Below are 142,391 nucleotides of genomic sequence, written 5' to 3' on the forward strand. Positions count from 1 at the left end.
CACACACACATATAAAAACACACACACACACATATATAAAAAGACACATGCACACATACATATATAAAAACACACACACACACATATATAAACACACCCACACACACACACACACATATATAAACACACCCACACACACACATATATATAAAAACACACACACACACACACACACACATATATATATAAAAACACACACACACACATATATAAAAACACACGCACACATATATATAAAAACACACACACACACACATATATAAAAACACACACACACATACATAAAAAAACACACACACACATATATAAAAACACACACACACGCACATATATAAAAACACACACACACACATATATAAAAACACACACACACATATATAAACACACACACACACACATATAAAAACACACACACACACACACATATATATATAAAAACACACACACACACACATATATAAAAAAACACACACACACATATATATAAAAACACACACACACATATAAAAACACACACACACATATATATAAAAACACACACACACATATATATATAAAAACACACACACACACACACATATAAAAACACACACACACACATATAAACACACACACATATATAAACACACAAACACATATATAAAACACACACACGCACACATATATAAAAACACACACACACACATATATAAACACACACACACACACATATAAAAACACACACACTCACACACGCACATATAAAAACACACACACGCACACACACACACATATATAAAAACACACACACGCACACACACACACATATATAAAAACACACACACACATATATAAAAACACACACACATGCACAAAACACACGCACGCACAAAACACGCACGCACGCACAAAACACGCACGCACGTGCAAAACACGCACGCACCCGCAAAACACGCACAACACGCACGCACGCGCAAAACACGCATGCACGCGCAAAACACGCACGCATGCGCAAAACACGCAAGCATGGGCAAAACACGCATGCACGCGCAAAACACGCACGCGCAAGACACGCATGCATGCGCATGCAACACGCACGCACAAAACACACACGCACACGCAAGCACCATGAACGCACGCACGCACTCACAAAAAGCACGCACGCACAAAACGCACGCATGCACAAAACGCATGCACGCACAAAGACGCGCACGCACACACACAAAGACGCGCGCGCGCAGAAGCACGCGCGCCCCATTACAAGTGCAATTTAAAATAATTTCCAATAACATTATTTACATTAATATCTTCCTGACAAAGTCTATGAAAAAAAACAAAAGTAAACTTTGATCCCTTAGAAGGTGAGACTGGAGAATTAATAATGAGAAACAAGGAAATGGCAGAGACAGTGAACAAGTATTTTGCAGCTGTCTTCAAAGTAGAAGACAGAAAAAGCATCCCAAGAATAATTGAAAATTGAAAGGCTAAAGGGAAGTTGAACTTAAAACAATTATTATCACTAGAGAAAAACTACTAGGGCCCAAGTCATCCTTGGTGGAGCAAACCATCGGGATGCTGAAGATGAGCTTCCAGTGCCTGGACCAGTCTGCTGGAGCCCTGCAATACAGTGTGCAGAGGGTGTCACACATCGTCGTCATCTGCTGCCCCCTTTACAACCTGGCTCTGCAACAGGGAGGAGATCTGGCTGAGGAGGAGATGGAGGAGCTGGAGGTCTCCTCCAATGAGGAGGATATCGATGGGGCTGAAGGTGAGGATGCCCTCAAAGGCAACAAAGATGGCGATGAGGCCATCGCACTGGCCAGACAAGATGGTTGTGCTTGGAAGGCCCTCATAACTGCTAGATTTGTGGAGGATGATGACGACGACATGTATTGAGGAGACACCCTAGAATCTCGCATTGCATCTATGAATGTTTGGCTCCAGCCTGACTTATAGCAGTGCACATAACCGTCTGTGAGAATGCTCCTGTTATGGAGACGCAGCAGAGGCCCTAATAGTCGATTCCAGGAGTATAATGACAACATACAGTGAGAACGCTCCATAAATCCTCACATAGCCTCTGTAAATGTCTGACTCCTGTCTGGCCGAGGGCAGCTTGCTTGTGGTTTGTGATCAGGGTCATGTTATAGACATAAAAACAAAAAACTGCAGATGCTGGAAATCCAAAACAAAAACAGAATTACCTGGAAAAACTCAGCAGTCTGTCAGCATCGGCGGAGAAGAAAAGAGGAATCCAAGGAGAGGAATTGGATTCACCTAGTTCTGTTGAAGGGTCATGAGGACTCGAAACGTCAACTCTTCTCCGCCGATGCTGCCAGACCTGCTAAGTTTTTCCAGGTAATTCATGTTATAGACAAGCAGCTGTGAAACTTTAATTGCACCTGATCCTTTGTCAGCCTTCAGCACCTCAGCCCTTCAGGAACACAGTGTCACTGGTAACAGGTGCTGGTGTGATGGGGGGCCAGCCCCATCTTAAAGATGCTGAGAGCACACAGTGAGAATGACGAATTCTGTGATGGCTGCCCACTACATTCTGGCAGCAATGACCAGCGCAGCTGAAGTGCAGGCATCAGTAATGTTTCCAGGGAAAGTGAGGCTGGACCATCACTTTGGTCTGAAGGCTGCACAAAGCACAGGGAAGAGGCCCTGGACTGAGACACCTGCCTTTATTTTGTGCAGAAAGGTTTCACATCTGAGTGACACAAACACTGCTCATCGTAACAAGGAACCATAGGCAGGGAGACATTCTTGGGAGTTTATTTACAATAGTGAACACTTTGTACAAGTTATTAACACCTGTGCCCAGGCTGTGCAACGACATCTTCTTAACCTTCCTAACTCTGCCGCTACATCTTGGTGCTTCCTGGACATCCACAGTGGAGGTGGAGGCAGCTGCTGACTGCTATCTGTGATCATTTGAGATAACGTGATCTGTGATGTTCTCTTTTTTGCTGGGCTTTGGTGCTGACCATCGCTGCCACCACCTCCCATGCTGGATTGCTGATGTTGCTGCCCATTCTGTGGCCAGAGCAGGGGTAGAGGACATCACAGCAGGCCCCCACAGTGTCCAAAACGTGCTCTAGGATTTTTCATTTGACCTGGGGGCTGCAGTCTTTTTGCCTTTCGGCACCATGTCTTCTGGCAGCAGCCCTGCGCTGGAAGCACTGAGAGGTGTGTGCATGGTGGCACTTTAAATATGGCGTCTGGTGTGACAAAGTGGCGAGGTGATGGCGTGGCAGGCGAATGAGAGCCCGCCTGCCATCAAAATGGCGTGTTTCTCGGGAATGTATAATTGATGCGTGGAATTGGAATGATACAGCGTGAGAAGCCACCATTGCGACCGGGGGGTAAAACATCGCTTTTCCCACCTGCTCCCACACTTAGTGCAAATCTGGGACGATTCCGCCCATTACTACACGAGACGAGCTCATGGTGTTGGGGGTGATAGCTCGCCTCCATACCCGGGGGTGGAGGTTGGGGGGTGGGCGGCAGCAGCAGGCAGGCCTGACTTCTAACCAACCCACAACCCTGGAATGAAACCCCAACTTCTGGGTCTTTTATCTTGGGTTTGGTTTGTGGAGCAGGGAAATGTCCTAACTCTGCACACCCAACACAGGAGCGAAAATTCTGGAAAGGGACATAGATAAGTTAGTTGAGTGGTAAAAATTTAGCAGGTGCAATATAACGTGGAAAATTGTGAGGTTGTCCACTTTGGTGGGAAGAACAGAAAAGCAGAATATTATTTGAACTGAAAGAAACTGCCTCCATTGCACTCTGGGGGAAAGAATTAAAAAGATTAAGGACCATCTGAGAGAAGAAATTCCTCCTCATTCCCATCTTAAATCGGAGAGAGAGATATTTTGAAACTGTGTACTTGTTCAAGGTTCCCCCATGAGAGGGCACATCCTCTCAACATCTATCCTGTCAAGCCCCCTCAAAATCCTATATGTTTCAATAAGATCACCTGCCATTCTTCTAAACGGAGTATAGGCCCAACCTGCTCAATCTTTCCTCAGAAGATAAACCCCTTCAACTCAGGAATCAATTGTGAACCTTCTCTGTATTATCTTCAATGCAAGTATATCCTTCCTTAAATAATGAGACCGAAATGATACAGCGGTAGCAAGACTTCCCTACTTTTATACTCTATCCCCTTTTCAATAAAGGCCAACATTCTAAATGCCTTCCTACATACTTGTACCTGCAAGCTGACTTTTAGTGATTTGTGTACGAGAACACCCAGATCCCTCTGTACAGCAGCAACTCTCCACCTAGCACAAAGCGAGATGGTTGTGGTTGTTGAAGTCAATTATCTCAACCCCAAGACATTAATGCAGGAGTTCTTCAGAGCAGTGTCCTCGTCCCAACCATCTTTAGCTGCTTCATCAATGACCTTCCTCCATCATAAATTCAGAAGGGGATGTTTGCTGATGATTGCACAATGTTCTGTACCATTCACAACTCCTCAGATACTGATGCAGTCTGTGTCCTAAGCAGCAATCCCTGGAGAATATTCAGGCTTGGGCTGATAAGTTGCAAGTAACATTCGCACAATAAAAGTGGCAGGCAATGACCATGTGACCATCTTAACTTGATGTTCAGTGGGATTGATAACACTGAATCCCCCACCATCAACATCCTAAGTGTTACCATTGACCAGAAATTGAAATGAACTATCCATTTAAATACTGTGGCTACAAGAGCAGGTCAGAGGTTGGGAACTCTGTATGCTTCAAAGCCTGTCCACCATCTACAAGGCACAAGTCAGGAGTGTGATGGAATACTCTCCATTGCTTGGATGAGTGCAACTCCAACAGCACTCAAAAAGCTTGACACCATCCAGGACAAAGCAAATTGACACCCCATCTTCCATCTTATCATGCCCTCTGCCACTGTGTACCATCTAGAAGATAGTCTGCAACAACTCAGCAAGGCATCTTCCAAACCCATGGCCACTATCACCTAGAAGGGCAAGGGAGAAGACACATGGGAGCACCACCACCTGGAAGTTCCCTTCCAAGTGACACACCATCCTGACTTGGAAATATATCACCGTTGCTTCACTGTCGCTGGGTCAAAATCCTGGAACTCCCTCCCTAACAGCAATGTGGGTGTACCCACATCACATGGACTACAGTGGTTCAAGAAGGCAGCTCAACACCATCAACTCAAGAGCAACTAGGGATGAGCAATAAATGCTGCTTAGCCAGTGTGCCCACATCCTGTTCACGAATTTAAAGTCTGCACATCAACTGAAATATGCCAGTTGATGCAAAGCTGTAAACTCAGGGCAAAGGAAACAGGCTATAGGCCAATACCCATTACACAGAGGCTTGCTTTCATTTCAAAAGCACCAGTAACTCTTTTGAGTACAAACCTGTTTCCATCTGTTCCTATTCAGATGAAGTTACATTGTTTCATAGTTTGCCATTGTGAGATTTGAACTCTTGATAATCTTTTTTTGTTTTTTTTTTACTACTTGGCTATTTAGGCCAAGCTACAAACACGTTTCCAACTGTTTCAGATGAAGTTACATTGTTTCATAGTTTGCTATTGGGAGATTTGAACTCTTGATACTCTTTTGAGTAAACCTGTTTCCATCTGTTTCAGATGAAGTTATATTGTTTGCCCTTGTGAGATTTGAACTCTTGATCTTAGGGTTACAAACCCAGTACCATAACCACTTGGCTATTTAGGCCAAGCTTCAAAAGCGCCGGTAGATGGACCCTCGTCTAATGCTTACGGGGCCCCGCCTAGTGCTGAGGGATCCGGGCCCAATGTCGAGAGAGCCCCGCCCACTGCTGCGCAGTTCCGTTCTGACTTGATCCCGTTCATTCTTAGTAGGCTGCACCATTTATTGTCAGTCAGTCGAACGCGCCTTTTCATTGGTCCTTATAGGTATTTACCTAATGTTTGTCCCGTGATTGGCTGAATCGATGCGGTTGACGTGAGAGTTTGTTCTGTGGAGATTAGAGTCCGGCCTGTTAGCCGGAGAGACGACCCCTGAGTCCTGTTACCCGGAGCGGAGCAGCTTCGCCATGGCCTTCATCGCTGGGCAGCCAGTCACTGCCGTTGTGGTGAGTACAACTGGAGCGGGTTCCGGGGGTCTGGGTTTTGTTTCTGGGTGTTGCCCTGGGCGGCTCCGGGCCGCAGTCGAAGCTTCTCCTGCATAAGGTATTGCCGCTTTATCCCAGAGGCGGAGGAGGGGGTGTGCGAGAGAGGAGTTGGGGGTGGGGGGGGGGGGCCGGTGGAAAAGAGAGAGAGAGGAGTTGGGGGGGTGCGGCAGCAGCGGGTTGGCGGGGGATGGCAGGGGGGTGGTGGGGGCGGGAGGTGGGCAGGGGGGCTGGTGGCAGAGGGGTGGCGTGGGGGGCGGGGGCTGGTGGGTCGGGGGTTGGCAGAGGGGGGTGGCGGGGGAAGTGGGGGCGGGGGGTGGCAGCTGGGGGGTGGCAGAGGGGGGGGTAGCAGAGGGGGATGGAGTGGGGGTGGCCGGGGGGGCTGGTGGCAGCTGGGGGGTGGCAGAGGGGGCAGGGGGTGGCAGAGGTGGGGGTAGCAGAGGGGGATGGAGTGGGGGTGGCCGGGGGGGCTGGTGGCAGAGGGGAGGGAGGAGGGGGGGCTGGGGGGGGGGTTGATGGGGGCCGGGGGGGGTGTGGTGCTGGGGGCGGGAGGTGGGGGCGGGAGGTGGGTGGGGGGGCTGGTGGCAGAGGGGTGGGGGGGGTGGTGGAGAGGAGGCGGGGGGGTGGTGGAGAGGGGGGAGGTGGGGGGATGGTGGCAGAGGGGGAGGTGGGGGGCTGGTGGGGGCGGGGGGTGGCAGAGGGGGAGGTGGGTGGCTGGTGGGGGCGGTGATGGGGGCGGGGGGGTGGTGGGAGGTGGCAGAGAGGGGGTGGGGGGTGGCAGAGGGGGGAGTGGCGGGAGGTGGGCAGGGTGGCTGGTGGCAGAGGAGGTGGCGGGGTGGCAGGGGTGGTGGTGGTGGCGGTGGGGGGGTGGCAGAGGGGGGCGGTGGGGGGGTGGCAGAGGGGGGCAGTGGGGGGGTGGCAGAGGGGGGCGGGGGGTGGTGGCGGGGGCTGGTGGGGGGTGGCGGAGAGGGGGGAGGCTGGGGGGGCTGGTGGCGGCCGGGGGGTGGCGGCGGGGTGTGGCGGGGGGGCGGGAGGGGGGAGGCTGGGGGGTGGCAGAGGGGGAGGCTGGTGGGGGGGTGGTGGCTGGGGGTGGCAGAGGGGGGTGACGGGGGCGGGGGGTGGCAGGGGGGGTGGGCGGGGAGGTGTGGGGTGTGGTGGCGGAGGGAGGTTGTTGGGGGGTGGGGGGCGGTGGCGGTAGAGGGGGGCAGTGGCGGTAGAGGGGGGTGGGGGATGGGTGGTGGCAGAGGGGTGGGGGGGAGAGGGGGGTTGGTTGCGGTGGGGGGGAGAGGGGGGTTGGTTGCGGTGGGGGGGAGAGGGGGGTTGGTTGCGGTGGGGGGGAGAGGGGGGTTGGTTGCGGTGGGGGGGAGAGGGGGGTTGGTTGCGGTGGGGGGTAGAGGAGGGTGGTGGGAGAGGGGGGTGGGTGGAGTTGGAGGGAGAGGGGAGGTGGGGGTTGGGAGAGGGGGGTTGGTTGGGGGTGGGGGGAGAGGGGGGTTTGGTTTGGGGAGGAGGGGGGGGGTTGGGGGGCAGAGGGGTGGGGGGAGAGGGAGAGGGGTGGGGGGCAGAGGAGGGGTGTGGTGGGGAGTGGGGGGGCGGGGGTGGGGGGATTGGAAGAGGGGGGTCGGTGGAGGGGGGGTAGTGGTGGGGGTTGGGTAGGGAGGGGTGGGGGGGTGGTTAGAGAGGGGGGGCGGGGAGAGAGGGGCGTGGGGGGAGGGTGGAGGGTGGTGGCGGGGGCTGGGGGGGGGAGAGGGGGCTGGGGGGGGAGAGGGGGCTCGAGGGGGAGGTGGGGAGAGAGGGAGGTGGGGGTAAGTGGTGGTAGAGGGGGGTGGGGGGGGGTAGAGGGATGGGAGGGGGGTGGTGGGAGAGGGGGGTGGGTGGAGTGGGGGGGAGAGGGGAGGTGGGTGTTGGGAGAGGGGGGCTTGGTTTGGGGGGGGGAGAGGGGGGCTTGGTTTGGGGGGGTGGGGGAGAGGTTGGGGCTTGGTTGGGGGGTGGGGAGAGAGAGGTTGGGGCTTGGTTGGGGGGTGGGGGGAGAGAGGTTGGGGCTTGGTTGGGGGGTGGGGGGAGAGAGGTTGGGGCTTGGTTGGGGGGTGGGGGGGAGAGGGTGGGGGTTGGTTGGGGGGAGGGGGGGCGAGGGTGGGGGTTGGTTGGGGGGAGGGGGGGCGAGGGTGGGGGTTGGTTGGGGGGAGGGGGGAGAGGGTGGGGGTTGGTTGGGGGGAGAGGGTTGGGGGGAGAGGGGGGGTGGAGGGAGAGGAGGGGGGTTAATAAGGGGAGGGGGGGGTTGATAGGGGGAGAGAGGGGAGGGGCCCAGGGTGGGATTGATAGGGTTGAGAGGAGTTCGGAGAAAGAGGTGGGTAAGAAGGGCTGTAGGTGAGAGAGGGTTCAGAGAGTTAGAGTTAGGGTTAGGGGCTGGTGGGGGCAGATGGGCTGGGGTGACTGTATGCCCTGAGGGTCTCGGAGCCTTGCCCACTCTGTTACCTTGAGGATCTGTCCTTCACCCCCTCTTGTATCCACCTTTCCAACAACAATTTGTTTGGTCACCCAGCTTTACCTCAACACCAGCTCCACTGTCTCTGATTTATCTCGCTGCTGATCTGACATCCAGCTCTGGCTGCTCAGAGATTTCCCCCAATTAAATATTGGGAGAATGTTGTTGTATTTGACCTTAACTGAGCTTCTAAACTGGACTGTTATCACCAAGACTACCCAACCTCCGTCTCTGCATCCGTCTCTGCATCCGTCTCTGCATCCGTCTCTGCATCCGTCTCTGCATCCGTCTCTGCATCCGTCTCTGCATCCGTCTCTGCATCCGTCTCTGCATCCGTCTCTGCATCCGTCTCTGCATCCGTCTCTGCATCCGTCTCTGCATCCGTCTCTGCATCCGTCTCTGCATCCGTCTCTGCATCCGTCTCTGCATCCGTCTCAGCTGCTGTGCCTCAGGAAGTTCATGATTTTGTCACTGCCCCATACTCACCAATATACACTAATGCAATTCTGATGAAAGGTCATTGACCTTAACTCTGTTTCTCTATCCACAGATACTGCCAGACCTGCTGACTACTTATAGCATATTCTGTTTTCATTTTTTATCTTGTTTAGCATCCCACCTGCTATACTCTATATAGTTCTATTCATCACAAAACACCTACCCTACACTAAATCCCATTCAATTATCATTAATGATCCATATTAGTCTTGGTCCTCCATAACCTCAGATTTCGAATTCTCATCTTTGTGTTTAAATCACTGCATGATTTCACCCCTCCTCAACTCTAACCTTATCCTGCTATACAACATTCCCCCCAACCCACCCAAACTCTGTTCCCTTGACTCTGGACTTGTCCATTTCACCACCCACACCTGCTTTTGCCCTTTGCCCCCATTACTGCCTGTGACTTCAGCAGCCTAAGTCCTGAGCTCTGAAATTTTCTCTCTAAACCTTGCCTCCTCATTACACTCCTCCTTAAAATATAACCCTTTGACCAAGCTTTTGATCTCCTTTCCCTTGAAGCTCAGTGTCCATTTTTTTTAACTTTATACATTTGTGAAACAGTGAGGCATTTTTTTTTACCACTGATACAGTCACAACAGCTTTCATTCATTTTGTATCACGCATCAGGGCTGTGTCAGAGCCACAGCTAGATGGCGTTTTCTATGCTGAATGATTTATTAGTTCCAGCCCCACTCCCTGAATGGGTATGCGCGTGTCACTGCAAAGTTTGCATTCCACAGTGTTGAGACAGACTATGAGGTCAATGGGTGAGGCCTTATTTTGTGTCTTATAGCAGTGCTGTGCTATTCTGGATGGGAACATCTAATGGTGAAGCAGTTAGACTTCCTTGGGGAAATCAGAAGACATTTTAATTATACTTTATTCAGGGATGACTGCATGTTTCTGTAGTGATTGTAAATTACTGTCCACTGCACTAAACTCATTGCTTCAGCACTTAATAGAATACTGTGCCTCTTGTTTGCTGTGGGTGCAGCTCTGTGGCTAGTGTAGATATTGTCAGTTTATGAAGGGAACTCCTTTGTGACCAGTATCGTTGGATTAAGGGTGAAGTTCCCATTAAGTCATAGGTAGATTGATTGTGGGGTGGGGCAGGGCATTTTTACTGAAGCTTAAGGAATTACATATGGATTGTTCCCTTTTTACCTCCATTTAGTCATGTTCCAGCCTGACTGAAGGATTGTGTTAACTGCTGCAGGTTTTGAATTCCATATTGTCAATGTAATAACTGGTAGTATGAGAGTATTGGATGAAGCCTTACACTCTGATAACACTGTATCAGGTGGGGAAAATGATTGCACTTGAAGGAAGGAATCAGAAGAGATTCAGATTAAATTGTTCACCAAAGTAAAGCCGCATGTTATTGGCCTGGATTTTGCGATTAATACAAGTGAGGTGACCACAAAATCCAGGCCATTGTTTGAATTTACTGCCTACTGGTCCAGTTGACAGTAACTGTCTGCTCAGTACGAATGCAAGAATGGCACAGCTTGCAGATTAGAGTAAATGTCCAGGAGTCATTGTGAGTATTACTTGGTAAGAGTTGATGATCCTTGACATTTATGAAAAAAGCATTAAGGAGTTGGGACTCTCAAAGTGGCCTGTTTGGGGTTTTCAAGGTCAGGAAGGGGGTTGACATTTTTTCTCTAGTTGCTCACTATGGGAACAGTTCAAACACAGGATATTAGTTAAGGAAGGCCATTGAAGTGGATTGTGTAAGTGGGATTAAGAAGCAATGTAGAGGGGAAAACATTGAGATGTATGGTAAGAGGTTTCAGCCTCCCCTACACAACTTATCAGAGAAAGGCAGGTTGTTGCATTTAATCTTTTCCCATTCTTGGAGGTGCAGTGACAGTTAACTATGCTGTCGGTTTACGGAGTATGGACGTTCCAAGGCTCTCTTCTGATTCTGAGCTCTTTGTTTCAGCAACGTATTGAAATCCGTAAACTGCGCCATGGTGATAATCTAATCCTGGGATTCAGTATCGGAGGTGGAATCGACCAGGACCCAACACAAAACCCCTATTCGGAGGACAAAACAGACAAGGTGGGAATTGGGGATCCAAATTCTGCAAGGTTGAAAAGCAGGAAATATCTGTGGATGCATGTTGGTGATCTCTTCTGGCTCCTTTCAAAGTACAAGCAGGTTCAACTGCTTTCACTCCCCGTTCTCAGCAGTGCCTTACATTAAGCTGCCAAGTGTAATACTGGGTGATATACGATGAAGTGAATTCCCAGCAATGATCAGGAGGTTGGATATTTGCATATTATAGCCAATCCTCAGAAAACCATACCTAGATTTATTCTATAACATGACGGTTAACTCTTTGGAGGGAGGGAAAGATAAAGGGTTTCAGGGAGATGCAGCAAGATCACCTTGAGAAGGGGGGTAACTATTGCAGTATTCTTCAACTTCAAAAAAATATTTTGGGAGATAATTGAAGCTTTACCAGAACAAACAGTATCCTTACCCTTCACTCCAGGCATTTGATGGCTGTTGGAAGCTGAAATTGTAACTGAGGCCAGGAAGTGATGGACTGTACATGAAGTATACTGAACACACTTGTATCACATGCACTACCATACATGTTCTTATCATCTACCTCTAGCGAAGGATTTAAGAATGTAACATTTATACTTCTTAAGGCTGTGTCCATTCTGCCTATAGAGAGGAAGAGAGAGTAGGATCATCGCTTTCCATAGTGTGTTAAGATTGGTTCCCGGAAGAGGTCCCCCAATTTGTTAACTTCCTGAACAGGGCCCCAATTTTATTAAGCTCCCGGGTGAGGAGGAACGAGCTGGCTGCCCTTCTTTATTCAACCCCCTCGGTTAGTCGCGACAAGGTGTATTTAAAAGGGATTCTGCCCTACCTCGCCCCATGAATACCTTTTCCCAATTCAAATGTATTTATGTTTTAGAAGGAACTAATTTAACCAGGCTTTCTTGAGTCAAAGAGTAAGTTTTTAGTTACTAAAAGCCAAAGGGAAAAAGATAGATCAGCCTTTGGCTTGTCCGTGAGGAGTAGATGGCGAAATGTTGCAGCATTCAAATTGGGCGATTCTGTTAGAGCTAACTTTGGTAGTTTAACAGTTGGTTTGGAGACACTTGGTTCTGCAGGCTGGCTGAAGAAGCTGTCCTTTTTTACTGTGGCTTTGCCTCCACCGACAGAGAGAGAGATGGCATCCCTGCAGCTTAGAGGCAAAAGGCTCAGTTGATTATCTTCTGCTGTGACACATAGAAGCATAGAAAATAGGAGCAAATGTGGGTCATTCAGCCCTTTGAGCCTGCTCCGCTATTCAATATGATCATGGCTGATTCTCTATCCATACTCCTGAGCTCTCCCCTTATCCCTTGATGCCTTTAGAGTACAGAAGTCTATCTATTCCCTTGTTAAATATATTCTTCTTAACTTCACATTTATCTATGTTACACTGCATCTGCCATGTATTTACCCACTCTCAACCTGCCTAATTGCCTTGAAACCTCTTAACACACTCCTCATTGCTCACATTCCCACCAAGCTTCGTGTCGTCAGCAAACTTGGTTCCCTCATCCAGATCATTGATGTATATTGTGAATCGCTGGGGCAGATCTGGTAAGAGCGATCATAACATAGAGTTCCACATTCAGTTTCAGGGTGAGAAACTTGAGTTTGAAACTGGTGCCTTAAACTTAAATAAAGGCCCTTATGATATAAAGAAAAGGTCGGCTAAAGTGGATTGGGAAAATAGATGGTAGGTAAGCAGTGGCAGACATTTAAAGAGATAATTCAAATTTTCAACAAAGATCTATTCAGTTGAGAAAGAAAGATTCTTGAAGGGTATGGAAATCAGGCAGAAGAACTGTGATATAATTAAAGAAATTAGCTTAGAAACTCCTCCCTTTCTAAGTGGTCTGGCAAGCTTAAAAGTAGATAAATCGCCAAGCCCGGATGAAATGTATCCCAGGCTGTTGAATGAGGCAACGGAGGAGATAGGGGTGTTGGCAATAATTTTCAATACCTCTCTGGCCACAGGAGAGGTGCCAGAGGACTGGAGGACATCCAATGTGGTACCGTTATTCAAGAAGGGAGGAAGGGATAAACTAGGGAACTACAGGCCAGTCAGTCTAACCTCAGTGGTCTGGAAACTATTGGAAGCAATTCTGAGGGACAGAATTAATCTACACTTGGAGAGGCAGGGATTAATCGAGGACAATCAGCATGGTTTTGTTAAGGGGAGCTCACACATCTGACCAATTTGATTTAATTTTTCAAAGAGGTGACCAGATGCGTAGATAAGGGCAATGCATTTGACGTAGTCTACTTGGACTTCAGCAAGGCTTTTGAAAAGTTCCCGCATGGGAGACTGATAACGAAGGTAAGAGCCCATGGGATCCAAGGCAATTTGGCAAATTGGATCCAGAATTGGCTGAGTGGCAGGAAGCAGAGGCTGATGGTCGAGGAGTGTTTTTGTGACTGGATGCCTGTGTCCATTGGGGTTCCACAGGGATCGGTGATGGGTCCTTTGCTGTTTGTGGTATATATAAACGATTTAGACTTTAATATAGGAGGGTTGATCAGTAAGTTCACTGCTGACAGAAAATTGGTGGGGTGGTAAATAGTGAGGAGGATATAGACGGGCTGGTCAGATGGGCTGATCAGTGGCAAATGAATTTAATCTGGATAAGTGTGAGGTGATGCACTTGGGCAAGACAAACAAGGCACGGGAATACACGATGAATGGTAGGACCCTGGAAAGTATCGAGGATCGGGGGGTCTTGGTGTGCATGTCCACCGGTCCCTTAAGGCAGTGGGACAGGTAAATAAGGTGGTTAAGAAGGCATATGAGATACTTGCCTTTGTTAACCAAGGCATAGAATATAAGAGCAGGGAGGTTATGCTGGAACTGTATAAAAAGCTGGTTAGGCCACAGCTAGAGTATTGCGTGCAGTTCTGGAATCCACATTGTAGGAATGATGTGATTGCACTAGAGAGAGTGCAGAGGAGATTTACCAGGATGTTGCCTGGACTGGCGAGTTTTAGTTATGAGGAGAGATTGGATAGACTGGGGTTATTTTCCCTGGAGCAGAGAAGATTGAGGGGGGGGGACATGACAGGTGTATAAAATTGAGGGGCATTGATGTGGTAGACAGGAAGGAACTTTTCTCCTTGGTGGAGGGATCAATAACCAGGGGGCATAGATTTAAAGTAAGGGGCAGGAGGTTTAGAGGAAATGTGAGGAAGAATTTTTTCACTCAGAGGATGGTGGGAATCTGGAACTCACTGCCTGAAAGGGTGGTAGAGACAGATACATTCATAACATGGATTTGCACCTGCAATGCCATGGCATTAAAGGCTATGGGCCTGGTGCTGGAAAATGGAATTAGAATAGTTAGGTACGTGTTTGACCAGCGCAGACTTGATGGGCCAAAGGGCCTTTTTCTGTGCTGTAGACCCCTGACTCAATGCAGAGGATAAGAGCTCATGCAGTTGGGAGTAATGCTGTGGATAGAGGATTGGCTAACTAACAGGAGATAGGAAATCGGGATAAGTGAATCATATTCAGGTTGGCAAACTAAGTAGTGGGATGCCACGGAAATCAATGCTGGAGCCTCAACTTGTTGATGACTTGGGTGAAGGGACCAAGTGTATTATAGCCAAATTTTTTGATGATACAAAGACAGGTGGGGAAGCAAGTTGTGTGAGGAAGGCAGAGTTTCCAAAGGGATGTAGATAGGTTAAGTGAGTGGACAAAAAATTGGCAGATGAGGTATAATGTGGGAAAAATTGAGCCTGTGCACTTTGGTGGGAAGAATATAGAAACTGAATATTTAATTGGAGAGACTGCAGAATGCTGCAGTACACAGGCACCTGTCTGTCTCCATAGACTTGTAGACTCAGATATTTTCAGCACAGAAGGGGAGGCCATTTTTCCCATTGCATCCACGCTTGCCAACAAAGATCTGACTACACTAATCCCATTTTCCAGCACTTGACCCATAGTCCTCATAATATGCCGGTACAGCAAGAAATTAGGAATGAAAATGGAATGTTTGCTTTTATTGCAAGGGGTTTGGAGTATGCAAGTAGTGAAGTCTTGCTACAATTGTATAAGATGGTGGTGATATCATATCTAGAATACTGTGTATGGTTTTGGCCACCTTATTTAAGGAGGGCCATACTTACCTTGAAGACAATACAGAGAAGGTTCACAAGACTAATTCCAGGAATCGAGGGGTTGTCTTTTGAGGAAAGATTGAGCAGGTTGGGTCTATACTCATTGGAGTTCAGAAGAATGAGAGATGATCTGATTGAAACAGGGGATTCTGAGGGAGTTTTGACAGGTAGATGCTGAGAGGATGTTTGCCCTCATGGGCAAATGTAGAACTAGAGGCACAGTTTCATAATAAGGGGTCTCCCATTCAAGATGGAGATGAGGAGGCATTTTGTCACATGAAGGTTCAGGAATCTTCTGAATTCTCTACTCCAGAAAGCAGTGGAGGGTGGGTCATTGAATATATTCAAGGCTGAGATAGACAGATTCTTGAATTATGTCAAGGGTTTTGGGAACAGGCAGGAAAAGTGGAGTTGAGGCCAAGATCAAATCAACTATGATCTATTGAATGGTCAGATAGCATCAAGATGCTGCCTTCTCTTATTGTTGTGTTATTGTGCAATCTCATGACCATCAGGTCAAAAGTGGGCGAGGAAATTTCTTGCTGATTATCACCTACCAACCTTCCTCACATGATGAATCAGTACTCATGCATATTGAATACACTTGGAAGAAGCGCTGAGGGTAGCAAGAGCACAGAATGCACTCTGGATGGGGAACGTCAGTGTCCACCACCAAAGATGATTCCATTGCACCTTTTCTGACCAAGCTGCTCAAGTCCTGAAGGGCATATGTATCTGACTTAGCCACAGCAAACGGTGAGAGAACCAACAGGAGGGAAAAAGCTACTCAACCACCTCCTCGCCAGTAGACCTGTTGGAGATGTATCTGCCCATGACAGTACTGATAGGAGTGGCCACTACACAGACCTTGGGAAGATGAAGTTCTCGTCTTCACACTGAGGACACCCTCCATTGTGTGGCATGGCACAGCCATTATACTATTGTAACCTCATGGCCTGGCATATCCATTACCATAGCATTGCCTTCAAGCCAAGAAACCAACCCTGGCTCAGGCTCAATGAGGAGTGGAGGAGAGCATGCCAGGAGCAGCACCACCTTAGAGTGAGGTAGCAACCTGGTGAAGCTGCAACACAGGAGTACTGCATGCTAAACAGCGAAAGGAACATTCTATGTGGTCCTGTAACTAATGAGTCACGTGAAAACTTTGCGATCCTGTCTTATCCAGTCACAAATGGTGGTGGACAATTAAACAAATGGGAGGAGAAGGCTCCATAAACATCCCCATCCTCAATGATGGAGCCCAGTATGTCATTTCAAAAGATGTGGCTAGTGTATTTGTGAGTATCTTCACCCTGAAGTGCCAAGTAGGTGATTCATCTGTCTGCTGCTGAACTCTCCAGCCATGACAACATCCCAGCTGTGTTGTGCTCCTGAATTAGCCATGCCCCTAACCAGTATAGCTGCAACACTGGACTCTACCTGACAATGTGGAAAATATGTCCTGTCCATACAAAGCAGCAAAAATACAATCTGGCCAAATACTGTGCCATCACTCTATACTTGATCTTCAGAAAATTGATGGAAGTTGTTGCCAACAGTACTGTTGACAGCACTTATTCAACAATAACCTGTTCTCTAATGCTCAAGTTTGGGTCCTGCCAGTGCCAGCTCTAGATCTCATTACAACCTTGTACTCAGGACCCCTGCATTACCTGGATGGTGCTCCTTGACTGCCTGGCAGACACCCATTCCCTCTCATTGCTTGCACGCTCGTAAGCTATAGGGTGACCACCTCCAGAAACCTTGCTATTCGTGTAGCTTTCAGCCTTGTGGATATGCTCAAGCTTTGAAACCAGGAAACAAGCATCCTGGAGTTCCCTAATGTAACAGGATATGCATTTGACGGGACTCGCCCTCATGGCGGCTCTTCCCTACTGGATGTGATGTCACTGTTTTCTTCCTTCAGTGCCCTGTGCTGCCTGGTAGGTTTAATTAGGTAAGGGTACTGAGGGATATAGAGTGAAGGCAGGTAAATGGAATTGACATGCAGCCATGATCTAATTGAATGCCGGAATAGGCACAAGGGGCTGAATAGTCTCCCCCCTATTTTTTTTTGTCAGATTCCCCCAGGTGGCCTGATCCTAGGATTCCCATTTTCGGGTTTTGCGCTATAGCAGACTGAGTGCTTGTGGATTTAAGGAAGGCAGCTTGCTCTTCCTTATTCTGTGAAGGACATTCATTCAGCATAAATGTCAGCTTTTCTATTGAATAGGTGTTCAGCATTGTTGTCTCTGCTACCACAACCAAGGCACTGCAGCTTGTACTGAGGAAGGTGGGTAAGAATGGGGGACAGAATTTGCTGCACTTGAATGCACAATGTCTGTTATCTTTCCTTTCTTCCTCCATGAGGTGATGGTGGTTTCCTTTTCCTAGTGTTGAAGTTAACTCGGAATGGGGAAACAATACTTAGGCTGAATTGATAGTTGTCTTGCCTTTGAGTCAGAAGATTGTGAATTCAAGTCCCAAGATTTGAGTACAAAAATCATGCTGAAGGAGTGCTGCGCTCTCTTTTGCTTGAGGTGTTAAACCAAGGCTCCACCTGACCTTTCAGTTGGGCATAAAAGATCCCATGAAACTATTTCCAAGAAGAGCAGGGAAGTTATCCCTGGTGTCCTGGTTAATATCTGTTCCTCAAGCAACATCACAGACACCGATTACCTCTGGCCATTATATCATTGCTTTTTGTAATATAAATTTGCTACATTACAACAGTAACCATATTTCAAAAGTACTTCATTGGTTGTAAAGCACTTTGGGACATCCTGAGGTTGTGAAAGGTGTTACAGAAATGCAAGACTTTTTTTTTCTTTAATGCTTCAAGTGATGCTTTGCTGCTATATATATCTCGTTGTGGTTTGTATTGTTATCATGTCAGTTTTTTCTTTTGTTCTTCACTGCCTGCACACACGAGGCTTGAAGCATTGTGTCTTTTCTGTTGCAATATTGAAACCCTGCTAGCAGCGAATGACCTATTAATGGATGGTATTGAAGCCAAACCCACAGATTATGAACCGTAATCCATTGTTGAGACTGGCCTCCCACACAATGACTTTGATTCTTCCTCTCAACAGCCAGGTCACGTACTCAAGAAACCATTAAACCACTTGCCCAGACAGGAGACTGCTTTCAAACCATCTACATAGCAGTCACTCTGGTCAGTTTCTCCACCTATCCCCAAAGCAGAGAAAGAAAGAGTGCAAGCAGCACTCTGAGAACCTATTAAGCCTGGAATGGTTTGTTTAACTATGACACTGCTGCTACCAATTCCCGTTAGAAATATAAATTGATGAGATTTTTATTGAATGACAGAGTGTCAAAGAGCTGCCTGGGCTATTCTGTTTAAAATAGCTCTTCCTCATATTCCCAGTCTTGTACTGGGTTATATCATTTTACATTTGCTTGCAGATTATTTTGAGGCATATATATTGGATAAATGGAATTTATATTGATGGGGCTCGAGTGGAGGGGAATGTGGGCCCTCTGCAGTTTGAGTCCGGGGATGGGGTGGTGGTCCGAGATCTTAATTCCCAGGCCTTATCTACATATAGGACAGGTTGGGAGAGCAGTTAATAAAGCATACACCATCCTAGGCTTTTATTAATACGGATATCATAGAATACAAAAGCAAGGAAGTTATGTTAAACTTGTATAAAACACATGGTTAAGACTCAACTGGAGCATTGTGTCCAGTTCTGATGCCACACTTTAGGAAGAATGCGAAGGCATTAGAGAGAGTGCAGAAAAGATTCACTCGAACGACCCCAGGGCAGGGGAACTTCAGTTACGTAGGTTAGGAGAGATTGGGACTCCTTCTTGGAGAAGAGATGGTTGAGAGGAGACTTGATAGAAGTATTCAAAATTTGGAAGGGTCTCGATAGAGTAGATACAGAAATCTCCTCATTGGTGGAAGGATCAAGAACCAGAGGGCACAGATTTAAGGTGATTGGCAAAAGAAGAAGTGACGACATGTGGAAAAACTTTTTCATGATGTGAGTGGTTAGGATATGGAACGCTGTGCCTGAGCGTGGTGTAGGCAGGGTCAATCAAAGCGAATCAATCAAGTGGGAATTGGATCATTGTTTGAAAAGTAGGAATGTTCAGAGTTATGGGTAGACAGCGGAATGGCACTTGGCGAATTGCTCATTCGGAGAACCAGTCGGTCATGATGAGCTGAATGTCTCCTGTGCTGTAACAAGTCTGTGTTTCCTGCTTGAACTTGATGCTTGCTAGCTAGGTAAGATTTCAGGTGGCAAGAAGCTGGGACCCGGCAATTGGGTCACAACACAACATAAGAGCACAAGATTGGAGCAGGAGTAGACCATATGGCCTGTCAAGCCTGTTCTGCCATTTGGTACAACCATGACTGATCTTGGGCTGCCACTCCAATTTCCTGCCCACTCCCCATATCCTTTAATTCCTTGACATCAAAAATCTGTCTATCCCAGCCTTAAATATATTAAATGATGGAGCATCCACAACCCTCTGTGGTAGAGAATTCCAAAGATTCACAACCCTTTGAGTGAAGAAATTTCTCCTCATCAGTCCCAAGCAATCGGCCCCTTATTCTAGATTCCCCAGCCAGTGGAAACAATATCTACCTCAGAACATATATCTCAGTATCTACCCTACCTAGTTCCTTCAGAATCTAATCTCCAAAGAATATAAGCCCAATTTATTCAACCTTTTATAAGACAACCCTCTCATCCAGGGACCAATCTAGTGTACCACTTTCAATGCAAGTGTTTTTATTATTATTCGCTCATGGGATGTGGCCGTCGCTGGATAGGCCAGCATTTATTGCCATTGTTCAGAGGGCATTAAGAGTCAACCATATTGTTGTGGATCTGGAGTTACATGTAGGCCTGACCAGGTAAGAACAGATTTCAGCAGCACCGCCGTACCCTTTTTCAAAGCTGCGCGTGCCCCAGTTTCATTTTATCCTTCGGCTCATCCGACGCCTCAACAAGAAACTTTTTCTCTTTCTCTCAAGTGCTAAGGAACGCAAGCTCCAACAACTCATCGACACCAACACCCATCTAGGACCCTCCACCCCTGCCTGTCCCTCCATCCCCACCCTTTCTTCCAATCCCAACCCCAGCCATGTATTCACTATACCCCCTGACCTTCCCCTCTCCGATGCTGAACGTTCAGTGCTCAGCAAAGGACTTAGTTTCATACCCTTACGCCCTCACCTCAATGAATTTCGGGCTCGGCATGATACTGAACTCTTCTTCCGCCGTCTTCGTCTCCGGGCTTACTCCTTTTACCCATCTCCAATATTCTCCCTCCACCTGGACCCCTCCCTCTGGATTCTTACCTTCTCTCGATCTTTTCATTGAGAACTGTCAGCGCGACATTAGTCGTCTCAATTTCTCTGCTCCTCTCACCCATTCTAACCTGTCTCTCTCTGAACTTACTGCACTCCATTCTCTCAGGTCCAACCCTGACATTGTCATCAAACCCGCTGACAAGGGTGGTGCTGTTGTCTGGCGCACTGACCTCTACCTCGCGGAGGCTGAGCGTCAACTCGCAGACACTTCCTCCTACCTCTCCCTGGACCATGACCCCACCACTGAACATCAAGCCATTGTTTCCAGGACTGTCACTGACCTCATCTCCTCTGGGGATCTCCCTCCCACAGCTTCCAACCTGATAGTCGCCCAACCTCGGACGACCCGCTTCTATCTCCTACCCAAAATCCACAAACAGAACTGCCCCGGTAGACCGATCGTCTCAGCTTGCTCCTGCCCCACAGAACTCATTTCTCGTTATCTTGACTCCCTTCTCTCTCCCCTTGTCCAATCCCTTCCCACCTACATCCGTGATTCCTCTGACACCTTACGTCACATCAACAATTTCCAGTTCCCTGGACCCAACCGCTTCCTCTTCACCATGGACGTCCAATCCCTCTACACCTCCATCCCCCACCAGGATGGTCTGAGGGCCCTTAGCTTCTTCCTCGAACAGAGGCCCGAACAATCCCCATCCACCACTACACTCCTCCGTCTGGCTGAACTTGTTCTCACGCTGAACAATTTCTCCTTCAACTCCTCTCACTTCCTCCAAATAAAAGGTGTGGCTATGGGTACCCGCATGGGCCCCAGCTATGCCTGTCTCTTTATGGGGTATGTGGAACATTCCTTGTTGCAGTCCTACTCCGGCCCCCTTCCACAACTCTTTCTCTGGTACATCGATGATTATTTCGGTGCTGCTTCATGCTCTCGTCGGGACTTGGAAAAATTTATTAATTTTGCTTCCAATCTCCACCCCTCCATCATTTTCACGTGGTCCATCTCTGACACTTCCCTTCCCTTCCTTGACCTCTCTGTCTCAATCTCTGGTGATAGACTGTCCACCAATATCCATTACAAACCCAGAGATAAAAACAAAAAAACTGCGGATGCTGGAAATCCAAAACAAAAACAGAATTACCTGGAAAAACTCAGCAGGTCTGGCAGCATCGGCGGAGAAGAAAAGAGTTGACGTTTCGAGTCCTCATGACCCTTCTGTCGAAGGGTCATGAGGACTCGAAACGTCAACTCTTTTCTTCTCCGCCGATGCTGCCAGACCTGCTGAGTTTTTCCAGGTAATTCTGTTTTTGTTTTCCATTACAAACCCACCGACTCCCACAGCTATCTTGACTACAGCTCCTCACACCCCGCTTCCTGTAAGGACTCCATCCCATTCTCTCAGTTCCTTCACCTCCGTCGCATCTGTTCCGATGATGCTACATTCTAAAACAGTTCCTCTGACATGTCCTCCTCCTTCCTTAACCGAGGTTTTCCACCCACGGTCGTTGACAGGGCCCTCAACCGTGTCCGGCCCATCTCCCGTGCATCCGCCCTCACGCCTTCTCCTCCCTCCCAGAAACATGATAGGGTCCCCCTTGTCCTCACTTATCACCCCACCAGCCTCCGCATTCAAAGGATCATCCTCCGCCATTTCCGCCAACTCCAGCATGATGCCACCACCAAACACATCTTCCCTTCACCCCGCCTTATCGGCATTCCGTAGGGATCGCTCCCTCCGGGACACCCTGGTCCACTCCTCCATCACCCCCTACTCCTCAACCCCCTCCTATGGCACCACCCCTTGCCCACGCAAAAGATGCAACACCTGCCCCTTCACTTCCTCTCTCCTCACCGTCCAAGGACCCAAACACTCCTTTCAAGTGAAGCAGCATTTCACTTGCATTTCCCCCAACTTAGTCTACTGCATTCATTGCTCCCAATGTGGTCTCCTCTACATTGGAGAGACCAAACGTAAACTGGGCGACCGCTTTGCAGAACACCTGCGGTCTGTCCGCAAGAAAGACCCAAACCTCCCTGTCGCTTGCCATTTTAACACTCCACCCTGCTCTCTTGCCCACATGTCTGTCCTTGGCTTGCTGCATTGTTCCAGTGAAGCCCAACGCAAACTGGAGGAACAACACCTCATCTTCCAACTAGGGACTTTACAGCTTTCCGGACTGAATATTGAATTCAACAACTTTAGGTCGTGAGCTCCCTCCCCCATCCCCACCCCCTTTCTGTTTCCCCCTTTTTTTTCCCAATAAATTATAAAGATTTTCCTTTTCCCACCTATTTCCATTATTAAAAAAAAACCCCCACTAGAGCTATACCTTGAGTGCCCTACCATCCATTCTTAATTAGCACATTCGTTTAGATAATATCACCAACTTTAACTTTAACACCTATGTGTTCTATTGTACTATTGTCGTTGACATCTTTTGATGATCTGCTTCTATCACTGCTTGTTTGTCCCTACAACCACACCACCCCCCCCTCCACCTCTCTGTCTCTCTATCTCTCCGCCCCGCACACACACACCTTAAACCAGCTTATGTTTCAACTCTTTCTTGGACTCGAACTCAAGTTCTGTCGAAGGGTCATGAGGACTCGAAACGTCAACTCTTTTCTTCTCCGCCGATGCTGCCAGACCTGCTGAGTTTTTCCAGGTAATTCTGTTTTTGTTTAAGAACAGATTTCCTTCCCTAAAGGACACTAGTGAGCCAGATGGGTTTTTCTGACGATCAACAAAGGCTTCATGCTCGTTCTTAGACTTTTAATTCCAGATTTTTATTTGAATTTAAATTCCACCATCTGCTGTGGTGGGATTTGAACCCAGGTCCCCAGAACATTACCCTGGGCCTCTGGTTTATCAGTATATTCTTCCTTTTTATATAGAGATCAAAACTGCACACAGTACTCCAGGTGTGGTCTCACCAAAACACTGCACAATTGTAGCAAGACGTCCTTATTCTTGAACTTCAATCCCTTTTCAGTAAACATGCCATTTGCTTTCCTAATTGTTTCCTGTACCTGCAAGCTAAACTTGAGTTTCTTGTACAAGTACACCCATGTCTGTCTGAACATCAACACTTACAAGTTTTGCACCTTTTTAAGGAAAAATTGATTTCTTACAACCAAAGTGAATAACCTCTATCTTTCCCACATTGCACTCCATCTGCCACCTTGTTGCCCATTCACTGTCTCTAACTCTTTGCAACCTCTTTGTCTCCTCCTCACAGCTTGCATACCCAGCACCGCTGCCAATGTACTTTTGGGTAATCCTAGTTTAAGCACAGTATGGTCAAATGCTGAATAAGGAGACTTCGCCATCTGTCCCAACAGCACGGTTTAACTCCAGCCTGGTCCAAAGATTGGTCTTCAGTCTTATATACCTAAACAGGTCATTGATTCAGAACGAGGCTGAAATCATTCCGAATCATTTCACAAAAGACCACTGGAAACATTGGAAGGTGGGATCTTTCCTATCCCCTTGCTAGGTTTGACTTCTGATCTCTGCAGTGAACAGAATTCTGTACATGTTGCACATAAAAGCTAACTGCAAAAGATAAGAGCTCATGGTGTTGGTGGTGATATATGAGCATGGATGACCCAGCCTCCAACGCTTTCTAAGGAAGAAACAAAAGACCAACCATCTTCAGGGGAAAAAGTCTCATCTCGGTCTTAAATGGGAGATTCCTTATATTTAAACTGAGCCCTCTATTGAACCTTCTCTGAACTGCCTTCAATGCAAGTATATCCTTTCCTAAGTAAGGAAACCAAAGCTGTACAAAACACTCTAGGTGTGGTCTCACCAATACCCTATACAGTTCTAGCAAGACTTCACTACTTTTATACTCCTCTCCCCTTGCAATAAAGGCCAACATTCTAATTGCCTTTGTAATTATTTGCTGTACCTGCATGCTAACTTTGTGATTGACGTACAAGGACACCCAGATCCCTCTTTACTGCAACATTCTGCAGTCTCTCTCCATTTAATAATTTTGCCTTTCTATTCTTCAAACCAAAGCGCACAATTTCCCCATATCATACCCCATTTGCCAAATTTCTGCCCATTTAATTAAGCTATCTATATCCCTTCACATAAGCAGGTACAATAGTGGTGTTTAAGAGGCAGCTTGACAAATACATGAATAGGATGGGAATATAGGGATACGGACCCCGGAAGTACATAATGTTTTAGTTGACGGGCAGTATGATCGGCGCAGGCTTGGAGGGCCGAAGGGCCTGTTCTTGTGCTGTACTTTTCTGTTCTTTGTTCTATATTTAAGTCTGAGGCAGAATACTGACCGTACTCAACCAACCTGTGCTTGCAAAACAAAGAGCATAACGTCTAACATTAGATGTGATTCCGCAATTTGGCAGCATTTGCTGAATCACTCCGAGTGTGCTAAGAATTACACTAACAATTTAAGATTATCAGTCGGACTCACAATGTGGCTCATTTACACTTGCTAGGAGCTACATATATTCATATGCAGGGACCTGTCCTTTGCAGGCAAAAGGAACATGTCTGGGCATTGTGCTTATTTGAATTAAACAAAAGCATTGGGGGACAGTAGTTCGCTGGTACATTCTCCATGGCAATGCCTTGACCAGTCAGTCGACCTGCCAACTAATCACTCTTTGGTATTCTTGCATCTGTCCTGATGAGTTCATGATGGAAAGCTTTGACAGCATGTTTCTTTTTCATCAAAACTAACAAAATTGAATTCTGAGGGAATCAGGGAAACTCTCCACTGGTTACAGCCATGCCTAGCACAAAGGAAGATGGTTGTGGTTGTTGGAGGTCAATCATGTCCATCCCAAATATCACTGCAGAAATTCCTCATGGTCATGCCCTAGGCCAACTACCTTCAGCTGCTTCATCAATGACCTTTGTTCCATCATAAGATCAGAAGTGAGGATGTTTGCTGATGATTGTACAACGTTCAGCACCATTTACAACTCCTGAGGTACTGATGCAATCCTGTCCATATGCAGCAAGACCTGGACAACATTTGGGCATAGGCTGATGTGTGGCGTGAATATTACTTGCCTATTGAGTGCCAGCCAATGACCATCTCCAACAAGAAAATCTAACTATCTCCCCTTGACTTTCAATGGCATTACCATCGCTGAATCCCCTACTATCAACATCCTGGGGGTTACCATTGACCTGAAACTGAAGTGGACTAGCCATATAAATGCTGTGGCTACAGGGTCAGGTCAGAGGCTAGGAATCCTGCAGTGAGTAACTCACCTTCTGACTCCCCAAAGCCTGTCCACCATCTACAAGGTACAAGTCAGGAGTGTGATGAAATACTCTGTTTGCCTGGATGAGTGCAACAACACTTTAGAAGCTCGACACCATCTAGCCTGCTTGATCAACACACCATCCTTTACCCTAAACAACGACTTTCCATGACTGGCACAGAGTGGCAGCGGTGTGTTCCATATACAAGATACATTTCAGTAATTTTTTGAGAGCACCATCTAAACCTGTGACCTCTACCACCTAGAAGAACAAGGGCAGCAGATACATGGGAACACCACCTGCAAGTTCCCCTCCAAGCTGCACACCATCCTGGCTATATCGACCATTCCTTCACTGTCGCTAGGTCAAAATCCTGGTACTCGCACCCTAACAGCGCTGAGGGTGTACCTACACCACATGGACAGGCAGCTTACCACCACCTTCTCAAGGGTAATAAGGGGAGGGCAATAAATGCTGGCCCAGCCAGCGAAGCCCCCACCCTCTGAGTGAACAAAAAAAATTATATCTTCCTGACAGTCGTGGGTTTGGAAAGTGCTGTCTAAGGAGCTTTGGTGAGTTGCTGTAGTACATCTTGTAGATGGTGCACGCTGCTGCTACTGTGTGTTGGTGGTGGAGAGAGTGAATGTTTAAGGTGGTTGGTGGGGTAAATTTTTTTATTCATTCACAGATATGGGTGTCACTGGCTAAGCCAAAATTGGGAAGGCATTAAACAGTTAACCTGTAGGTTGTAGAGTCACAAATAGGTAATGACGGCAGATTTCCTTCCCTAAAGGGCGTTAGTGAATCAGATGGGTTTTTACAATTATGGGCAATGGTTCTGTGGTCATCCAGATTTTTATTGGATTCTAATTTCGCCATCTGCTGTGGTGGGATTTGAACTTAGGCTCCCAGAGCCTTACCCTTAGTCTCTGGAGCATTAGTCCAGTGACAATACCACTATATCACCAGCTCCCTGCAACTGTTAAGTTTGGATGTTAAGTTTCCTTGCTTTTGTACTCTATGCCCCTATTTATAAAGCCTAGGATGCTGCATGATCTGTCCTACCACTACAATTCAGGTTATTGCTGTTGCCTCCATATTTGGCCATTTAAGCTGTTTGAATGATTACACCTCCCCAACCAATTGTGCTTCTTTTTGTATTTACAGGGTATATATGTAACCAGAGTCTCAGAAGGAGGACCAGCTGAAGTTGCAGGACTCCAGATTGGAGACAAGATAATGCAGGTTAGGTTTACAATGTTATACAATGGTTGTAGTCAGGCCGCTATTGTCCATGTAACAGTTCTGTCCGCTCACAAAAAATTAATGAGCCAATGATGCCTCTTATGATTTTATACTCCAGGTTCATGTTGCAGAGGAAGGGGGCAAAACCCCATCGCCTTGGCACAGGCAGCTGAGTGAGAGTTTTGAATCTCCCTGTACCTTTGTACTAGCGATGAAAGGAAGACTCGAGTCAGACCTGCAATTCCTTGTAAACTGATGGGCAGCTGTGTAGCCAGCTGCTAACACCTGTAGGATTCTATGTGGCAACCTACAGAGCTAACTAGTCAGCCTAGTTAAACTTATAATGGGTTGGAGTGTGCTGTTTCAGTATGGTCTAACGTGGTAAGGGTCAGTACAGAAAATGTCTGTCTTGTTTTTGACACTACAAGGAGATTAGTACAATTTATTTTTGTAAATAAGCTGTTTGCACTCTAGCAACTCAAGACCGGGGGAGGCCATTGAACTCCTCAAACCTGCTCTACCATTCAGTGAGATCATGACTGATCTGTTTCTTAACTCCACTCTTGTCTTGGCTGCACATTTTTTCATACCTTTGCCCTTGACCATCAAAAATTTATTTATCTCAGATTTAAAATTATCAATTGAGTTATCATCTACTGCTTTTTAATGGGAGAGTTCCACATTGTGTGTAAACGTGCTTTCTGAAAGGCCTGTCTCTGATGTTAAGGTTTATGCTCCTTTGCACTCTGTAATGTTCGTTTACCTGATAAATGTCTTGGCTTGAATCCTGTCTATGGAAGAGGAGATCACATGGTCTGTGCTACAGTCTGGTTAGGTGAAGTGCACTGTGGAGGGTTCTCTGTTCAATTCCTAGGCCTTTGATACCGGGTAGGAAATGGTGCACTCTGGTTTGTAGGGAACACCAGGTCCACTTGTGGGACTGGTCAGTGATACTGAACCAAGGAAATATCTAATGTAAAAGCGAATCCATTGCAGAGAGATTGTCTTGCTCAATAATGAATAAATGTGACTGTAATGGACAGTCTGTTTTCTTTTGCAGGTGAATGGTTGGGACATGACGATGGTAACACACGACCAGGCCAGGAAACGTCTGACTAAGAAGAACGAAGATGTCGTTCGGCTTCTGGTAACCCGTAAATCTCTGCAGCAGGCGATCCGCCAGTCACTGCAGTAATTGAGCCCTCACTGAAGCTGGTGGCCTACTTCAATTTCACAGTTTAAAGAGAGATTATCCTGATACAAACCATGGCCAACCAGTATTCATCACTAATAGACCAGCAAAGGCTCTTGCTATTTAGGTGTATAGGTAACAAAAGTACCTGCACACAGATCTCACCGAGAATCACGTGAAACTCCCTTCGGTGGAATGTGCGAACTCTTTAGAGAAGCTGCACCAATACTGATTTGACAACATTATCTTCAGGACCAGACACCAAAGTGAGAGGACTCTGGCACATTTAATACTGGAGACTCGAGCCTGTTGGCGGACAAACATTTACCTTGTTCCTTTGACGTTCCTCTGGCTGCTGTTTGAATGCAAACTTTGGCCCATTTTAAATGGTTTTAAATCACCTCCAAAATGCATAAGTTCTGTAAAAAGCATTGTTGCTATTCCCAAGCATCTTTGATATGGTTTGACTGATTAGATCTTCATGGCAAGTATGCATCAGAACTGGATGTTTGTCTCCCTGTTGTACTGGCACTGAGCAACTCCATGGCTTGTTGGTGTTTAAAGTGAGAATTCAATGTAGTTGACACTGTGCCAAAATGAGAAAAGATGCAGTATGATTTTATCTGTCGCATGTACAATGAATGATGCTGTGCAATATGACGACTGCCCTGGGGATCACTGACCATGAGTAAGAGGATGTTTTGGTGGAAGGAGTGACTAATCTAAAAACCAATTGCATCAAAGCAATCTACATCCATATGCCTCTAAATTCTGAACCTCTGCTGGTGTCTGGAAGTTTGAGATCTGGCTGAAGTCACTTTCCATAATGTACTTTTTATAGTCTTTTGCTGAATCTTTTATTTTAAACACAGCCCTGTGCCTTCACACACAATCCTCACTGTACTAACTTTGGGATGCAAAGTATAATCATGAGTGCTATGCACTCCTCTCAAAAGGTGTGGGAAACAAGTTATTATTCTGTCACATTGCCCTCTACAGAGTGCCCTATACTTAGAGACGTAGAAACTAGGAGCAGGAGTAGGCCATTCGGCCCTTCAAGCCTGCTCTGCCATTCATGATCATGGCTGATCATCCAACACAATAGCCTGCTCCCACTTTCTCCCCATACCCTTTGATCCCTTTCGTCCCAAGAGGTATATCTAACTCCTTGAAAACATATAATGTTTTGGTCTCAACTACTTTCTGTGGTAACGAATTCTACAGGCTCACTACTCTCTGGGTGAAGAAATTTCTCCTCATCTCAGTCCTAAATGGTCTACCCTGTATCCTCAGACTGTGACCCATGGTTCTGGACTCTCCCACCATCGGGAACATCCTTCCTGCATCTACCCTGTCTAGTCGTGTTAGCATTTCATAGTTTTCTATGAGACCCACCTTCGTTCTTCTGAACTCCAGAGAATATCATCCTAATCGACTCAATCTCTCCTCATATGTCAGTCCTGCCATCCCAGGAATCAGTCAGGTAAACCTTCGCTGCACTCCCTCTATAACAAGTACATCCTTCCTCAGATAAGGAGACCAAAACTGCGCATAATATTCCAGGTATGGTCTCACCAAGGCCTTGTACAATTGCAGCAAGACATCCCTGTTCCTGTACTCGAATCCACTGGCTGTGAAGGCCAACATACCATTTGCCTTCTTTACCACCTGCTGCACCTGCATGCTTACCTTCAGCGACTGGTGTACAAAGACACCCAGGTCTTGTTGCACATTCCCCTCTCTCAATTTATAGCCATTCAGATAATAACCTGCCTTCCTGTTTTTGCTACCAAAGTGCCGAGTTATTTTAATTTTTGTACTGTAGTCACAGATACACAACCGAGTAACTATTCAGGGCCCCGTAAAGTGCCTTCGTTCCCAGCTCTTCCAATCAAAAAAAGACCAAAATGTATGAAAGGAAGGGAAGTTTCACTGCAGTGTCTGTGCGCAAGCCTGCATTGGACTTCCTTTCTTTATCTGCAGTTGTTGGGACCTTTCACATGTACAGAGATAAAACTAACATTTTGTGCATTGGGTAAGTGTCGGAGGTATGCGTGTTTAGTTGCCTGATTACCTGATAGTGTTCTTGCCTGGCTGTTTCGTGTAGCTGGAGCACTAACAATGTATGGACAGGAGGTATCTGCAGGGTGTTCAGTGAGAAGCTGAGAGTTCCTGAATTCTAACCAGTCTAGCATCTACCAGTTCTTATTGTGCCTCATCAAACCATTTATTGCAGTACTGATGGGTATTGTACAACTAATGCAAACTTATTCAACAGTGACTGTATCCAGATTGCATGTGGATACTGCATGCTTAGCCTAGGCTTATTGTATAATTTACTGGGGACATAGCACCTCCTGATTTTTTTTCTAGACAATGACTTCAAATCACAAGCCTTTCTACATAGAGATTGTTTATAAACCCTGTGGATCATGCAATGCTCTCATATTTTAATGTAAAAGACTCTAATGATTGGATTGAAACTGTTAATGAGAATCTGAAAAGTAAGAAATTGGATTACTCATTGTACAAAAATCTTTCACCATTGCACTGCTTTCAATAAAAACACTTCAGTCACTAAATAGGAGCTTGTGACTTGTTTGTGAAGAATCCAGTGCCTAGTGAGAGGATGGTTGCTACCTGATTTAAAACATTTTGCAGGCGTTAACAGCATTGCCTGAATGATGTAGTTTCTGGTAATCCTGTAACTGACCATCGCACTGTTAAACTTCCAGCTCACATGTAGGCCGCCTCATGGTTCAGCAGATCCAGCACATTCCTCATTCATTCCAACTTGCCACGGCTCTGTGTTTTTAAACCTGTTTTCAACAGAAAGGAGTTGGAAAAATTTGTTTTTTAATCTTCCAAAGCAATATCTAATTCTGAGTTTTAAAGTGGGTAGCATGTTAATTGGAAGGTGGTCCTCCCAGAGAAAAGCATTGGGAGAGACACTTGTCACACTTGTATTTGAAAAACCTTCTCTGGTCATAAGTAAAATATTTTTTTGCCATAGAGTGCAGTTTATCAAAACCTTTCAGAATTTTAAAAATCTCTGTTAGGTCATCCCCTCAGCCTTCTGTTTTCAAGAGAAAAGAGTCTATCGATCCTTTCCTGATACATATACCCTCGCATATCTGTATCATCCTTATAAATTTTCTCTGCACTCTCTTCAGTGCCCCTATATCCTTATTGTAATATTAGCGAGAAGTTCATGTACTACTCTAAGGATGGTCTAAGCAAAATTCAATGCAGATTTTAGCATAACATCCCCACTTTTCAGTTGTATCCTCTAGAAATAAAGCCCACTGCTGGGTTTGTTTTTTTTTAATGGCTTTATTGATCTATGGCACAACTTTCAGTGATTACGTATTTGTATTCAGAGATCCTTTTGTTCCTCTACTCGACCTAGCGTTGCACCTTATAAGTAATAAATAACTCCCTATTCTTCTTACCAAAACGTACTACCTCACAATTATCTATGTTGAACTTCATTTGCCAACTATTTGCCAATTCTGCAAGTTTATTTATGTCCTGTAATTTGTTGAAGTCCTCCTCAGTATTGACTATACCCCCAATTTGATGTCATCCGCAAACTTAGAAATTGTGTTTTCGATTCCAAAGTTCAAATCATTAATGTAAATTGTGAACAGCAGTGGTCCCAGCACTGATCCTTGTAGAACACCACTTCCTACCCTCAGCTACTCTGAATTTGGGCCCGCTCTCTGCTTTCTATCCTGAAGCCAATGAGCAATCTTTTGTCAATTGTGCTGACTCCACATTCTCTGATGCTATTTATTAGTCTTGTCCATTATGAGACAACTTTGGGAAAGCCTTTTGAAAATCAACTAAATTACATTTACTGCCAATTAACATTGCTACTCTAAATTACTTATTCAAAAAATTGTGATTAGTCAAATGGGATTTCCCCTTTGAAATCCATGCTGACTATTCATTATTATATTTTTAATTTCTAGATGTTCTATTCTGTTGGTAGAAATTCCATTACTGGATTTTTCCTGTCACTGATCTTAAGCTGGCTGATCTATAATTCCCTGGGCATGTTCTGTCATCTTCCCAGATATAGAAATATAGTTTGGGTTCCACCAGGGTCACTCAGCTCCTGACTTCATTACAGCCTTGGTTCAAACATGGACAAAAGAGCTAAACTCCCAAGGTGAGGTGTGACTGCCCTTGACATCAAGACTGCATTTGACCGAGTGTGGCATCAAGGAGCCCTAGCAAAGCTGGAGTCAATGGGAATCAGGGGGAAAACTCTCTGCTGGTTGGAGTCATACCTAGTACAAAAGAAGATGGTAGTGGTTGTTGGAGGTCAGCCATCTCTGCTCCAGGACATCACTGCAGGAGTTCTTCAGGGTAGTGTCCTAGGCCCAACCATCTTCAGCTGCCTCATCAATGACCTTCCTTCCATCATAAGGTCAGAATTGGGGATGTTCGCTAATGATTACACAATGTTTAACACCATTTGTGACTCCTCAGATCCTGAAGCAGCCCATGTCCAAATGCAGCAAGACCTGGACAATATCCAGGCTGAAAATTGGCAAGTAACATTCTCGCCACATGAGTGTCAGGCAATAACCATCTCCACAAGACAGAATCCAAACATTGCTCCTTGATGTTCAATGGCATTACCATCACTGAAACCCTCACTTATCAACATCCTGGGGGTTACCATTGTTCATAAACTGAACTGGACTAGCCATAAATACTGTGGCTACAAAGGCAGGTCAGAGGCTAGGAATAGTGCAATGAGTAATCCACCACCTGACTCCCCAAAGCCTGTCCACCATCTACAAGGCACAAGTCAAAAATGCGATGGAATACTCTCCACTTGCCTGGTAAGTGCAGCTCCCACAACGCTCAAGAAGCTTGAGCCCATTCAGGACAAAGCAGCCCACTTGATTGGCAACACATCCACAAACATTCACTCCCTCCACCACCGATGCACAGTAGCAGCAGTGTGTACCATCTACAAGATGCACTGCAGGAATTCACCAGGGCTCCTTAAACAGCACCTTCCAAACCCACGACCGCTACCACCTAGAAGGACAAGGGCAGCAAATAGACAAGAACACCATCACCTGGAAGTTCCCCTCCAAGTCACTCACCATCCTGATTTGGAAATATATCACCATTCCTTCAATTTCGCTTGGTCAAAATGCACAGATATGCAAAAGACATAGCTATCTAGCTCAGGTCAGAAGTGGTACTCTTGTTACTCCATCAAGTTCCACTATTCTATGGGCGGATGTATTTAAGAACATAAGATATAGTAGCAGAAGTAGGCCTTACAGCCCCTCGAGCCTATTCCACCATTCACTAAGATTATGGCTGATCTGACCTTAACTCCACTTTCGTGCCTGCTCCTTTGCTGTAACCCTTGACTCCCTTGTCGATCAAAATCTGTCTAACTTGACCTTGAATATATTCAATGACCCAGCCCCCACTGATTTTTGTCATGTAGTTATATTGATATAAAGGCATCAATCGCTTATTAGGGACACATTGAGGGTTCATTTATTTAGACTAGGCACATGGGAACATTTATAGAAAGGTAGAAAGCTTGAAGACAGCAGTGGAGCTGTATGTGTTCTGTTCAAAAGCTAAAGTGAAACTAAGATTGGATCGCATGACACACTTCCCTTCTAGAGATGCCATGCTGCTATCCCTTAAAGGCAGATTACAACATCCCCACTCCCAAAGAAGTATAACTGTTTACAATATATGTTCATGTTTAGCAACCATTACATAAGTGAGTCTCTAAAGCAGAAAGGTAATCTGCTGGTACGCCCAGATTGTGTGATGGTAACTTTGTCTGGATATTTTTTAATTGCTCACAGTGATCTGTGGGATAGTCATTCTTGGTTAGTTGTTCCTGGTTCCATTCAGAAGCTAGTCCTTGATGCAGTTAGACTGCACTGTGGTTGAGGAGCTGGAATGGATCGGATTCGTCCTGAGTTAAGCCTCAGCTTTGTGTGTAATGACTTCATAGAAACTTGGTTCTGAACAAATCCTTGTCACCTCAGCTGGGTTGCCATGTATCTTCTGTGGGATCCTGGATGAACTTGTGGCCCAACCGTAAACTTAGCAGTTCTGTACCTGCATTTTTAATATGCACGTTGGTCATCTTTTTGTGCAGTTTTAAAAATTCTTCTCTCATTTCTGAGAGAGTAAGCTTGGTAAGAGTAGGTAGATTGGTACACATTGGTCTGCCAAACATGAGCTCTGCCACTGATGAAATAGTTGCACTTAAAGATGTCGCTCAGATGTAACATTGCAGACCTTACTTGGTCTGTCTAAGTTTGAAAATTAGGGATTTCACCATGCCAATCATTCGTTCAGCTAGGCCATTGGATCTAGGGTAATGAGGAGAATAAAGTAGTGTGATCAATATTCCACTTCTCACATATATCATGAAATGACTTACCAATAAATTGCGGACCGTTATCCATAGGCACACCAAATAAACTGAAAATAACACTTGGAGTGTGTGCGACAGTTGTGCTTATTGTCGAATGGGGTATTTGGTAAAGTAGTTGATGATGACAATGAAATGAGTGCCACGGACATGAAAGAGGTCAGCTGCAATTTTGGATCAAGGATGGGTAGGAACTTCACATGGAACCAGTGGTTCTTTGTGCTAACTTTGCACATGTTCTTGACATGTTTCGCACTTGTTGACGGCGACTTCAATGTCATTGTTCATATCCAGCCAATCGGCTGTCTCACTTTTGAGTCTGATCTATATATGTCCTTGTGAAGTTGTTCAATAATATATGGTTGCAATGTTCCTGTATAATGACCTACCTGCCTTTAAAAATGACTCTCCAGGAGATGCCTAATTCACAGAATCACACAGTGCAGAAGAGGCCCTTCGGCCCATCGGCCCATTGAGTCTGCACCGACACATGAGAAACACCTGACCTACCTACCTAATCCCAATTACCAGCACTTGGCCCATAGCCTTGAATGTAATGATGTGCCAAGTGCTCATCCAGGTACTTTTTAAAGGATGTGAGGCAACCCGCCTCCACCACCCTCCCAGGCAGCGCATTCCAGACTGTCACCACCCTCTGGGTAAAAAAGTTTCCTCACATCTCCCCTAAACCTCCTGACCTTGAACTTATGCCCCCTTGTGACTGACCCTTCAACTAAGAGGAACAGCTGCTCCCTATCCACCTTGTCCATGCCCCTCATAATCTTGTACACCACGATCAGGTTGCCCCTCAGTCTTCTCTGCTCCAATGAAAACAACTCAAGTCCATCTAACCTCTCTTCATAACTTAAACTTTTCATCCCAGGCAACATCCTGGTGAATCTCCTCTGCACCCCCTCCAGTGCAATCACATCCTTCCTATAATGTGGCGACCAGAACTGCACACAGTACTCCAGCTGTGGGCTCACCAAGGTTCTATACAATTCCAACATGACCTTCCTACTTTTGTAATCTATGCCTCGATTGATAAAGGCAAGTCCCTGATGCCTTTTTCACCACCTCACTAACATGCCCCTCCGCCTTCAGAGATCTATGGACACACATGCCAAGGTCCCTTTGTTCCTCAGAATTTCCTAGTGTCATGCCGTTCATTCAATACTTCCTTGTCAAATTACTCCTTCCAAAGTGTATCACCTCACACTTTTCAGGGTTAAATTCCATCTGCCACTTATCTGTCCATTTGACCATCCCATCTATATCTTCCTGTAGCACAAGACATTCAACCTCCCTGTTAACCACCCAGCCAATCTTTCTGTCATCTGCAAACTTACTAATCCTACTCCCCACATAGTCATCTATGTCGTTTATATAAATGATAAATAATAGGGGACCGAGCAGAGATTCCTGTGGTACAGCACTGGACACGGCGTTCCTGTCACTAAAGCAGCCTTCTGTCATCATCCTCTGTCTCCTACAACTAAGCCAATTTTGAATCCACCTTATCAAATTACCCTGTATCCCTTGTGCATTTGCCTTCTTTATAAGTCTCCCATGTGGGACCTTGTCAAAGGCTTTGCTGAAATCCATATAAACTACATTAACTGCACTACCCTCATCTACACACCTGGTCACCTCCTCAAAAAATTCAATCAAATTTGTTAGGCATGGCATCCTTCTGACAAAGCCATGCTGACTATCCCTGATCAAACCTTGCCTCTCCAAGTGGAGATAGATTCTCTCCTTCAGAATTTTCTCCAATAGTTTCCCTACCACTGACGTGAGACTCACTGGCCTGTAGTTCCCTGGCTTATCTCTACAACCCTTCTTAAATAGCAGAACCACATTAGCTGTTCTCCAGTCCCCTGGCACCTCCCCTGTGGCCAGAGAGGAATTAAAAATATGGGTCAGAGCACCTGTGATCTCCTCCCTTGCCTCGCTCAGCAGGCTGGGACACAAATCACCCGGACCTGGAGATTTGTCCACTTCTAAGCCTGCCAACTCCTCCAATACTTTGTCACTCCCTATATCAATTTGCTTAAGAACCTCACAGTCTCTCTCCCCAAGTGTGATACCTTCATCCTCATTCTCTTGGGTGAAGATGGATGTGAAGTATTCACTCCAGCGAGTGTATGGCTCCACCCGTAGATTGCCCCTTGGTCCCTAATGGACCCTCCTCTTTCCCTGGTTATCCTCTTCCCATTGATATACTTATAGAATATCTTGGGATTTTCCCTACTTTTACCAGCCAGAGCTTTCTCATATCCCCTCTTTGCTCTCCTAATTGCTTTCTTAAGCTCCATCCTGCACTTTCTGTACTCCACTAATGCCGCCGTTGATTTGCTTCCCTTGTACCTGCTAAAAGCCTTTCTTTTCCTTCTCATCATAACCTGAATATTTCTGGTCATCCCAATAGGCCAAAATGGGTCTTGTGTTCATGGACATGCTGAATTGAATCAGGTCATCCTTCACAATGATGGTTTTCTTTAGTTTCTGTGGGGGAGAATCCTGCTGTTTTTTCTTATAGCTGCTGGAATTTACTTTGCTTGAAATGTGCCAGATCAATTTGAAGAACATTTTCAAGTTCAATGCCAACGAAATCGACTTGTAAATCTAGGGATATATCTGCTGTTTTCACTGGGTTAGGTAGTCTGTTGAGGGTGGAATTTGCACTGTGTGGTAGCGAATGGGAAAAAGAACATTTTACTCGCCAGCTGCAATACTGGCTTTTCATACCATATCATCCCAATCCTGCCTCATTAATTGCGCATTCCTGCGAAACACGCAGTTCTGCTGGCAGCTGCCTCCGATTCGCCTGCCACGCCATGACATCACCACTTCCCCATGCCAGGCGCACACCTCAGACCTCACAATTCCAGCCCAGGACCTGCTGGACAGGACTCATACCCCCAAAAGGCAAGAAGACTGCTGCCCCTCGGTTGAGTGATGCATCCCTGGAACACCTTTTGGATGCCGTGGAGGCCCGTGGTGATGTCCTCTGCCCCTGCTCTGGCTGCAGAAGGGACAGCAACATCACCAAGCCGGCTTGGCAGGTGGTGGCAGTTGTGGTCAGCACCATCGCCTTTCAGAAGAGGACAGCCACCCAGTGCTGCAAGAGGATGAATGTTCTCCTCCATTCCACCAGGGTAAGTCACTCTTTTCTTCACTCCCAACTCACACACTCACAAACCCATCACACACCCACAGAGCCTTCACTCACTGCCAATTCAAGGGACATCACCATTCACTCTTTCACACACACCGTCACTGTCCTCATCCCGTCCGTGGGACCACTCACCACCCACACAGGCCAGGCATCCTTACCATCTGGCCTGGCAGGCATCCTGCTTACACCCTCTCCATCTCTATCTATGCAGAACAAACTGGCTCACAACAAGAGGGAGAGGTCGCAGACTGGTGGAGGAATGTCTGAAATCAAGGCCCTCATGGACTTTGAAAACAGAGCCATCCAGCTGGCCGGTGAGGATCTGGACTGTGCTGACAGTGAGGTCAGAGGTACTCTACCAAGTGCAGTGCAACATCCATCAGACAACCATACCGTGAGTGATATGTCCTCTTTCATAGGCCACTGCCATGTACTAACTATCTCCCCTTGCTTTCGCAGGCACATCTGGGGAACAGCCAACAGAGTCCATGACCCAGGGCCTCCAATCAAGCCCTGAGGAAACCTCTGAAGAGGAATCTGGAGGCACTATCCCTGAAGTCCCATCACAGCGCTCACCCATACCTTCCACCAGCGCAGAGACACACACCTCAGTGGGACCTAGCTTTAGAGTAGTCTCAGGATCACAATCTGGTGAGCATATCGCACTGTCTGATCCATAGCAGGTGGAGGCAGGGACTTCCCAGGACCCTGGCACTCAGAGGACTGCTGGACGCCAGAACGTTGCTGAGTCTGAGTAAGATGACGAGCCTCCGGACTTGGTCATGTCACAGTTGCTGCAAAGGCAAGCTCAGGAACACCAGGATGGGATGTCCGCTGCACTCCTTACAAGGCACGATGGAGGAGTTTGTCCATCTTCAGGCTGAGGTGATAGCACCAGCATGCCAACGCACCAAGGTCAACACTGGCAGATTGGTGGCCGCCATGAAAACCTTGGTTCAGGACGTTGGCCCTGCACTGCTGCATGGGCTTAACTCCGTTGCTGATGTCATAGTTAGTTTCACCCCAGTGAGAGGGGTGGGGCAGCCTGATCTCACTGCAGCTTCTGCTTCTCCTTCTCCTCAAGGAGTCAACCAGGAGCCCTCGGGCACCCATAGGTAGGAGGATCAGCAAGTGCACACCATGGGACCATCCACCCAGGTGACTCTGGGAGTTCCCAGCCCATCTGAATCCTCTCTTCCTGTGACTCCAGCAGCTCCAGCTCTACAGGCTGAGGAAGGTGCCACTGCCACATGGCAGGACCCTGAAAGCAGGCCGGGCCCTCCAGGTCTTGGTCCTCCAAGGTCATCACAGACAGGGCATAGCAGTCAGCAGGCTTCCTCCACCTCCCCTGTGGATGTCGGGGAGCAACAAGATGCAACTCTTTTGAGTCAACCAAATAAATTAAATTAACAAAATCAGGGATAAATTAAAAGCAGCACCTTAAAGGGAAACTACAAAAACAAAAGACAAAACTTGAAGGAAAATTACAAACATCAAACCAAATGTGATTAAAGGGTCAATAAAAGACCCCAGTCCCCGCGGTGCCCACCAAGCACAGGAGGCCTCGGCGGTGCCGGCAGACACTGCGTGTTCCCTCTCCAGGGACACCTGGCTGTGAACATAGCTGTGGAATAAGGGCAGACAGTCAGGTCAGACGACCGCCTCCATCGCCAGCTGCCTGGACCTGTTAATGACCAACTTGGCGAGGCCCAGGAGCAGGTTCATGAGGATGTCCTCCTCTCTCCCGGCCCCCTTCCGCATGGGGTGCCTGTAGATCAGGAGCGTTGGACTGAAGTGCAAACAAAACAACAGTAAAATGTTTGTTAAATAACTGAAAAGGGGAGTGCAGTCTACAACAACTTACACATGCGTGGTCCACAGTCTCCACGAGGCCGCAAAAAACACTGGCGTCTTGGGAGTCCATGAACTGACACATCCTTTGGGACTATGGGTTATATGGGACTGCTGCGTGGAACACCCCCCACTCCAGGTCCCCGATGAAAAGCGGGAGGACACCTCCTTAGAGGGCCCTGCACTGGGGACCTCCGCTGCCGGACGGCAACAAGGCACACCAGAGCGTGTGCGCGCGGCAGGCGAGGGCAAAGAAGTGAAGGGTGTGCAGCAGCAGCCTGTACATGAAACCCCTCCGCACCAAGCTAAAAGGCACAGAGGGCATTTCCATGAGGTGACTCAGCTTACGGGCACCAGCTCCCGAGTAAGGGCTCGGACCTTGGGACCAATGTGGAATTCTGGCAGGGGTTTGCTCAGGCAGGAGACCACTGCACGCCTGTGCCGCCTCGAGACCGGGTATGCAATCGGGAGTGAGCATGACCATTCTAAGATCATGGATGGCACTGACTATATTGACCAGATATCCACCGGCGGGTGATGTGCCAACTTCTGTGGAATCATCCAGCCAACTCCTTTGCCATCCAGCACGTCCCCAACTCTAGTTAGCTCAGCTACTAAAGCCCTCAGCCTCCACCAGCCACCTGAATTGGTGTAGGTGTGGATTCCTGAGAAATGGCTCTCAGACGATAGCCACTACTCCTGATGGCGGAGAGCTGTGGTGCAAGGTGACCATGCTGCAGACTTTGATCAGGTCCCGGTAAAAGATAGGCAACGCTTATAAGGAGCTACAAAGGCCCCCCAGGTCTACAAACAGGAGCTGCACGTCATAATTCAGGCCATGCACCTGGCGGAAGGAATACATCGCCAAGGCACACCATCTTGAAGGAGGCGCTATGTAAAGTTATCGCTGCCACCTGGGTGTTTAACTCTTTTGGTTACAAAACAGATAAACGAAGCCAAGGGACAAATGAAAAGGCAGCATCTTAAAGGGAAACTGCAAAAACAAAGGACAAAATTTAAAGGAAATTTACAAACATTAAATCAAAACATGATTAAAGGGGTCAATAAAACACCCCAGTCCCCGCAGTGCCCACTGAGCACGGAAGGCCTTGATGGTGCCGAGGGATACCGCATGCTCCCTCTCCAGGGACACCCGGCTGCGAACATAGCCATGGAAGAGGGGCAGACAGTCGGGTCGGGCAACCCCCTCGATCGTCCGCTGCCTGGAGCTGTTAATGGCCAACTTGGCCAGGCCCAGGAGCAGGTTCACGAGGAGGTCCTACTCCCTCCCGGCCCCCCTCCCCACCAGGTGCCCATAGATCAGGAGTGTGGGACTGAAGTGCAAACAAAACAACAGTAAAAGGTTTTTCAAATAACTGAAAAGGGAGAGCAACCTATGACACCCTATATACACATGGTCCATGGACTCCACAAGGCCGCAAAAGGCGCAGGTATCTTGGGAGTCCATGAACCAATACATCTTGCAGTTATACGGGACTGCTGCATTCAACACCTTCTACCCCAGGTGCCCGAAGGAAAGGGGGAGGACATCTCCTTAGAGAGCCCCCCCACTAGGGACCTCTGCTGCAGGATGACAACAAGGCATGCCAGGGCACGTCCGGGCAGTGGCTGAGAGTAAGGAGGTGAAGGGTGTGCAGCAGTAGCCCATACAGGAAACACCTCCGCACTGAGCTAAAAGGCACAGAGGGCATTTCCGCAAGGTGACTCAGGTTGCAGGGTTCCGGCTCCAAAGGGAGGGCTCAGGCCTTGGAATGTAGAATTCCGGCAGAGCAGGGGTTTGCTCAGACAGGAGACCACTGCACACCTGCACCGTCTCAAGACCAGGTATGCAATCAGGACCTAAGGTCATTGGTATTGGCCGCAAGCTGGACATCCACCGACTGCAAGCTGGACGACCACTGTGGAAGTATCCAGCCCACTCCTCCGCCACTTAGCACGTCCCCGATCCTGGTCACCCCGGTAGCCACAGCCCTCCTCCACCAGCCACCAAAATTGGCAGAGGTGCGGATTCCTGAGCAGCGGCTCTTTGACGATAGCTGCTACTCCTGACGGTGGAGAGCTGTGGCGCGAGGTGACCATGTTCCAGACTTTGATCAGGTCCTGGTAAAAGACAGGCAGTGCCTGGAAAGAGCTGCTGACGTACCCCATGTCTTTTTTCCAGTGAGTAGAAGAAGGGGGAGCCACGGTCCAGGCCCTTGAGGAACGGGATCTGCGACCTCACGAACACACCGTGGGACCCAACAAATTGCCTTCTTCACATCGTACACCAGCCGCAGGGCCGGGTCCATGTCGGGCTGATGGAGACGTGCCTCCAGGTCGAGCACCTCCTTCTCCAACTCCTCCACCCTGGATTTCTGCCTCTTTGTTGACCCCTTCGCGTACTCCTAACAGAAGACGTGAACATGAGTCTTGCCCACGTCCCACCATAGCCACAAGGAGGGGAAGCCTCCCCGCTTCCTTCTCCAGCCGGCCCAGAAACGACGGAACGAATCCAGGAACCGCTCGTCTTCCAGCAGCAGGTTGTTAAAGGGCCAGTACGCGGACCCCGTCCAAGCGCAGATCGGAGTGAGCTCCGCCCACACCAGATGGGGTCCGAGCACGCCTTGGAAATATAAAGGTGGTTAAGTTGGGTCCCTCCAACTCCAGGTGACACGAAAGTGAAAACGCTGGAGTCAGGATGGAGATTTCGCCAGACGTCCACAAAGTCGAAGGACCCGACCAGGTCCCTCAACTTACTCACACCCAGTGTGCGGTACTGGGTACCGTGATGGTCCCAGGCCCCCGAGGGTGCAGTTGAAATCCTCCCCCGAGGACGATGCACTTGCCCAGATGAGTGGACATTTCCTCAAAGAAGCTCGCTTGCTACTGCGCGCCCACACACTCACAAAGTGAAGTGCTGCGCCCCCTAGGTGCACAGTAAGGTGCAGCAACCGGCCTGGCACTAGCTCCTTGACCCCCAATATTACCGGTTGAAAACACGGGGCCAACAAGATAACCACCCTGCCAGAATTGGAAGCTGGGTGACTGATGTAGAACCCCCCCTCGCCACTCCAGGAGCCACGTGGCTTTGTCTCCCTGAAGGGTCTGGGCTTCCTGCAGGAAGAGAACTGAAGACTGAGAAGTTCTGGAACCTGCGCTGTGCATCCCTGCTGCCATTGATGTTGAGGTTAGCTATGGTCATTTTCATTGTCAGAAGTGTTTAAACCCTCACCTCACCTCAGATAGTGAAATGAGAGGACTTTTTTAAGCCTTCCTCTCCTTCAGGAGCCCAGCAAGAAACTTGTGGATCCTCCGCTGGGCATTCCAGTCCAATTTGGGGGCTTTTAGGGTCTCACAGGTGGACCAGAACACCAGTGGATAAGAATGCCACCAGTCCAAGACTGACTGGACCCTATCTTGACGACCGCGCTTACTTGCCAAAAGTCCTGGATGGTGGGGGGAAGCAGTGGTGAGTCGACAGCAGGCACCAGAGCCCTCATCACCTCACCTGGCTCCAACAACTCAAGGTTGTTGGCAGTGCTCGCTATCGACACCACCTCCTCCTCTGGATCGTTGCCTCTGGCATCCGACCCCTCCCCTGCATGAGTTCAGGGGCTGATTCAGAGCTGCCAGCTGTCTCTACCTCTGCCTCAATCCCACCTCCACCAAGAAGGCCAGGGGGGGTCCTCTGTGGTGCTGGACCACAGGGCGGCAGCAGCTCAGAGCCCCGCTCCCTCCCAGGCGCCGGGTCCTCTGGCGAGTCCAAAGAAGCTCTGGGCCCAGGATGGAGGCGTCCAGCGCAAAAGGTTAGGATGGAGCAGGGTGGCCTTCCTCGCAGCCACCAACCAATGACCCATGACTTGGCGCAGTCAAGGGGGGTGCTGCAGTCCCCTGACAGGCCAGGTGGCATCTCAGGAATACAAGGTGGGTTGGGGTGGGGCACCACAGCAAGGGTGATACCCTCATTGATTCCTGGGGGCCCCTGCTCAGTGATACCTTGGGGCTTTTAGCCTCCCCTGGAGGGCAGCATGAGGACTGGCATGGCGGAGATGCCACCCTTCTCCCAACAGGTGATAGGTGATGCCTCTTCCAGGAAAGGCTGGGGAGACCTCTATCGCCTCATCCACCCCTCCTGGACGTACTGCCCCCAGGGTCTCTGCCAGGTTGATCCCTAAAGGGATAACCACCGGCTCGGGATTGCAGGCCCCATCACTGCCGGGCACGGGAACCCGTGCAGGGATCACACCAGGCCCAGCACTTGGTGCTGAGGCACCTATGGTGCCCAGGAGCACATGTGGTTACATCGCCAGGGCCGGGTGATGTTTTCTCCCCCGAGCTGGTGTCTTTGGGGGTCTAGGGATCAGAGCGGGCTTTGGAGGTTTGGGGGACTTGGGGGGTCTGCTCCTGGGTGGACGGCCTTTCTCCGTGCCTTCTTCCAGTGGGGACTCTCTCTCCCCCACCTTGCTAACAGCCGAGGTAACGTTGGCTGATGGTGTCACCTCCCCTTGTGGGGAGCGAGTTAGAGCTGTGGTTGGGGGCGGGGCGGCTGTGCCAGCCGCGGCTGCCTGGATGGTTTTGGTGGCTTTGGAGGTGGGGCATTTCTTTCTCACATGCCCCACCTCCTTGCAGGCATGGCACTGGATGCCAACCACCAACCAAACTATATGGTCAGCAACTCATAGGTCCCATGGAAGGAGTACATGTGGAAGGAGTACACGTGCCGAAGACTAGTGTCCTTCAGGCCACCCCTTACCTCACTTCCCCCAGATGACAAAGGTGGGGGAGGAGGAGCTCACCCAGGATGTTGGATACTATCAATCGCTGGGCGGTGGCCTCCAGGGGGTCCATAGCCAGGAACCCAGCATGAGCCCCTTCTTGAGGGTGAGGTGCACCGTCCGCTCAGCCTTCAAAAAGAACACGGCATTATCGCACATTTTCAACTATTGTTGATGGGCCGTGGACCCCGGCCAAAATCTTGATGCAAGCCTTGATAGTCATGGTGGGGTGGGAGTAGCACTTCAGCTCAAGCTGCCTGGTCAGCAATTGAAATGGTGACAGGGCTGCGGGAGATGTAGGTGCTGAAGAGGCCACAGAGCCGGCAGGAGCAGGCCCCGCCACCAGCGAAGATCTCATCACCATCGAGGTGTGCTACACCCGATTCAGGTGAAAAAAAGGAAAGAAAAGTCTGGAGCAAAGGGGATTGGGAATGCAGGAGAGCAAGAGGAAGAGGGAAAGGGGGAGAGAGAGGGGACAGGCACAGGCAGATGCTTCGATGTTTATTGTGGGGAGTTGTATTTGATGTTTTGCAGGAGGGCAGGAGTCTGCTCCTGGGCAGCTAGCACTGCCCAGGCACAGCTCAGGAACCAAGGTTAAAGGTCATAGACGCGGAGGCTCCGGGCAGCACTAGCTAAGACAGGCAAGGCAAGGGAGGGCGGAATGGGGTGCAGGTCTCTTTCCCCTCAAGGCTCAGTGTCTCACAGCCCTCCCTTCTCAGATCTTCTGTTCCTTGCCCTGCAGAGAACAAGTGGTCGAAATACAGGCTGTAGCAGCCTGAAGGCTCCAGAAATAATAATAATAATAATATTATGCAACCCCCACCTCCCCCTTCTTCTTCTTCTGGGCAGCAGTCTTCCTCCAAAATGTGGGGTAAACGAGGCCCCACAAAAGTAGTAGCAGCTCAGCTCCAGGAGAGCAGCCACAGTACCAACAGCAGCCACAGCAGCAGCAGCACCAACAATAGTCACAGCAGCACTAACAGCAGCCACAGCAGCAGCAGCACCAACAACGGTCACAGCGGCAACAGCACCAACAATGGTCACAGCGGCAGCAGCACCAACAGCAGCCACAGCAGCAGCAGCACCAACAGCAGCCACAGCAGCAGCAGCACCAACAGCAGCCACAGCAGCAGCAGCACCAACAGCAGCCACAACAGCAGCAGCACCAACAGCAGCCACAGCAGCAGCAGCACAAACAACAGTCACAGCTGCAGCACCAACAACGGCCACAGCAGCCCAGCAGCAGCACCAACAACAGCCACAGCCGCAGCAGCACCAACAGCCACAGCAGCAGCAGCACCAGCCACAGCAGCAGCAGCACCAACAATGAGCATAGCAGCAGCAGCACCAACAACAGCCACAGCAGCAGCAACACCAACAACAGCCACAGCAGCAGCACCAACAACAGTCACAGCAGCAGCACCAACAACAGTCACAGCAGCAGCACCAACAATGGCCGCAGCAGCAGCACCAACAATGAGCACAGCAGCAGCAGCACCAACAATGGCCACAGCAGCAGCACCACCAACAACAGCGGAAGCAGCACCACCAACAACAGCCACAGCAGCAGCACCACCAACAACAGCCACAGCAGCAGCACCAACAACGGCTACAGCAGCAGCACCACCAACAGTGGAAGCAGCACCATCAACAACGGCCACAGCAGCAGCACCAACAATGGCCACAGCAGCACCAACAACAATGACCATAGCAGCAGCAGCACCAACAACGGCCACAGCAGCAGCAGCACCAACAATGGCCACTGCAGCAGCAGCACCAACAATGGCCACTGCAGCAGCAGCACCAACAACACCCACAGCAACGGCAGCAGCACCAACAACAGCCACAACAGCACCAACAACAGCCACATCAGCAGCAGCAGCACCAACAACAGCCATAGCAGCACCACCAACAACGGCCATAGCAGCAGCACCAACAATGGCCACAGCAGCAGCACCACCAACAGTGGAAGCAGCAGCACCAACAACAGCCACAGCAGCAGAACCAACAACAGCCACAGCAGCAGCACCAACAACAACAGTCACAGCAGCAGCACCAACAATGGCCACTGCAGCAGCAGCACCAACAACACCCACAGCAGCAGCACCACCAAAAACAGTCACAGCAGCAGCACCAACAATGACCAAAGCAGTAGCAGCAGCACCAACAACGGCCACAGCAGCAGCACCAACAACGGCCACAGCAGCACCAGCTCAAGCAGCAACTAGCCACACCTGATTCCATTCAAGGAGGTGTAACTCTTTTGGGTCACAAGCAATTAAACTAAATCAGGGACAAAGTAAAAGTAGCCCCTTAATGGGAAACTGCAAAAACGAAAGACAAAATTTAAAAGAAACTTACAAAATCAAATCAAAATGTGATTAAAGGGTTCTATAAAGCACCCCAACGGTGCCCACCGAGCACAGGAGGCCTCGACGGTGTCGGCGACACTGTGTGCTCCCTCCCCAAGGACAGACAATCAGATCCCCTTGATTGCTTATTGCCTGGACTTGTTACTGGCTAACTTGGCCAGGCCCAGGAACAGGTTCACGAGGGGGTCCAGCTCGCTCCCCATCCCCCTCCACACTGGGTGCCCGTAGATCAGCAGCGTGGGACTGAAGTGCAAAAGCAAAAGGTTTTTCAAATAACTGAAAAGGAATGCAGCCTATGACACCCTACATATGTGTGGTCCACACATAGCCTGGGCATGGGTTTTAATCACTTGTACATAATGTTCACTATTGCAAATAAACTCCCCCAAGAATGTCTCCCTGCCTATGGCTCCTTGTTCTGATGAGCAGTGTTCGTGTCACTCAGATGTGAAACTTTTCTGCACAAGATAAAGGCATGTCTATCAGTCCAGGGCCTCTTCCTTGTGCTTTGTGCAGCCTTTCCAGCACACTGATGGTGCACCTTCACTGCCACTGGACACATCAGTCATGCCTGTATCTCGATGGGGTTATCATTGCTGCCAGAATGTCCTGGGCCGGCAGTACAGAGTTCCATCGTTCTGTCTGTGTGCTCCCAGCACCTTTGCCCCCATCTCATCAGCATCTGTGACCAGTGACAGTGTGGTCCTGAAGGGTTCAGCTCATGAAGGATGCTACAGGATCAGAAGAAGTTAAAGGTTCCCTGCTGTGTCTCCATGATATGACCCTGTTTACAGAGCGCAAGCGAGCTCCCCTCAGATAGGAGTCAGATATTCACATAAGCAATGTGAGGATCTATGGAGTGTCCTCACTGCCTATCGTCATCACCCTCCTGGAATGTAGGGACTATTAGGGCCTCCGCTGCATCTCCATGACAGGAGCCTTATCACAGAGGGTATGTGCGCTGTCACCAACCAGAAAGAAGTCAAATGTTCACAGATGCGATGCATGGATCTATGGTGTCTCCTCACTGCACATCGTCATCATCCTCCACAAATCTAGCATCCATGAGGGCCTCCCGAGTGTGCATGCCTCATCTGGCCAGTGTGAGGGCCTCATCCCTGTCATCATCGCCTCTGAGGACCTCCTCCTCTCATCCCCATTGATGTCCTCCTCATCAGAGAAGATGTCCAGCTCCTCCATCTCCTCCTCAGTCAGCTCCTCAGCCCGTTGCAGCACCAGCCTGTAAAGAGCGCAGCAGGTGACGAGGATGCAAGACACCCTCTGCGGATTGTATTGCAGGGCTCCACCAGACTGGTCCAGGCACTGGAACCTCATCTTCAGCATCCTGATGGTTTGCTCCATCAAAGTGCGAGTTGCAGCATGAGCTTCGTTATACCTTCACTCTGCTGCAGTCTGAGGCTGCCACATGGGTGTCATCAGCCACGGTCTCTGTGGGTAGCCCTTGTCCTCAAGGAGCCAAATCTGTGGACCCTGGAAGACGTCAGGGATCTGTGACTGACTGAGGATGTAGGAGTCATGCACACTCGCTGGAAACAGTGTGCAGGATGTGTTTGTGGTGGTCGCACACTAGCTGCACATTCAGCCAATGGAAGCTCTTGAGGTTGATGTAGTTCACCATGTGTTGTGACGGAGATCTGAGTGCCACATGAGTGCAGTCACACACCCTGCACCTGTGGGAAACCCGAGATCTGGGCAAATCCAATTTCTGTTGCATCCTGGCTGTCCTGGTGAAATGCACAAAGTTGTGTGCCCTCGCAAAAATGGCATCCGTCTGACCTCATGGATGCATTTGTGGGCGGAGGCCTGTGATATCCCACACAGGTCACCTGTGGAGTCATGAAAGGAGCCACTGGCGTAAAAATTGAGTGTCGCGGTCACTTTCACGGCCACTGGCAGTGGATGCCCTCCATGTCCCTGTGGCACCAAATCCTGCAGCTGGTGGCAGATGTGACCAACCAGTTCCCTAGACATGTGCAGTGTTCAGCGACACTGGTTCTCCGTCTTTGGACCCTGGGTCTAGCTAGACGCTGACCAGTGGTGGCCCACTGCGGCTCTTCAGCGTCATGTGCGGGAGCCCCAGCCGCCTCTTCTTCCTGAAGGTGCTGCACCTCCCTCTGTGCAGCCAGGCGCCTCAGTCACTCTCTTCTCTTTTGTCTTCGCTCTCTGTACGCCATGAGGCATACAGCTAGGTCACCAGGCTCCGTGCTCCTGAAACTCCTCCTGCAGGATGAAAGAGAGAGATGTGTGGGTTAGCTTGGGTGTACTAAGAACCTCTCTTGGTTAAGTGTGAAGGCCCCTTAACACATCCTGGACAGTGCTGGCCACCACTTGGATGACCAGAGTTTAGTGTGCTGCATGGCTGCCCGATACCCCACCCACCTCTGCCCCACTCCACCTGACTGATTGGCAGCAGCTTTGCCCACTGGACTGCATGCTGTGCTCCCAGCTCAGGCACAGGCATTCTCCTAACCCACACTGCAAGGCTGCATTGTTAGCCTGAAACATGGAGAAGACTGGACAAACCGGGATGCTGACATTGCAAGTGGCTGTGTGCGTCTCCACCAGTGACTGCTGCATGGCTGGCTTTAGCAAGAGGATTGTACAATGTGCCCAGTCATCCAACTGTTCTGCAGTCCACTAAAGTGCTCATTAGTTTGCAGTCTGTGCCCGAAGGGTGAAAAGCTCTGGTGCATTTATTGGCACTTTCAGGCCTCTGTGTTGCTTGAGTGAGCAGATAAGCTAGACGCCCGACTCCACGCATGTCAATATGGCTGCGTCTGAACTGTCTCAGCTGCAGAGGAATGGTCACTTTATATAAGCTTTCCCTAATGTATGGCCACTTCCCTCCGCTGCCCCACCCCCCAGCACGCGCTTGTGTACTACCATCAACCGCAGTGCAGCCCTTGCCCCAGTACTGTACTGTCAGCCAGTGGGAGAAAGTGACTTGCCTGTGCCCTCACCCGAATGCGCGGTGCCTCAACCTTGAAGTTCAATAAGCGACTCTCGCGAGCGCTGCACAACGTTACTGTGCACTCACCTCCGAGTTCCCCTCGAAGTGAAGCTCACCAGGTGCACACCTTATAAATGCTGTTGTGAAACACGTCAGCATGCAAACACACTGACGTGCTGGGTGATCCAGCGTGGGGGAATGATCCCGGCGAGCTGGGCTAATATGTCAATGTATTACAATGAAGTTCCCAATGTGCAGCAGCGGGTAACTCCACCTGCCATTGATGGGTGGAGCGGATAATGGAAAACTGGTTTCACTGCGCCATGAAACCGATTTTTAGCCATCCCACCATATTGTCCGCTTAGGTCCACCATGTCATCTGATGCCAGCAGGCACAGAAAATCCTGCCCTAAGTGCCCTAACCTTAAATCTTTATCAAGAAACGTTGTAAACTTGGCAGTGCACTGGTCAATGGTTTTCGCCTAATCATTCCCAGTGGCTTGTGGTTGGTCTCCAACACGAATCTTTTGCCAAAAAGATAGCTGTGAAGATGCATGATTCCAAACACTAATGCTAATGTTTCCTGCTCGATGTTGGACTGGTTGGATTGCATTATGGATGGTGATTTTGAAACAAACGCAATGGATTTGCCTTTTTGTAGTCTGCATGTTCCCAGACCTTTCTGTAAGGTATCTGTCTCTAGGGTAGTTGTCTCCCTAGGATTGTAAAATCCCACTGTCAATGTTTCTGATATTGACAGTTTCAGAGCGTCGAAGAGGTATCGGTGGTTGTCATGCCACAGGAAAGGAACATCCTTTCTCAAGAATTCTCTTCGCGATGACGATCTCTGAGTGAAATTGGAAATGTAAGGGGACAAGAAATTAAAGAGGCCTAGACATCTTCGAAGATAGTCCTTATCTTGGGGAGTTGGCACACCCAATCGGATTGGAAGATACCCGACAGGGCAGCATCCAAACCTCCTTTAACACTCAGCCTAGGTCTCGTTGCCAGGCTGCCTTCAACCTTTCTGTTCTGTCCTGCGGCTGATGGAGGTAAGATCATCGGACAGGCTGGGTAATAGACACAGAGTTCCAAAGATCACCTCCTATTAAAGCCTGTAAAGTGTAGCCAGGTTCTGGGGCATGTTCAAGGTGATATTTACCTCTCAGCTGGTAGGAGGGTGTAATCTGACATTCCTGGAAGGGCTGAAGTCCTTCTCTTGGAAGCTCAATGTTGTGCTGTACTGGGGTAAGAGACAGACTCTTTAGGGGATGCAGAATTGACTGTGCATTGAGAGTTGTGACGATGGGCTGCTTCTGGCTTTTAAGATGCTGTGTGAATTGCAGACTTTAGAAGATGTCTGTCTAATCAGGTGGGGGAAGGGGGGAGCAAGATGAGTGGGTCTGTGTAAAGGGTGAGGGATCCTGGCTTCCATTCATATGAACATACAAATTAGGAGTAGGCCACTCAGCCTCTCAAGCCTGCTCCGCCATTCAATAAGATCATGGCTGATCTGATTGTAACTTCAAATCTGCATTCCTGCCTACCCCTGATAACCTTTTGCCCCATTACTTATCAACAATCTATCTGGCTCAGCCTTAAAAGCATTCAAAGATTTTGCTTCCATTACCTTTTGAGGAAGAGTTCCAAAGACTCAAGACCCTCAGAAATTATTTCTCCTCACCTTTTGTCTTAAATAAGCGACCCCTTATTTTTAAACAGTGACCCTGAGTTCTAGATTCTCCCATAAGACGAAACATCCTCTCCACAACCACCCTGTCAAGAGCCCTCAGGATCTTAAAGATTTCAATCAAGTCACCTCTTACTCTTTTTAACTCCAGCGGATACAAGCCAAGCCTGTCCAACTTTTCCTCATAAGAAAACCTGCCCAATTCTGGTATCAATCTAGTAAACTTTCTCTGAATTGCTTCTAACGTATTTACCTCCTTCCTTAAGGAAACCAATACTGTACATAATACTCCAGATGTGGTCTCACCAATGCCCTGTACAACTGAAACGCGCTTTTCCTAATTCTTCCTGCCAAAATGGACAATTTCACATTTTCTCACATTATACTCCAGTTGCCTGATCTTTGCCCACTCACTTAAGGAGGCTACAAAGGGACATAGGTTATGTCCTCTTCGCAACTGACTTTTCTACCTTTGTGTCATCAGCAAATTTAGCAACCATACCTTCAGTCCCTTCATCCAAGTCATGTAGATAAATTGCAAAAAGTTGAAGCCCCAGCACTGATCCCTGTGGCACACCACTCGTCACATCTTGGTAACCAGAAAAAGACCCCTTTATGCCAACTCTCTGCTTCTATGCCAATGTCAATATGTTACCCCCTACAACATGAGATTTCATGTTCTGCAATAACCGTTGATGTGGCACTTTATCAAATGCCTGCTGGAAATCTAAGTACATCACCCATTTCCTTCAGCACGTGACTCCTTCAAAGAACTCCAATAAATTGGTTAACATGATTTTCCTTTAACAAAATCATGTTGATTCTGCCTTAAGTGTTTTTGTGCCCGGTTATAACATCTTTATTAACAACTTCTAACAATTTCCCTATGACAGATGTTAGGCTAACTGTTCTGCTTTCTGTCTCCCCTCCTTTCTGAATAAAGGAGTCACATTTGCTATTTTCCAATCTAATGGAACCTTCCCCGAATCCAGGGAGTTTTGGAAAATTAAAACCAGTGCATCAACTATCTCACAGACACTTCAAGACCTGGGGATTTGTCAGCCGCAGCCCCGACAATTTATTCAATACCACTTCCTGATTGATTGTAATTTTCCCGAGTTCCTCCCTCCCTTCCATTTCCTGATTTACAGCTATTTCCGGGATGCTACTTGTGTCCTCTATAGTGAAGACTGAAGCAAAGTACCTGTTCAATTCATCTGCCATCTCCTTACCTTCTGTTATTAATTCCCCAGGCTCACTTTCTACAGGGCCAATGCTCACTTTATTAACTCTTTTCCTATTTAAATATCTATAGAAACTCTTACTATCTGTCTTTATATTTCTAGCTGGCTTTCTCTTGTACTCCTCCTTCCCTCCGTATTAATCTGTCATTTTTTGCTGTTCTTTATATTCTGTCCAATCTTTTGACCTGTCACCCGTCTTTGTGCAATTATATGCTTTTTCCTTAAGTTTGATATTGTCTTTAACTTCATTAGTTAACCACGGATGATGGGTCAGGAGGATATATATATATATATATATTATATATATATATATATATATATATATATATGGGGAGCTTAAATACATTCCTATGAGAAAGAAAAATTCCATTGTGCGTATTCTGAAATATCCCTTTAAAAGCCTGCCACTGCATCTCTATTGAACTATCCTTTTAAAAAAAACTCGTTCATAGGATGTGGGCGTTGCTGGCTAGGCCATTATTGCCCATCTGTAACTGCCCTTAGCCTCATTTGCCACTTTAGCTAGCTCTGCTTTCATGCCCTCATAATTGCCCTTTTTAAAGTTTAAAACACTAGTCTTGGACCCACTCATATCTCCCTCAAACTTAATGCAAAAGTCAATCATATTATGATCGCTGCTACCTCGGGGTGCCTTCGTGAAAAGGTCATTAATTAATCCTATCTTGTTGCACAATACAGGTCTTGTAAAGCCTTCTCTCTGGTTGGCTCCAGAATGTGCTGTTCTAAGAAACTATCCCAAGGACATTCCATGAACTTGTAATCTTTGTGAATCTGATTTTTCTAGTCTATATGTAGATTAAAATCCCCATGATTATCACTATACTTTCTGACAAGCTCCAATTATCTCTTTTATACTCTGTCCTACAGTGTAGTTACAATTAGGGGGCCTGTAAATCACTTGCACAAGTGACTTCTTGCCTTTATAATCTCTCACCTCAACCCAAACCGTTTCTACATCCTGGTTTCCTGAACTGAGGCCATCCCTCTCTGATGTGCTAATACCATCATTAATTGACAAAGCCACCCCTCCACCTTTTCCTAACTTCCTGTCCTTCTTAAATGTCACATACCCTTCAATATTCAGGTTCCAATGTGTCATTCTGAAGCCATGCCTCTGTAATGTAATTATGTATTTCTATTTGCGCTATCAGTTCATCTGTGTTGTTTCAAATGCTATGTGATTCAGATACAGAGCTTTTAGTTTTGTCCTTTTATTATTTTTGTAACCTCTAGCCTTATCTGCTGATTTACTCCTAGATTTGTACTCTCTGTCCTTTCCTGTAACAGTCTGTTCATCATTTCCCATATTAATACCTGTCTCTTTTGCTTTGTCTCTACTCTGGTTTACCACATCTTCCCAAATTTGATTCCTTGCCCCCACTATTCAGTTTAAAACTCTCTCTACTTTCCTAGTTATGATGCTCCCGAGGACACCAGCACCAGCTTTGCTCAGTTGTAGACCATACCAATGGTACAGCCCCCATTTTCCCCTATACTGGTGCCAGTGCCCTACAAACCAGAACCCACTTCTCCCACATCAGTCTTTGAGTCACGCATTCATTTCTCTAATCTTATTTGCCCTAAACCAATTTGCATGTGGTTCAGGTAATAATCCAGAGATTATTACCTTTGAGATTCTGCTTCTTAATTTGATGCCCAGATCCTCATATTGCCTATGCAGAACCTCTTTCCTCATCCTACCTTTATCATTGGTACCTACATGCACCATGATGAGTGGATCCTCCCCCTCCCACTACCAATTGCCCTCCAGGCCTGAGCAAATGTCCTGAGCCCTGGTACCAGGCAGGCAACATAGCTGTCTGGACTTTTGCTCTTTGCTACATTTCCCCTTATTATGCATTCCCTATCAACACTACATACCTTTTTGCTCCCATTTGAATGGTTTCCTGTACCTAGGTCAGTTTGCTCATCCACCCTGCAGCCCCCATTCTCATCCAAACAAGCTGAGAACATCTCAAACCTATTGGACAATTACAGAGGCTGACACTCCTGCTCTCTGGGTCTCCTTTCCTGCATCAGCCACAGTCATACCCTCCTATCCCTGACCACTTCCAATATCAGAAGACCCTATCCTAAGGGGCATGTCCACCTTCTGGTACAAAGCGGCCATGTAACTTTCCCCCTCCCTGATGCATCACAGTGTCTGCAGCTCAGCCTCCAGCTTAATGACTCTGAGCAGAAGCTCCTCAAGCTGCAGATGTGCTTGCCCTGGATCATACGAGTATCCAGGAGCTCCCATATGCTGCAGCCATGTGTTATGATATGGCAGGTGGTATTTGCTCAGCTGACAATCCCAAAGGGAATCTTGGTCAGGATATCACAACAATTTTTCAACTTGTATTTATTATGAGAAAGTAAGTGTACTGAAGTCAAAAGTAAGGATTCTACTACCACTTCTGGAGATTTTATGTATGAAATTAAAGCATTTAATTAACAGAAGAAAACGTAACCATACAGGATTATAGTTACACAGTAAAATTTAGTCTTATAACATTTCTCAAAAGATTCCTACTTAACTAGACTCAAATAAAAACCCCTTCTCAGGCAAGAATCTGTAGATTCTTAATCTATAAAACATCCAGTAACATTACCACAAAGCACCCACTGTTGCCATAAGGGAGGTATTTCACAAGCTTCTCTCTCCCTCGACAATGGAAATCCAAGGCTTGTAACAACGCCTTGCTTTCTGAGACAATCAAACACACCTCTGGGGTGGCTAGGGGCTGTTTTTTCACAGGTCTTTCTTTGCACAGCCCACTCTTCAAGATCTCACATGGCCGCTCACCTCAGAGTTTTCATTCTTTCCTTAAATATATTTTCTTCCCCTTTATCTTTTAAACCCACTGGTCTTAACCTTTTGAAAGTTATCTTTCCCAGAACCTAAAAATCTTTATGTTGTCATTATGGCAATCACTTTCAGGAAAAATAAACTTAATAACTTTGCTTTATTTATGATCTCTGCCAGTTATAAAACTTCCTGTTATGCCTCTTTGAAATTCAACAGCTAAAAATCCAACTCCTTACCTATCTCCTAATGCAAATTCCTTTACACGCTGTATCTACTGGGATCCCATCTTGTCCATCTAGCTTGTCCATCTCCACTTCAAAATGCCTGATTTTTATCTAACCCCTTTGATGATTTAAACATTGCAATCTGTCTTCCGTTTAATTAGTCACACACAACATGCACAGTCCCCACAAGCCTGCCTCACAGTATACCACAGTAATATCAGAAAAACACATTTTCTTTACATTTGACACATCGCCTGCCCTGCCATCTTTGTGATTTAATTATTTTATTCAATTATTTAGGTACTTTTATGTATTTTGTTAATATTACCACAAATTCCTATACTATTTTAAAACTTAAAAATAGAATAGACCTTAACCACTCACCAGATACTCAACAAACAGCTAGCTTCTTCCCCTGTGGTAGCACAAGAATTGAATTCTACAAGGTGAAAAAGATAGAAAAAGCAAAGGAGTACCTCTCTCCCCTCCTCACCAAACTCCCTCAACTCACTGAGTTCTCAGCACTCTGTTGAGGCTGCACTGAATGTCTGAATTTATATGCTCGGCAACATAGGGAATAGCTGATCCCCAGTACAGAAAGAAACAGTTCAAGCTAGTTTCCTTAATTAACAATCTACAGCTGCTGCCAGTGGGTAACTTCTATCTCCCTGCTTAGGCCCCTGGATGACATTTAGAATTTAAACAGTACGTGCAGTTAAATGTTAAATTAGATTTTTAGAAAGAGATTTAAGATTCCCTCAGCTCACCAAACTCTCAGCACTCCCTTGAGGTTCCACACCAGTGCCATTCCCATTTAAGAGTTTTAACCAGTAATCCACATCCTTCAACGATTTGAACTTGATGGATGCCTGGGTTAAAGGATGACTCATTTTAAACAACTGCCTGTAACCATATCAAACTCAAGAGCCTCACTCAGTCATCTTTGAATGTTTCAACAACTGCAAGTTTCTCTCAAACCAATCTTTTTGCCTTTGAACAATACAAACATTATGGGGAAAATGAATGCTTTTCAGGGGAGAAGCTACTTTGCTAACTTAGTCTCCTGCAGTGAACAGGAAATCATCAGCCAATCTCATGGCCCAGCTCCATGTAAATACTGCTGGTCTACTGCCATTCTCCCCAAAATGGGCACTGAGTGGCCACCAGCTGCCAAAGTGTGTGTACCAGGAGATCAAGATTTTCCTTGTGGGGCATAAGGGAGATTTCTTGACCCACCATGGAAAGTTTCAATCTCCTTTCGATCCTAAGATCCATTCAGTTCAAAACACTGATTTCCATCAATTCACAAGCCCACTTTAGGCAGGCATCTCTGCTCTTTAAAGCTTGGATAGGATTACAGGCACCAAGAAAATGTTTCAGGACTGGTAATTAACCTGCCAGGCTTCTGATTGAGGAAAAGCTGGGGCTGATTGTCATGGTAGGTTTGCAGAATCTCTAAACAATGATAACATTGATGTGGCTACAAACAGCAACGCTGGGGAACAGTACAAGATAGTTTCCATATCTCTGAGCAGCAGACAAAAGCCAAGTCAGATTTTATTAAGAAAAATATTTATTTTAATTTGACAAGTTGTACTTATAATCTGTAAATTGAAAATGTAAACAAAAATTAAGAAGCTTCAGAGAGGCAGCAATCTGTACAAAAGGAAGTTGTGGATTCAATAGAGTGAATGAAAGTCCAAATAAGTACCAAAGTCAGGCAAACCACCCGAGAAGATGCATAGATTGTCCACAAGGTCAATGTGTTAAGTGTAGGATCAGACCAAACACCACCCCAGAGTGAGGGTGGTAAATCTATGCCCTGTAGTCACTGACCACTTTGCTAAGGGAAATAGGCCCTACCCATCCACTCTATACAGGCCCCATACAATTTTGTATATCTTAATCAAATCTCCCCTCAGCCTCCTCTGTTCCAAGTAGAACAACCCCAGCCTATCCAACCTTTCCTAATGGCTGCAATTTTCCAGCCCTGGCAACATACTTATAAATCTGCTCTGTACCCTCTAATGCAACTACATCCTTTCTGTAATAAGGTGACCAGAGTTGCACACAACGCTCAAGATGTGGCCTAGTGTTTTATACAGTTCCAGCATAACCTCCCTGCTCTTATTTTCTATACCACAGCTAATAAAGGAAAGGATACCAAATGGCTTCTTAGCCACCTTATCAACCCTTTTATTGGATATTCCTTTGCCTTGTTTGACATCCCCAAATGCATCACCTCACACGTCTCTGGGTTGAATTTCATTTGCCACTTTTCTGTCCACCGGACTAGTCCATTGATATCTTCTTGAGTCCACAGCTTCCCTCCTCACTATCAACCATGTGGCCAATTTTTGTGTCATCAGCAAAACTTCTTTATCATAGCCCCTGCATTTATGTCCAAATCATTAATATATACCACAAAAAGCTGGGGAGCCTAGTACTGGAACCCCACTGATACCAGCCCTCCGTTCGCAAGAACACCCATCAACAATTAACCACTGTTCTATACATTGAGCCAATTTGTATCCAGCTTGCTACATCCCCTTGGATCCCATGGGCTTTTATTTTTTTAAACCAGTCTGCCATGTGGGCCTTGTCAAAAGCCTTGCTAAAATCCATAAAGACCACATTTAATGCACTACCCTCAGACACAACCTTCCCTTAACCAATCCATGCTGACTGTCCTTGATTACTCTCTGCCTTTAAGTGACAGTTTATCCTGTCTCTCAGAATTGATTCCAATAATTTGCCCACTACTGACGTTAGACTGACTGGCCTGTAATTATTCTGCTTATCCTTCTCTCTGTTTCCAAACAAAGGTACAATGTTAGCAGTCCTCCAATCCTCAGCACACCTGTATCCAGTGAGGATTGGAAAATGGGTCAGAGCATCCGCTATTCCTCCCTGGTTTCTCTTAACAACCTGGGGGACATTTCATCCAGCCCTGCTGATTTGTCCAATTTCAAGAATGCAAATCTGCTTAATACTTCCTCTCTTCCTATGTTTATCACATCCAATACTTCACATTCCTCAACTACAATGTCTGCATTGACCCCCCTTCTCTGAAGACAGAAAGTATTCATTAAGAACCATACCCACATCATCCGCCACCACATATAGGTTGCCTTTTTGGTCTTTTATGGCCCCACTTTTTCCTTCGTTATCGTTTAACTCAATGTATTGATAAAATATCATTGGGTTCTCAATGATTTTGCTTGCCAATATTCTTTCATGGCCTCTCTTTGCTTCCCTAATTTCCTTTTTGATTTCATCCCTGCACTTTCTATACTTCGGCTTTCTTACCAAGCTTCCCTAAACCCAGGGATTGTGCCAGAGGACTGGAAAATTGCAAATGTTACACCCTTGTTCAAAAAAGGTGTAAAGAAAAGCTAATCCAGTCAGTTTAAGCTCAGTGGTGGGGAAGCTTTTAGAAACAATAACTTAGGACGAAATTAATAGTTATTTGGGCAACTGCGAATTAATTAAGGAAAACCAGCATGGATTTGTTAAGGGCAAAATGGTGTTAACTAACTTGCTTGAGCTTTTCAATGAAGTGACAGATAGCATTGATGAGGGCAGCGCTGTTGGTGGGGTGTACGTGGACTTCCAAAAGGCATTTTGATAAGGTGCTGCACAACAGACTTGTGAGCAAAGTTAGAGCTCATGGAATAAAAGGGGCATTCGCAGTATGGATATGAAATTGGCATATGGACAGAAAACAAAGTAGTGGTGAATGTTTGCTTTTCAAACTGGAGGAAGGTTTATATTGGAGTAATGCTGAAAAAAAAAAGGACATGCTGAAGTCTTTCATCTTGCACTCATCAGGACAGGTTTGCAAGAATACCAATTGTAACGGGAACAACAATTTGTACTGCAGTATCTGTCCAGATGACTGCAAGACAAAAAGCAACGATAGCATGACTCTTTACTCAGCAACACAAGTTCTGTACCACCAAATGACTATTTGTGGTGGAATTCCCCAAGGATCAGCGGTAGGACCCTAGACCATGTTGTACAGGGCACAATTACAAAATTTGTGGGTGATATGAAACTTGGAAGAATTATGAATTGTGAGGAGGATAATGTAGAACTTCAAAAGGACAGACAGATTGATGGAATGGCAGACAAATGGCAGATGAAACTTAATGCAGAGAAGTGTGAAGTGATTCATTTGGGTAGGAAGAACACAGACAATATAAACTAAACAGTATAATTCTAGAAGGGGTGCTAGAGCAGAGGACCTAGGTATATGTGTGCATAAATCATTGAAGGTGGCAAGAGAGCTTAAGAGAGTGGTTAAGAAAGCATACAGCATCCTGGGCATCATCAACAGGAAAATAGAGTACAAAATCAAGGGAGTTTTGTTAAACCTGTATAAAACACTGTTTGGCCTCAACTGGAGTATTGCATCTAGTTTTCCACACTTTAGGAAAGGATGTGAAGGCATTAGAGAGGGTGCAGAAAAGATTTACGGATTGTTCCAGAGGTCAGGAACTTCAGTTATGTAGATAGATTGGAGAAGCCAGGACTGCTTTCCTTGAAGAGAAGGTTGAGATTTGAGAGTTGTTTAAAATCATGAGGAGCCTGAACAGAATAGATAGAAAGCGCTCCCATTGGAGGAAGGATCGAGAAATAGAGAACACAGATTTAAGACAATTGGCACAAGAAGCAATGACGACATGAAGAAAAACGTTTTCACACAGCGAGTGGTTAGGATCTGGGATGCGCTGCCTGAGAGTGTGGTGGAGGCAGGGTCAATCCAGTGGTTAGGGTCTGGGATGCGCTGCCTGAATTGGATCATTATCTGAAAAGGAAAAATTTTAAGGGATATGAGAAAAGCCAGGGGAGTGACACAGGAATTGCTGCTTCAGAGGGCCAGCACGGGCATGACAGGCTGTAACCTTTATATGATTCCATGAATGAACCACCAACAAATTTTAACTCAAGAATCTCTTTGACCATCCCCACTCCTATTAGCACCAAGAGAGCGGCAAGTCTAATTTCTGAATGAGAGTTTAAAATTACAGGAGGCAGGCTTAGTTCAAGCAAATTAAAACAAAACTGCTGGAAATACTCAGCAGGTTCAGGCAGCATCTGTGGAGATGAACAGGTTTAACGTTTCAGGCAGAACCTCACATGATGGCTTACTTATGCTTTGAATCAATTACATTTTCATTGCAACATTATTCTGAGTTTTATGGGCTTAAGAGAAATCCTGCAGATGTTTAAAAATATGTTCCATGGATGTGGCTAAAGCTGGCAAGTCTGCAGCCTTGCTCATTATTGGTGGGTGCCAGGGCCGTTGGTCCAAGCGGATGGTGTCCTTCTCCTTGGATCACAGCAATCTCAGGGCTGATGGATCATAGTCTGGGCCTTGGGGCTGATGGTGGATCCAACAGAAACAACATTTTTGCAATGAAAAGACTCAACTGCTTCCGAAGGAGAAATTGGAGCTTTTGTAACAGTTGAAACCTTGGAAACCAGACACTTGCATGTCTTCCATTTAAAAAGAGTAAGCAGCACCTTGGCTTTACTGAGTGATGTGGAGTTGTTGTTTCATTCACAACTGTTATTGGCATTCAGTTCTTGTGAACTATGATTTGCCCAATGAACAGTTGCCAGAGCCAACCAGTGTTTTGATGTGTTGTGCAGAAACAGTCTCAGTTATCTGCATTCAGTAACCTGTAGCCAGGCTTGTGTCGGTACAAACAATAATGCTGCACGATGAAGAAAACGTCAAACAGAACTGAGAACAATCCAAGCCCAAACTTTGTTGCGTCTCCAAAAATCAGCAACCATTCATCTGCAATGAAAATTAAACATTTGTTCATAATTTCAGACTGAGCAGGTCCAATCTCAACCAAGAAGAAATGTTAAAATGTAGACCTGGACCAGCCTGCATTTCACATCTAGACCCAAGAAAACAACCCTTTTGGCAAGAAATAGAGCTGTGCTGCCTATCATCCTCCTGATGAACTATAGAGAGGGACAGAGGCAGCTTGTCAGGAAACACCCTTATAAATCTTCTCTGCTCTCTCTCCAATGCTTTGATATCCTTTTTATAATATGGTGATCAGAATTCCACATGGTGCTGTAAGTCTGCTCTTACCAAGATTCGATGCAAAAGTAGCATAACTTCGCTATTTTTCAATTCTATCCTCTAGAAATAAAGCCTACTGCTTGCTTTGCTTTTTATGGCCTTGTTAACCTGTGGCAGAACTTTGTGATTGGTGTATTAGTGCTCCAAGATCCCTTTGTTCCTCTACCTCACCTAGACTGCCACCTTCCAAGTATGAGTGACCTCCCTATTATTCTACTAAACGTACTACCTCATATTTGTGTTGAACTTCATTCACCAATTATGATTTGCTGGAATCTAATATTAAAGAAGTCTTAACAATGCACTTAAAAAAATCATAGCATGATCAGATAGTATCAACATAGTTTTACATGGTCCAGCTCTTATTTCTTCTGCTTTTAATTTTAAATGTTACACATGATCATTAGCTTTTTGTCATTACTGTTCTTGGACCCCTTAGTCTTTCTACTTTCTCACAATTCCCAGCTTTTCACTATTTAGGTAAGAATATTAGTGTAGTGGAAGGATGATGTGTCACCAATCAGGTAGTGTGAGCGGCTTCCTGGATCACTGCATCCAACTCAGGGCAGCTGCTTCAGGAGCACTTATTGCACAGCAGCATCCAAATGTCAGTGTTTATCAGCTGCAAATCAGGAGCTGAACGGGAGAAAGGAACTTGGTGAAATTGAAATCACTAGGGAAATGGTACTGAGCAAATTAATGGAGCTGCAGGCTGGCATCTTAGGGACTTAAAAGAAGTGGCTAATGAGGTTGTCAATGTGCTGATGTTAATTTTCCAAAATTCGCTAGATTCTGGAAAGGTTCCATCAGATTGGAAAGTAGCAAATACAAACCATAGGGAGGGAGGCAGAAAACAGGAAGCTATAGGCCAGTTAGCTTGGCGTCTGTCGTGGGGAAATTATTAGAATCGATCATTAAGGAGGTTATAGCTGGGCACTTAGAAGAGCTCAAGGCAATAGAGAAGAGTCAGCATGGTTTTGTGAAAAGAAAATTATGTTTAACCAATTTATTGGAACTTTTTGAAGGAGTAACATGCACAGTGGGTAAAGGGCAGCTTGTAATCTTACTGTACTTGGATTTCCAGAAGGCATTTGATAAGGTGCCACATCAAAGATTATTACAGAAAATAAAAGTGCATGGTGGAGGGGTTAACATATTAGCATGGATAGGAGATTGGCAAGCAGGCGGAGAGTATGCATAAATGGATCTTTTTCTGATTGGCAAGATGTGATGAGTGGAGTCCCACAGGGGTCTGTACTGGGGTCTCAGCTTTTTACAATTTACACCAATGACTTAGATGAGGAGAGTGAAGACATAGCTAAATTTGCAGATGACACAAAGATAGGTAGTAAAGTATGTTGTGAAAAGGACATGATGAGGTTGCAAATGGATATAGATAGGTTGAGTGAGTGGGCAGAGATCTGGCAAATGGAGTTTAATGTGGGAAAATGTGAAATTGTTCACTTTGGCAAGAACAACAAAAAAGCAGAGTATTACTTAAATGGAGAATGGCTGCACAATTCCGAGGTGTAGAGGGATCTAGGTGTTCTAGTGCATGAGTCACAAAAAGTTAGTATGCAGGTGCAGCAAGTAATTAAGAAGGCTAATGCTATCCTTTACTACAAGGGGGATTGAACATAAAAGTAAGGATGTTATGCTTCAGTTATACAGGGCATTGATGAGACCGCACCTTGAATAGTGTGTGCAGGTTTGGTCTCCTTATTTGAGGAAGGATATAAATGCATTGGAGGTGGTTCACAAGGGGTTTACTAGATTGATAGCTGGAATGAGTGGATTGCCTTGAGGAAAGGTTGGACAACTGGGCTTGTTTCCACTGGAGTTTAAAAGAGTGAGTGGTGATTTGATTGAAGTATACAAGATCCTGAACAGTCTTGACAAGCTGGATGTCGAAAGGATGTTTCTTGTGGATGAGTCCAGGTTTAGGGGGCACAGTTTTAAAATTAGGGGTCGCCCTTTTAGGACAGAGATGAGGCGAAATTTTTTCTCTCAGAGAGTTGTGGGATTTTGGGATTCTCCACCTCAGGTGGTGGTGGGGGCGGGGTCATTGAATATTTTTAAGGCAGAAGTAGATTGATTGCTTTGCCTCACAACAATTTAAGGTCATTGAGATTAGATGGGAATGTGGAAATTGAAACACAAGATGATCAGCCATGATCTTACTGAATGGTGGAGCAGGTGAGGGGCCGAAAGGTCTAAACCTGTTCCTATTTCTTATGCTATGTCCTTTATTTATTCTTTCATGGGATGTAGGCATCAATGACAAGACCAGAATTTGCTGCCCATCCCTAATTATCCCTGAACTGAGTGACTTGCTGGGTCATTGCACAAGGCAGATAAGAGTCAGTCACACAACCGTGGATCTGGAGTCAAATGTAGGCCAGACCAGATATAAGCATGGCCGATTTCCTTCCCGAGAGGATAACCAGATGGATTTTTACAATTGATTATAATTTCATGGTCACCATTACTGAGATTAGCTTTATATTCCAGCTGCCGTGGTGGCATTTGAATACGTCCTCAGGGAATTAGCCTGGGCCTTTGGATTACAAGTGCAGTGACATTACCATTACGCCACTGTCTCCCCAAGGTAAAGGTGACAAGTGTGGCAGCATCTGGCTCTAACTACACAGATTGGGGAGAAAACATGAACAGAGTTACAAAGCCTTAGAGAGGACATTTACTAGAATGGGACCAAGGATGAGGATTTCAATTATGTGGAATGTTGGAGAAGCTGGGCTTGTTCTCCTTAGAGCAGAGAAGGTTGACTGGAGATTTAATAGCGGCGTTCAAAATTATGAAGGGTTTTGAATAGAGTAAATAAGGAGAAACTGTTTATAGTGGTAGAGGAGTCAGTAACCAGAGGAGACAGATTTAAAATAATTGCCAAAAGAACTAGAGGGGAGATAACTTTTTAACACTGAGTCATTTTCTGGAATGCATTGCCTGAAAAGGCTGTGGAATTAGATTCAACAGAAGATTCAAAAGGAATTGGATAGATATTTGCAAGGAAAAATGACAAGGTTAGAGTATGGACTGATTAGATACCTAGTAACTAGAAGAGGCGCTATGAGATTTTCTGATGGGTTTATGGTGCAGAATGGGGATGGCAAATGAGCAGCCAGTATTTAAAGGTCTCTCATCCCAACACACACACAGACACACACACACACACACAGACACACACACACACAGACACACACACACACAGACACACACACACACAGACACACACAATGACCATTTATAAATTCAACCATTCCAGAGTAAATATTTCATTTCCATGTCAGGTCAGTGATTACCATTGTTATAAGACTGTAAGAACATCTGCACAATGCTGAAACTGCCTCCAGTAAAATCTAGCAGCACATTGCCAATGGACCAACCGACTGTGCTCTTCCTTTGATAATTCAGGTAGGCCTTGAGAGAGAGTCAGTGAAACACCATTACAATCAGTAGTTAACATCAACATCACTTACAAAAACAATTAAACAGAAGATACTTGAAACACTTTGCAGGTTGGTGGGCTGGAGTTGAACCGTTTCCTAACTGGCACGGAAGTTAAACTATATAGAAGTTAAATGTCTTTATAGATAGAATTTGGTCCATGCGATCCCCAGGGTTGAATTCCATCATCTGAGGGGATCAGAGGGGAATTTTCCAGAGTATTTTTTCCCTTACTAATCCTGGGCCTTACTCCTTTTGTCTCTCCCATGGGATTGCTTGGAGGAGCGGGAAGGACTGTCCAGTTACGATACTACAGATATCATGGTGCAGGACATGCCTGATGGATCAGCTGGAGTTTTTCTGATTTGTACGGTATTAATGCATCAACAGATCACAACCTTTTCCCTCAGCCCAAAGCTTTAAGACAGCAAAGTAACTGGGATCAGTGATGCTGATATCAGCACTCTGTCCATTTGTAAAGGTTGGTGAATTCAGCTTCTCCTGAACAGGAATCCTTTCAATCATTCTTTAGATCACTGCCAAGTCCCAGACGGCAGTGTCAGGGTCAAATCTCTCAGCATTTTCATACTGCTGTACATCCGAAGCCTCGGAAAAGTTATAGCTGGGAAAAAAGAAAGTAACTGAGGGGCTGTAGGATTCCCCACACCAACATTGAGCAGAATCACAAAAGTCACCAACCCTCTCGCTTATGTATCCTGTGCTCAACAGAACACCTCCTACTTCCTCTCCCCCCAGCCTGTGCTAAACCCAGCACTGTGCGAACCACCCCCTACACTGTGCTGTGCAGGCCCCTCACCCCACTACCTACCTGAGGGATGTATTTGATGAGTGTGATTACAAGTTTGATGTAGGAGAAGTAGTAGAGATACTGCAGCCACGTGATTTTGTCAGCTATAGTCACAAACAAGGTGATAAGAGCAAAAAGCCAGGCAGCCACCAGTAGTCCAATTGTAACCTTTGACACTTTCTGCTCCCCTTTCTGAGAGACAAAAGTACAGGAGAGTCAGGCATTACCATAACCAAAGACTTTGAACAAAACAGCTTGCAAATGTCAAAAGCAAAGGACTTCAAAGAACCAGGTCCAGAACGTATGCCACATTCCCTGCAATTGGGCACAAAGATCTATAAAGGCCAGGCCTTTTGTATATTTTGATCATTGGATAGATGAAGGGAATACTTGGATATTGTATTTAAAAAGGTGCCACATAAGAGAATTCTTACAAAGATAAAGGCACATGGTATCAAAGAAAGTGAAGTAGCCTAGACAGAGAAATGCCGACGAAACAAAGCAGAGAGTTGGGACAAATGGTGTTTTGTTTTATTCATTCATGGGATGTGGGCGTTGCTGGCTAGGCCAGCATTTATTGCCTATCCCTAATTGCCCTTGAGAAGGTGGTGGTGAGCTGCCTTCTTGAACCACTGCAGTCCATGTGGTGTAGGTACACCCACAGTGCTGTTAGGGAGGGAGCTCCAGCGACAGTGAAGGAACAGCGATATATTTAGTCAAGATGGTGAGTGGCTTAGAGGGGAACTTCCAGATGGTGGTGTTCCATCTATCTGCTGCCCTTGTCCTTCTAGATGGTCATGGTTGTGTGTTTGGAAGGTGCTGTCAAAGGAGCCTTGTTGAGTTTCTGCAGTGCAGTAGATGGCACACACTGCTGCTACTGTACGTCGGTGGTGGAGGGAGTGAATGTTTGTGGGTGGGAGGTGTTATGATGTGTCCCAGATCTGTTGCTGTGATTTCTTAACGTCTATTTATATGAATAGTCTGGAGACAGAGGAATGATACAAAGTTTGAAGATATTAAATCAAAGGATGTGACAAATTGCAAGAAAGAATGCAAGAAATGGACGGCACTTGCCAGTTAGCAAACCAGGCTGATTGATGGGAACTGCTGTTGAGAAATATGAACCAGTATCTCAGGAACAAGAGCGAATAAAATTCTGTACCAAATGGTAGCATTTAATGGACGAACAGAGAGCTAGAGGTGCAGACATACAAATTTTAAAAGGTAGAAAATGGGATACTGTATTTTACATGAGGACATGGAATATAAAACAAGATGATGTGGGTTTGAATGGACATTGGTTGGGTTTCTGAGTGTTATGCAGTTTTGGGCTCTCCATGATAAGATGCCTTGGAAGAGAGATAGTGAAGATTCACTCAAATTTTACCAGTGATTAAGAGGTATGAAAAACATTGAACATTTAGAGCTCAACATCCAAGGGAGCAATGGGGGCCAGGGCAGTGGTTTCAAAATACTAAGAGATCATTGCTATTTGAAGAATTGATACCAAGGAGGAAAAGATTCAGCATTTACCTAAGAAAGAAAGGGAAATTAGAAGTAAAATTTTCCACAGTGCTGTTAGAATGGAAAAAGTTTTACTGTACCACAAGAGGCTGAGTGAGAGACTAACTGAATTTGAAAGGGAATTGGAATAGGATGTGACCAGACACAGGGAAAGGACAGGAGAATGCAGCTCATGCATCAACCACTGGCCTCATTCAGTGCTATAAATTCTGAAATCAAAAGTAACAAACTTCTCTGGAGATGGACTGACCTCATATAAACAACACTGACAGATTGTAAGCATTGTTAATAGGACTGCATGCAGGCTGAAGAAGACGTCACTGCCTTGCACTGGGTTCACCCCACCAGGGTTACACTTCAGGAACTGTTTCTGAAAAAGCAGGTTTACAGATTTAGCACATTCATGACAATCAAATTAACAATATAACTTGGAATTAAACTCAGGTCTTAATCACATCAGAACTCTGTCAGAATCAGGTACAAATCGACTACACTAACCAACTGTAAATAGTTACATGATCTGTGCTCATTATCCAAAAGTCTCATCCAGGTCAGTGCAGAATGGTAAATCTCTTCAAAGTGATGTAACCTCAGAGATAAAAACAAAAAACTGCGGATGCTGGAAATGCAAAACAAAAACAGAATTACCTGGAAAAACTCAGCAGGTCTGGTAGCATTGGCGGAGAAGAAAAGAGTTGACGTTTCGAGTCCTCATGACCCTTCAACAGAACTGAGTGAATATTAGGAGAGGGGTGAAATATAAGCTGGTTTAAGGTGGGGGGGGGGGGAGAGAAGAGAAGTGGGGGGGCGGGGGGTGGTGTGGTTGTAGGGACAAGCAAGCAGTTATAGGAGCAGATAATCAAAAGGTGTCACAGACAAAAGAACACAGATGGAGGTGATATTATCTAAACGAATGTGCTAATTAAGAATGGATGGTAGGGCACTCAAGGTACAGCTCTAGCGGGGGTGGGGTGGAAAGACTTAGCGGGGCATAAAAGATTGAAAAATAATGGAAATAGGTGGAAAAAGAGAAATCTATATAAATTATTGGAAAAAACAAAAGGAAGAGGGAAGAAACAGAAAGGGGGTGGGGATGGAGGAGGCAGTTCAAGATCTAAAGTTGTTGAATTTAATATTCAGTCCGGAAGGCTGTAAAGTGCCTAGTCGAGGTGCTGTTCCTCCAGTTTGTGTTGGGCTTCACTGGAACAATGCAGCAAGCCAAGGACAGACATGTGGGCAAGAGAGCAGGGTGGAGTGTTAAAATAGCAAGCAACAGGGAGGTTTGGGTCTTTCCTGCAGACAGACCACAGGTGTTCTGCAAAGTGGTCGCCCAGTTTATGTTTGGTCTCTCCAATGTAGAGGAGACCGCATTGGGAGCAACAAATGCAGTAGACTAAGTTGGGGGAAATGCAAGTGAAATACTGCTTCACTCGAAAGGAGTGTTTGGGCCCTTGGACGGTGAGGAGAGAGGAAGTGAAGGGGTAGATGCTGCATCTTTTGCGTGGGCATGGGGAGGTGCCATAGGTGGGGGTTGAAGAGTAGGGGGTGATGGAGGAGTGGACCAGGGTGTCCCGGAGGGAACGATCCCTATGGAATGCCGCCGGGGGGGTGAAGGGAAGATGTGTTTGGTGGTGGCATCATGCTGGAGTTGGCGAAAATGGCGGAGGATGATCCTTTGAATGCAGAGGCTGGTGGGGTGATAAGTAAGGACAAGGGGGACCCTATCATGTTTCTGGGAGGGAGAAGGCGTGAGGGCGGATGCTCGGGAGATGGGCCGGACACGGTTGAGGGCCCTGTCAACGACCGTGGGTAGAAAACCTCGGTTAAAGAAGAAGGAGGACATGTCAGAGGAACTGTAGCATCATCAGAACAGATGCGACGGAGGCGAAGGAACTGAGAGAATGGAATGGAGTCCTTACAGGAAGCAGGGTGTGAGGAGCTGTAGTCGAGGTAGCTGTGGGAGTCGGTAGGCTTGTAATGGATATTGGTGGACAGTCTATCACCAGAGATTGAGACAGAGAGGTCAAGGAAGGGAAGGGAAGTGTAAGAGATGGACCATGTGAAAATGATGGGGGGGTGGGGTGGGGGGAGGAGAGAGATTGGAAGCAAAATTAATAAATTTTTCCAAGTCCCGACGAGAGCATGAAGCAGCACCGAAATAATCATTGATGTACCGGAGAAAGAGTTGTGGAAGGGGGTCGGAGTAGGACTAGAGCAAGGAATGTTCCACATACCCCATAAAGAGACAGGCATAGCTGGGGCCCATGCGGGTACCCATAGCCACACCTTTTATTTGGAGGAAGTGAGACGGGTTGAAGGAGAAATTGTTCAGTGTGAGAACAAGTTCAGCCAGACAGAGGAGAGTAATGGTGGATGGGGATTGTTTGGGCCTCTGTTCGAGGAAGAAGCTAAGGGTCCTCAAACCATCCTGGTAGGGGATGGAGGTGTAGAGGGATTGGACGTCCATGGTGAAGAGGAAGCGGTTGGGGCCAGGGGACTGGAAATTGTTGATGTGATGTAAGGTGTCAGAGGAATCACGGATGTAGGTGGGAAGGGACTGGACAAGGGGAGAGAGAAGGGAGTCAAGATAACGAGAAATGAGTTCCATGGGGCAGAAGCAAGCTGACACGATCGGTCTACCGGGACAGTTCTGTTTGTGGATTTTGGGTAGGAGGTAGAAGCGGGTCGTCCGAGGTTGGGCCACTATCAGGTTGGAAGCTGTGGGAGGAAGATCTCCAGAGGAGATGAGGTCAGTGACAGTCCTGGAAACAATAGCTTGATGTTCAGTGGTGGGGTCATGGTCCAGGGAGAGGTAGGAGGAAGTGTCTGCGAGTTGACGCTCAGCCTCTGTGAGGTAGAGGTCAGTGCGCCAGACAACAACAGCACCACCCTTGTCAGCGGGTTTGATGACAATGTTGGGGTTGGACCTGAGAGAACGGAGTGCAGTAAGTTCAGAGAGAGACAGATTAGAATGGGTGAGAGAAGCAGAGTAATTGAGACAACTAATGTCGCGTCGACAGTTCTCAATGAAAAGATCAAGAGAAAGTACGAATCCAGAGGGAGGGGTCCAGGTGGAGGGAGAATATCGGAGGTGGGTAAAAGGATGTAACCTCAACTGGTTTGACTTTCCTTTCAAAGAACAAAGGAAAGTACAGCACAGGAACAGGCCCTTCAGCCCTCCAAGCCTGCGCCGATCATATTGCCCATCAACTAATACATTTTGCACTTCCGGGATCCTCTATTCCCATCCTATTCATGTATTTGTCGAGCTGCCTCTTAAACACCATTGTCAGGTCACTGATTCAACTTCACTGGTCAGCTTTTTTTTAATTAATTCATGGGATGTGGGCTTCGCTGGCTGGGCCAGCATTTATTGCCCATCGCTAATTGCCTTTGAGAAGGTGGTGAGCTGCCTTCTTGAACCACTGCAGTCCATGTGGTGTAGGTACATCCTCAGTGCTGTTAGGCAGAGTGTTCCAGGATTAGGTGTTCCCATCAATCTGCTGCCCTTGTCCTCCTAGATGGTAGTGGTTGTGGGTTTGGAAGGTGTTGTCTAAGGAGCCTTGGTGAAATCCTGCAGTACATCTTGTAGATGGTACACACTGCTGCTGCTGTGCATCGGTGGTGGAAGGAGTGAATGTTTGTGGATGTGGTGCCAATCAAGTGGACTGCTTTGTCTTGGATACTGTCAAGCTTGAGTGCTGTAGGACATGCACTCATCCAGGCAAGTGAGGGGCAATCCATCACACTCCTGACTTGTGTCTTGTAGATGGTAGACAGGCTTTGGGGAGTCAGGAGGTGAGTTACTCATCACAGGATTCCTAGCTTCTGACCTGCTCTTGTAGCCAGAGTATTTATAGAGCTAGTCCAGTTCAGTTACTGGTCAATGGTAACCCCAGGGTGTTGATAGTTGGGGATTCAGTAATGGTAATGTCATTGAGCTTCAAGGGGCGATGGTTGGATTCCCTCTTGTTGGAGATGGTCATTGCCTGGAACTTGTGTGGCGGGAATCTTACTTGCCACTTGTCAGCCCAAGCCTGGATATTATAAGAGGTCTTGCTGCATTTGGACATGGACTGCTTCAGTATCTGAGGAGTTACAAATGGTGAACATTGTGCAAACATCAGCAAACATCCCCACTTCTGACCTTACGATGGAAGGGAGGTCACTGATGAAGCATCTGAAGATGGTTGGGCCGAGAACACTATTCTGAGGAGCTCCTGGAGCTGATTTGACTGGCGTCCAACATCCACAGCCATCTTCCTTTGTGCTAGGTATGACTCCAAGCAGTGGAGTTTTCCCCGATTCCCATTGACTCCAGTTTTGCTACGGCTCCCTGATGTCATACACTGTCAAATGCTGCCTTGATGTCAAGGGCAGTCACTCTCACCTCACCTTGGGAGTTCAGCTCTTTTGTCCAAGTTTGAACCAAGGCTGTAACGAGGTCATGAGTTGAGGGACCCTGGCAGAATCCAAACTGGGCATCAGTGAGCTGGTTTTTGTTAAGCAAGTGCCACCTGATAGCACTGCTAATGACCCCTTCCATTACTTTACTGATGATCGAGAGTAGACTGATGGGGCGGTAATTGGCTGGGTTGGATTTGTCCTGCTTGTGTGTGTACAGGACATACCTGGGCAATTTTCCACATAGCCGGGTAGATGCCATGTCGCAGCTGTACTGGAACGGTTTGGCTAGGGGTGCGGCAAGTTCTGGCACACAAATCTTCAACATTATTGTCGGAATATTGTCAGACCAATAGCCTTTTCAGTGTCCAGTGCCTTCAACTGTTTCTTGATATCACGTAGAATGAATTGAATTGGCTGAAGACTGACATCCGGGGACCTCCAGAGGAGGCCGAGATGGATCATCCCTTCAGCACTTCTGGCTGAAGATTGTAGCAAATGCTTCAGCCTCATCTTTTGCACTGCTGTGCTGGTCTCCCCCCATCTTTGACGTTGGGAATAATTTTGGAGCCTCCTCCTCCAGTGAGTTGTTAAATTGTTCACTGCCATTCATGACTGGATGTAGCAGGACTGCAGAGCTTAGATTTGATTCATTGATTGTGGGATCACTTGCTGCATATGCTGTTTGGCCCCCAAATCCAGCTGACCAATATAGCTTTACCAGGTTGACACCTCATTTTTAGGTACGCCTGGTGCTGCTCCTGGCATGCCTTCCTACACTCTTCATTGAACCAGGGCTGATCACCTGGCTGGATTGTAATGGTAGAGTGGGGGGATATGCCACACCATGAGTTTACAGATTGTGTTCGAGTATAACTCTGCTGCTGCTGATGGCACACAGTGCCTCACAGATGCCCAGTCCTGAGTTGCTAGATGTTCGAAATCCATCCCATTTAGCACGGTGGTAGTGCCACACAACAGGAAGGAGGGTGTGCTCAATGTGAAGACAGGACTTCATCTCCACAACTGTGTGGTGGTCGCTCCTACTGATACTGTCATGGACAGATGCACCTGTGGCAGGCAGACTGGTGAGGATGAGGTCATTTATGTTTTTCCCTCTTGTTGGTTCCCTCACCACCTGCCGCAGACCCAGTCTAGCAGCTATGTCCTTTAGCACTCGACCAGCTCAGTCAGTACTGGTGCTGCCGAGCCACCATTATGGTCCAATCTAAGTATCTACCCAGAAGGGGAACCCCATTCACAATCTACTCACATGTAGGGATCGTTCTCAGAGCACAAAGTATTGTCTGACTTTCCAGTGACATTCTGAGGAAGCACTACACTGTCAAAGGTACTATCCTGCAGATGAGACATTGAACCCTGTCTGCCCTCTCAGATAAATGTGAAAGCTCCCAAAGATCTTCTGATAGCTTGGCCAATATTCATCCTTCAGCCACAATAAATAGAACAGGCTAGTTGGTGGTTGTCTCATTGTTATTTATGGGATCTTGCTGCTCACAAGGCAGCTGCCATGATGTCTTAATTTCAAGTGACTGCAGTTCAGAAGTTCATCAGTGGTAAAATGCATTGAGACACGTTGAGGTGCTTTATAAATGCAAGTTTTCTACCCTTGAATCCACCAAGGCCCACCTTCCAATAGCATCTTCCATTTAATCTCCATTGGTGCTTTGTCTTCAAGAGAGTCAGGACTACCATACCTGACACTCGCTGCTTACCAGGCTTTATGAAGGACAGTAAGTGTAGTGTAGTTGGTATTTGCCTAAATGTGGTGGCCTTGCTCCAGGATACCTTGGGGTAAGTCTACCCAACAGCAGTTTGAAGCTTGGGAGACTTGTCTACCTGCTGGCTCAGGATTTGATCCATCTTGATTGCCTTCCCATCCAGAGGAATTTGAGTATGGGCTACAGCAGCAGCAAATGAACTGGCAGATCTGGAATATGAGATGAGGTGGGGAAGCACTGTAATTTTTGCTTTCTCCAGCTGCAAGTCAAGCAGGATTTCTAGCTGACCAGGTCATTGTGGCAAACATAGAAGGCGTTCCTGGAAGGGCTGAGATTTTGGCTGTAACTAATGCCTAGATATTGAAGATTGTTCGCTGCATAAAGACTGAAGTGCCCTATGTTTGTACTGGGCAATGACCTTGATTTGGAGCAGTTGGACCTATAGCCACATTGTTGGACAATATGAAAGACACCAGGGGAGGAAATGGTGGCACTCGTGAGAACAGAGTGCATCAGAATTAGGGATGCTGGCAGGACAACAGACATCAGAAGCAACAGAGGAAAAGTGACATCAAATCTTGCTTAAAAAGTCTTTTTTTTTAAAAAAAGAGGGTCGCAAGAAGCGCTGATTTTAAACATTATGGTTTGAAAATGGCTTATTGGATTGTTCTTGATGTAAGTAAAATAACAACATCCCATTTTACATGCTGAATAAATATGGAAGAACAAAAACATTATCATGCAAAGTTTTGAATGGGATCAAAAATTGCTGAAATGGCTAACCCGTAAATTCTATGGAAATGCCGATGAAGGGAAAGTGCGGATACAAGTTATAAAACTAGGATAACAAGAGGAGGGGGCTTGAGTTATGCGGGGACTGGAGAAGCTGGGGTCCTTAAAGCAGGGCAGGTTAAGAGATTTAAGAGACGTGTTCAACATTGTGAAAATTTCGATGGAATAAATAAGGAGAATGTTTCCAGTGGCTGGAGGATGGGTAATTAACTAGAGGACACAGATTTTAAGGTGACTGGCAAAAGAACTAGGAGCAGATGAGAGGTTCTCTTTTAAACAGTGTTGTTATGATGATTTGGAATGCATTATTGGAAACTTGGTGGAAGCTATATAATACCACTTAAAATCTTGGGGTGTAGGCCCATCAGGCCCAGGGACTATGTTAAATTTCTCCAGTACGATTTCTTAACTCATGAATATCCTTAAGTTCTTCTATTTTTACTAGGTCCTTGGTTCCCCACTGCTTCCGGAATGTTTTTTGTGCATGTTTTCACAGTAGAAAACAAAACATTTACTTAACATCTCTGTCACTTCCCTATTTTCCAAGATAACTGTTAAGAAAGCAATGCATTCTTTACACATTGTATGTGTGTAAACCAACGTGAGGATTGCTGGGACACAAATAATAGAGGATAATGTGTATACAAGTGGTATTATAATACTGAAACAAAAACAGAAAATGCTGGAAAAACTCAGCAGGTCTGACAGCATCTGTGGAGAGAGAAACAGAATTGATGTTTCGAGTCCGTATGACCCTTCTTCAGAGTATTATAATAAGCATTATAATACTGTTTGGCGATGCCCATATGATCTCACTCTACATTGTATAAAGCTTGCAGACCTGCAGTAGTCTGTTTTGAGCCAAAGCTAAACTGAACTAGCTCAAACAGTGAATCCTCCACTCCAAAACTAATCTTACACAGAAAGCAATGAGTGGGATCATGATGTTTCTGAAGAATGCTCAACGCACCAAGTGGGTAACCTATCTTAACTTCTTGTAATTGGTTCTATACAATGCTGTGAACAGGAATGAAGGCTCCAGAGCCATATCACAAACTGTCTGTCGTGAACTGTGCTGCAGTTAAATCTAGACAACAACATTTAGTAAATGTAAGAGGACTGCTCCACATGACAATCTTTAACATACTAGCAATTGAAATCTGATAGAGATATGCCCAGAATATGGCTGTGGAATAAAACTTAACCTGCAAAATGGCAGAGGTATGGAACAAATTTACCACTGTGGTTAAAGGAGCGGGGGAGTGGACTTACAAAAGATGGGCTGAATGGCCTGCCTCCGAGTTGTATGATTCTATGGTTTAAGGGGCTAGGAATCCCTCTGGTTAACATTTTGAATGGGTTTTCTGTTAGAGTGGTAATGCCCTCCTTTCAGTAACTTGGCCATGTCCTTCACTGTTCCTCAATGAACATTTACTGAAATAATGGTTCTCAGCATTCATGAAGAGACTAAATTAAATGTTACCTCAATATACGGAATCCAGAAGAGGCCAATGTTAAACATTCCATATGCAATGTGACCGGTCAGATTAAGTGCCAGAAAATCAAAATTCAATCCAACCACACTGAGAGAGAGAAACAAAAGAGAAATACATATGAAGTGACACCCTCAATGATTTAGAAATTAATCTGCTTGCATCACACGTCCAAACGAGACAAGATTTCTGATACAAAAACTGTTAAGTTCTACACGTTTAATTCAGATGAAGTACAGGAAGTTGTGGACATGCTCGAAACAATTTAGAACAAAAACAAAAATATCTGGAAAAACTCAGCAGGTCTGACAGCACCTGCGGAGAGGGATATAGTTGATGTTTCAAGTCCGTATGACCCTTCATCAGAACAATTTATCTGTGGTATACATCAAGCAATATGATCTTGAGCGTCATCTGGAAAGTTCATGGTGATGAAAGAATTTCATCCTAGGTATTCCTGTGCATCCTGGCTGCCAGAATTACCTACATATGTATTAGGAACAACAGTAAGCCACCCGACATTTTGAGCCTGCTCCACGTTTCAATGAGATCGTGGCTGATCTCAACTCAACCTCAACTCCACATTCCTGCCTACCCCCAATAACCTATCACCGCCTTGCTTATCAAGAATCTATCTACCTCTGCCTTAAAAATATTCAGACTCTGCTTCCACCACCTTTTGATGAAGTGTTCCAAAGACTCAACCCTCAGAAAAATTTCTCCTCATCTCCGTCCTAAATCTCTGCCCTTATTTTTAAACAGTGATCTCTAGTACTAGATTCTCCCACAAGAGGAAACATCCTCTCCACATCAACCCTGGGGAAACCCCGCAGATTCTTAAAGGTTTCAAACAAGTTGCCTCTTACTCTTCTAAACTCCAGCAGATACAAGCCTAGCCTGTCCAGCCTTTCCTCATAAGTCAGCCCACCCATTCCAGATATTAAAAACAAAAAACTGTGGATGCTGGAAATCTAAAACAAAAACAGAATTACCTGGAAAAACTCAGCACATCTGGCAGCAAGATTGGCCATCAAGCCATTGTTTCCAGGACTGTCACTGACCTCATCTCCTCTGGAGATCTTCCTCCCACAGCTTCCAACCTCATAGTCGCCCAACATCGGACGGCCCACTTCTACCATCTACCCAAAATCCACAAACGGAACTGTCCCGATAGACCAATCGTGTCAGCCTGCTCCTGCCCCACGAAACTCATTTCTCATTATCTTGACTCCCTTCTCTCTCCCCTTGTCCAGTCCCTTCCCACCTACATCCGTGATTCCTCTGACACCTTACGTCATATCAACAATTTTCAGTTCCCTGGCCCCAACCGCTTCCTCTTCACCATGGACGTCCAATCCATCTACACCTCCATCCCCTACCAGGATGGTCTGAGGGCCCTTAGCTTCTTCCTTGAACAGAGGCCTGAACAATCCACATCCACCACTACTCTCCGTCTGGCTGAACTTGTTCTGACACTGAACAATTTCTCCTTTAACTCCTTTCACTTCCTCCAAATAAAAGATGTGGCTATGAGTACCCGCATGGGCCCCAGCTATGCCTGTCTCTTTATGGGGTATGTGGAACATTCCTTGTTCCAGTCCTACTCCGGCCCCCTTCCACAACTCTTTCTCTGGTACATCGATGATTACTCCGGTGTTGCTTCATGCTCTTGTCGGGACTTGGAAAAATGTATTAATTTGCTTCCAATCTCCACCCCTCCATCATTTTCACATGGTCCATCTCTGACACTTCCCTTCCCTTCCTTGACCTCTCTGTCTCAATCTCTGGTGATAGACTGTCCAACAATATCCATTACAAGCCTATCGACTCCCACAGCTACCTCGACTATAGCTCCTCACACCCCGCTTCCTGTAAGGACTCCATCCCATTCTCTCAGTTCCTTCGCCTCCGTCGCATCTGTTCTGATGATGCTACTTTTAAAAACAGTTCCTCTGACATGTCCTCCTTCTTCCTTAACCGAGGTTTTCCACCCACGGTCGTTGACAGGGCCCTCAACCGTGTCCGGCCCATCTCCCGAGCATCCGCCCTCACGCATTCTCCTCCCTCCCAGAAACATGATAGGGTCCCCCTTGTCCTCATTTATCACCCCACCAGCCTCCGCATTCAAAGGATCATCCTCTGCCATTTCCGCCAACTCCAGCATGATGCCACCACCAAACACATCTTCCCTTCACCCCCCCGGCGGCATTCCGTAGAGATCGTTCCCTCCGGGACACCCTGGTCCACTCCTCCATCACCCCCTACTCCTCAACCCCCACCTATGGCACCTCCCCATGCCCACGCAAAAGATGCAACACCTGCCCCTTCACTTCCTCTCTCCTCACCGTCCTAGGGCCCAAACACTCCTTTCAAGTGAAGTAACATTTCACATGCATTTCCCCCAACTTAGTCTACTGCATTCGTTGCTCCAAATGCGGTCTCCTCTACATTGGAGAGGCCAAACATAAACTGGGCGACCGCTTTGCAGAACACCTGCGGTCTGTCCGCAAGAATGACCCAAACCTCCCTGTCGTTTGCCATTTTAACACTCCACCCTGCTCTCTTGCCCACATGTCTGTCCTTGGCTTGCTGCATTGTTCCAGTGAAGCCCAACGCAAACTGGAGGAACAGCACCTCATCTTCTGACTAGGCACTTTACAGCCATCCGGACTGAATATTGAATTCAACAACTTTAGATCTTGAACTGCCTCCTCCATCCCCACTCCCTTTCTGTTTCTTCCCTCTTCCTTTTGTTTTTTCCAATAATTTATATAGATTTCTCTTTTCCCACCTATTTCCATTATTTTTTAATCTTTTATGCCCCGCTAAGTCTTTCCACCCCACCCCCACTAGAGCTGTACCTTGAGTGCCCTACCATCCATTCTTAATTAGCACATTCGTTTAGATAATATCACTACCTTCAACACCTGTGTTCTTTTGTCTGTGACATCTTTTGATTATCTGCCCCTATCATTGCTTGCTTGTCCCTACAACCACACCACCTCCCCCCCCAACTTCTCTCCACCACCCCCCCCCCCCCCCCCCCCACCCCACCCACCTTAAACAGTTTATATTTCACCCCTCTCCTTATATTCGCTTAGTTCTGTCGAAGGGTCAAGAGGACTCGAAACTTCAACTCTTTTCTTCTCCGCCGATGCTGCCAGACCTGCTAAGTTTTTCCAGGGAATTCTGTTTTCATTCCAGATATTAGTTTAGTAAACTTTTCAACTGCATCCAATGCATTTGCATGCTTCTGTAAATAAGGAGACCAATACTGTACACAGTACTCCAAATGTAGTCTCACCAATGCCCTGTATAGCTGAAGCATACATCCCTACTTTTGTATTCAATTCCCCTCACAATAAATGATAATATCCTATTAGCTTTCTTAATTACTTGCTGTACCTGCATGCTAACCTTTTGTGATTCATGCACGAGGACATCCAGATCCCTCTGCATTTCAGAGCTCTGCAATCTCTCATCATTTAGCTAATATGCTTCTTCATTTTTCCTGTCAACATAGATAATTTCACTTTCTGACATTATACTCCATTTGCCAAATCTTTATGCACTCACTTAACCTGTGTCCCTTTGTAGCCTCGTTCTATTCACATCCTACCATCTTATCTTTGTGTCATCAACAAATTTAGCAACCATACCTGCAGTCCCATAATCCAAGTCATTTGTATAAATTGTAAAAAGTTGAAGCTCCAGCTCCAATTCCTGTGGCACACCACTAGTTACATCTTGCCAACCAGAAAAAGATCCATTTATGCCAACTGTTTCCTGTCAGCAAGTCAATCATCTATCCATGCCAATATGTTACCCCCTACACCATGAACTTTTATTTTTTGCAATAACCCAAGGTTACAAGGTGGTCAAGATTGGGAAATAAACATTCCAGGATACACAACAGTTCAGAAAACAGATAAATGGTAAAGGAGCAGAGGTAGCACTGATAGTAAAGGATGACATAAGGACATAAGTGAGAATGAGGCTAGCCACAGAAGTTCATGAAGTAGTATCATTATGGGTGGAAATTAGGAATAGCGAAAGTCAGAAAACACTGGTGGGAAGAGCTTATAGGCCCCTAACAGTAGTTATACTGTTGGGCAAAGCATAAAACAAGGAATTATTGGAGCTTGTAACAAACAAAATGTTATTTTTCTTTATTCATTCATGGGATGTGGCTTCACTGGCTGGGCCAGCATTTAGTGCCCACCCTAATTGCCCTTGAGAAGCTGGTGGCGAGCTGCCTTCTTGTACTGCTGCAGGCCAGGTGCTGTAGGTACACCTCCAATGCTGTTAGGAAGGGAGTTCCAGGATTTTGACCCAGCGACAGTGAAGGAACAGTGATATATTTCCAAGTCAAGATGATGAGTGACTTGGAGGGGAACTTCCAGGTGGTGGTGTTCCCATCTATCTGCTGCCCTTGTCCTTCTAGATGGTAGTGGCCGTGGGTTTGGAAGGTGCTGTCGAAGGAGCCTTGGTGAATTCTTGCAGAGTACCTTGTAGATGGTACACACTGCAGCTACTGTGTGTCAGCGGTGGAGGGAGTGAACGTTTGTGGTTGTGGTGACCAATCAAGCGGGCTGCTTTGTCCTGGACAGTGTCAAGCTTCCTGAGTGTTGTGGGAGCTGCACTCATCCAGGAAAGTGGGAGGTATTCCACCACACTCCTGACTTGTGCCTTGTAGATGGTAGACAAGCTTTGGGGAGTCAGGAGGTGACATATTTATCGCATAATTCCTAGCCTCTGACCTGCTCTTGTAGCCAATGTTTATGTGGCTAGTTCAGTTCAGTTTCTGGTCAATGGTAACCCCTAGGATGTTGATAATGGGGGATTCAATGATGGTAATGTCATTGAACATCAAGGTTCGATGGTTGGATATTCTCTCGTTGGAGATGGTCATTGCCTGACACTTGTGTGGTGCGAATGTTACTCGCCACTTGTCAGCCCAAGCCTGGATATTGTCCAGGTCTTGCTGCATTTGGACATGGACTGCGTCAGTATGAGTCGTTGCTAATGGTGCTGAACATTGTGCAATCATCAGCCATCAACAAACATCCCCACTTCTGACCTTATGATGGAAGGAAGGTCATTGATGAAGTAGCTGGAGATGGTTGGGCCGAGGACACTACCTCGAGGAACTCCTGCAGTGATGTCCTGGAGCGGAGATGACTGACCTCCAACAATCGCAACCATTTCCCTTTGCACTAGGCATGACTCCAACCAGCAGAGTTTTCCCCGATTCCCACTGACTCCAGTTTTGCTCAGGGCCCTTGATGTCACACACTGTCAAATGCTACCTTGATGTCAAGGGCAGTCATTCTCGCTTCACCTCAGGAGTTCAGTTCTTTTGTCCATGTTTGAACCAAGGCTGTAATGAGGTCAGGAGCTGAGTGGCCCTGGCAGAACCCAAACTGGACTTCAGTGAGCAAGTTATTGCTAAGCAAGTGCCACTTGATAGCACCGTTGATGATCCCCTTCCATTACTTTACTGATGAAGGAAAGTAGACTGTTGGAGTGGTCAGCCAGGTTCGATTTGTCCTGCTTTTTGTATACAGGATATACCTGGACAATTTTCCACATAGCCAGGTAGATGCCAGTGTTGCAGCTGTATTGGAACAGCTTGGCTAGGGGTGCAGCAAGTTCTGGAGCACAAGTCTGCAGTGCTCTTGCCGGAATATTGTCAGGGCCCATAGCCTTTGCATTATCCAGTGCCTTCAGCCATTTCATGATATCACGTGGAGTGAATTGAATTGGCTAAAGACTGGCATCTGTGATGCTGGGGACCTCCGGAGGAGGCCGAGCTGCATCATCCACTTGGCACTCCCGGCTGAAGATTGTAGCAAATGCTTCAGCCTTGTCATTTGCACTGATGTGCTGGGCTCCTCCATCATTGAGGATGGGGATATTTGTGGAGCCTCCTCCTCCAGTGAGTTGTTTAATTGCCCACCACCATTCACGACTGCATATGGCAGGACTGCAGAGCTTAGATCTGATCTGTTGGTTGTGGGATTGCTTAGCTTGCTGCTTGTGCTGTTCGGCATACAAGTAGTCCTGTGTTATAGCTTCACCAGGCTGACACCTCATTTTTAGGTATGCCTGGAGCTGTGCCTGGCATGCCCTCCTGCACTCTTCATTGAACCAGGGTTAATCCCCTGGCTTGTTGATAATGGTAGAGTGGGGGATAAGCTGGGCCATGAAGTTAAAGATTGTGTTCGAGTGCAATTCTGCTGCTGCTGATGGCCCACAGCGCCTTATGGATGCCCAGTCTTGAGTTGCTAGATCTGTTTGAAATCTATCCCATGGTAGTGCCACACAATATGATAATAATTGTGGGAAGCTTTAACTTCACATAGACTGGGACAATCAAATTGGCAAAAGTGGTGTACAAGATGAGTTTGTAGAATGGTTTCTTGACAGTTTCTTGCAGCCAACTAGGGACAAAGCTATCTTAGATCCAGTATTGTGCAATGAAGTAGGCTTAATTTGTATTGTCATAGTATAAAGTCCACTGGGAAATAATGATCAAAATACCATTGAATTACATGTAAGTTTGAAAGTGACACATTCAATCAAAAACAAAAATCTTAAGTTTAAAGAAAGCCAATTACACAGGTATGAGGGGAGAACTGGTTAAAGTTAATTGGGTAAATAGACTAAAAGGAATGGAGGTAAACAAACAATGAGAAACATTTAAAGAAACAACTCAAAATGTTCAACAAAAATACATGCAATTTAAAAACAAAAGCTCAGCAAGACTTATTCATAGCTTACTCAGGAAGTTAAAGGTAGCGTTAGATGGGAAAAAAACTTACAATCTTGCAAAAAAATCAGTAGCAAGTCTGAAGATTGGGAGTGTTTTAGAAATCAGCAAAGAGCCGCCAAAAAGTTGATTAAAAAAAGGAAAGCATAGAACATGAGTGTAAGCTAGTCAGCAATATAAAAATATTGTAAAATCTTTTATATGAAACAGAGAGTATCTAAACTAAATGTTGGTCTGTTAGAAGCAGAGACAAGAAAAATTAGCATGGGGAATGAGGAAATTGCCAAGGTACTGAACAAATATTTTGCATCTGTCTTCACAGTAGAAGACACAACTTTCATACCAGAAATAGGTGGTAATCTAGGGGCTAAAAAGAACGAGGAGATTAATATCAGAGAAAAAAGTATTGGAGAAACTTAAGGGACTAAAATCCAACAAAATGTGGTCTGATGGCCTACACCCTAGGGTTTTAAAACAGATAGCTGCAGAGATAGTGGATGTGCTGGCTATGATTTTCCAAAATTCCTTAGATTCAGGAACAATCCACACTGCTTTTCAAGAAAGGAAGGAGAGAAAACAGTGAACTACAGGCCATTTAGTCTAACATCAGTTTTTGGGAAAATGCTGGAATCTATTATTAAAGCAAGTTTTAACATTGCATTTAGAAAAGCATTGTATGATTAGAACAAGTCAACATGGTTTTACTAAAGGGAGATCCTGTTTGACAAGTTTGAGTTTTTTAAGAATGCAACTAGTAGGGTAGGTAAAGGGAAACCAGTAGATGTAGTACACCTTGATTTCCAAAAGACATTTGATAAGTGCCACACAAAAGGTTAATAGGCAAGGTCATGGAGTTGGCGGCAATATCTTAACATGGATGGAAGGCAGAGAGTGGGCATAAGTGGGGCTTTTTCAAGTTGGCGTGCATTGAATAGTGGAGTGCTGCAAGGATCGGTGCTGCGGTCTCAGCTATTCACAAGTTATATTAATGTCCTAGATAAAGAGACAGAGTACTGTATCTGAATTTGCTGATGATACCAAGCTAGGTGAAAGATAATATTAAAAACAAAGTGCTGGAAAAACTCAGCAGCATCTGTGGAAAGAGAAACAGAGTTAACGTTTCGAGTCCAACATGAATCTTATTTGGAACCCTAAGATGGAAAGGTAAGCTATGAGGAGGACAGAGAGAGGCTGGAAAGAAATATAGACAGGTTAAGTGAGTGGGATACAGGATGGCAGATGGAGTACAATGTAGGCAAGTGTTGTTATTCACTCTGGTCATACAAATTAGAAAAGCATAATTTTTTTTAAGAAGGTGTGAAACTTGTAAGTGCTGATGTTCAAAGACACATGGGTGTGCTCATAGAAGGAATGTAGAAAATTAACCTAAAGGTGCAGCAGGAAATTAGGAAGACAAATGGCATGTTGGTCTTTTATTGTAAGCAGGTTGGAGTACAATAGAGAAGTCTTGCTACAATTGTACAAGGTTTTGGTGAGACCACATCTGAAATACTGTGTGCGGTTTTACTCTCCATACTTAAGAAAGGATATATTGCATTGGAAGTGGTACAGCGAAGGTTCATTAGATTGGTCCCTGAGATGAGGGGGTTGCCCTATCATGAGAGACTGAGTAAATTGTGCTTATATTCTCTGGAGTTTAGAAGAATAAGAGGCAAACTCATTGAAACCTACTAAATCCTGAAGGAGCTTGATAGGGTGGATGCCGATAGATATATTCCCTGACCATTGGAAACAAACAGACAAGGGCACAGCCTCAGGATAAGGGGGCCGATCATTTAGGACCAAGGTGACAAGAAATTACTTTACTCAAAGGGTTGTGAATCTGTGGAATTCTCTACCCCAGCCAGTTGTAGATGCTCCAAAGTTAAGGCTGGGATAGGCAGATTTTTGGTTTCTCAGGGAATTAAGGGATATGGGGAGGAAGCGGGAAAATGGAGTTGAAGCCCAGGATCAGCTGTGATCGTATTGAATGGCAGAGCAGGCTTGACAGGCCATATGGTTTACTCCTGTTCCTATTTCTTGTGTTGTGTAAAGTATACAGGATCTGGCAAGTCCAGCTTGCAGCAACACCATCTTGTCAGTGAAAGGTGAGGTGAGAGTGACTGCCCTTGACACCAGAGGCAGCATTTGTCTGAGTGTGGCATCAAGGAGCCCTAGCAAAACTGGAGTCAATGGAAATCAGGGGGAAAACTCTCCACTGGTCAGAGTCATACCTAGCACAAAGGAAGATGGTTATGGTTGTTGGAGGTCAGACATCTCATCTCCAGGACATCATTGCAGAGATCCTCAAGGTAGCGTTCTTGGCCCAACCATCTTCAGCTGCTTCATCAATGACCTTTCTTCCATCATAAAGTCAGAAGTGGGGATGTTTGCTGATGATTGCACAATGTTCAGCACCATTCACGACTCCTCAGATATTGAAGCAGTCCATGTCCAAATGAAGCAAGACCTGAACAATATCCAGGCTTGGGCTGACAAGTGGCAAGTAACATTCACGCCACACAAGTGTCAGGTAATGACCATCTTCAACAAGAGAGAATCTAACCATCACCGGCTAATATTCAATTGCTTTATCATCACTGAATCCCCCACTATCAACATCCTGGGGGTTACCATTGAACAGAAACTGAACTGGACTAGCCATATAAATACTGTGGCTACAAGAGCAGGTCAGAGGCTAGGAATCATGCGGTGAGTAACTCACCTCCTGACTCCTCAAAGCCTGTCCACCATCTACAAGGCACAAGTCAAGAGTGCGGTGGAATACTCCTCCCTTGCTTGGATGGGTGCAGCTCCCACAACACTCAAGAAGCTTGACACTGTCCAGAACAAAGCAGCCCGCTTGATTGGCACCACATCCACAAAACATTCACTTCCTCTACCACCGATGCACAGTAACAACAGTGTGTACCATCTTCTAGATGCACTGCAGGAGTTCACCAAGGCTCCTTCAAGAGCACCTTCCAAACCCATGATCACTTCCATCCAGAATGACAAAGGAAACAGATGGACGGGAACACAACCACCTGCAAGTCCCCTCCAAATCACTCATCATCCTGACTTGGAAATATATCGCCATTCCTTCACTGTTGCTGGGTCAAAATCCTGGAACTCCCTTCCTAACAGCACTGTGGGTGTACCTACACCACATGGGCCGCAGCAGTTCAAGGAGGCAGCTCACCACCACCTTCTTGAGGGCAACTAGGGATGGGCAATAAATGCTGGCCCAGCCAACGAAGCCCACATTTACTGACTGAGTAAAAAAAATGACAGTCACATTATGGGACAGGAGATGACTACTTGGCCCATAGAGTCCATACTTGTTCTCTGTGGAGCAATCCAATCAGTCCCATTCCTCCACTTTATCGCTGTAGCCCTTGCAAATGGATTTCCCTCAACTGCCTTTTGAATTCAATTGTTTCCACTTCCAGCACCTCATTGGCAGCAAGTTCCAGGTTATTACTATGCGCACTATAAGAAGTTCTTCCTTACATTCTCCCCTGCATCTCTCGCTCAAAGTCAAATCCTAGTCCTTGTACTACCAACTAATGAGAACAGGGACACTCACAAAGGTGTTAGTGCAGGGATTCCAGGATTTTGAACCAATGTCAGTGAAGGAATGGCGAGATAATTCTAAAACAGGATGGTGAGAGACTTGGAGGGTATCCTGCAGATAGTGACGCTTCTGCTGCCCCTGTTTTTCTGATAGAGGTCATAGATTTGGGAGGTTCTGTTGAAGGAGCTCACATCTCATGATTAAATAAAACCGTCAACCTCGCATGGTAAGAATTTTGGTTCTCATTGTATTACTATGGTTTATAATTATCAGTGATATGGCATGAAAATAGGCTAAAAAAGTAGAAGATGGTTTATTTTAAAAACTGGCCAGATTAGGGATTTGAAATTTTCTAACTCACTATCATAATAAATTCCAAGGCTGTTATTAATCTAATCACTGTCCTGGTAAAGTGCTTCAGACCTTTCACTCATCCTTAGCAAATGAAATTATGCCCAAGGGTCATAAGAGTTTAAAACTTTTGTGTACTTCAAGTACTTGAACCAACCTTTCACAGACACCAACACAGCATCAATTCAAAGAGCTAATTACAAAATGTGAAATAACATGCTGACTGAGGTTTAACAGTGCCATCCACTCTTTAGGTTCCATATCCTATGCAGAGTTCAAAGCTCAATGGTGCAACCTGAGACAACACTGGGGGCAGCAGCAAATAAATGCATGGTTGTTGAGTTAAAATGGGTTTGTCAGAAACAGCAATTCAGCAACTTACACAGGCAGCAGTCATGTAAAGAACATTATAACCATATATCTTTGACCTGATACACATTTCCATGCTAAACTGTCATTTTTTGAAATTTATTACCCCGAAATATGTGGCAAACATTTTACTGGCATGACAGCAAGTTGGTGTTTCCTCGCTTTTCCTGAAGGCTCAGAATTTGTTGGATAGGGCACTTCAAGTTCCTGGTTAGTTAGCTTTGGTTATTCATCCTTTAGCTCAAAATATTTTTGTCGTATAACTTGGAGGTGTGTTGACAATGGTGCAGTGAGAGAACTGGGCACAGGAAACCTTGGTGAGCAGCAGGTCAAAGAGTTTACTTCCTTAGCCAATGCGATTGAAGGATGGTGAAATAAACAATAAAGACTGAGAAGGATGAATTAGAGTCAAATCTGGTACAGAGAGATAAAGTATGGAGAAAGAAAGATTGGAGAGAAAAAAAAAGAATAAGTACAAATAATTTTAAGGAACGAGTTTCTACATTTTTAGATGTTCACTTTCTGAGCCAGAGTGTCATTAACAGTTATCACATCATTAAAGGGGTGCTGGCACTATTAATTACTAGATTTAACTTTGTGGCTTAATGGAAAATTAATGTGTATATACAGCAACCTCTCAGAAATTCCAGGGAGGTTAAATGTGAGATGCCATCTTTAGAAAGTTAACAGTGGAAATTATCCAGTAACTTGTGGCAATTTGCAATTCATAATTCACAGGATCTCTCTTTCTGGTCACAAGTGGCTGACCAATTTGAACATTAACATCGAGCATCATTCACATACCTTCATTTTTGCTACAAATTCCAGTCTTAGGTGTTTTTATTATAGTAAATTACGGGAACCATAGCAATGAAAATCGCCTGCAGGAAACTCCAGTTAGACAACAGGAGCATCTTTCCGAATTTAGCAGCAATTTAGCCTTTTTTGCATATACAAAATTTTTAATGTTGCAAAGAGCTCCTCGCATTTGCCGCATGCACAGTTTACCTTTTCCGTTTCCAGTTTTCAATCACTTGGGGATAGAACGAGATGGACCAGGCCAAGAAGTAAATCCAGCCAATCACCTGACATACTATTCTCAGGGCATTACTCTGCACCACCAGAAAATGAATTCTTGCAAGAGTTCTACAAAAACAATGTAGTACAGTCAGATAAACAAATAGCAACAACCACAGGAAAACAAAATCTGGAATTTATACAGCACCTTTTATGGTAAATGTCTCAAAGTACTTCACAGAGGTTTAAGGGAAAAATAAAATGCTGAGAAAATTTATTAAGAGCGATCAAAAGCTTGGTCAAAAAAGGGGAATTTTTAAGGGGGGGGGGTGGTGGCGGTGGCTGGAGTGGTAGAGGGAATTAAGGAGAGAATTCCAAGCTTTAGGTGTGGATGACTGAAGAGACAACCACCAAAGAAGGAAGGGGTGCGAAAGAGACCAGAGGCAGATGAACAAAGTTTGGCGAAATTTGTAGCACTGGAGGAGGTTACAGAGGTAGGGAGGGGTAAGACCGTGAAGGAATTTAAAGACAAGCATGGAAGTCAGGCTTATACTTGTTCTTATCAACATTTAGTTTAGTGGATACAAGGATTGCAAGGATCCATTGGGTTTTAATCATTGGGTTTTAATGGTTATCTCATGACAGCCTACGAAATAGGTGTGGCCTCATCTCTTCTATTTTGTAACAGAACGTGAAGTAACATGCAGACTATCAGTCTGAGGTTTATCAATGGCCACCCACTGTTTGGAATTTGACTAGCTCCAGCCTATGCCCTTTCCTCCTCCCCTCACCACTTTTACAGTTCCATCTGAAGAGATCCCTCTGGCCCAATGAATTGATGTTTAACCACAGTCTGATGGGCCCCTATCCAACCTGCTGGCAAGGTCTGTTCTGAAATTCGCTGGTATCCAGAGCATCCAGTTACTAAACAAATGGAAGCAATGATAGTTGGTACTTGGTGTTTGTTAATCCTGCAATTCAAATTAAAAGCAAGTTTGGCTACAGATCAAATCCCAAGCAGATACTTTAATTACCTGATCACTTGTCCTAAATCTACACCTTGATCTCGACAACTTGTAGCTCTGGAAGACTGCCCCAAGATCCATCCCAAAGCAGCCATACTTGTGAATCAGATGCATCCATTTGATCTGCCTTGTTCAAGATATATCTGCAGTTACCAATAAACTCCACACCATCACCAAGAACTATTGAGAGGTGAATACTGTTGTTGCCCTTCACTTTCCCAAACCTCTTGCCGCCTCCCCCGCCCCCCCCACCCACCACCACAAACCCCACAAACCCCACCAACTTTATCCTAAAAGGAACTACCAGCTATCCAGGCTGCAAGTTATAATCTACCAAGCACAATTCTCCCCCCCTGTCCTGTGATACATCAGTATGGGTGGGTGAGCAGGGTATTAATTGTTCAGCAAGTTTACTTTTTAAATACATTGTGAGGCCTTCCCAAAGCAGCTTCTGTTGTTAATCACTTTCCACCCAGGTGCTCTGCCTGTGATTAACAGTATGAATATCCTGGGGTAAATTTCTGGGCAAGATCGAGGTACCTAGAACAAGTCTACAATGGTGGAGTCAGTGTTGGAGGCATCCACAGAGGGCTCTGGACAGCATCTAGCTACCCATTAGAAGTTTGAAATTCCCAGGTAAGTTCCGTGCATAAGCACACGCTGGGACTTCCTCTGGGTCAACAGTGGTGAACATCTGACAGTTCATTGCTAACTCAATCATTTTAAAGTCTTATGTTAACAATAATTAAACTCTATCCCACAACGATGTTGAAAGCTAAAACCCAAATCATAGCCTAATGCATTTTGACTTGAATTATACCACCTTTCAAAGCAACACCTGTGCTCAATGACTAACACCTCTGACAACACCTCAAATTTAAAATTCACTTCCTTGCGTTCAAATTCTCCATGGTCTCACCCCTCCCTGTAACCTCCTCCAACCTAACAAATGCCCATCTAATTCTGGCCAGTATTACATCCCTGCCCTCCTTTGCCCTACCAGTGTTGCCTTGCCTTCAGCTGACTCAGCCCTAGGTTCTGAAATTCTGTTCCCAAACCTCCCAGCCTCTCTCTTGCTCTGTCCATTTAAAGTGCTCCTAAAACCTAGCTTGGTCCACAGTTTCTATCCTGTCCTAGTATCTTCTGCTGCTCAGTGTGAAATTTTGAGATAATGTTCCTGTTAAGTACTTTGGGATGTTTCATTGTGAAATGGAAGCTGTTACTGTTCCAAAGGTGAGGAGGATTAGGTGAGGTACAGGATCGAAGTAAACCACTTAAATAAATCACATGGGTGCTTTGTTCATTTCCTGGCTCACTGAACTTACGTAGATATCTAAATGACAGCACCTTTAGGGACAGGCTTAGCTACCAGAGCAGTCTCAATCCTCAACTCCAATGTCCAATATCCAACAATGGCTTTGTTCTGCTGTTTTCGTGGCAAATATGAAGAAATAAGAGGAGCTGTCCCACAGGCTAGTTAAGTAACAGCCTGATATAGTCATACTGACCAAATCATACCTGAAAGACAATGTCCCAAGCACCATCATCACCATCCTTGGGTACGTCCTGTCCCACGGGCAGGAGGGAGGGAGTCACCTGGGAGTCTTCAACATTGAGAATTCATGGCACCAAGTCAAACAGGGACAAGGAAACCTCATGCTGATTACCACTGACTGCCACCCGCTCAGTTGATGAATCAATACCCCTCCATGTTGAACACCAATTGGAAGCAGCACAGAGGGTGGAAAGGGCACAGTAAAGGGGGACTTCAGTGTCCATTACCAAGAGTGGCTTGGTAGCACTACCACTGACCAAGCTGGTTAAGTCACAAAATACATGGCTGCTAGACTGGGTCTGTGGCAGGTGTTGAGGAAACCAAGAGGGAAAAAACTACTTGACCTCTCCGTCATCAATCTACCAGTCACAGATTAATCTGTCCATGACAGTATTGGTAGGAGTGACCACTGCGCAGTCCTTGTGGAGGCGAAGTCCCATCTTCACATTGAGGATACCCTCCATCATGTTGTGTGGCACTGCTAAACGGGATAGATTTTGAACAGATATGGCAAGTCAAAACTGGGCATCCATGAGGCGCTGTGAGCCATCTGCAGCAATATTGTGCTCAACCACAATCTACAACCTCATGGCCTGGCATATCCACTACTCCACCATTACCATCAAACCAGGGGATCAACCCATGTTCAACGAAGAGTGCAAGAGGGCATGCCAGGAGAGTAGCAGGCATACTTAAAAATGAGGTGTCAACCTGGTGAAGCTATAACAGAGGACTACCTCAGAGCTAAATGATCCCACAAACAACAGGTCAGGTCTAAGCTCTGCAGCCTGCCACATCCAGTCGTGAATGCTGGGAGACAATTGAAGAACAGGAAAAAGAGGCTCCACAAATATCCCTATCAATGATGGGGAGAGCCCAGCATGTCAGCGCAAAAGACAAGGCTGCAACATTTGCAGCCATCTTTAGCCAGAAGTGCCAAGTAGACAATCTATCTTGGCTTCCTCCTGAGGTTCCCAGCATTGAGGATGCCAGCCCTCAGCCAATTTGATTCACTCCACATGATAATGCATACTGCAAAGGCTATGGACCCTGATAATGTTCCAACAATAGTACTGAAGACTTGTGCTCCAGAACTTGCCGCGCCTCTAGCCAAGCTGTTCCAGTTCAGCTACAATACTGGCATCTACCCGGCAATGTGGAAAATTGCCCAGTTATGTCCTGTCCACAAAAAGCAGGACAAGTCCAACCTGGCCAATTACCGCCCCATCAGTCTACTCTCGATCATCAGCAAAGTGATGGAAGGGGTCGTAGACTGTGCTATCAAGTGGCACTTACACTGCAATAACCTTCTCACTGATGTTCAGTTTGGATTCCTTCAGGGCCACTCAGATTTTGACCTCATTACAGCCTTGGTTCAAACCAGGACAAAAGAGCTGAACTTAAGAGGTGAGACAAGAGTGACTGCTCTTGACATCAAGGCAGCATCTGACTGAATGTGGCATCAAGGATCCAGAGCCAAATGGAGTCAATGGGAATCAGGGGGAAAGCTTTCCACTGGCTGGAGTCATACCTAGCACAAAGGAAGATGGTTGTGGTTGTTGGAGATCAATCATCTCAGTCCCAGAACATCTCTGCAGGAGTTCCTCAGGGTAGTGTCCTAGGTCCAATCATCTTCAGCTGCTTCATTAGCAACTTTCCTTCCATCATGAGGTCAGAAGTGGGGATGTTCATTGATGATTGTAAAATGCTCAGCACCATTAAAAACTCATCAGATGCAGAAGCTGTGTCCATATGCAGCAAGACCTGGACAACATGCAGACTTGGGCTGATAAGTGGCAAGTAACACACATGCCACACAAGTGCCCAGCAATGACCATCTTCAACATGAGAGAATCCAACCATCTCCCAAGGACATTCAATGAAATTCCCATTGCTGAATACCCCACTAACAACATCCTGGGGGTTACCATTGACCAGAAACTGAACTGGACTAGCCATATGAATACCACTGCTAAAAAAGGTCAGATGCTGGCAATTCTGTAGCAAGTAATTCACCTCCTGATCCTCAAAAATCTTTCCACAATCTACAAAGCAAAAGTCAGGAGTGTGATGGAATACTTCCCACTTGCCTGGATGACTGCAGCTCCAACAACATTCGAGAAGCTCAACAATATCCAGGACAAAGCAGTCTGTTTGATTGGCACATCATCCACCACTTTAAACATTCATTTCCTCCACCACCAATGCACAGTAGCAGCAGTGTGTACCATCTACAAGATGCACTGCAGCAACTCACCAAGGCTCCTTCAACAGCACCTTCTAAACCTGTAAACTGTTATCACCAAGATGGACAAAGGCAGATGCATGGGAACATCACTACCTGCAAATTTCCCTCCAGGTCACATGCCATCCTGACTTGGAAATATATTGCCGTTCCTTCTCTGTCGCTGGGTCAAAATCCTGGAACTCCCTCCCTAATAGCACTGTGGGTGTACCTACACCATATAGCCTGCAGCGGTTCAAGAAGGCAGCTCACCACCATCTTCTCAGGGACAATTCGGATGGGCAATAAATGCCAGTGATGCCCACAACCCATGAATAGATAAATTTTAAAAACTGACCATGTTACAGGCCCCTCACTTGTCAACATATTGTGCAGCACAGTCACTGACCATTACCTGCAACACAATATTTCCCCTTTATTCTCCAGTTGCTCTACTTTCTCATTTATTTCATTTTCATATTTCAGTGCTTACAGTACTTTCAGTTCAATGCCTCAACTTTCTACTTTGATTATCCTAACATTCTTACTGGTTCTCCTTATTACCCACTTACTGGCCCTCTACACTTTAGATGACCTACCTCTCATCTCACACCTTACGAGTCCAATACCAGCAATACAACAAGGAAGTGGTCACACTTTCCAACACTTCTCACCATTGCCTCAGACAACAATCACAATAAATATCCTCCAAGTCTGACTACAGTTTACTTTTTATTCTTTTATGGAATGTGGGCACTGCTGGCAAGGCCACCATTTGTTACCCATCCCTAATTGCTGTTGTATCAAGTGGCTTGCCACACCATTTCAGAGGGCAGTTGAGAGTCAACCACATTGCTGTGGGTCTGGAGACACGTGTAGACCAGGCGAGGATGGCAGATTTTCTTCCCGAAAGGACAATAGTGAACCTGATGAGTTTTTACAAAAATCAACAATAGTTTCATGGTCACCATTACTGAGACTAACTTTTGAATTCCAGATTATTAATAGAATTTAAATTGCACGAGTTGGTGGATTTTGATGGAGGGATTTGAACCCTTGTCCACACAGCATTAGCCTGGGTCTCTGGACATTGACACTACACAATCATCTCCCTGTTTATTGACTACAGTAAACCTACAAAGCATCCTAGACTACACCCATATCACTCAGGCTCAATTTTGAAGAATAGGTATTATTCCATAACCAGCCGGGGTTCACTGCTCCTTTTCAAATAGTGATTGGAAAACCAATCCAGTAATCGGGAATTCAGGAGGAAGCTGCCCCTTACTCAGGATGCTCTCATTAAAGAAAGGGTGCACATTTGGTAAATTCTGACCATCAGGTACAGAGAAGTGATAGACAGAGTTACATTTTTCCTTATGATAGAATGAGACAGCACAGAAAGGGGGCCATGTGGTCCTGTGGCAGTTCTTTAAGAAAGTTATCCAATTACTCCCACTTCCCTACATTTTCCTCACTGCCCTGAAAATGTTTCCTCTTCAAGTATTATTGTACACAAAATTAAATTTCAGGTTAAAAAATAAGCCATTGCGCTTAATGAGTCTACCTTTCTCACCCACCTTCCAAATAGAAGCAGATTGGGCACTGCATGTTGGGATGTTGTTTGCCTCTCTGGTGCTCGGGTCCAGGATGGCACTGAACATTCAGAGTATTCAGAGGAGGGAGGGTGAACAGCCAGAGGTTGTGGTCAGGATGGGGTCCTGCAGGCAATTTTAGGGAGCTAAGAAGGAAATTAGAAAGCTGACCTCAAAAAGGTGCCAGGTGCGAATGAATGTAGAAATAGGAGGATAAAGCAGATGAATGCATGGTTGGAGATGCAGGGTGAATTCCTGAGACACTGGGTTTTGGGGGAGCTGGGCCTGTAAAGGTCAGGTGGGTTGCACCTTAACAGAGCCAAGACCAATGTCCTCATGGGACGGTTGCACGTGCTGTTTTGCAAGGTTTATGCAAACTTGGCAGGAGGATGGGAACCAAGATGGACCATTAGAAAAGAGAAACAAGATCACAGAGTTGGGAAAGACAGATAGCATGAGTGAAATAAATGTTTTAGGTGAGGTCAGACTAACAGGCATGCAATAAGATCTAAATTAGATTTACAGGGAATGTGTACATGAACATACAAATTAGGAGTAGGCCATTCGGCCCCTCAAGCGTACTTGCCATTCAATAAAATCATGGCTGATCTGATTTTAACCTCAACTCCACATTCCTGCCTACCCTCGATAACCTTTCACCCCCTTGTTTATCAGGAATCTATGTCTGCCTTAAAGATATTCAATGGCTCTGCTTCCACTGTCTTTTGAGGAAGAGGGCTCCAGATCTCGCTACCTTCAGAGAAAAAAATTCTCATCTCTGTCTAAAATGGGCGACCCCTTATTTCTAAACAGTGATGCTGAGATCTAGATTCTCCCAGGACTGGACGCATCCTTCCCAGGTCAAGACCCTTCAGGATCTTGCACTCATTAGGACAATTTGCAAGAATACCAAATGTAAAGGAAATAATAATTTATACTGTAAAAAAAAGTCTTGATTGGTTGGCAAGCGGACTCTGATTGGTAGAGGTGTTGCCATGGAGAATGCATCAGTTGGTGGTGATTGACAGTTAACTGCCAAGCACAGTTTGCAATTTAAACCAGGCAACTTGACTCTGATTGGTCAAGGCATTGCCCTGAGGAATAAACCAGCAGATGGCCGTCACTTATTTAATTTAGCTGAAACAGATGCAATGTGTGTATATCATCTTTATGTCTGCAATGAACAGGGCACTGTGTATGAAGCTTCCAATACATTTAAATGTGCTACACCGCGAGCCTGACTGACAATCGTAAAATGGTTGTCAGCGTAATTCTTAGCACACAGAATTATTTAGCAAATGTTGTTCAATTGTGGAATCATATCTAATGTCAGACACTGCTTTTTGAGTTTTACAAACACGGGCTGATTGGTTACAGTCTTCACCTTGCCCGCTGTGAACAGTGGAAGGGACGTGCTATTTGACACAATCCACCAGTCTTTGGGATGTACGGTCTACATACCTAGCATCACACTGGCACAAATTCATTTACCACAATACTCATTTGTCTGATAGGCAGAACGTCTTGTTGGCAGCATCCTGTTAGTGGTGAATACCATTTGTTGCTACAACGCAGTAGCAAAACATGAAACACCTGTTGCTCAAATTTTTGAGATACCTTGCCCTTCCACCCTGAGGTAGACTGGGCACTTTTCAGGGCCAAAAGTGACGGCCATAGATCTGTTCATAAGTTTGTGTTATATACAGTGTGAAATGATCTGGTCAGGGTAGCCATTATCCCACAGGATGCCTTTGATGCACCTACTTCAGCATCAAGCTTGCAAGGTAAGCAAATGGCTTGGGTGCATTCGGTGTGCCTGGTGCATTCTCCAGGACAACACCGCTTCCAATCAGAGTCCATTTGCCAACCAATCAGCACTCTCTTTTCATAGTATACATTGTTGATGCCTTTACATTTGGTATTCTTGTGAATTGTCCTGATAACTGCAAGACAAAAAGCTTCAACAAAAATGTCTCTTTCGTCAGCAATATTCAAGTTTTGTCCTATCAAACAACTATTTTATCACCTCTTACTCTTCTAAATTCCAGTGGATACAAACCTAGCCTGTCCACCGTTTCCTCATAAGACCAACCCACCCATTCCTGGTATTAGTCTAGTAAACCTTATCTGAGCTGCTTCCAACACATTTACATCCTTCCTTAAATAAGGAGACTAATACTGTACACAGTACTCCAGATGTGGTCTCACCAATGTGAAGCATAACCTCTCTACTTCTGTATTCAATTCCCCTTGCAAAGAACGATAACACTATTAACTTACCTAATTATGTGCTGAATCTGCATTCTTTTGTGATAAGTGAATGAATAAATAAACCTTTTCTGTAAATGCATGAAGCATGGTAAATAAGGTCAGATGGCCAAATGGGAATATGGCGATAATGGAGACCTGGTTCAAGAGGAGCAGGACTGGGTACTAAAAACCTCTGGATTCAAGATGTTCAGGAAAGATAGGAAAGAAAGGAGAGGTAGGGTGGGGATGGCAGTATGATTGGAGAGAATGCTAAAGTGCTGAAGAGACAAGATGTCCTAGAGGGGTCAATGACAGAACCTATGTCATTAGGAGTTAAGGAACAACAGAGCTACCATTGCACTACTGGGTGTACGCTATAGGCCACCAACTAGCAGAAAAATTGTAGAGGAGCAAATTTGCTGAGGAGTTAAGAGGGGTGCAAAAACTATGAGTAGTGATAATGGGGGACTTTAATTATCCTAATATAGACTGGGGTAGTAATGGAAGAAAGTGTGCTCAGGAAAATTTTCTTGATCAGTATGTTTCTAGTCCAACGAGGAAGGATGCACTGCTGGATCTGGTTCCTGGGAATGAGGTGGGTCAAGTGGACCAAGTGTCAGAATGGCAACACCTAGACAGTAGTGATCATAGTATTATAAGGTTTAGGTCAGCCATGGAAAAGGACAAGGGGCAATGTGGAGTTCTCTACGGTTAGTTAGGCTACAAATTACATCTGTCCCAGTTAGATTGGAATCAAGATTGGCAGTCAAAACTGTTAAGAAACAACTGGCTGCCTTCAAAGAGGAGATGGTTGAGTTGAGGTATATTCTCATGATGGACAAAAGTTGGGCAACCAAAGCCAGAGCATCCTGGGTGAGTGAGATAGAGTTAGCTAAAGCAGAAAAAGGGGGGAGTATGACAGATGCAGGAGCGTGAAACAATACATTTTGCTTGGGAGAATGAAGAGAGGCAGTATAAAAGGGGATGGTTGTAAAAGAGTCCTGGAATATGTGTGCACAAATTGTTAAAGGTGGCAGGGTAGGTTGAGAAACAGGTTAAAAAGCCATATGGGATCCTGGGCTTTTATGAATAGGAGCGTAGAGAACAAAGGCAAGGAAATTATGATGAACCTTTATAAAACAATGGCTTGGCCTCAACTGGAGTAGAGTATCCAGTCCTGGACACTGCACTTTAGGATGGGTGTGGAGGCTTTAGAGAGGGTACAAAAATGGTTTACGAGATTGGTTCCAGACATGAGGGACTTCAGTTAAATGGATTGGTTAGAGAAGCTGGAACTGTTCTCCTTTTGAGAAGAAATGGTTGAGAGGTTTGATAGAGGTATACGAAATTATGAGTGATCTAGATAGAGCAAATAGAGAAGCTGAAATAGAGACCCTTGGCGGAAGGGTCAATAACCAGAGGACAGTGATTTAAGATGAATGGCAAAAGAAATGATGGCGCCATGACAAAAAAATCCTTTCTCATACAGTGACTGGTGAGAATCTGGAATGCAATGCCTGAGTGTGGTGGAGGCAGATTCAAGCAAGGCTTTCAAAAGGGTATGGCATAAATAGCTGAAGGAAAAAATAATTGCAGAACTATGGGATAAGAGCAGGGGAGTGGCACTAGCTGAGTTCCTTCTACAGAAAGCTGGCTTTCCGCACTTTAATTATCCTTCAACTCTATGTTAAACATTAACCCACCTGGTTATATTGCTGCTACTGTTGTTTTGAAGATACACGGTGGCCTGACCAACTTCAACTCCTTTAACTTGGAAAACTGTTGAATTCATTGAGTGAGAAGGCAATGTAATCTATTAGAAGAAAATACATTAAACTAATATTTCTAATGTGCAAAAGGATGAGCAGCAACATGAAGGGATCATTGGAAGGATTGGAAGGTGTGGTGGGCACCAGGTACAGCTGATTAGAAAGTAATAAAGCAGAGTGTACTATAACCATACAATTGGATCTACTGCACCCTTTGGAGGCTACATGTGATATTCATAAAACAATGCATCAAATCTTGGTCACGTGGACACTTGAAGTCAAGTAACAAGCAACTGGGTTCTTGACAAGGTGAGCTGGCCTCAGCCAGTCAGGAACACTGCCCACCTGTTAGTTTACTCAAGATTGGAGAACAAGCAGAAACTTTACACACATTTTCCACAATTGGCAGCAGTTGGAGTGAACAGTGGGAATGGATTGCTTGCTCTCAGTGTAGGGTGTGGAGGTGGTTGCGGTTGGTAAGCTGCTGAGCATACCTGCCAGGTGAACCTGACAGAATTTACACAGCATTTGAAAATCCCCTGGGGGATTTAACCAAAGGCAAAATTAAACAGTGTCTGAAAATTGCATCATTACTCACATTTTCAGGCAGTTCAACAACTGAAGTCTGTTTGGATGAGAATATCACATTGAATGTGATAACAAGAGTTTCTTGCAGGAGTGTACTGTCAAGGAAAAACAGATCAGAAAGTTCATACATATTCACAAATGTTCAAATAATTTTTAAAAACAGTACCTCCAAAACAACAACAGCAGTAATATGACTAGGCGGGTTGATGTTTAGCAGAGTTGAAAGATAATTAAAGCACTAAGGCGACCCATTCAGCCCATTGAGCCAGTTTTCTATAAGAAATAACTGTACAAATAACCATCTATTTTAGGAACCACACTAAATAAGAACTAACATTGTATAGAACCTTTCACACCCTCAGGGTATCTGACTATACAATCCAACCAATTGATTACCTCCAAAGTGCAGTCACTTTTGTAGGATACATAGCAGCCAATTTGTTCACAGCAAGGTCCCACAAAGAGTAATGTGATAAATTGCCAGGTAATTTATATTTGGATGTTGATTGAGGTCTTCATGTTAAATACCTACCATTGGTTAGGCGCGGTTAAAATATAGATCGGCCATGATCTAACTGAGCTGGAACAGGTTCAAGGGGCAGAATGGACTACTCCTGTTCTTATGTTCTTCCTACCTCTATAGATGTAATAAGCCTTTTAATACAATATAACCTGAGCCACTTAATCACAAATCTCGTGCTTTGCTTGGCCAAATATGAAGTCAAACAGAACCGACCTTGGTGCAATGCTGATGTTCCGAAGATCACCGACTTGCAGGTCAACATGTTCTGGTGCCTTTAGTGTCACAGCAACTTCTGAAAACAGACAGAAAAATGGGGTTAACTTCTACTTACTTCAGTAATGAGCAGGGAGTGGACAATTAGAAACATATTAATGTTGAGGGTAACAAGGACACAATGCACTCTGGGTGGGGTACTTCACTGCCCATTACCAGAAGGATCCACAAATATCCCCATCCTCAATGTTGGGGGAGCCCAGCACATCAGTACAAAAGACAAGGCTGAAGCATCTGCAACCATCTTCAGCCAGAAGTGCCAAGTAGATGATCCATGCTCTGGACGTCCCCAGCATCATAGAGCCAGTCTTCAGCTAATTCGATTAATTCCACATGATAGCGAAACAGCTGAAGGCACTGAATACAGCAAAAGGAATGGGGCCAGACAACATTCCAGCAGTAGCACTGAAGATTTGTGCTCCAGAATTAACTGTGCCCTTAGCCAAGCTATTCCAGTATAGCTACAACACTGACATCTACCCGACAATGTGGAAGATTGTCCAGGTATTCCCTGTCCACAAAAAAAAGGACAAATCCAGTCTGGCCAATTACCAGTATACTTTTAAATATTAGGAAAATGATGGAATGTGTTGTCAACCTTGTTATCAGGTGACCCTTACTTAACAATAAATTGCTCTCTGATGCTCAGTTTGGGTTCTGCCAGAGCCACTCAGCTCCAGACCTCATTACCATGGTCCAGACATGGACAAAGGAGCTGAATTCCAGAGGTGAGATGAGTGACTGATCTCGACATCAAGGCAACATTTGAACAAACGTGGCATCAAGGAGCCCCAGCAAAATTGAAGCCGATGAGAATAAGAGGGAAAACTCTCCGCTGGTTCAAGTCATTTCAACACAAAGGACAAGCATACGAACATACGAAATAAGAACAGGTGTTAAGCCATTCAGCCCCTCAAACCTGCTCCACCATTCAATAAGATCATGGCTGATCCGTTTGTGTTTTGAACTTCACATTCTGATCTACCTCTGATAACCTTTGATTCCCTTGCCTAACAAGAATATATCTAACTCTGCCTTAAAAATATTCAATGACCCCACCTCTACCATCTTTGGAGGCAGAGAGCTCCAAAGTAGCACAATCTTCAGAAAAAAATTATCCTCATTTGTCCTACAAGGACAACCCCTAACTTTAAAATTGTGCCCATTAGTTCCGGACTCGCCTACAAGAGGAAACATCCTTTCCATATTCACCTTGTTAATACCGTTCAGGATTGTATATGTTTCAATCAAGTCACCCCTCACTCTTCTAAATGCTAGTGGAAATGAGCCCAGTCTCTCTAACCTTTCCTCATAAGAGAACCCGCTCATTCCATGTATCAATTTAGTAAACCTCCTCCAACACATTTACATCCTTCCTTAAATAAGGAGACCAAACTGCACGTAATATTCGAGATGTGGTCTCACCAATGCCCTTTATAACTGAAGCATAACATCCTTACTTTTATGTTCAATTCCTCTTGTAATAAAGGACAGCATTCCATTAGCCTTCTTAATTACTTGCTGTATCTGCATACAGGTACAATTTGTGACTCATGCACTAGAACACCTAGATCCCTCTATACCTCGGAATTCTGCAGCCTTTCTCCGTTTAAATAATATTCTATTTTTTTATTCTTCCTGCCAAAGTGAACTTCACACTTTCCTACATTATACTCCATCTGCCAGATTTTTTTCCCCCACTCACTCAACCTTTCTATATCTGTCTGCAACCTCATGTCCTTCACAACATACTCTCCTACCTAGCTTTGTATCATTTGCAAATTTACCTACCATGCCTTCACTCCCCTCATCTAAGTCATTGATATAAATTGTAAAAAGTTGAAGCCCCAGCACAGGCCCCTGCGGGACACCACTTGTCATATCCTGCCAATCAGAAAAAGACTCATTTATGTATACTCTCCATTGTCTGCCAGCGAGCCAATCTCCTTTCCATGCTAATATGCTTCCCCCTACATCATGAGCTTTTATTTTCTGCAATAACCTTTGATGTGGCACCTTATCAAACGCCTTCTGGAAATCCAAGTCCAGTATGTCCACAGGCTCCCCTTTACCCACAGCGCATGTTACTTCATCAAAGAACTCCAATAAATTGGTTAAACATGATTTCCCTTTCACAAAACCATGCTGACTCTTCCCGATTACCTTGAGTTTCTCTAAGTGCCCAGCTATAACCTCCTTAATGATCAATTCTAACACCTTCCCCACGACAGCTAACTGGCCTATAATTTCCTGTTTTCTGCCCATCCCTTCTTGAATAGAGGGGTTATATTTGCTACTTTTCAGTCTGATGGAACCATTCCAGAATCTAATGAATTTTTTAAAATTAACACCAACGCATTTACTACCTCATTAACCACCTCTTTTAAGACCTTAGGATGAAGTCCATCAGAACCTGGAGACTTGTCAGCCTGCAGCTTTATCAGTTTGCTCAGTGCTGCTTCCCTGGAGATTGTAATTTCACCAAATTCCTCTCTCCCCTCCACCTCCTGATTTACAGCTAGTACTGGAATATTTTTTGTATCCTGTAAAGTGAAGGCAGAAGCGAAATAGTTGTTAATTTCTTCTGCCATTTCTTATTATCTATTTAAATCTCCCCACTGTCACTCTCTAGAGGACCAACATTCACTTTACTTACTATTTTCTTTATCAAATACTTGTCGAAACTCTTGCTATTGTAAAGAACCTATATTTTTATTTCTTGGGCTGTGACTTTAAGATTGGACTGTGGCTTTAAAAAGCTACAGTGGCTACAATTTTTAAAAAATGCTCTCTGAAGCAGGAAGAGAAGGCCTACAATGTTGCCACTTCCTGGAACAAAATATGCCAGGTTGGACAATGGTGTCAAAAAGGACATGTGTGAGAGAGAACTGCCTAGCGACAGCGCTTGATTGGCTGATCAGGTGACCAAGGTTCTGTGATAGCAGTGACCAGCAGAAGCATCCCAACTTGCCAAGAGGAAAGGCCTAAAAACCCCTCCATCCGTCTCTCTCTCTCTCTCCTGTGTTTTTGGCAAAACTCCCATAATTCTGCCAAAGTAATTAGCTGACTATCCCTCATCTCCAAATCCTGTTTTTTTGAGAAATTGCTAGTAGAGGCATTAAAAGCAAGTAAACTACAGACTATAAGTGCTGAAACATCACCTTGTGTCGGAAGTACAAGTCTGCAAAAAGCTTGGAAGACTTCAAGCAAAATCAACTCACCTAACCCTGTACTCCGAATTGGTGCTATCGAACTGTTTTTTCCTCACCCTTAAAATCCTTGTATTTTGTGTCTTATGTGTGTGTGTTTATGTGTAGAACCATAGAAAAGCTACAGCACAAGAATTAATTAAAAAAAGGTGGGATAGAATTAATAAAAAAGGTAGGAAAGAAAGAAGTAAGGAGGACAGTGAAAAACTAGGTTGGCTGAGAGCGCAAACATTTGGCAGATGGAATATAACGTGGGCAAAAGTGAGATTATCCACTTTGGTAGGAAGAATAGAAAAGCAATATATTATTTAAATAGAGAGAGACTGCAGAATGCTGTGGTACAAAGCAATGTGGGTGTCCTCATACATGAAACATAAAGTCAGCATGCAATTACAGCAAGTAATTTGGAGGGCAAATGGAATGTTGGCCTTTATTGCAAGGGGAACAGAGTTTAGAAGTAGGGAAGTCTTGCTACAGCTGTAAAGCTGTACAATGTTTTGGTCTCAACTACTTTCTGTGGTAACGAATTCCACATTTACTCACTATACAACTTAGAAATGGGTAAAACGGAGCCAATCTATGTGACAGAGTCAATGAGAAACCCATCCAAATGGAGGTGGACACAGGGGAATCCACGACAGTTATAGGGGAACATACATTCAAATATCTGAATGGAAACCACCCGTTAAATCTAGAAAATTCAGATGCTAAATTAAAGACATATACTGGTGAAGATATACAAGTAAGGAGTATATGCAAGGTTCCAGTACAGTATGGGAATCTGTCTGTTAGTCTACCCCTAATAATGGTAGCAGGGTAGGGTCCAAATCTACTCAGTCAGACCTGGCTGAACAAAATAAAGTTGGAGTGGACCGAAATTTTTCAACTCAGAATGAAAGCTCTGCAAGAATTAGTACAGAAATATGCTTCCGTTTTCAGGGAGGAGCTCAGAAAGTCTCAGGCTGCAAGTGAAAATCCATGCGGATCCTGAGGCAGCCCCAGATTCTTGAAGCCGAAGCCAGTCCGCTTTGCATTGAGAGAAGAAGTTGATGTCGTATTAGACAGGCTGGAAAGGTTGGGAGTCTTACAATCCGTACAATTTTCTGAATTGGCAGCACCTATAGTTTCAGTACTAAAGCCTGACCAGTATGTGTGAATATGCAGGGATTACAATTGACTGTTAACATAGTGGCTAGACTGGAGAGGCATCCTATACTGGAAATTGATGAATCACACTCCAAGCTGGCAGGTGGAACCGCATAGACAAAGCTCGACATGAGCCACGCTTACCAGCAGGTTGAACTAGAGAAGTCCTCATGGGACACATAGGGGATTGTACCAATATACCCGGTTATCCTTCGGAGTCTCATCGGCTTGTGCCATTTTCCACTGACAATGGAAAATTTACTCTAAGGGGTGCCCCATGTTGTGGTTTATCTCGATGATGTCCTAGTAACAGGGCAAACTGATGAAGATCACCGGGCTAACCTGGAAGAGGTATTGAAACATTCCTCACAAGCTGGAGTACGTTTGAAAAATGTATCTTTCAAGCAAAAGAAGTGGTTTACCTGGGTTGACTCGCAGGGCCTTCTCCGAGTAGAAGACAAGGTGAGAGCTATTCGTGAGGCGCTAGCACTGAAAAACTCCATAGAACTCAAGTCCTTCTTGGGAATGATAAACTATTATGGCCTTTTTCTCCCAAAGTTGTCAATAGTACTGGCTCCATCATACGGTTTACTCAAGAAAAAGCACTGACCGTCTTGGCAAGCTCCATAAGAGACTTTTACGATGGTAAAGCAGTTGCTACGTTCATTGGTCCTGTTGGTACTTTTTGACCCAAAGGAGGAATTAATTTTGACCTGCAATGTGGAGTAGGGGCAGTACTCTCCCACCAGATGGCTCCGAACAGCCAATTGGTTACATCTCAAGAACACTGTGGCAGAATGAAGATACTCACAAATAGAAAAAGGATTGATTATCCATTATATTTGGCATTAAGAAGTTCTACCAATATATCCATGGTCACCATTTTACCAAATGTACCCGGCCACAAGCCACCACTAGGTTTGTTCGGGAAAGATAAGGCAATACCCCCAATTGCCTCTGCACACATCCAAAGGTGGGCACTGATTCTAGCTGCTTATCAATATACTTTTATCCACCGGCCAGGAAGCCAGATTGCAAATGTCAATACACTGGGCCACTTACCTGTAAAGAACAGCAATGTGAACGTCCCTATCCCTCAAGAACTTGTCTTGTTATTAAACTTTCTGGATTCGTCACCAGTACATACCAAACAAACAAATAAGAGAGCGGACAAAGAGCAATCCAGTTTTATCCCATCTAAGGGAACAAATCTTACAGGGATGGTCATACCTCAGGATGAAATGAAGCCCTATTTTAATAAGAGATATGAGCTCACCTGCCAGGACGGCATCTTACTGTGGAGAGCGAGAGTCATTGCGCCTCTGACAGGGAGAAAGCCATTATTGACCGAATTACATAGTGCTCACCCCGGCATCTCTAGAATGAAAATGTTGGCGTGCAGCTGCTTGTGGCCACGGATGGGTACAGAAATTGATAACTTAGAAAAGAACTGCAATCAGTACTAATACCCCCTTAGGCTCCATTACATCCCTGGGAATGGCCTGAAAAACCAAGGATCCACCTCCACGTTGACTACATGGGGCCCTTTTTGAGCACAATGTTCCTCTTGATCATACACGCTCACTCAAGTGGATAGATGTACACAACGTAAGATCACCTATATCTGCCATCACTACAGATAGATTGCATCATAGTTTTGCGATACACAGGTTATCGGAGATAATAGTGTCTGATAATGGAACGGCATTCACCAGCGGGGAATTTCAAAAATTTGCAAGTCTCAATGGCATAACACCTCGCCATACCACCCGGCAATCGATGGTTTGGTCGAGAGGGCAGTCCAGAACTTCAAGTCCAAAATGAAAAAAATGGTTGGAGACACTATTCCAACTAGATTATCATGTTTCCTGTTCAACTATAGGGCTATGCCACACACGACCACCGGTATTGCCCCCGCAGAGTTATTGATGAAGTGACGTCTCAGGACATGATTAGTCTCATAAGGCCGAATGTAGGGGGGAAGGTAGAGAGAAGTCAGGAGGCCCAGAAAAATGGACACAATTACCACAGCCGTGTAAGAAACTTCACTGTTGGAGACATAGTTTTTATAAAGAACTTTAGAGATGGGCCCAAATGGCTATCAAGTGAAGTTAGTCCTGTGACAGGACCTCTTTCCTATCACATATTGGTTGAAGGTTGGATAATTAGAAGACATGTGGATCACCTCAGGAAAAGGGAAACAGATCTACAAGAAAGGATGCACCAAGCCCGTTTGAGTCTACACCACATGTGGAAGGAACTCCCCTTGGTTTGGAAGTACCTGTAGGATCCACTGAGCCTGAGAGAGTTGAAGAAACAAATTTACAGGTTCCACCAAGAGAACCTAGCGGACAGATGACTCCCGAGAGGGAGGCCTCGGATAAACCATCCAAAGACGTGGAACTATGATGTTCGACACATCTGAAGAAGCCTCCCGAGACTGAATTTGTAAACAGCTTATTTATGTAAATAGTTGATATATTGTAAAGATTGCAAATTGTACCTTTGAGTAAAAGGGGAGGGATGTGGCAATCTGAGGTGCAATACACCTTTAAGAGAATGTGAGCAGATTGATGTGATTGTCTTACCCAATTGCTGTGTAGCACGGGCTACATTATTAATCAGTAGTTGTAGAAGTGTTTTGGATTTGAGAAGCACACATGGGTTAGTGCTCTGTTGCTATGTTAATTAATAGCCTACGTTTCACCTTCCAATGGTCTCTTCACCAGCATCAACTTGATTACCAACTCACTCACCAGGAGATAGGCGTGCATCATTCTGCAAAGCGACCTGACAGAAGGGACATAACACACTACCATACAGTTGGTCCCTTCAATGAAGTCATTAATATAGATCGTAAATAGTTGAGGCCCCAGCACTGGTCCCATTTGCCATCTGAAAATGACCCATCTATCCTGATTCTGTTTCCTATTAGTTAGCCATCCTCTATCCATGCTTTAATATCACTCTAACACCACGGGCTCTCTTCTTCTGCAGTAACCTTTTATGTGGCAAATCTTATCGATTGCCTTTTGGAAATACAAATATACTATTGGTTCCCCCTTTATTCACCTTGCTTGTTACATCCTCAAAAAGCCTTAATAGATTTATCAAACATGATTCCTCCTTCACAAAAATGTGACTCTGCCAGATTGTATTATGGTTTTCTAAAGGTCCTGCTATATTCCCCAGTGAAAGATGTTACGCTAACTGGTCTATAGTTCCCTGCTGTCTCCCTCCTTTTTTAATTAGTTTTCAATCCACTGGGATTTTTCCAGAAGCTAGGGAATTTTAGAAGATTACAATCAATGCCTCTCCTTTTAAGATCCTAGGATGCAAGTCATCAGGACCAGGGGACATAAGTCCCGTTCATATTCCCATTACTTTATCCTCTAGTGGTAGCTATTGTTTTAAGTTTCTCCCTCCCTTTTGCCTCATTTTCTACTATTCTTGAGATGCTTGTGTCCTGTACCGTGCAGATGGATATGAAAGACTTGTTCAAAATACTTATCCTTATCCAGCCTCCCAAAATCCAGAAAACTCAAAAACTGGCATCACTCAAAAGTGGCAACACTCCCACCTGGAAACTACTGTACAATCCCCATCAGGCATTGCTGTCCATTATATCTGTTATTAATAAAGCGTCAATTTACAGGATTCCATTGATGGCCCCAAACTTGATTATTTTGCCATTAGTTCTTTTACCATTTATTTTTAAATTTAAATTTAAGATTTATTTTGTGTGAAGCATTGGTGGTGGAGGGGGACTTTTAGTACACTGTAATACAGCACACTGATCCCCTGCTCTTATTTATTTCATGTTGGGATTAATGGCGCAACTGACCTTATTTGCTCTTGCTCTCTTATCTTCGTATGCTCTGCTTTTTCCTCTCTCTCACTGGTTATCATTATTCATTCCAATTCTGCACTATTGCTATTTCTTTATCACAGCAAATGGTGAGAAAAAATACAACATAATACATCATCAAAAAAACTTGCAGACAGGGCAGCTAAGTAGTAAATGAACTTCATCTTGGAATAGATGAGGTGATGCACTTTGGTAGGAGAAACAGAAACATCACCTACACCTTGGAAAATAAGGACTGAATGGGATAGGAGAGCAAAGAGATCTAGGGATACAGTTCAACAAATCATTGAAAGCGGGAAATCTACTCCTGCCACCAGCAGTTCAGGGACAATTCCTACAGTCTGGACCAGAGCCGAGGTCGCACTTGGTAGACGACTTGATGGAGGGGGGCAGACGTGTATCCTCTTCCCATTCCACTGATCAGTGCCTTGGCTTTCAGGGAGGATTTGGGAGGGTAGGCTTAGGTTTTTCTCCAACATCAAGTGGCCCGTGTGTCCCCCAAGCAGAACAATGTACTTGCTTGCATCCTGCGAAGGCTACTGGGACGTTGTTCCTGGGAGGACAAAACTCCGATAGCTCTCAGAGATTTTGTCCGGCTTGGCCACACGTAGGGCAATACTCTTAGAGGGGTTAAGTTTCTGCAGCAAGGGTCCCTGCCTGATCAACTGCACCACATACAGGGGTATCCTCCTTGGAACTATTCTTGTGGGGCCCTATAAGGCCCACGGGTTTCTCTTTTAGCTTCTAGCATTCAGGCTTGGAGTGTCCTATTTTGTTACCGGGGGAGCACACCGGTCTCCAGGCATTCTCTTTTTGGGCTTGAGGAGGACATCTCGCACTCTCATTTGTATCTTTCTTCCTATCCAGTTCTCCCTTTTTCTCTTTCCAACGATTTTGGAAGTGGTTTGGAAAAGGTCTGCCTGAGTTGCCAGGCCTATGGATAAGGTCAAAGCTTTCCACTGTGACAGCTGCATCCCAGTCTGTGAGGACTTTCTGTTTCTTTAAGTGCATTAAGGTTGAACAGTAGGCAGTTTTTAAATTCCTCTAGCAATATCAATTCTCATGACCCAAGATACGCTGTACTATTGGTCAAACGTGATTTGTTTTAGCCTTTCAAACTCCAGGAAGGTCTGCATGGGTTTTGCACAAGCATTCCAGAATCACCGGCGATGCGCATCCGGGACTAACTCATAAGCACGGAGGATGGAAACCTTGGTCTGTTCATAACTAGCAGACATTTCAGGGGTCAGCATAGGATAGACGTTTTAGACCTTCCCTGTCAACTGACCTTGAATAAGGGTCCAAATTTCTGGTATATTTCACCTCTTTTCTATTTTTACTTAGTTCTGTTGAAGAGTCATATGGACTCGAAACGTTAACTGTATTCCTCTCCGCAGATGCTGCCAGACCTGTTGAGTTTTTCCAGGTATTTTTATTTTTGTTTTGGATTTCCAGCATCCAAGATTTTTTGCTTTTATCCATTATTTCTGGTGACTATTGTAAATGTCCTACCTTCTCAAAAGTGGCAAAAGGGATTCCACATCACCTTCTTCAAACCTGGGAACAAACCTTTAAGGGCTTCAAAGTTTGGTTCTGGGGTAAGGAGATTTGTACTGTTATCAGGTAGAGAGAGGTTTACCCTAGCAGCTTCCAACTGTCTGATCTCTCTCTCTTTGAGCCTGTAACTCCATTTCTAATTTTCAGAGCTGGATAGCTCTTGCTCTTCCCTGAAACTCTAGCTGTATTCTAAGCTTTTCCAGCTCTATCCGGCTATGGGAAGTTGATCGGTTTCAGGTTCTAACCCTAGTCTACCTGTCCTGGTTGTGGACTGAGACCCAAATAATCAACCAACATCTTGAGTAACTTTTCATCATATTGGGTAGTTTTAATTGTACCTCCCAAGCTACAGCTTTCAACTGTTCTGTGCTTAGGGATGCTAGTGTTTCGCCAGTCAAGTCTCCTTGTTGCACAAACATCTGTGCATCGAAATTTGCCATTTTGCTCTAGTGTTTGGGTAAGAGAATTTGCTGCAGTAGTTTAATTGTTTTAAAGATTGTTTCACGTACTTAACTTTTCCTCTTGGTTTCCAATCGGTTCCTTTTAATATGAGATTCAGCTCGTTTCCTAGATTTGGACTTTGGTCAAATTTTGGCTCATTTGTTATAGATTCTATCTTGGACCCGAGACTCCAATTTTTGTTAAGGATAGGGGAGTGGCCAACTGAACTCCCTTAGTTTTTTCGCTGTCTGTCCGTAAGTAGAGATGTCTTAATTTTTGAAACAGACTATGGAGTCTATTTTGTGGGGTCAATTTTAAAGTGACTTGGAGTGAATTTTCTTTAGGGTTAAATCACATTTTCATTAATCATATATTTATTCATACATTCAAACCCCACAGATGGTCCTCGCAACTACAAACACACACACACACACCACCACACAAGAAGGAAATAGGAAAAAGAGTTTTACAACTAGGAATAACATAGAACAAAGGTGGATTTAGCTAACTGAAATCAGGAGTTTCAGAATTTCTTTAAAATTGATGACACAGCAAAATGAGGTTGATATTCAGAGTTTGACCCATTCTACAGAAAATGGCAGGAATCTTCCAGAGAACCAGGCTTTAAGGAGGTTTAGATTTGAGGCAGGATTTGACTGTCATCCTGGAGTCCTGCTTTGGTGTTGACAGGCTGGATGTTTAACAGCAGATTGCCCTGGAAGTCCAGTAATGTAACATTAAAGATTTCCAAAGGCCAAAGGAGCTCAGGTCATGTGGTAAAAGCAAAATACTGCAGATGCTGGAAACCTGAAACAAAAACAAAAAATAGCCGGAAAAACTCAGCAGGTCTGACAGCATCTGCGGGTGATGAAGAGTCATACTGACTCAAAACGTTAACTCTATTCCTCTCCGCAGATGCTGTCAGACCTGCTGGGTCATGTGGGGCTGCCCAATGATGAGTCAGTTTCAGGTAAACAATCAGTTTCTATGCTTCTGGTCAAAATCCATTGTTCACCTAGGAGATAGATGGTGGCTATTAGCACCTCTGCAGGTATAATGATGGTTTCTCCCTTTGTTATAAGTCCATGCTGGGGAGACAGATGTCTGCTGCTCCCTTGTTTCATTCATTGTAATGGGTCTACACAATGATAGGTGTGAGATTCCACAAGGATGAAGGTTGTGCTTTGTCCTGTAATTACTGTTGGAACTTTCCAGAACTGCAGCCAACTTGCAAATCATGTGGCCTTTAGCAGCCAAGATTTTGGTCCAGCAAAGTCCATTTTTTAAATAAGGTTCGATTTAAACAGTTTTATGACCTTCATGCCTTATGGACATGACAAGGCCAGTTGGCCCCCAACTCTCTCTACCATTCAACTAGATCATAGGTGATCTTCGACCTCAATGTCATTTTCCCATACTATCCCCATTTCCCTTGATATTTTTAATATCTAGAAATCTATTGATCTCTGTTTTGAATATACTCAATGACTGAGCCTCCACAACCCACTGTGGGGTACAGAATTCCAAAGATACCCTCTGACTGAAGAAATTCCTCATCTCAGTCCAAAATAACGTACCTTTTATTCTGAGACTGTGTCCTGTGGTTCTAGACCTCCCCCTAACCAAGCCAGGGGAAACGCTCTTCCTGCATTTACCCTGTCCTGTCCTATAAGAATTTTGTATGCTTCAATGAGATTACCTCTCGTTCTTCTAAACTCTAGGTCCAGACTCCTCAAAGGGCAATCCTGGCATCCCAGGAATCAGTCTGGTGAACCTTCATTGTACTCCCTTCTATGGCAAGTATATCAAGGAGACCAAAACTGTAAACAATACTCCAGGTGCAGTCTCACCAAGGCTCTATACAATTACAGCAAGGTTTGGTCAAACGGCCTATTTCTGTGTTGTATATTCTATGTAATACTTACCACCTTTTAATGTGTGACTGAGCAAACAGCAGATGGAAAGTATTACAGAGAGCTCCATGTTTCAGCTTTCAACCTGGGAGGGGAGGAAATGAGAACATTAGTAATTAATGACCCAGAAGAAAGTGCAGCAGCTTGAAACTGTTTACCTCATTTCAAGTGCTTACTTCAAATAAAATCCCAACTTGGATTGAGTAATATTGCTTCCTTTATATAGAATTGATTTGTTACAAAGTGCTCCTTTGCCACGCATGTGGAAAGATGTACCTTCCAGTGTTTGGGTTTTTATATATGATCAGTATTTTTGAGTATGACTGGGAACCTCTACACAAACATGAACAGGAGGAGGACATTCAGCTTCCTTCAGTCTGCTCCATTTAGTTAAATCACAGTTGACCTGTATATGACTCCATTTACCCACCTTACCTTCCATATCCTTCCATAATGCTACTCAACTAAAATTTATCAATCCAGCTCTGAAATGTTAAAACAAGGACAAAGGAACAAGAGGCGGGCATTTAGCTCCTCGAGCTTGTTTCACACCATTCAACAAAATCACGGCCCATCCGCAACTTAATGCCATATACCTACCTGTGCCTTCTAAACCTTAACACCTTTGGTTAACAAAAATCTCATCTGTTTTAAAATTAACAATTGAAAAAGCATCAATTTATCTTTGCATAAGTTCCAAATTTCTGCCACCCTTTGCAACAAATGTTTCCTTATACTCGGACGGGGGTGCACCCCACACCATATCCCCAAGTCAGGTGTCAGCCTCTACCTCTGCCCCACTGCGCACCCTCCTCACACAGGTCAGGGGTCTCTCTCTGCCATGCACCCGCCAGTGAAGGGGGTGGGCCTCACTCGCCCCGGAATGGGCTCCCTCCCTCTGCCCCGGTTCCATCTCTCTCCCCACCCCCACCGCTCCCTAATCGGTGTCTCTCTCTACCCCCAGTTCGGTCTCTCTCTCTCTCTTCCCCCCAAGTTCGGTCTCTCTCTCTCTCCCCCCCCCCCCCCCAAGTTTGGTGTCTCTCTGTCCCCCAGTTTGGTGTCTCTCTCTCTCTCCCTCCTGAATCGGTGTGTCTCTCTCCCTCCCCTCCACCCCCACCAACAGTTCGGTCTCTCTCTCTCCCGTTTTGGTCTCTCTCTCCATCTTTCCCCTGATTCGGTCTCTCCCTCCCTCTCCCCCTGATCGGTGTCTCTCTCTTTCCCCCAATTCAGTGCCTCTCTCTCTCCACCCACCGCCTCCCCATACCGGTTCAGTCTCTCTATCCCCGTATTTCTCTCTCTCTCTCCACCGTTTCTCTCTACCTACTCCTCCCCCGTTTCTCCCTCTCCCTCCCCCTGTTTCTCCCTCTCCCTCCCCCGTTTCTCCCTCTCCCTCCCCCGTTTCCCTCTCTCCCTCCCCCGTTTCCCTCGCTCCCTCCCCCCACCCGTTTCCCTCTCTCTCTTCCTCCAACCGTTACTCTCTCTCTCCCCATTCCCCCCTCTCTCTCTCCCTCGCCCGTTCTTCTCTCTCCCCCCCGTTCCCCCCTCTCTCTCCCCCCCTCCCTGGCCCGTTCCCCTCTACCTCTCCCTGGCCCGTTCCCCTCTACCTCTCCCTGGCCCGTTCCCCTCTACCTCTCCCTGGCCCGTTCCCCTCTACCTCTCCCGTTCCCCTCTACCTCTCCCTGGCCCGTTCCCCTCTACCTCTCCCGTTCCCCTCTACCTCTCCCTGGCCCGTTCCCCTCTACCTCTCCCTGGCCCGTTCCCCTCTACCTCTCCCTGGCCCGTTCCCCTCTACCTCTCCCGTTCCCCTCTCCCTCGCCCGTTCCCCTCTACCTCTCCCTGGCCCGTTCCCCTCTACCTCTCCCTCGCCCGTTCCCCTCTACCTCTCCCTCGCCCGTTCCCCTCTACCTCTCCCGTTCCCCTCTCCCTCGCCCGTTCCCCTCTACCTCTCCCTCGCCCGTTCCCCTCTACCTCTCCCTGGCCCGTTCCCCTCTACCTCTCCCTCGCCCGTTCCCCTCTACCTCTCCCTCGCCCGTTCCCCTCTACCTCTCCCTGGCCCGTTCCCCTCTACCTCTCCCTGGCCCGTTCCCCTCTACCTCTCCCTGGCCCGTTCCCCTCTACCTCTCCCGTTCCCCTCTACCTCTCCCTGGCCCGTTCCCCTCTACCTCTCCCTGGCCCGTTCCCCTCTACCTCTCCCTGGCCCGTTCCCCTCTACCTCTCCCTGGCCCGTTCCCCTCTACCTCTCCCGTTCCCCTCTCCCTCGCCCGTTCCCCTCTACCTCTCCCTGGCCCGTTCCCCTCTACCTCTCCCTCGCCCGTTCCCCTCTACCTCTCCCTCGCCCGTTCCCCTCTACCTCTCCCGTTCCCCTCTCCCTCGCCCGTTCCCCTCTACCTCTCCCTGGCCCGTTCCCCTCTACCTCTCCCTCGCCCGTTCCCCTCTACCTCTCCCTCGCCCGTTCCCCTCTACCTCTCCCGTTCCCCTCTACCTCTCCCGTTCCCCTCTACCTCTCCCTGGCCCGTTCCCCTCTACCTCTCCCTGGCCCGTTCCCCTCTACCTCTCCCTGGCCCGTTCCCCTCTACCTCTCCCTGGCCCGTTCCCCTCTACCTCTCCCTGGCCCGTTCCCCTCTACCTCTCCCTGGCCCGTTCCCCTCTACCTCTCCCTGGCCCGTTCCCCTCTACCTCTCCCTGGCCCGTTCCCCTCTACCTCTCCCTGGCCCGTTCCCCTCTACCTCTCCCTGGCCCGTTCCCCTCTACCTCTCCCTGGCCCGTTCCCCTCTACCTCTCCCTGGCCCGTTCCCCTCTACCTCTCCCTGGCCCGTTCCCCTCTACCTCTCCCTGGCCCGTTCCCCTCTACCTCTCCCTGGCCCGTTCCCCTCTACCTCTCCCTGGCCCGTTCCCCTCTACCTCTCCCTGGCCCGTTCCCCTCTACCTCTCCCGTTCCCCTCTACCTCTCCCGTTCCCCTCTACCTCTCCCTGGCCCGTTCCCCTCTACCTCTCACGTTCTCCTCTCTCTCTCCCTCGCCCGTTCTCCTCTCTCTCTCCCTCGCCCGTTCCCCTCTACCTCTCCCTCGCCCGTTCACCTCTACCTCTCCCTCGCCCGTTCCCCTCTACCTCTCCCTCGCCCGTTCCCCTCTCTCTCTCTCCCTCGCCCGTTCCCCTCTACCTCTCCCTCGCCCGTTCCCCTCTCTCTCTCTCCCTCGCCCGTTCCCCTCTCTCTCTCTCCCTCGCCCGTTCCCCTCTCTCTCTCTCCCTCGCCCGTTCCCCTCTCTCTCTCTCCCTCGCCCGTTCCCCTCTCTCTCTCTCCCTCGCCCGTTCCCCTCTCTCTCTCTCCCTCGCCCGTTCCCCTCTCTCTCTCTCCCTCGCCCGTTCTCCTCTCTCTCTCTCCCTCGCCCGTTCCCCTCTCTCTCTCTCCCTCGCCCGTTCCACTCTCTCTCTCTCCCTCGCCCGTTCCCCTCTCTCTCTCTCCCTCGCCCGTTCCCCTCTCTCTCTCTCCCTCGCCCGTTCTCCTCTCTCTCTCTCCCTCGCCCGTTCTCCTCTCTCTCTCTCCCTCGCCCGTTCTCCTCTCTCTCTCTCCCTCGCCCGTTCTCCTCTCTCTCTCTCCCTCGCCCGTTCTCCTCTCTCTCTCTCCCTCGCCCGTTCTCCTCTCTCTCTCTCCCTCGCCCGTTCTCCTCTCTCTCCCTCGCCCGTTCTCCTCTCTCTCTCTCCCTCGCCCGTTCTCCTCTCTCTCCCTCGCCCGTTCTCCTCTCTCTCTCTCTCCCTCGCCCGTTCTCCTCTCTCTCTCCCTCGCCCGTTCTCCTCTCTCTCTCTCCCTCGCCCGTTCTCCTCTCTCTCCCTCGCCCGTTCTCCTCTCTCTCTCTCCCTCGCCAGTTCTCCTCTCTCTCTCTCCCTCGCCAGTTCTCCTCTCTCTCCCTCGCCCGTTCTCCTCTCTCTCTCCCTCGCCCGTTCTCCTCTCTCTCTCCCTCGCCCGTTCTCCTCTCTCTCTCTCCCTCGCCCGTTCTCCTCTCTCTCCCTCACCCGTTCTCCTCTCTCTCTCTCTCCCTCGCCCGTTCTCCTCTCTCTCTCCCTCGCCCGTTCTCCTCTCTCTCTCCCTCGCCCGTTCTCCTCTCTCTCTCTCCCTCGCCCGTTCTCCTCTCTCTCCCTCGCCCGTTCTCCTCTCTCTCTCTCCCTCGCCAGTTCTCCTCTCTCTCCCTCGCCCGTTCTCCTCTCTCTCTCCCTCGCCCGTTCTCCTCTCTCTCTCTCCCTCGCCCGTTCTCCTCTCTCTCCCTCGGCCGTTCTCCTCTCTCTCTCTCTCCCTCGCCCGTTCTCCTCTCTCTCTCCCTCGCCCGTTCTCCTCTCTCTCTCCCTCGCCCGTTCTCCTCTCTCTCTCTCCCTCGCCCGTTCTCCTCTCTCTCCCTCGCCCGTTCTCCTCCCTCTCTCTCCCTCGCCAGTTCTCCTCTCTCTCCCTCGCCCGTTCTCCTCTCTCTCTCCCTCGCCCGTTCTCCTCTCTCTCTCTCCCTCGCCCGTTCTCCTCTCTCTCTCTCCCTCGCCCGTTCTCCTCTCTCTCCCTCGCCCGTTCTCCTCTCTCTCTCTCTCCCTCGCCCGTTCTCCTCTCTCTCTCTCTCCCTCGCCCGTTCTCCTCTCTCTCTCCCTCGCCCGTTCTCCTCTCTCTCTCTCCCTCGCCCGTTCTCCTCTCTCTCCCTCGCCCGTTCTCCTCTCTCTCCCTCGCCCGTTCTCCTCTCTCTCTCTCCCTCGCCCGTTCTCCTCTCTCTCCCTCGCACGTTCTCCTCTCTCTCTCCCTCGCCCGTTCTCCTCTCTCTCTCCCTCGCCCGTTCTCCTCTCTCTCTCTCCCTCGCCCGTTCTCCTCTCTCTCTCTCTCTCTCCCTCGCCCGTTCTCCTCTCTCTCTCTCTCTCCCTCGCCCGTTCTCCTCTCTCTCTCTCTCTCACTCGCCCGTTCTCCTCTCTCTCTCTCTCTCACTCGCCCGTTCTCCTCTCTCTCTCTCTCCCTCGCCCGTTCTCCTCTCTCTCTCTCTCCCTCGCCCGTTCTCCTCTCTCTCTCTCTCTCGCCCGTTCTCCTCTCTCTCTCTCTCTCCCTCGCCCGTTCTCCTCTCTCTCTCTCTCTCCCTCGCCCGTTCTCCTCTCTCTCTCTCTCCCTCGCCCGTTCTCCTCTCTCTCTCTCTCTCCCTCGCCCGTTCTCCTCTCTCTCTCTCTCTCCCTCGCCCGTTCTCCTCTCTCTCTCTCTGCCTCGCCCGTTCTCCTCTCTCTCTCTCTGCCTCGCCCGTTCTCCTCTCTCTCTCTCTGCCTCGCCCGTTCTCCTCTCTCTCTCTCCCTCGCCCGTTCTCCTCTCTCTCTCTCCCTCGCCCGTTCTCCTCTCTCTCTCTCCCTCGCCCGTTCTCCTCTCTCTCTCTCTCCCTCGCCCGTTCTCCTCTCTCTCTCTCTCCCTCGCCCGTTCTCCTCTCTCTCTCTCCCTCGCCCGTTCTCCTCTCTCTCTCTCCCTCGCCCGTTCTCCTCTCTCTCTCTCCCTCGCCCGTTCTCCTCTCTCTCTCTCCCTCGCCCGTTCTCCTCTCACTCTCTCCCTCGCCCGTTCTCCTCTCTCTCTCTCCCTCGCCCGTTCTCCTCTCTCTCTCTCCCTCGCCCGTTCTCCTCTCTCTCTCTCCCTCGCCCGTTCTCCTCTCTCTCTCTCCCTCGCCCCTTCTCCTCTCTCTCTCTCCCTCGCCCCTTCTCCTCTCTCTCTCTCCCTCGCCCCTTCTCCTCTCTCTCTCTCCCTCGCCCCTTCTCCTCTCTCTCTCTCCCTCGCCCCTTCTCCTCTCTCTCTCTCCCTCGCCCCTTCTCCTCTCTCTCTCTCCCTCGCCCGTTCTCCTCTCTCTCTCTCCCTCGCCCGTTCTCCTCTCTCTCTCTCCCTCGCCCGTTCTCCTCTCTCTCTCTCCCTCGCCCGTTCTCCTCTCTCTCTCTCCCTCGCCCGTTCTCCTCTCACTCTCTCCCTCGCCCGTTCTCCTCTCTCTCTCTCCCTCGCCCGTTCTCCTCTCTCTCTCTCCCTCGCCCGTTCTCCTCTCTCTCTCTCCCTCGCCCGGTCTCCTCTCTCTCTCTCTCCCTCGCCCGTTCTCCTCTCTCTCTCTCCCTCGCCCGTTCTCCTCTCTCTCTCTCCCTCGCCCGTTCTCCTCTCTCTCTCTCCCTCGCCCGTTCTCCTCTCTCTCTCTCCCTCGCCCGTTCTCCTCTCTCTCTCCCTCGCCCGTTCTCCTCTCTCTCTCCCTCGCCCGTTCTCTCTCTCGCCCGTTCTCCTCTCTCTCCCTCGCATTCTCCTCTCTCTCTCTCTCCCTCGCCCGTTCTCCTCTCTCTCCCTCGCCCGTTCTCCTCTCTCTCCCTCGCCCGTTGTCTCTCTTGCCCATTCTCCTCTCTCTCTCTCTCGCCCGTTCTCCTCTCCCTCGCCCGTTCTCCTCTCTCTCTCCCTCGCCCGTTCTCCTCTCTCTCTCCCTCGCCCGTTCTCCTCTCTCTCTCCCTCGCCCGTTCTCCTCTCTCTCTCCCTCGCCCGTTCTCCTCTCTCTCTCCCTCGCCCGTTCTCCTCTCTCTCTCCCTCGCCCGTTCTCTCTCTCGCCCATTCTCCTCTCTCTCTCCCTCGCATTCTCCTCTCTCTCTCTCTCCCTCGCCCGTTCTCCTCTCTCTCCCTCGCCCGTTCTCCTCTCTCTCCCTCGCCCGTTCTCCTCTCTCTCCCTCGCCCGTTCTCCTCTCTCTCCCTCGCCCGTTCTCCTCTCTCTCCCTCGCCCGTTGTCTCTCTTGCCCATTCTCCTCTCTCTCTCTCTCTCGCCCGTTCTCCTCTCCCTCGCCCGTTCTCCTCTCCCTCGCCCGTTCTCCTCTCCCTCGCCCGTTCTCCTCTCCCTCGCCCGTTCTCCTCTCCCTCGCCCGTTCTCCTCTCCCTCGCCCGTTCTCCTCTCCCTCGCCCGTTCTCCTCTCCCTCGCCCGTTCTCCTCTCCCTCGCCCGTTCTCCTCTCCCTCGCCCGTTCTCCTCTCCCTCGCCCGTTCTCCTCTCCCTCGCCCGTTCTCCTCTCCCTCGCCCGTTCTCCTCTCCCTCGCCCGTTCTCTCTCAAGCCCGTTCTCTCTCACGCCCGTTCTCTCTCACGCCCGTTCTCTCTCACGCCCGTTCTCTCTCACGCCCGTTCTCTCTCACGCCCGTTCTCTCTCACGCCCGTTCTCTCTCACGCCCGTTCTCTCTCACGCCCGTTCTCCTCTCTCTCTCTCCCTCGCCCGTTCTCCTCTCTCTCTCTCCCTCGCCCGTTCTCCTCTCTCTCTCTCATTCCTTTCGCCCGTTCTCCTCTCTCCCTCCTTTCGCCCGTTCTCCTCACTCTCTCTCTCTCTCTCCCTCGCCCGTTCTCCTCTCTCGCCCGTCCTCCTCTCTCGCCCGTCCTCCTCTCTCGCCCGTCCTCCTCTCTCGCTCCCTCGCCCGACCTCCTCTCTCTCCCTCCCCCGCCCCTGCTCCTCTCCCCCGCCCCTGCTCCTCTCCCCCGCCCCTGCTCCTCTCCCCCGCCCCTGCTCCTCTACCCCGCCCCTGCTCCTCTACCCCGCCCCTGCTCCTCTACCCCGCCCCTGCTCCTCTCCCTCGCCACTTCTCCTCTCTCTCTCCCTCGCCCGTTCTCCTCTCCCTCGCCCGTTCTCCTCTCTCTCTCCCTCGCCCGTTCTCCTCTCTCTCTCCCTCGCCCGTTCTCCTCTCTCTCTCCCTCGCCCGTTCTCCTCTCTCTCTCCCTCGCCCGTTCTCCTCTCTCTCTCCCTCGCCCGTTCTCCTCTCTCTCTCCCTCGCCCGTTCTCCTCTCTCTCTCCCTCGCCCGTTCTCCTCTCTCTCTCCCTCGCCCGTTCTCCTCTCTCTCTCCCTCGCCCGTTCTCCTCTCTCTCTCCCTCGCCCGTTCTCCTCTCTCTCTGCCTCGCCCGTTCTCCTCTCTCTCTCTCTCGCCCGTTCTCCTCTCTCTCTCCCTCGCCCGTTCTCCTCTTTCTCTCCCTCGCCCGTTCTCTCTCTCGCCCGTTCTCCTCTCTCTCTCCCTCGCATTCTCCTCTCTCTCTCTCTCCCTCGCCCGTTCTCCTCTCTCTCCCTCGCCCGTTCTCCTCTCTCTCCCTCGCCCGTTCTCCTCTCTCTCCCTCGCCCGTTCTCCTCTCTCTCCCTCGCCCGTTGTCTCTCTTGCCCATTCTCCTCTCTCTCTCTCTCTCGCCCGTTCTCCTCTCCCTCGCCCGTTCTCCTCTCTCTCTCCCTCGCCCGTTCTCCTCTCTCTCTCCCTCGCCCGTTCTCCTCTCTCTCTCCCTCGCCCGTTCTCCTCTCTCTCTCCCTCGCCCGTTCACCTCTCTCTCTCCCTCGCCCGTTCACTCTCTCGCCCGTTCTCCTCTCTCTCTCCCTCGCATTCTCCTCTCTCTCTCTCCCTCGCCCGTTCTCCTCTCTCTCCCTCGCCCGTTCTCCTCTCTCCCTCGCCCGTTCTCCTCTCTCTCCCTCGCCCGTTCTCCTCTCTCTCCCTCGCCCGTTCTCCTCTCTCTCCCTCGCCCGTTCTCCTCTCTCTCCCTCGCCCGTTGTCTCTCTTGCCCATTCTCCTCTCTCTCTCTCTCTCGCCCGTTCTCCTCTCCCTCGCCCGTTCTCCTCTCCCTCGCCCGTTCTCCTCTCCCTCGCCCGTTCTCCTCTCCCTCGCCCGTTCTCCTCTCCCTCGCCCGTTCTCCTCTCCCTCGCCCGTTCTCCTCTCCCTCGCCCGTTCTCCTCTCCCTCGCCCGTTCTCCTCTCCCTCGCCCGTTCTCCTCTCCCTCGCCCGTTCTCCTCTCCCTCGCCCGTTCTCCTCTCCCTCGCCCGTTCTCCTCTCCCTCGCCCGTTCTCCTCTCCCTCGCCCGTTCTCCTCTCCCTCGCCCGTTCTCCTCTCCCTCGCCCGTTCTCCTCTCCCTCGCCCGTTCTCCTCTCCCTCGCCCGTTCTCTCTCTCGCCCGTTCTCTCTCACGCCCGTTCTCTCTCACGCCCGTTCTCTCTCACGCCCGTTCTCTCTCACGCCCGTTCTCCTCTCTCTCCCTCGCCCGTTCTCCTCTCTCTCCCTCGCCCGTTGTCTCTCTTGCCCATTCTCCTCTCTCTCTCTCTCTCGCCCGTTCTCCTCTCCCTCGCCCGTTCTCCTCTCTCTCTCCCTCGCCCGTTCTCCTCTCTCTCTCCCTCGCCCGTTCTCCTCTCTCTCTCCCTCGCCCGTTCTCCTCTCTCTCTCCCTCGCCCGTTCACCTCTCTCTCTCCCTCGCCCGTTCACTCTCTCGCCCGTTCTCCTCTCTCTCTCCCTCGCATTCTCCTCTCTCTCTCTCCCTCGCCCGTTCTCCTCTCTCTCCCTCGCCCGTTCTCCTCTCTCCCTCGCCCGTTCTCCTCTCTCTCCCTCGCCCGTTCTCCTCTCTCTCCCTCGCCCGTTCTCCTCTCTCTCCCTCGCCCGTTCTCCTCTCTCTCCCTCGCCCGTTGTCTCTCTTGCCCATTCTCCTCTCTCTCTCTCTCTCGCCCGTTCTCCTCTCCCTCGCCCGTTCTCCTCTCCCTCGCCCGTTCTCCTCTCCCTCGCCCGTTCTCCTCTCCCTCGCCCGTTCTCCTCTCCCTCGCCCGTTCTCCTCTCCCTCGCCCGTTCTCCTCTCCCTCGCCCGTTCTCCTCTCCCTCGCCCGTTCTCCTCTCCCTCGCCCGTTCTCCTCTCCCTCGCCCGTTCTCCTCTCCCTCGCCCGTTCTCCTCTCCCTCGCCCGTTCTCCTCTCCCTCGCCCGTTCTCCTCTCCCTCGCCCGTTCTCCTCTCCCTCGCCCGTTCTCCTCTCCCTCGCCCGTTCTCCTCTCCCTCGCCCGTTCTCCTCTCCCTCGCCCGTTCTCTCTCTCGCCCGTTCTCTCTCACGCCCGTTCTCTCTCACGCCCGTTCTCTCTCACGCCCGTTCTCTCTCACGCCCGTTCTCCTCTCTCTCTCTCCCTCGCCCGTTCTCCTCTCTCTCTCTCCCTCGCCCGTTCTCCTCTCTCTCATTCCTTTCGCCCGTTCTCCTCTCTCCCTCCTTTCGCCCGTTCTCCTCACTCTCTCTCTCTCTCCCTCGCCCGTTCTCCTCTCTCGCCCGTCCTCCTCTCTCGCCCGTCCTCCTCTCTCGCTCCCTTGCCCGTCCTCCTCTCTCGCTCCCTCGCCCGACCTCCTCTCTCTCCCTCCCCCGCCCCTGCTCCTCTCCCCCGCCCCTGCTCCTCTCCCCCGCCCCTGCTCCTCTCCCCCGCCCCTGCTCCTCTCTCTCTCCCTCGCCCGTTCTCCTCTCTCTCTCTCCCTCGCCCGTTCTCCTCTCTCTCTCTCCCTCGCCCGTTCTCCTCTCTCTCTCTCCCTCGCCCGTTCTCCTCTCTCTCTCCCTCGCCCGTTCTCCTCTCTCTCTCCCTCGCCCGTTCTCCTCTCTCTCTCCCTCGCCCGTTCTCCTCTCTCTCTCTCTCGCCCGTTCTCCTCTCTCGCCCGTCCTCCTCTCTCGCCCGTCCTCCTCTCTCGCTCCCTTGCCCGTTCTCCTCTCTCTCTCCCTTGCCCGTTCTCCTCTCTCTCTCCCTCGCCCGTTCTCCTCTCTCTCTCCCTCGCCCGTTCTCCTCTCTCTCTCCCTCGCCCGTTCTCCTCCCTCTCTCCCTCGCCCGTTCTCCTCCCTCTCTCCCTCGCCCGTTCTCCTCCCTCTCTCCCTCGCCCGTTCTCCTCCCTCTCTCCCTCGTCCGTTCTCCTCCCTCTCTCCCTCGCCCGTTCTCCTCTCTCTCTCCCTCGCCCGTTCTCCTCTCTCTCTCCCTCGCCCGTTCTCCTCTCTCTCTCCCTCGCCCGTTCTCCTCTCTCTCTCCCTCGCCCGTTCTCCTCTCTCTCTCTCCCTCGCCAGTTCTCCTCTCTCTCTCCCTCGCCCGTTCTCCTCTCTCTCTCTCCCTCGCCCGTTCTCCTCTCTCTCTCTCTCCCTCGCCCGTTCTCCTCTCTCTCTCCCTCGCCCGTTCTCCTCTCTCTCTCTCCCTCGCCCGTTCTCCTCTCTCTCCCTCGCCCGTTCTCCTCTCTCTCTCTCCCTCGCCAGTTCTCCTCTCTCTCCCTCGCCCGTTCTCCTCTCTCTCTCCCTCGCCCGTTCTCCTCTCTCTCTCCCTCGCCCGTTCTCCTCTCTCTCTCTCTCTCCCTCGCCCGTTCTCCTCTCTCTCTCTCTCTCCCTCGCCCGTTCTCCTCTCTCTCTCTCTCTCCCTCGCCCGTTCTCCTCTCTCTCTCTCTCTCCCTCGCCCGTTCTCCTCTCTCTCTCTCCCTCGCCCGTTCTCCTCTCTCTCTCCCTCGCCCGTTCTCCTCTCTCTCTCTCCCTCGCCCGTTCTCCTCTCTCTCTCTCCCTCGCCCGTTCTCCTCTCTCTCTCTCCCTCGCCCGTTCTCCTCTCTCTCTCTCCCTCGCCCGTTCTCCTCTCTCTCTCTCCCTCGCCCGTTCTCCTCTCTCTCTCTCCCTCGCCCGTTCTCCTCTCTCTCTCTCCCTCGCCCGTTCTCCTCTCTCTCTCTCCCTCGCCCGTTCTCCTCTCTCTCTCTCCCTCGCCCGTTCTCCTCTCTCTCTCTCCCTCGCCCGTTCTCCTCTCTCTCTCTCCCTCGCCCCTTCTCCTCTCTCTCTCTCCCTCGCCCCTTCTCCTCTCTCTCTCTCCCTCGCCCCTTCTCCTCTCTCTCTCTCCCTCGCCCCTTCTCCTCTCTCTCTCCCTCGCCCCTTCTCCTCTCTCTCTCTCCCTCGCCCGTTCTCCTCTCTCTCTCTCCCTCGCCCGTTCTCCTCTCTCTCTCTCCCTCGCCCGTTCTCCTCTCTCTCTCTCCCTCGCCCGTTCTCCTCTCTCTCTCTCCCTCGCCCGTTCTCCCCTCACTCTCTCCCTCGCCCGTTCTCCCCTCTCTCTCTCCCTCGCCCGTTCTCCCCTCTCTCTCTCCCTCGCCCGTTCTCCTCTCTCTCTCTCCCTCGCCCGTTCTCCTCTCTCTCTCTCTCCCTCGCCCGTTCTCCTCTCTCTCTCTCCCTCGCCCGTTCTCCTCTCTCTCTCTCCCTCGCCCGTTCTCCTCTCTCTCTCCCTCGCCCGTTCTCCTCTCTCTCTCCCTCGCCCGTTCTCTCTCTCGCCCGTTCTCCTCTCTCTCCCTCGCATTCTCCTCTCTCTCTCTCTCCCTCGCCCGTTCTCCTCTCTCTCCCTCGCCCGTTCTCCTCTCTCTCCCTCGCCCGTTGTCTCTCTTGCCCATTCTCCTCTCTCTCTCTCTCGCCCGTTCTCCTCTCCCTCGCCCGTTCTCCTCTCTCTCTCCCTCGCCCGTTCTCCTCTCTCTCTCCCTCGCCCGTTCTCCTCTCTCTCTCCCTCGCCCGTTCTCCTCTCTCTCTCCCTCGCCCGTTCTCCTCTCTCTCTCCCTCGCCCGTTCTCCTCTCTCTCTCCCTCGCCCGTTCTCTCTCTCGCCCATTCTCCTCTCTCTCTCCCTCGCATTCTCCTCTCTCTCTCTCTCCCTCGCCCGTTCTCCTCTCTCTCCCTCGCCCGTTCTCCTCTCTCCCTCGCCCGTTCTCCTCTCTCTCCCTCGCCCGTTCTCCTCTCTCTCCCTCGCCCGTTCTCCTCTCTCTCCCTCGCCCGTTGTCTCTCTTGCCCATTCTCTCTCACGCCCGTTCTCTCTCACGCCCGTTCTCTCTCACGCCCGTTCTCTCACGCCCGTTCTCTCACGCCCGTTCTCTCTCACGCCCGTTCTCTCTCACGCCCGTTCTCTCTCACGCCCGTTCTCTCTCACGCCCGTTCTCTCTCACGCCCGTTCTCTCTCACGCCCGTTCTCTCTCACGCCCGTTCTCCTCTCTCTCTCTCCCTCGCCCGTTCTCCTCTCTCTCTCTCCCTCGCCCGTTCTCCTCTCTCTCTCTCATTCCTTTCGCCCGTTCTCCTCTCTCCCTCCTTTCGCCCGTTCTCCTCACTCTCTCTCTCTCTCTCCCTCGCCCATTCTCCTCTCTCGCCCGTCCTCCTCTCTCGCCCGTCCTCCTCTCTCGCCCGTCCTCCTCTCTCGCTCCCTCGCCCGACCTCCTCTCTCTCCCTCCCCCGCCCCTGCTCCTCTCCCCCGCCCCTGCTCCTCTCCCCCGCCCCTGCTCCTCTCCCCCGCCCCTGCTCCTCTCCCCCGCCCCTGCTCCTCTCCCTCGCCACTTCTCCTCTCTCTCTCCCTCGCCCGTTCTCCTCTCTCTCTCCCTCGCCCGTTCTCCTCTCTCTCTCCCTCGCCCGTTCTCCTCTCTCTCTCCCTCGCCCGTTCTCCTCTCTCTCTCCCTCGCCCGTTCTCCTCTCTCTCTCCCTCGCCCGTTCTCCTCTCTCTCTCCCTCGCCCGTTCTCCTCTCTCTCTGCCTCGCCCGTTCTCCTCTCTCTCTCTCTCGCCCGTTCTCCTCTCTCTCTCCCTCGCCCGTTCTCCTCTCTCTCTCCCTCGCCCGTTCTCTCTCTCGCCCGTTCTCCTCTCTCTCTCCCTCGCATTCTCCTCTCTCTCTCTCTCCCTCGCCCGTTCTCCTCTCTCTCCCTCGCCTGTTCTCCTCTCTCTCCCTCGCCCGTTCTCCTCTCTCTCCCTCGCCCGTTCTCCTCTCTCTCCCTCGCCCGTTGTCTCTCTTGCCCATTCTCCTCTCTCTCTCTCTCTCTCGCCCGTTCTCCTCTCCCTCGCCCGTTCTCCTCTCTCTCTCCCTCGCCCGTTCTCCTCTCTCTCTCCCTCGCCCGTTCTCCTCTCTCTCTCCCTCGCCCGTTCTCCTCTCTCTCGCCCTCGCCCGTTCACCTCTCTCTCTCCCTCGCCCGTTCTCTCTCTCGCCCGTTCTCCTCTCTCTCTCCCTCGCATTCTCCTCTCTCTCTCTCCCTCGCCCGTTCTCCTCTCTCTCCCTCGCCCGTTCTCCTCTCTCCCTCGCCCGTTCTCCTCTCTCTCCCTCGCCCGTTCTCCTCTCTCTCCCTCGCCCGTTCTCCTCTCTCTCCCTCGCCCGTTCTCCTCTCTCTCCCTCGCCCGTTGTCTCTCTTGCCCATTCTCCTCTCTCTCTCTCTCTCGCCCGTTCTCCTCTCCCTCGCCCGTTCTCCTCTCCCTCGCCCGTTCTCCTCTCCCTCGCCCGTTCTCCTCTCCCTCGCCCGTTCTCCTCTCCCTCGCCCGTTCTCCTCTCCCTCGCCCGTTCTCCTCTCCCTCGCCCGTTCTCCTCTCCCTCGCCCGTTCTCCTCTCCCTCGCCCGTTCTCCTCTCCCTCGCCCGTTCTCCTCTCCCTCGCCCGTTCTCCTCTCCCTCGCCCGTTCTCCTCTCCCTCGCCCGTTCTCTCTCACGCCCGTTCTCTCTCACGCCCGTTCTCTCTCACGCCCGTTCTCTCTCACGCCCGTTCTCTCTCACGCCCGTTCTCCTCTCTCTCTCTCCCTCGCCCGTTCTCCTCTCTCTCTCTCCCTCGCCCGTTCTCCTCTCTCTCTCTCATTCCTTTCGCCCGTTCTCCTCTCTCCCTCCTTTCGCCCGTTCTCCTCACTCTCTCTCTCTCTCCCTCGCCCGTTCTCCTCTCTCGCCCGTCCTCCTCTCTCGCCCGTCCTCCTCTCTCGCTCCCTTGCCCGTCCTCCTCTCTCGCTCCCTCGCCCGACCTCCTCTCTCTCCCTCCCCCGCCCCTGCTCCTCTCCCCCGCCCCTGCTCCTCTCCCCCGCCCCTGCTCCTCTCCCCCGCCCCTGCTCCTCTACCCCGCCCCTGCTCCTCTCTCTCTCCCTCGCCCGTTCTCCTCTCTCTCTCTCCCTCGCCCGTTCTCCTCTCTCTCTCCCTCGCCCGTTCTCCTCTCTCTCTCCCTCGCCCGTTCTCCTCTCTCTCTCCCTCGCCCGTTCTCCTCTCTCTCTCCCTCGCCCGTTCTCCTCTCTCTCTCTCTCGCCCGTTCTCCTCTCTCGCCCGTCCTCCTCTCTCGCCCGTCCTCCTCTCTCGCTCCCTTGCCCGTTCTCCTCTCTCTCTCCCTCGCCCGTTCTCCTCTCTCTCTCCCTCGCCCGTTCTCCTCTCTCTCTCCCTCGCCCGTTCTCCTCTCTCTCTCCCTCGCCCGTTCTCCTCTCTCTCTCCCTCGCCCGTTCTCCTCCCTCTCTCCCTCGCCCGTTCTCCTCCCTCTCTCCCTCGCCCGTTCTCCTCCCTCTCTCCCTCGTCCGTTCTCCTCCCTCTCTCCCTCGCCCGTTCTCCTCTCTCTCTCCCTCGCCCGTTCTCCTCTCTCTCTCCCTCGCCCGTTCTCCTCTCTCTCTCCCTCGCCCGTTCTCCTCTCTCTCTCCCTCGCCCGTTCTCCTCTCTCTCTCTCCCTCGCCAGTTCTCCTCTCTCTCCCTCGCCCGTTCTCCTCTCTCTCTCCCTCGCCCGTTCTCCTCTCTCTCTCTCCCTCGCCCGTTCTCCTCTCTCTCTCTCCCTCGCCCGTTCTCCTCTCTCTCCCTCGCCCGTTCTCCTCTCTCTCTCTCTCCCTCGCCCGTTCTCCTCTCTCTCTCTCTCCCTCGCCCGTTCTCCTCTCTCTCTCTCTCTCCCTCGCCCGTTCTCCTCTCTCTCTCCCTCGCCCGTTCTCCTCTCTCTCTCTCCCTCGCCCGTTCTCCTCTCTCTCCCTCGCCCGTTCTCCTCTCTCTCTCTCCCTCGCCAGTTCTCCTCTCTCTCCCTCGCCCGTTCTCCTCTCTCTCTCCCTCGCCCGTTCTCCTCTCTCTCTCCCTCGCCCGTTCTCCTCTCTCTCTCTCTCTCCCTCGCCCGTTCTCCTCTCTCTCTCTCTCTCCCTCGCCCGTTCTCCTCTCTCTCTCTCTCTCCCTCGCCCGTTCTCCTCTCTCTCTCTCTCTCACTCGCCCGTTCTCCTCTCTCTCTCTCTCTCACTCGCCCGTTCTCCTCTCTCTCTCTCTCCCTCGCCCGTTCTCCTCTCTCTCTCTCTCCCTCGCCCGTTCTCCTCTCTCTCTCTCTCCCTCGCCCGTTCTCCTCTCTCTCTCTCTCTCCCTCGCCCGTTCTCCTCTCTCTCCCTCGCCCGTTCTCCTCTCTCTCTCTCTCCCTCGCCCGTTCTCCTCTCTCTCTCTCTCCCTCGCCCGTTCTCCTCTCTCTCTCTCTCCCTCGCCCGTTCTCCTCTCTCTCTCTCTCTCCCTCGCCCGTTCTCCTCTCTCTCTCTCTCTCCCTCGCCCGTTCTCCTCTCTCTCTCTCTCCCTCGCCCGTTCTCCTCTCTCTCTCTCTGCCTCGCCCGTTCTCCTCTCTCTCTCTCCCTCGCCCGTTCTCCTCTCTCTCTCTCCCTCGCCCGTTCTCCTCTCTCTCTCTCCCTCGCCCGTTCTACTCTCTCTCTCTCCCTCGCCCCTTCTCCTCTCTCTCTCTCCCTCGCCCGTTCTCCTCTCTCTCTCTCCCTCGCCCGTTCTCCTCTCTCTCTCTCTCCCTCGCCCGTTCTCCTCTCTCTCTCTCCCTCGCCCGTTCTCCTCTCTCTCTCTCCCTCGCCCGTTCTCCTCTCTCTCTCTCCCTCGCCCGTTCTCCTCTCTCTCTCTCCCTCGCCCGTTCTCCTCTCTCTCTCTCCCTCGCCCGTTCTCCTCTCTCTCTCCCTCGCCCGTTCTCCTCTCTCTCTCTCCCTCGCCCGTTCTCCTCTCTCTCTCTCCCTCGCCCGTTCTCCTCTCTCTCTCTCCCTCGCCCGTTCTCCTCTCTCTCTCTCCCTCGCCCGTTCTCCTCTCTCTCTCTCCCTCGCCCGTTCTCCTCTCTCTCTCTCTCCCTCGCCCGTTCTCCTCTCTCTCTCTCCCTCGCCCGTTCTCCTCTCTCTCTCTCCCTCGCCCGTTCTCCTCTCTCTCTCTCCCTCGCCCGTTCTCCTCTCTCTCTCTCCCTCGCCCGTTCTCCTCTCTCTCTCTCCCTCGCCCGTTCTCCTCTCTCTCTCTCCCTCGCCCGTTCTCCTCTCACTCTCTCCCTCGCCCGTTCTCCTCTCTCTCTCTCCCTCGCCCGTTCTCCTCTCTCTCTCTCCCTCGCCCGTTCTCCTCTCTCTCTCTCCCTCGCCCGTTCTCCTCTCTCTCTCTCTCCCTCGCCCGTTCTCCTCTCTCTCTCTCCCTCGCCCGTTCTCCTCTCTCTCTCTCCCTCGCCCGTTCTCCTCTCTCTCTCTCCCTCGCCCGTTCTCCTCTCTCTCTCTCCCTCGCCCGTTCTCCTGTCTCTCTCCCTCGCCCGTTCTCCTTTCTCTCTCCCTCGCCCGTTCTCTCTCTCCCCCGTTCTCCTCTCTCTCCCTCGCATTCTCCTCTCTCTCTCTCTCCCTCGCCCGTTCTCCTCTCTCTCCCTCGCCCGTTCTCCTCTCTCTCCCTCGCCCGTTGTCTCTCTTGCCCATTCTCCTCTCTCTCTCTCTCGCCCGTTCTCCTCTCCCTCGCCCGTTCTCCTCTCTCTCTCCCTCGCCCGTTCTCCTCTCTCTCTCCCTCGCCCGTTCTCCTCTCTCTCTCCCTCGCCCGTTCTCCTCTCTCTCTCCCTCGCCCGTTCTCCTCTCTCTCTCCCTCGCCCGTTCTCCTCTCTCTCTCCCTCGCCCGTTCTCTCTCTCGCCCGTTCTCCTCTCTCTCTCCCTCGCATTCTCCTCTCTCTCTCTCTCTCCCTCGCCCGTTCTCCTCTCTCTCCCTCGCCCGTTCTCCTCTCTCTCCCTCGCCTGTTCTCCTCTCTCTCCCTCGCCCGTTCTCCTCTCTCTCCCTCGCCCGTTGTCTCTCTTGCCCATTCTCCTCTCTCTCTCTCTCTCGCCCGTTCTCCTCTCCCTCGCCCGTTCTCCTCTCCCTCGCCCGTTCTCCTCTCCCTCGCCCGTTCTCTCTCACGCCCGTTCTCTCTCACGCCCGTTCTCTCTCACGCCCGTTCTCTCTCACGCCCGTTCTCTCTCACGCCCGTTCTCTCTCACGCCCGTTCTCTCTCACGCCCGTTCTCTCTCACGCCCGTTCTCTCTCACGCCCGTTCTCTCTCACGCCCGTTCTCTCTCACGCCCGTTCTCCTCTCTCTCTCTCCCTCGCCCGTTCTCCTCTCTCTCTCTCCCTCGCCCGTTCTCCTCTCTCTCTCTCATTCCTTTCGCCCGTTCTCCTCTCTCCCTCCTTTCGCCCGTTCTCCTCACTCTCTCTCTCTCTCTCCCTCGCCCGTTCTCCTCTCTCGCCCGTCCTCCTCTCTCGCCCGTCCTCCTCTCTCGCCCGTCCTCCTCTCTCGCTCCCTTGCCCGTCCTCCTCTCTCGCTCCCTCGCCCGACCTCCTCTCTCTCCCTCCCCCGCCCCTGCTCCTCTCCCCCGCCCCTGCTCCTCTCCCCCGCCCCTGCTCCTCTCCCCCGCCCCTGCTCCTCTCCCTCGCCCGTTCTCCTCTCTCTCTCCCTCGCCCGTTCTCCTCTCTCTCTCCCTCGCCCGTTCTCCTCTCTCTCTCCCTCGCCCGTTCTCCTCTCTCTCTCCCTCGCCCGTTCTCCTCTCTCTCTCCCTCGCCCGTTCTCCTCTCTCTCTCCCTCGCCCGTTCTCCTCTCTCTCTCCCTCGCCCGTTCTCCTCTCTCTCTGCCTCGCCCGTTCTCCTCTCTCTCTCTCTCGCCCGTTCTCCTCTCTCTCTCCCTCGCCCGTTCTCCTCTCTCTCTCCCTCGCCCGTTCTCTCTCTCGCCCGTTCTCCTCTCTCTCTCCCTCGCATTCTCCTCTCTCTCTCTCTCCCTCGCCCGTTCTCCTCTCTCTCCCTCGCCCGTTCTCCTCTCTCTCCCTCGCCCGTTCTCCTCTCTCTCCCTCGCCCGTTCTCCTCTCTCTCCCTCGCCCGTTCTCCTCTCTCTCCCTCGCCCGTTCTCCTCTCTCTCCCTCGCCCGTTCTCCTCTCTCTCCCTCGCCCGTTCTCCTCTCTCTCCCTCGCCCGTTCTCCTCTCTCTCCCTCGCCCGTTGTCTCTCTTGCCCATTCTCCTCTCTCTCTCTCCCTCGCCCGTTCTCCTCTCCCTCGCCCGTTCTCCTCTCCCTCGCCCGTTCTCCTCTCCCTCGCCCGTTCTCCTCTCCCTCGCCCGTTCTCCTCTCCCTCGCCCGTTCTCCTCTCCCTCGCCCGTTCTCCTCTCCCTCGCCCGTTCTCCTCTCCCTCGCCCGTTCTCCTCTCCCTCGCCCGTTCTCCTCTCCCTCGCCCGTTCTCCTCTCCCTCGCCCGTTCTCTCTCGCCCGTTCTCTCTCACGCCCGTTCTCTCTCACGCCCGTTCTCCTCTCTCTCTCTCCCTCGCCCGTTCTCCTCTCTCTCTCTCCCTCGCCCGTTCTCCTCTCTCTCTCTCATTCCTTTCGCCCGTTCTCCTCTCTCCCTCCTTTCGCCCGTTCTCCTCACTCTCTCTCTCTCTCCCTCGCCCGTTCTCCTCTCTCGCCCGTCCTCCTCTCTCGCTCCCTTGCCCGTCCTCCTCTCTCGCTCCCTCGCCCGACCTCGTCTCTCTCCCTCCCCCGCCCCTGCTCCTCTCCCCCGCCCCTGCTCCTCTCCCCCGCCCCTGCTCCTCTCCCTCGCCCCTGCTCCTCTCTCTCTCCCTCGCCCGTTCTCCTCTCTCTCTCGCCCTCGCCCGTTCTCCTCTCTCTCTCTCCCTCGCCCGTTCTCCTCTCTCTCTCCCTCGCCCGTTCTCCTCTCTCTCTCCCTCGCCCGTTCTCCTCTCTCTCTCCCTCGCCCGTTCTCCTCTCTCTCTCTCTCGCCCGTTCTCCTCTCTCTCTCTCTCGCCCGTTCTCCTCTCTCTCCCTCGCCCGTTCTCCTCTCTCTCCCTCGCCCGTTCTCCTCTCTCTCCCTCGCCCGTTCTCCTCTCTCTCCCTCGCCCGTTCTCCTCTCTCTCCCTCGCCCGTTCTCCTCTCTCTCCCTCGCCCGTTCTCCTCTCTCTCCCTCGCCCGTTCTCCTCTCTCTCTCCCTCGCCCGTTCTCCTCTCTCTCTCCCTCGCCCGTTCTCCTCTCTCTCTCCCTCGCCCGTTCTCCTCTCTCTCTCCCTCGCCCGTTCTCTTCTCTCTCTCCCTCGCCCGTTCTCCTCTCTCTCTCCCTCGCCCGTTCTCCTCTCTCTCTCCCTCGCCCGTTCTCCTCTCTCTCTCCCTCGCCCGTTTTCCTCTCTCTCCCTCGCCCGTTCTCCTCTCTCTCTCCCTCGCCCGTTCTCCTCTCTCTCTGCCTCGCCCGTTCTCCTCTCTCTCTCCCTCGCCCGTTCTCCTCTCTCTCTCCCTCGCCCGTTCTCCTCTCTCTCTCCCTCGCCCGTTCTCCTCTCTCTCTCCCTCGCCCGTTCTCCTCTCTCTCTCCCTCGCCCGTTCTCCTCTCTCTCTCCCTCGCATTCTCCTCTCTCTCTCTCCCTCGCCCGTTCTCCTCTCTCTCCCTCGCCCGTTCTCCTCTCTCTCCCTCGCCCGTTCTCCTCTCTCTCCCTCGCCCGTTCTCCTCTCTCTCCCTCGCCCGTTCTCCTCTCACTCCCTCGCCCGTTCTCTCTCTTGCCCATTCTCCTCTCTCTCTCTCTCTCGCCCGTTCTCCTCTCCCTCGCCCGTTCTCCTCTCCCTCGCCCGTTCTCCTCTCCCTCGCCCGTTCTCCTCTCCCTCGCCCGTTCTCCTCTCCCTCGCCCGTTCTCCTCTCCCTCGCCCGTTCTCCTCTCCCTCGCCCGTTCTCCTCTCCCTCGCCCGTTCTCCTCTCCCTCGCCCGTTCTCCTCTCCCTCGCCCGTTCTCCTCTCCCTCGCCCGTTCTCCTCTCCCTCGCCCGTTCTCTCACGCCCGTTCTCTCTCACGCCCGTTCTCTCTCACGCCCGTTCTCCTCTCTCTCTCTCCCTCGCCCGTTCTCCTCTCTCTCTCTCCCTCGCCCGTTCTCCTCTCTCTCTCTCATTCCTTTCGCCCGTTCTCCTCTCTCCCTCCTTTCGCCCGTTCTCCTCACTCTCTCTCTCTCCCTCGCCCGTTCTCCTCTCTCGCCCGTCCTCCTCTCTCGCTCCCTTGCCCGTCCTCCTCTCTCGCTCCCTCGCCCGACCTCGTCTCTCTCCCTCCCCCGCCCCTGCTCCTCTCCCCCGCCCCTGCTCCTCTCCCCCGCCCCTGCTCCTCTCCACCGCCCCTGCTCCTCTCCCCCGCCCCTGCTCCTCTCTCTCTCCCTCGCCCGTTCTCCTCTCTCTCTCGCCCTCGCCCGTTCTCCTCTCTCTCTCTCCCTCGCCCGTTCTCCTCTCTCTCTCCCTCGCCCGTTCTCCTCTCTCTCTCCCTCGCCCGTTCTCCTCTCTCTCTCCCTCGCCCGTTCTCCTCTCTCTCTCTCTCGCCCGTTCTCCTCTCTCTCTCTCTCGCCCGTTCTCCTCTCTCACCCTCGCCGTTCTCCTCTCTCTCCCTCGCCCGTTCTCCTCTCTCTCCCTCGCCCGTTCTCCTCTCTCTCCCTCGCCCGTTCTCCTCTCTCTCCCTCGCCCGTTCTCCTCTCTCTCCCTCGCCCGTTCTCCTCTCTCTCCCTCGCCCGTTCTCCTCTCTCTCTCCCTCGCCCGTTCTAGTCTCTCTCTCTCCCTCGCCCGTTCTCCTCTCTCTCTCCCTCGCCCGTTCTCCTCTCTCTCTCCCTCGCCCGTTCTCTTCTCTCTCTCCCTCGCCCGTTCTCCTCTCTCTCTCCCTCGCCCGTTCTCCTCTCTCTCTCCCTCGCCCGTTCTCCTCTCTCTCTCCCTCGCCCGTTTTCCTCTCTCTCCCTCGCCCGTTCTCCTCTCTCTCTCCCTCGCCCGTTCTCCTCTCTCTCTGCCTCGCCCGTTCTCCTCTCTCTCTCCCTCGCCCGTTCTCCTCTCTCTCTCCCTCGCCCGTTCTCCTCTCTCTCTCCCTCGCCCGTTCTCCTCTCTCTCTCCCTCGCCCGTTCTCCTCTCTCTCTCCCTCGCCCGTTCTCCTCTCTCTCTCCCTCGCATTCTCCTCTCTCTCTCTCTCCCTCGCCCGTTCTCCTCTCTCTCCCTCGCCCGTTCTCCTCTCTCTCTCCCTCGCCCGTTCTCCTCTCTCTCTCCCTCGCCCGTTCTCCTCTCTCTCTCCCTCGCCCGTTCTCCTCTCTCTCTCCCTCGCCCGTTCTCCTCTCTCTCTCCCTCGCCCGTTCTCCTCTCTCTCTCCCTCGCATTCTCCTCTCTCTCTCTCTCCCTCGCCCGTTCTCCTCTCTCTCCCTCGCCCGTTCTCCTCTCTCTCCCTCGCCCGTTCTCCTCTCTCTCCCTCGCCCGTTCTCCTCTCTCTCCCTCGCCCGTTCTCCTCTCTCTCCCTCGCCCGTTCTCCTCTCTCTCCCTCGCCCGTTCTCCTCTCTCTCCCTCGCCCGTTCTCCTCTCACTCCCTCGCCCGTTGTCTCTCTTGCCCATTCTCCTCTCTCTCTCTCTCTCGCCCGTTCTCCTCTCCCTCGCCCGTTCTCCTCTCTCTCTCCCTCGCCCGTTCTCCTCTCTCTCTCCCTCGCCCGTTCTCTCTCTCGCCCGTTCTACTCTCTCTCTCCCTCGCATTCTCCTCTCCCTCTCTCCCTCGCATTCTCCTCTCCCTCTCTCCCTCGCCCGTTCTCCTCTCTCTCCCTCGCCCGTTCTCCTCTCTCTCCCTCGCCCGTTCTCCTCTCTCTCCCTCGCCCGTTCTCCTCTCTCTCCCTCGCCCGTTCTCCTCTCTCTCCCTCGCCCGTTCTCCTCTCTCTCCCTCGCCCGTTCTCCTCTCTCTCCCTCGCCCGTTGTCTCTCACGCCCGTTCTCTCTCACGCCCGTTCTCTCTCACGCCCGTTCTCTCTCACGCCCGTTCTCTCTCACGCCCGTTCTCTCTCACGCCCGTTCTCTCTCACGCCCGTTCTCTCTCACGCCCGTTCTCCTCTCTCTCTCTCCCTCGCCCGTTCTCCTCTCTCTCTCCCTCGCCCGTTCTCCTCTCTCTCTCTCATTCCTTTCGACCGTTCTCCTCACTCTCTCTCTCTCTCCCTTGCCCGTCCTCCTCTCTCGCTCCCTCGCCCGACCTCCTCTCTCTCCCTCCCCCGCCCCTGCTCCTCTCCCCCGCCCCTGCTCCTCTCCCCCGCCCCTGCTCCTCTCCCCCGCCCCTGCTCCTCTCCCCCGCCCCTGCTCCTCTCCCCCGCCCCTGCTCCTCTCCCCCGCCCCTGCTCCTCTCCCCCGCCCCTGCTCCTCTCCCTCGCCACTTCTCCTCTCTCTCTCCCTCGCCCGTTCTCCTCTCCCTCGCCCGTTCTCCTCTCTCTCTCCCTCGCCCGTTCTCCTCTCTCTCTCCCTCGCCCGTTCTCCTCTCTCTCTCCCTCGCCCGTTCTCCTCTCTCTCTCTCTCGCCCGTTCTCCTCTCTCTCTCCCTCGCCCGTTCTCCTCTCCCTCGCCCGTTCTCCTCTCCCTCGCCCGTTCTCCTCTCTCTCTCCCTCGCCCGTTCTCCTCTCTCTCTCTCTCGCCCGTTCTCCTCTCTCTCCCTCGCCCGTTCTCCTCTCTCTCTCCCTCGCCCGTTCTCCTCTCGCTCTCCCTCGCCCGTTCTCCTCTCGCTCTCCCTCGCCCGTTCTCCTCTCTCTCTCCCTCGCCCGTTCTCCTCTCTCTCTCCCTCGCCCGTTCTCCTCTCTCTCCCTCGCCCGTTCTCCTCTCTCTCCCTCGCCCGTTCTCCTCTCTCTCCCTCGCCCGTTCTCCTCTCTCTCCCTCGCCCGTTCTCCTCTCTCTCCCTCGCCCGTTCTCCACTCACTCCCTCGCCCGTTCTCCTCTCTCTCCCTCGCCCGTTCTCCTCTCTCTCCCTCGCCCGTTCTCCTCTCTCTCCCTCGCCCGTTCTCCTCTCTCTCTCCCTCGCCCGTTCTCCTCTCTCTCTCCCTCGCCCGTTCTCCTCTCTCTCTCCCTCGCCCGTTCTCCTCTCTCTCTCCCTCGCCCGTTCTCCTCTCTCTCTCCCTCGCCCGTTCTCCTCTCTCTCTCCCTCGCCCGTTCTCCTCTCTCTCTCCCTCGCCCGTTCTCCTCTCTCTCTCCCTCGCCCGTTCTCCTCTCTCTCTCCCTCGCCCGTTCTCCTCTCTCTCTCCCTCGCCCGTTCTCCTCTCTCTCTCCCTCGCCCGTTCTCCTCTCTCTCTCCCTCGCCCGTTCTCCTCTCTCTCTCCCTCGCCCGTTCTCCTCTCTCTCTCCCTCGCCCGTTCTCCTCTCTCTCTCCCTCGCCCGTTCTCCTCTCTCTCTCCCTCGCCCGTTCTCCTCTCTCTCTCCCTCGCCCGTTCTCCTCTCTCTCTCCCTCGCCCGTTCTCCTCTCTCTCCCTCGCCCGTTCTCCTCTCTCTCTCCCTCGCCCGTTCTCCTCTCTCTCTCCCTCGCCCGTTCTCCTCTCTCTCTCCCTCGCCCGTTCTCCTCTCTCTCTCCCTCGCCCGTTCTCCTCTCTCTCTCCCTCGCCCGTTCTCCTCTCTCTCTCCCTCGCCCGTTCTCCTCTCTCTCTCCCTCGCCCGTTCTCCTCTCTCTCTGCCTCGCCCGTTCTCCTCTCTCTCTCTCTCGCCCGTTCTCCTCTCTCTCTCCCTCGCCCGTTCTCCTCTCTCTCTCCCTCGCCCGTTCTCTCTCTCGCCCGTTCTCCTCTCTCTCTCCCTCGCATTCTCCTCTCTCTCTCTCTCCCTCGCATTCTCCTCTCTCTCTCTCTCCCTCGCCCGTTCTCCTCTCTCTCCCTCGCCCGTTCTCCTCTCTCTCCCTCGCCCGTTCTCCTCTCTCTCCCTCGCCCGTTCTCCTCTCTCTCCCTCGCCCGTTCTCCTCTCTCTCCCTCGCCCGTTCTCCTCTCTCTCCCTCGCCCGTTCTCCTCTCTCTCCCTCGCCCGTTCTCCTCTCTCTCCCTCGCCCGTTGTCTCTCTTGCCCATTCTCCTCTCTCTCTCTCTCTCGCCCGTTCTCCTCTCCCTCGCCCGTTCTCCTCTCCCTCGCCCGTTCTCCTCTCCCTCGCCCGTTCTCCTCTCCCTCGCCCGTTCTCCTCTCCCTCGCCCGTTCTCCTCTCCCTCGCCCGTTCTCCTCTCCCTCGCCCGTTCTCCTCTCCCTCGCCCGTTCTCCTCTCCCTCGCCCGTTCTCCTCTCCCTCGCCCGTTCTCCTCTCCCTCGCCCGTTCTCCTCTCCCTCGCCCGTTCTCCTCTCCCTCGCCCGTTCTCCTCTCCCTCGCCCGTTCTCCTCTCCCTCGCCCGTTCTCCTCTCCCTCGCCCGTTCTCCTCTCCCTCGCCCGTTCTCCTCTCCCTCGCCCGTTCTCTCTCTCGCCCGTTCTCTCTCACGCCCGTTCTCTCTCACGCCCGTTCTCCTCTCTCTCTCTCCCTCGCCCGTTCTCCTCTCTCTCTCTCATTCCTTTCGCCCGTTCTCCTCTCTCCCTCCTTTCGCCCGTTCTCCTCACTCTCTCTCTCTCTCCCTCGCCCGTTCTCCTCTCTCGCCCGTCCTCCTCTCTCGCTCCCTTGCCCGTCCTCCTCTCTCGCTCCCTCGCCCGACCTCCTCTCTCTCCCTCCCCCGCCCCTGCTCCTCTCCCCCGCCCCTGCTCCTCTCCCCCGCCCCTGCTCCTCTCCCCCGCCCCTGCTCCTCTACCCCGCCCCTGCTCCTCTCTCTCTCCCTCGCCCGTTCTCCTCTCTCTCTCGCCCTCGCCCGTTCTCCTCTCTCTCTCTCCCTCGCCCGTTCTCCTCTCTCTCTCCCTCGCCCGTTCTCCTCTCTCTCTCCCTCGCCCGTTCTCCTCTCTCTCTACCTCGCCCGTTCTCCTCTCTCTCTCTCTCGCCCGTTCTCCTCTCTCTCTCTCTCGCCCGTTCTCCTCTCTCTCCCTCGCCCGTTCTCCTCTCTCTCCCTCGCCCGCTCTCCTCTCTCTCCCTCGCCCGTTCTCCTCTCTCTCCCTCGCCCGTTCTCCTCTCTCTCCCTCGCCCGTTCTCCTCTCTCTCCCTCGCCCGTTCTCCTCTCTCTCCCTCGCCCGTTCTCCTCTCTCTCCCCCTCGCCCGTTCTCCTCTCTCTCTCCCTCGCCCGTTCTCCTCTCTCTCTCCCTCGCCCGTTCTCTTCTCTCTCTCCCTCGCCCGTTCTCCTCTCTCTCTCCCTCGCCCGTTCTCCTCTCTCTCTCCCTCGCCCGTTCTCCTCTCTCTCTCCCTCGCCCGTTTTCCTCTCTCTCCCTCGCCCGTTCTCCTCTCTCTCTCCCTCGCCCGTTCTCCTCTCTCTCTCCCTCGCCCGTTCTCCTCTCTCTCTGCCTCGCCCGTTCTCCTCTCTCTCTCCCTCGCCCGTTCTCCTCTCTCTCTCCCTCGCCCGTTCTCCTCTCTCTCTCCCTCGCCCGTTCCCCTCTCTCTCTCCCTCGCCCGTTCTCCTCTCTCTCTCCCTCGCCCGTTCTCCTCTCTCTCTCCCTCGCCCGTTCTCCTCTCTCTCTCCCTCGCCCGTTCTCCTCTCTCTCTCCCTCGCATTCTCCTCTCTCTCTCTCTCCCTCGCCCGTTCTCCTCTCTCTCCCTCGCCCGTTCTCCTCTCTCTCCCTCACCCGTTCTCCTCTCTCTCCCTCGCCCGTTCTCCTCTCTCTCCCTCGCCCGTTCTCCTCTCTCTCCCTCGCCCGTTGTCTCTCTTGCCCATTCTCCTCTCTCTCTCTCTCTCGCCCGTTCTCCTCTCCCTCGCCCGTTCTCCTCTCTCTCTCCCTCGCCCGTTCTCCTCTCTCTCTCCCTCGCCCGTTCTCTCTCTCGCCCGTTCTACTCTCTCTCTCCCTCGCATTCTCCTCTCTCTCTCTCCCTCGCCCGTTCTCCTCTCTCTCCCTCGCCCGTTCTCCTCTCTCTCCCTCGCCCGTTCTCCTCTCTCTCCCTCGCCCGTTCTCCTCTCTCTCCCTCGCCCGTTCTCCTCTCTCTCCCTCGCCCGTTCTCCTCTCTCTCCCTCGCCCGTTCTCCTCTCTCTCCCTCGCCCGTTGTCTCTCACGCCCGTTGTCTCTCACGCCCGTTCTCTCTCACGCCCGTTGTCTCTCACGCCCGTTCTCTCTCACGCCCGTTCTCTCTCACGCCCGTTCTCTCTCACGCCCGTTCTCTCTCACGCCCGTTCTCTCTCACGCCCGTTCTCTCTCACGCCCGTTCTCCTCTCTCTCTCTCCCTCGCCCGTTCTCCTCTCTCTCTCCCTCGCCCGTTCTCCTCTCTCTCTCTCATTCCTTTCGCCCGTTCTCCTCACTCTCTCTCTCTCTCCCTTGACCGTCCTCCTCTCTCGCTCCCTCGCCCGACCTCCTCTCTCTCCCTCCCAGGCCCCTGCTCCTCTCCCCCGCCCCTGCTCCTCTCCCCCGCCCCTGCTCCTCTCCCCCGCCCCTGCTCCTCTCCCCCGCCCCTGCTCCTCTCCCCCGCCCCTGCTCCTCTCCCCCGCCCCTGCTCCTCTCCCTCGCCACTTCTCCTCTCTCTCTCCCTCGCCCGTTCTCCTCTCCCTCGCCCGTTCTCCTCTCTCTCTCCCTCGCCCGTTCTCCTCTCTCTCTCCCTCGCCCGTTCTCCTCTCTCTCTCTCTCGCCCGTTCGCCTCTCTCGCCCGTTCGCCTCTCTCGCCAGTTCTCCTCTCTCTCGCTCCCTCGCCCGTTCTCCTCCCTCGCCCGTTCTCCTCCCTCGCCCGTTCTCCTCCCTCGCCCGTTCTCCTCCCTCGCCCGTTCTCCTCCCTCGCCCGTTCTCCTCCCTCGCCCGTTCTCCTCCCTCGCCCGCTCTCCTCCCTCGCCCGCTCTCCTCTCTCTCTCCCTCGCCCGTTCTCCTCTCTCTCTCCCTCGCCCGTTCTCCTCTCTCTCTCCCTCGCCCGTTCTCCTCTCTCTCTCCCTCGCCCGTTCTCCTCTCCCTCTCGCCCTCGCCCGTTCTCCTCTCTCTCTCCCTCGCCCGTTTTCCTCTCTCTCTCCCTCGCCCGTTTTCCTCTCTCTCTCCCTCGCCCGTTTTCCTCTCTCTCTCCCTCGCCCGTTCTCCTCTCCCTCGCCCGTTCTCCTCTCTCTCTCTCGCCCGTTCTCCTCTCTCTCCCTCGCCCGTTCTCCTCTCTCTCTCCCTCGCCCGTTCTCCTCTCGCTCTCCCTCGCCCGTTCTCCTCTCGCTCTCCCTCGCCCGTTCTCCTCTCGCTCTCCCTCGCCCGTTCTCCTCTCGCTCTCCCTCGCCCGTTCTCCTCTCGCTCTCCCTCGCCCGTTCTCCTCTCTCTCTCCCTCGCCCGTTCACCTCTCTCTCCCTCGCCCGTTCTCCTCTCTCTCCCTCGCCCGTTCTCCTCTCTCTCCCTCGCCCGTTCTCCTCTCTCTCCCTCGCCCGTTCTCCTCTCTCTCCCTCGCCCGTTCTCCTCTCTCTCCCTCGCCCGTTCTCCACTCACTCCCTCGCCCGTTCTCCTCTCTCTCCCTCGCCCGTTCTCCTCTCTCTCCCTCGCCCGTTCTCCTCTCTCTCTCCCTCGCCCGTTCTCCTCTCTCTCTCCCTCGCCCGTTCTCCTCTCTCTCTCCCTCGCCCGTTCTCTCTCTCTCTCCCTCGCCCGTTCTCCTCTCTCTCTCCCTCGCCCGTTCTCCTCTCTCTCTCCCTCGCCCGTTCTCCTCTCTCTCTCCCTCGCCCGTTCTCCTCTCTCTCTCCCTCGCCCGTTCTCCTCTCTCTCTCCCTCGCCCGTTCTCCTCTCTCTCTCCCTCGCCCGTTCTCCTCTCTCTCTCCCTCGCCCGTTCTCCTCTCTCTCTCCCTCGCCCGTTCTCCTCTCTCTCTCCCTCGCCCGTTCTCCTCTCTCTCTCCCTCGCCCGTTCTCCTCTCTCTCTCCCTCGCCCGTTCTCCTCTCTCTCTCCCTCGCCCGTTCTCCTCTCTCTCTCCCTCGCCCGTTCTCCTCTCTCTCTCCCTCGCCCGTTCTCCTCTCTCTCTCCCTCGCCCGTTCTCCTCTCTCTCTCCCTCGCCCGTTCTCCTCTCTCTCTCCCTCGCCCGTTCTCCTCTCTCTCTCCCTCGCCCGTTCTCCTCTCTCTCTCCCTCGCCCGTTCTCCTCTCTCTCTCCCTCGCCCGTTCTCCTCTCTCTCTCCCTCGCCCGTTCTCCTCTCTCTCTCCCTCGCCCGTTCTCCTCTCTCTCTCCCTCGCCCGTTCTCCTCTCTCTCTCCCTCGCCCGTTCTCCTCTCTCTCTCCCTCGCCCGTTCTCCTCTCTCTCTCCCTCGCCCGTTCTCCTCTCTCTCTCCCTCGCCCGTTCTCCTCTCTCTCTCCCTCGCCCGTTCTCCTCTCTCTCTCCCTCGCCCGTTCTCCTCTCTCTCTCCCTCGCCCGTTCTCCTCTCTCTCTCCCTCGCCCGTTCTCCTCTCTCTCTCCCTCGCCCGTTCTCCTCTCTCTCTCTCCCTCGCCCGTTCTCCTCTCTCTCTCCCTCGCCCGTTCTCCTCTCTCTCTCCCTCGCCCGTTCTCCTCTCTCTCTCCCTCGCCCGTTCTCCTCTCTCTCTCCCTCGCCCGTTCTCCTCTCTCTCTCCCTCGCCCGTTCTCCTCTCTCTCTCCCTCGCCCGTTCTCCTCTCTCTCTCCCTCGCCCGTTCTCCTCTCTCTCTCCCTCGCCCGTTCTCCTCTCTCTCTCCCTCGCCCGTTCTCCTCTCTCTCTCCCTCGCCCGTTCTCCTCTCTCTCTCCCTCGCCCGTTCTCCTCTCTCTCTCCCTCGCCCGTTCTCCTCTCTCTCTCCCTCGCCCGTTCTCCTCTCTCTCTCCCTCGCCCGTTCTCCTCTCTCTCTCCCTCGCCCGTTCTCCTCTCTCTCTCCCTCGCCCGTTCTCCTCTCTCTCTCCCTCGCCCGTTCTCCTCTCTCTCTCCCTCGCCCGTTCTCCTCTCTCTCTCCCTCGCCCGTTCTCCTCTCTCTCTCCCTCGCCCGTTCTCCTCTCTCTCTCCCTCGCCCGTTCTCCTCTCTCTCTCCCTCGCCCGTTCTCCTCTCTCTCTCCCTCGCCCGTTCTCCTCTCTCTCCCTCGCCCGTTCTCCTCTCTCTCTCCCTCGCCCGTTCTCCTCTCTCTCTCCCTCGCCCGTTCTCCTCTCTCTCTCCCTCGCCCGTTCTCCTCTCTCTCTCCCTCGCCCGTTCTCCTCTCTCTCTCCCTCGCCCGTTCTCCTCTCTCTCTCCCTCGCCCGTTCTCCTCTCTCTCTCCCTCGCCCGTTCTCCTCTCTCTCTCCCTCGCCCGTTCTCCTCTCTCTCTCCCTCGCCCGTTCTCCTCTCTCTCTCCCTCGCCCGTTCTCCTCTCTCTCTCCCTCGCCCGTTCTCCTCTCTCTCTCCCTCGCCCGTTCTCCTCTCTCTCTCCCTCGCCCGTTCTCCTCTCTCTCTCCCTCGCCCGTTCTCCTCTCTCTCTCCCTCGCCCGTTCTCCTCTCTCTCTCCCTCGCCCGTTCTCCTCTCTCTCTCCCTCGCCCGTTCTCCTCTCTCTCTCCCTCGCCCGTTCTCTCTCTCGCCCGTTCGCTCTCTCGCCCGTTCGCCTCTCTCGCCAGTTCTCCTCTCTCTCGCTCCCTCGCCCGTTCTCCTCCCTCGCCCGTTCTCCTCCCTCGCCCGTTCTCCTCCCTCGCCCGTTCTCCTCCCTCGCCCGTTCTCCTCCCTCGCCCGTTCTCCTCCCTCGCCCGTTCTCCTCCCTCGCCCGTTCTTCTCCC

The 142,391-nt window shown here is 49.4% G+C and overlaps 2 protein-coding genes across 3 annotated transcripts; one reads left to right on the top strand and one right to left on the bottom strand.

Annotated features, from left to right (window-relative positions):
- The first annotated feature begins 5,807 nt into the window (after nucleotides 1-5,807).
- Nucleotides 5,808-30,859, top strand: tax1bp3 (Tax1 (human T-cell leukemia virus type I) binding protein 3). Its single transcript, XM_041203912.1, has 4 exons — nucleotides 5,808-6,077; nucleotides 11,045-11,164; nucleotides 27,008-27,085; nucleotides 28,146-30,859. Exons 1-4 carry the CDS (start codon nucleotides 6,039-6,041, stop codon nucleotides 28,278-28,280), a joined length of 372 nt encoding a protein of 123 aa, XP_041059846.1. The 5' UTR covers nucleotides 5,808-6,038; the 3' UTR covers nucleotides 28,281-30,859.
- A 28-nt stretch (nucleotides 30,860-30,887) lies between these two features.
- LOC121286833 (cystinosin-like) lies at nucleotides 30,888-112,844 on the bottom strand. Of its 2 annotated transcripts, none has more exons than XM_041203911.1 (11): nucleotides 112,808-112,844; nucleotides 112,220-112,292; nucleotides 100,014-100,092; nucleotides 99,288-99,372; nucleotides 98,624-98,733; nucleotides 88,263-88,400; nucleotides 76,176-76,275; nucleotides 68,005-68,124; nucleotides 66,252-66,422; nucleotides 65,278-65,395; nucleotides 30,888-31,096 (listed from the first exon to the last, which is right to left on the bottom strand). In XM_041203911.1, exons 2-11 carry the CDS (start codon nucleotides 112,275-112,277, stop codon nucleotides 31,062-31,064), a joined length of 1,014 nt encoding a protein of 337 aa, XP_041059845.1. In that variant the 5' UTR covers nucleotides 112,278-112,292; nucleotides 112,808-112,844; the 3' UTR covers nucleotides 30,888-31,061. The 2 variants fall into 2 exon arrangements, with proteins under 2 accessions (XP_041059845.1, XP_041059844.1); XM_041203910.1 differs by lacking the exon at nucleotides 30,888-31,096 and adding an exon at nucleotides 57,407-61,660.
- Nucleotides 112,845-142,391: the final 29,547 nt, after the last annotated feature.

Source organism: Carcharodon carcharias, chromosome 14 (genome assembly GCF_017639515.1).
Source record: "Carcharodon carcharias isolate sCarCar2 chromosome 14, sCarCar2.pri, whole genome shotgun sequence".
In the NCBI taxonomy this organism is placed as follows: Eukaryota; Metazoa; Chordata; class Chondrichthyes; order Lamniformes; family Lamnidae; genus Carcharodon; species Carcharodon carcharias.

Coding starts and splice junctions, on each gene's coding strand:
- LOC121286833 (XM_041203910.1), bottom strand. CDS start 112,277: ATGGAGCTCTCTGTAATACTTTCCATCTGCTGTTTGCTCAGTCACACA. Junction 88,401..98,623: donor AGTAGCAGCAATATAACCAG/GTGGGTTAATGT, acceptor TTGTTTTTGTAG/AACTCTTGCAAGAATTCATT. Junction 66,423..68,004: donor GTCAGTGTTGTTTATATGAG/GTCAGTCCATCT, acceptor TTTGTCTCTCAG/AAAGGGGAGCAGAAAGTGTC.
- tax1bp3 (XM_041203912.1), top strand. CDS start 6,039: ATGGCCTTCATCGCTGGGCAGCCAGTCACTGCCGTTGTG. Junction 11,165..27,007: donor CGGAGGACAAAACAGACAAG/GTGGGAATTGGG, acceptor TTGTATTTACAG/GGTATATATGTAACCAGAGT. Junction 27,086..28,145: donor TTGGAGACAAGATAATGCAG/GTTAGGTTTACA, acceptor TTTCTTTTGCAG/GTGAATGGTTGGGACATGAC.